General features: G+C 45.0%; 2 protein-coding genes across 2 annotated transcripts in view; one reads left to right on the top strand and one right to left on the bottom strand.

Annotated features, from left to right (window-relative positions):
- Nucleotides 1–22,844, bottom strand: part of LOC106589721 (protein kinase C epsilon type) — a 159,466-nt gene extending 136,622 nt beyond the window's left edge. Inside the window, exon 1 of the mRNA XM_082970524.1 lies at nt 21,652–22,844. Coding sequence (XP_082826650.1) covers nt 21,652–21,999 — 348 coding nt within the window. The 5' untranslated portion in view covers nt 22,000–22,844. The remainder of the gene's footprint in view (nt 1–21,651) is intronic.
- Nucleotides 22,845–43,420: 20,576 nt separating this feature from the next.
- srbd1 (S1 RNA binding domain 1) lies at nt 43,421–131,012 on the top strand. The gene is made up of 19 exons (XM_014179990.3): nt 43,421–43,699; nt 44,002–44,259; nt 44,509–44,675; nt 45,657–45,774; nt 46,181–46,319; nt 47,061–47,157; nt 47,608–47,773; nt 53,671–53,774; nt 55,432–55,539; nt 55,720–55,877; nt 58,105–58,195; nt 58,437–58,544; nt 82,903–82,994; nt 87,451–87,533; nt 116,101–116,207; nt 118,062–118,238; nt 119,455–119,607; nt 128,635–128,819; nt 130,430–131,012. Exons 2-19 carry the CDS (start codon nt 44,044–44,046, stop codon nt 130,720–130,722), a joined length of 2,562 nt encoding a protein of 853 aa, XP_014035465.2. The 5' UTR covers nt 43,421–43,699; nt 44,002–44,043; the 3' UTR covers nt 130,723–131,012.
- Nucleotides 131,013–144,179: the final 13,167 nt, after the last annotated feature.

The following is a 144,179-nucleotide window of genomic DNA, read 5'->3' as shown; positions in this document are numbered from 1 at the left end:
TATCTGGTGCAGCAGAGTGAGCTGATTTGGGTTCATCTGCTCTGGCCTGAACTGATGGAGACAGGTCACACCTGCTGAAAGGTCAAAGGTCAGCTTGACATCCATTGCTCTCCCAAATGTTCCACGGCCAAACCTGTCCTCTACTGGCCAAATACAAGGACACTTTTCTGGCACAATTCACACTCCACCATGAAGACTGAAAATCTATGAGTGACATGTCTGATGATGCTATGGTAATAAACAGGACTTCTCATTTCCATTGAATATGCTCTTAAAACCTAGACATCTATGTCAGCAATGTGTTTGATCTTGTTTCTAAACTAAGGATATCAGACCACATTAAAATAGACTCATAAAACGTCTCCTAAACATAAATGGTACTCCCTCTAAGTACATTAGGAAAGTTTACAACAGTGACAAGGGTTAATGACCAACGGCTACATTTTAATAAGACATAATCACAGGCTGACAGTTGAGAGTGTTCCTGACACACACACACACACAGTCACATTCCAACACAGAGGAATACAAACTGTGTGTGTTAAAGAGAGATGAGAGGGCCTAAGTGGAGAACACTGTATCTCTGTTCTTATGTTTTGATATGCGTTTGTTTCTATGTGAATATGCTATCACATGTACCACAAGTAAACAGGAGTTCATGTGTCATCAGGGTCCTAAGGTACTGTATCATCAGGTGACCTACCATCACTCCTAACAACTGTATGTCCCCCACCACCTTCTCTACATCTGTTCAATACTATGCCATCTGCCTGTCACAAGACCTAAATGCTGCCCTGGCCTGGTATGCTCCAGAAATATTATATTAGCCAATCAGGAGACAGTGTTAGCAAAAGCCCTGTCCATGTCCTCAGATACACTGATACTGCATATCTGCCAATCATAAAACAGAGGCAGGCCCTGCCTTCCATCCTCACAGCAGCCGTACCCTTGTCCTCTTTTACTGAACTCAAAATCAACCCTTAGCTCTACTTCCTAGTCTTCTCACTATGTAATTCTCTCAGATTTACAGGAGTGGCTAGGGAGTAGGGGGGCTGGGGCTGATTTGGAATTCAGCATTTCTTCCCCAGGGCTTGCTCCCTCTCAGGGGATCCACTCTCCACAACTTCCTGTGCAGAGAAGATGGGGGGGGGGGGGGGGGAGGTTCTCTCCTCACTTCCTGTTTGTGAGGATGCAGAGTTTCTTTTTTTAAGCCAGTGTGGCGTGGACCAGAAGCAAGGAGCATGGAGATTGTGAGAGATGACTATAGGAGCTGAGAGTGGACTTTGGAGTGGGCTGTTGAAAGAGCTGGAACAAGAATAGGCTTTATATTGTGTAACACATTCCCAGTCCATGAACTCACAGTGGTAGCCTACAGAAGTTGGTTAGTTGGTTGGTTTTAAAGTTAATTAAAGGCTGCAGATATTTGTCTTGCAGGTGTCCCTCTCTACTCTACCACCTCACTTGTCCTTTTTTTGTTCATTCATCTGACTTCCTGTCATCTTCTGTTGTTTGAGGAATTTAACAAAACATGCCAGGTAAACAATAGAGCATCCTGCTCTACTGAGGTCCATGTCAGCACATTTAGGAGGCAAACCTTTTCCCCAGGATCATCTGGGAAAATGATGTCAAAAACTAGATAGACTATCACGTGTACTGAGTGATATGAAATCAAGCGCAAATGCACAAGTACATTAGGTGTCTGTTGTTGTTTTGAAATCAATCAATCTCGTAAAAGGTTCCATTCAATTAATGGAAAAGGATTTTCTATCTCCATGCCTCTCTCTGTCTGTTATTCTATCTGATATGTAGTTCGTGCCAGGAGTACGATAGGGCATAGAGACAGGGAGTATTTTTTTGTGTTTTTCATAATATTGCCGAAATGCAAGTCATCCTTTTACTTCCCATCTATCCTGGGATTCCAGAAAGCCTTTAAGCTAGTTTCACTAGAGGTTTGTAAAGGAGAATAATACTTTAAAGGACTATAACACAAGCAACAAGTATAGCTGACTGTCCCTCTCTCTTCTCCATCTCTCTCCCTTTCTACCTTCCTACCTCTTCCAATTTCTTTCTCTCCGCACTCTCTCTCTCTGGGAAGTAAACTTGGAGAGTGAAAACAGGAAGTGGAGCCTATCGTGTGACTCAAACGCACCGCTGGTATTTTTAGTTGCAGCCCCCAGCCAGTTTCCGCCGGGCCACAGAGAGGACACTGCTGTCCGCTCCTCTACAGCGTCCCACTGGGAAACAGGGTCAACGATGAGAAAGGGTCCTGTCACTTCTGACACTCGCTGACTGTAACATACAATATAGCTCCCAAACAACTCGCCAGTCACGCCGCTGAGCTCAACTCAACTACTCTGACCTATCTGTCAGTCTACTCTACACCACAAGTGGCAACACCCTAAACCACACCGTAACCACAAAACAATCCATGCAAACCCATTCACACCATTCTCTATGCATGACACTATATTCTTAGAAAAAAAGGTGACCTAGAACCTAAAAGGGTTCTCGACTGTCCCCATAGGAGAACCCTTCGAATAACCTTTTTAGGTTCCAGGTAGAACTCTTTTCGGGTCCATGTACAACCCTTTTCATAGAGGGTTCTACATGGAAAACCCAAAAGGGTTCTACCTGGAATCAAAAAGGGTTCTATCTGGAACCAAAAGGGGTTATTCTATTGGGACAGCCGAAGAACCCTTTTGGAACCGTTTTTTCTGAGTGTAGCACCCGCCAATGGGTTTGGATCAGTGAGTAAGGGTAACATACTATCCTATGTCAATAATTAACCTATGAATGCTACTGTATATTACCCTACTCTAAAAGGCCCCACAAATACTCTATCTAGCAACTTGCAGCACCAAGCACCTTTTCTCTGTAAGTGTTGTTCACATGACTGTCCGTATCCTCGGTAGCAGTGTCAAGGTGGAAGAATGGGCCAAGGTTTGCCTGCGGTATGGGAGCGGGGTGTCTCGTGGTGAGAGAGGGCTGGGAGGGGTGCCCCAGATACAGGCATCATGACAAGCTGGGGGTGAAGAACCTGGTAAGAACACTACACAAAGTGATCCTGTTAGCCCAATAACCATCGCCTGCTCACCACACAACTACCGAGGCACAATACAACTATACTGAACAAAAATATAAACGCAACATGCAACAATTTCAAAGATTTTGCTGAGCTACAGTTCATATAAGGAAATCAGTCAATTAAAATAAATTAATTAGGCCCTATTCTATGGATTTCACATGACTGGGCAGGGCTGCAGACATGGGAGAGCATTGGCCCACCCACTTGGGAGCCAGGCCAGCCAATCAGAATGAGTTTTTCTGCACAAAAGGGCTTTATTACAGACAGAAATACCAATTGAATGCTTTCTAAAAACTTCAGACAACTGTAATATCTTGTTGTGTGACAAAACTGCACATTTTAGAGTGGCCTTTTATTGTCCCCAGCGCAAGGCGCATCTGTGTAATGATCATGCTGTTTAATCAGCTTTTTGATATGCCACACCTGTCAGATGGATGGATTATCTTGACAAATGATAAAATGCTTACCTACAGGAATGTTAACAAATTTGTACACAACATTTGAGAGAAATATGCTTTTTGTGCACATGGAACATTTCTGGGAACTTTTATTTCAGCTCATGAAACATGGGACAAACACTTTACATGTTGAGTTTATATTTTTGCATATATATACAGCATTACCCATGTCTCAGTGCCTACAATCGTATATTATGCATCTTTATAGAGAATGGAAAGAGCAAAAACCATGTGACAATAATGTTACAGTCAAACAGAAAAAATACATCTCATTCAGTACAAAGCAACCTCTTTGTTACTGGCATCAATCACATACTGTACGTGCCCACCAAACCAAAAAAACTAGCTACATAGGGTTGACCAGTTGGCACATTAACCAGGAAACAACAATAATAGATATGTAGGTAGAAACACGCGTTCTGTGCCGTCCACCAGGTATCAGTATTACATTTTGTCTGTGCATCTGAGTACAGTATATGGTGACCCACCATACATTCACTTAAACTTGGTCCAGTTAAGAGAGAGAACGTGTGTGCGAGAGGCGAGATAGAGAGAGAGAGAGAGAGAGAGAGAGAGAGAGAGAGAGAGAGAGAGACCAGGAGAGAGTGGGTGAGCGAGAGATCGTTGCAGAGGAGAAGATATACAGCATGGCATGGGGAGATAGCGGGGGATAGAGAAAGAGAGAGATAGCAAGGGATAGAGAAAGAGAGATAGAGAAGGATAGGGAGATAGCAAGGGATAGAGAGATAGATTAAATGGGAGTGAGAGTGTGGGCAGCGGCAAGGAGACAGCACAGTAAGGAGGCAGGGGGGGCTGATGTGTGTGTTTGTGTGGTGTCAGTTTGTGTGTGTGTGAATTTGTGTGCTGTGTGTGTGTGTGTGTAGTGTTGATGTGACCAGGCAATGACTCCTGACACCTGAGTCCTACACACAGACTCCCTACGGTGAAGCTGATCTCTAAGGCTGTCCACCGCTGGTCTCCCATCGTCTTATGAAAGGAAGAATTAGTGTGACCTTACTTAACATGTCCATCTACCGGACAGTCCCAAAAAGATAAGAATAATAATGTCATATACACTGGATAGGTGAAATATGTTGCTTTACAGGGTCAGCAATATTAGTACTGGACCCCTGGAGCAAATTAGGTTTAAGTGCTTTGCTAAGGGCACCTGGACAGAGTTTACACCTTCTCGGCTTGGATATTTGAACCTGCAACCTTTTGGCTACTGGCCCAACGTTCGAACCGCTAGACTACCTGCCACCCTGTAACAACATATGCAAATGGCTGGAGCAGTGAGGTTACACCGGGATTTTTTATTTCATTATTGTTTTAGTTGGCAAGTCAGTTAAGAACAAATTCTTATTTATAATGACAGCCTACCAGGGAACAGTGGGTTAATTTCCTTGTTCAGGGGCATAAGGACAGATTTTTACCTTGTCAGCTCAGGGATTCAACCCAGCAACCTTTCAGTTACAGGCCCAACACTCTAACCACTAGGCCACCTGATCAAGATGAATTTAACAGCAAGTAAAGGAGGATTGTCTGCTAAGCTACCGACCCTTCCCAGGGCTAATGTAATGTATTGTGATGTATCATGTCAGTGGAGTGCTTGTTGTCAGAGTCATTGACATACAGTAAATTATGTGTAGTGCTTAGCACACCTATGTGAAAATGTCTGTGTTTGTGAAATATGATTTGTACTTTGGGCTGAAAATGAATAACTGACATTATATTGTTCTCGGTGACTAATTGACCCCAACTCTGGTGGAATAGCCTATGTGTTGACTTTCCTGGTCGTCTGGGCTGTTATCATGCACAAACCTTCTTAACACTCATCTAAATCTCCCCTGTAACCTGTGTTAACCTTCCACACTCACTCATATGTTTTTTAGTTCCCTCCCCATGGGAGTGCAGTTCTGTGCACCTATTTTAACAGTCCCCCAAACACAGTGTGTGGTCATTGAGTTGGTGAGATGAAATTACTTCTAAACGATGATCTTGAGTCAGGTTTTTCCTTTCTATGAGGTTAGGGCTAGGGGTTAGGATTGGGGGAGGACACAGTCAGAGAGGTTAGAGTGGTTGAATGCTCCTGGTATGCCCATGATGGAGCTGAGCGCTGACATATTTCAGGGATTAACTCCCTGTTCAAAACGAGTGCTGCTTCTACTGTCATCACTGCTGCTGCTGAACAACACACAGCAGGGCCTGCACACACAATCCATCACACACAATTACAGCAGACCTTTCCACTGTAATGGCAATGCAGAGATGGGAGAGAGAGAGAGAGAGAGAGAGAGAGAGAGAGAGAGAGAGAGAGAGAGAGAGAGATCAAGGAAAGCAGGAAGGGAATAGAAAGGAAATTGTATAATAAAAAAATAAGAATTATATAATAATAAACAACACATTTCCTAAACCCAGGTAATTCTGACAAATACTCAACAGTACAAGACCACATTTCCCATTTCATGTGTAATAACAAGTAGTACATGAAGAAGGTTAGGGCACTGCAAGTTAGGGCACTTTGTGCTTCTCCTACCTTTAGGGCATGGAGCTTTTCTAGGGATGTCACGGTCGTCATAAGAACTGGACCAAGGCGCAGCGTAAGTAGCGTTCCACATCTTTATTATAAAGTGAAACTTCAGCAAATACAAAACAATAAACGAACAAACGAAACGTGACGTTCTGGAGTGCTCACAGGCAACTACACAAAAACAAAACAAGATCCCACAAAACACAGTGGGGAAATGGCTGCCTAAATATGATCCCCAATCAGAGACAATGATAAACGGCTGCCTCTGATTGGGAACCATTCCAGGCCAACATAGAAATAAAACAACCTAGATTACGCACCCTAGTCACACCCCGACCTAACCAACATAGAGAATGAAAGGCTCTCTATGGTCAGGGCGTGACAGTACCCGCCCCCCAAAGGTTCGGACTCCGGCCGCAAGACATGACTCTATAGGGGAGGGTCCGGGTGGGCATCTAGCGTCGGTGGCGGCTCCGGTGCGGGGCGAAGTACCCACTCCGCTCGCGGATCCGCCAGCATCGGTGGCGGCTCTGGTGCGGGACTTTGCCCCCGCCCAGACCACGGGTCCGGCCATGGAGCTGAGTTGGCCGTCGTGTCTGGACTGGGCACCGGCGCAAAGGAAGGCTCCGGCCCTGGAGCGGGACTGGACGCCGTGCCTGGACTGGACATCGGCGCAGAGGAAGGCTCCTGCCATGGAGCGGGACTGGACGCCGTGCCTGGACTGGGCACCGGCGCAAAGGAGGGCTCCGGCCTGTGGACTGTCGTAGGAGATTCCGGACTGTGGACCGTCGTAGGAGGTTCCGGACTGTGGACCATCGTAGGAGGTTCCGGACTGTGGACCGTCGCCGGAAGCTCTGGACTGTGAACCGTCGCCGGAAGCTCTGGACTGGGAACCGTCGCCGGAAGCTCTGGACTAGGGACCGTCGCCGGAAGCTCTGGACTGGGGACCGTCACCGGAAGCTCTGGACTGGGGACCGTTGCCGGAAGCTCTGGACTGGGGACCGTCGCCGGAAGCTCTGGACTGGGGACCATTGCCGGAAGCTCTGGACTGTTGATGCGCACTGGAGGCCTAGTGAGTGGAGCCGGTACAGGTGGCACCGGACTGGTGACACGCACTTCAGGGCGAGTGCGGGGAGCAGGCACAGGACATGCCGGACTGGGGAGGCGCACTGGAGGCCTGATGCGTGGGACCGGCAAAGGTTGCACCGGACTGGTGACACGCTCTTCAGGGCGAGTGTGAGGAGCTGGCACAGGACGTACTGGGCTGTGATGGCGTACTGGAGACTTGGTGCGTAGAGCCGGCACACATGGTACCGGACAAATGATACACTCCTCAAGGCGAGTGTGGAGAGCTGGCACAGGACGTACAGGGCTGTGGAGGCGTACTGGAGACCTGGTGCGTGGAGCTGAAACAGTTTTTACTGCTTGGTCCTGTTGTGGTGGGATCTTCTGTCACGGTCGTCGTAAGAACTGGACCAAGGCGCAGCGTACGTAGCGTTCCACATCTTTATTATAAAGTGAAACTTCAAAACAATAAACGAACAAACAAAACGTTCTGGAGTGCTCACAGGCAACTACACAAAAACAAAACAAGATCCCACAAAACACAGTGGAGAAATGGCTGCCTAAATATGATCCCCAATCAGAGACAACGATAAACGGCTGCCTCTGATTGGGAACCATACCAGGCCAACATAGAAATAAAACAACCTAGATTACCCACCCTAGTCACACCCCGACCTAACCAACATAGAAAATAAAAGGCTCTCTATGGTCAGGGCGTGACAAGGGAACACATTGCAGTGCATGACTTGAGTGTTGCACACACACCTTCTACGCTGCTGAGTGAGTTGGCACCACACAATTGAGAAGACAGGTTCAGGCGGGTTTGATTGGTTTTTGTTTTACGTTGTTGAGCTCCATAATCAGCCAGTCCTGATCTAAGCAACTTTAACATTCACCCTGAAGAGAAAAAGAACAGCTCCCACAGTCAGCCAACCCAGCCATTCTCTTGTGTTGTTGGCGGCAAACCTGCATACTTCGAAATCCAGGTTTTTCAATTTCCACAGTCTCTCAACCTATTTTTTTGTGTGGGATGGAAATAAGTGTCAATATAGCTGTAAGAGTAGTACTGAATCATGGTTTGATGGCTTGTGGAGAGGAAGTATCGTGTTACCAGACCAGACCAACCCAAACACAATTTGGAATCCTTATCCTCCTCTACTATAGACCAGTAAGGATGGGATCCCACCAGAAGTTCAGAGAGAGGTCTCTCTCGCTCCGTCACACATGCTCTCACAAAGGCACACATACACACACACACATTCTCTCTCGCTCCGTTTCTGTCTCTCTCTCTTTCACACTCTGTTACACACACACTCACTGGAGTTAAGTCTGATTCAATCTACGTCTCATGGAAGTAGGTGAAGCAAGCTGGCTGCGTTTTGTGCAAGATATTTTTTTGCCACAATATTGCCTCTTGAAAAAAAAGGACACTGTTTTGTTGAGCTGACTGCTCATGCAATGTGACTATTTGTGACTTTTCACAATAGAAATATTATATCATAAAGTTTGTGACTGTAGCGTAACTGTGGCAGCCCGACAAATCCAGTATGTGTTGGTTTTGGGAGAGGCAGAGAGGCAGAGAGGTAGAGAGAGGCAGAGAGAGGCTACGAAGCCTGGGACAAGCTTAGAGACAGGGGAGGCAGAGAGGGGCTACGAAGCCTGGGACAAGCTTAGAGACAGGGGAGGCAGAGAGGCAGAGAGAGGATACGAAGCCTGGGACAAGCTTAGAGACAGGGGAGGCAGAGAGGCAGAGAGAGGCTACGAAGCCTGGGACAAGCTTAGAGACAGGGGAGGCAGAGAGAGGCTATGAAGCCTGGGACTAGCTTAAAGACAGGAGAGTCAGAGAAGCAGAGAGAGGCTCAAAAGCCTGGGGCTACCATAGAGACAGGAGGGGCAGAGGCAGAGAGAGGCTATGAAGCCTGGGACTAGCTTAAAGACAGGAGAGGCAGAGAAGCAGAGAAAGGCTCAAAAGCCTGGGGCTAACATGGAGACAGGAGGGGCAAAGAGGCAACTGCTGTCTGGGGATAAGTCAGACAAAGGAGGGGCCCAGACAAAGAGGCCTGCCCAGGCCCACCCCTTACTGTTTCACCCCACCCCCAGCATACTAAACCACTAAAGTTTACACAGCCGGACAATCTCACGCTTCACTCCTACTAGTACCAACCCTGCTTGAGTGACTGCCTTGACTGAAAGCAAATGAAGACGTTTCAAGTTTTTATTGTCACTTGCACAGGTACATTGAATTGCCTTTCTTGCTCGTTCAGATAATGCAGCGATCAATATTAGTAGTACTAAGTCAAGTAGAACAAAAACACAGGCGAAAGTAAGTCAACTACTGTATATACAAGGTCAGTTCCAGGGACACACTACCTATTATGGACAAAAACTGTATGGAATATATTAGCTCAAAAACACTTATCTTGGTCATAGATAGTCTACAATCAGAGTCATATTATACAAAACTCCCGCTCAAGCCTCCTTAATAACCGGTTTTAACAGAAACTCAAAAAAACATGGAAAATACTGCTATTGTGACAGTAATGTTTGAGTCAGTATGTGTGTTCCTCAGAAAGTGTGTGTGTGCGCGTGTGTGTGTGAGAGAGAGAGAGAGTGTACTGTCTGTGCATGCATATACCTGCGCATCTACACTTTCCCACAAGTGCACAAGTCCAGACAGATTTTTCAAGGAGTCATCGTTGGCAAGGCCTCTAAATGCCTTGCTGTTTCGCCATTAGTCATGGAACCCACATGAGCACATCTGTCCCCCAGAGGCCACACCCATCACAGAGGGCCAGCCAGCCAATGGGGAGCTCCGTAACCCTGATGACTCAACACATTCACCCACAGTACAACAACATCTGACACCCATGTGTCAGACCTCCATCCATGGCACTACAATACATTTTCAATATAAATTCATATGGATTTCTTATCAGTGAGTTGATTCAGATTGTTTTGAAAGAGAGAGAGAGAGAGAGAGAGAGAGAGAGAGAGAGAGAGAAAATACTCTATATCCTCAGTCACATCAACTGCTGGAAAAAACACCCGCACCTGACCAGGAAGTGAACAAAAATGGAAAGGAGTTTGTGCATCTCTCTCAAACCTTAGGTTTGAATTTTCTTAATGGCAGGATTACAGGGAATTCTTTGGGAAGGTTCACCTACTGCTCAGCTCTTGGGACCAGTGTTGTCGACTATGCAATCTCAGACTTGGACCCCCCCCCCCCCCCCCCCATTAGTGCATTGATTGTCAGATCACAGCCACCATTGTCTGACCACTGCCAGATTAATGTATTTTTTAAAAGACTTCTCCACCCAAAGACCACACAAACAGAGCCCTGTACAATGGTTCATCTAAATAAAACATACAGATGAGTGCCTGACAGTGCAACACACTTCAACACAGCAGTGCACTGCGCAGAAATGACCTTTTAAGTGCATTCAGCCCAAACCTTCCTGACTTAAATTTGTCTGTGAATAAATTAAATGAGATCTATCATAAAGCAGCCACAAAAGCAAATTTATTCAAATGAGAAAACAGTTTTTATTTCGAAACCTCAAAAAGAGAAATGGTTTGATGCTGAACGTAATCTCACAAGGAAAAATGTAGATCTTTAACAAATAGAAAACATCACCAACCACAGAATAGACACATTCCGCAACACAATTGTGAAACATTGAAAGAATACAAACAAAACCTAAGATGGAAGAAACAGAAAGATGATTTTGAAACTCTATGCAATAATACCATCAGAAGACCTTACTTTAAATCCCACAAAATATGCAAGAAAAACTCAGCTTCCTAGAACACACAATTAAAAACATCCAGAACCCAATTGACTACCAAATTACACCCGCTGTACTTTTGAAGAAAATACAAAGCCTTAAACTTGGAAAGGTATGTGGCCCTGACAGCATCAGGAATGAAATGCTGAAACACACTACTCCTGAGCTGCAGGATGCCTCATTAAAACTATTCAACCTGGTTTTGGAGAGTGGCTACTTCCCTGATATTTGGAACCAGTGGCTCATATATAAAAAAGGTGACAAATTAGACCCTAATAACTACAGCGGAATATGTGTCACCAGTAACATGGGAAAACTGTTCTGCTGTATTCTCAATGACCAAATACAGACCTTCCTCATACAACATAAAGCTCTCAGCAAAACACTAATGGGCTTCCTACTCAAATACAGAACAACAGACCACATACACACATTACACACACTAATAAACCAGCATGTTCATCAGAAAAGCAGAGGAAAAGTATTTGCATGTTTTGTTGATTTTAAGAATGCTTTTGATTCCATATGACATGATGGATTATATTACAATACACACAAAAGCGGCACTGGGGGTAAAGTATATGACATCATAAAATCTATTTACTTGAACAACACATGTAAACTCAGCAAAAAAAGAAACGTCCCTTTTTCAGCACCCTGTCTTTCAAAGATAATTCGTAAAAATCCAAATAACCTCACAGATCTTCATTGTAAAGGGTTTAAACACTGTTTCCCATGCTTGTTCAATGAACAATAAACAATTAATGAGCATGCACCTGTGGAACGGTCGTTAAGACAATAACAGCTTACAGACGGTAGGCAATTAAGGTCACAGTTATGAAAACTTAGGACACTAAAGAGGCCTTTCTAGTGACTCTGAAAAACACCAAAAGAAAGATGCCCAGGGTCCCTGCTCATCTGTGTGAATGTGCCTTAGGCATGCTGCAAGGAGGCATGAGGACTGCAGATGTGGCCAGGGCAATACATTTCAATGTCCGTACTGTGAGACGCCTAAGACGGCCCTACAGGGAGACAGGACGGACAGCTGATCGTCCTTGCGGTGGCATACCCACGTGTAACAACACCTGCACAGGAAAGGGTACATCCGAACATCACACCTGCGGGACAGGTACAGGATGGCAACAACAACTTCCAGAGTTACACCAGGAATGCACAATCCCTCCATCAGTGCTCAGACTGTCCGCAATAGGCTGAGAGAGGCTGGACTGAGGGCTTGTAGGCCTGTTGTAAGGCAGGTCCTCACCAGACATCAGCGGCAACAAAGTCGCATATGGGCACAAACCCACCGTCGCTGGACCAGACAAGACTAACAAAAAGTGTTCTTCACTGACGAGTCGCGGTTTTGTCTCACCAGGGGTGATGGTCGGATTCGCGTTTACCGTCAAAGGAATGAGTGTTACACCGAGGCCTGTACTCTGGAGCGGGATCGATTTGGAGGTGGAGGTTCCGTCATGGTCTGGGGCGGTGTGTCACAGCATCATCGGACTGAGCTTGTTGTCATTGCAGGCAATCTCAACGCTGTGCGTTACAGGGAAGACATCCTCCTCCCTCATGTGGTACCCTTCCTGCAGGCTCATCCTGACATGACCCTCCAGCATGACAATGCCACCAGCCATACTGCTTGTTCTGTGCGTGATTTCCTGCAAGACAGGAATGTCAGTGTTCCGCCATGGCTAGCGAAGAGCCCGGATCTCAATCCCATTGAGCACATCTGGGACCTGTTGGATCGGAGGGTGAGGGCCAGGGCCATTCCCCCCAGAAATGTCCGGGAACTTGCAGGTGCCTTGGTGGAAGAGTGGGGTAACATCTCACAGCAAGAACTGGAAAATCTGGTGCAGTCCATGAGGAGGAGATGCACTGCAGTACTTAATGCAGCTGGTGGCCACACCAGATACTGACTGTTACTTTTGACCCCCTCTTTGTTCAGGGACACATTATTCAATTTCTGTTAGTCACATGTTTGTGGAATTTGTTCAGTTTATGTCTCAGTTGTTGAATCTTGTTATGTTCATACAAATATTTACACATGTTGAGTTTGCTGAAAATAAACGCAGTTGACAGTGAGAGGACGTTTCTTTTTTGCTGAGTTTAGTATTAAACTGAACAATAAAAGAACAATGTTTTTGCACAAGGGCGAGGGGTGCGACAAGGGTGCAGTTTAAGTTCAACCCTGTTCAACATCTACATCAACGAACTAGCAGTGTTTTTGGACCGATCTGCAGCCCCTGGATTAACCCTCAAAGATGAGGAGCCCAGATTTCTGCTCTACGCAGATGACCTTGTCCTACTGTCACCAACAGAGCAAGGTCTACAGGAACAACTGCACATTCTTTGGGAATACAGCAGACACTCCTTTAAATTAGGAAATAACAATGTTGAACTACCTGGGACTAAAAATCAGTGCTTCTGGTGGATTTGGTCTGGCAGTGAATGCACTAAAAGAAAAAGTCCGCAAAACATTTTACTTCATAAGAAGAACATTCTCAAAAATGAATATTCCTATCCAAATCTAATGCAAAATATTCAATATTGTAATTTTACCAATTGCACTATATGGAAGTGAGGTGTGGGGTCCAATCTGTAATTACGATAATAAGAATTAGAAGACAAACTCCATAGAAAATCTACATACAGAATTATCCAAAATATTTATTTTACCTAGGCAAGTCAGTTAAGAACAAATTCTTATATTCAATGACAGCCTAGAAACAGCCTTGTTCAGGGGCAGAACGACAGATTTGTACCTTGTCAGCTGGGGGATTTGAACTTGCAACCTTGCGGTTACTAGTCCAACGCTCTAACCACTAGGCTACCCTGCTACCCTACTGCCACTAGGCTATCCCAAAGAAAGTACCAAATAATGCATGCAAAGTGGAACTCAGAAGATTCCCTTTAATTTAATATAAAAAAGAACCCATTAATTTTATCACCATATTGAAATTAAGCCCCAAAACATCCTTACAATTCAAAGCATTGAAAACCCAAGAGCTGAACCTTGAAAAGAGTCCCCTTTGACAGCTGTTAAAAACACTAAACAACCTTAATATCTAAACACACAGGGAAATCAGTCAAATTGTTACAGGAATTAAAATATGTCTGCTCTGTCAGAGATACAAAACAGAGACAGATCCTGACCAAATACAGGTTCAGTGACAACCAACTAGCTATAGAAAAAGAGAGACACAAAAAGACATGGCTACCCAAAGAGGAGTGTCTATGTGGTCATGCATGACAGGGGAAGTAGACACAGACATGCACTTCTTCCTCTACTGTCAGAAATACTTCCAAATAACACAATCTTTTTAAAATAAATATTTAAAGCAGGATGTACCAGTGACTCGCTCAATACGGAAGTGGTCAGATGATGCAGATGCTAAGCTACAGGACTGTTTTGCTAGCACAGACTGGAATATGTTCCGGGACTCATCCAATGGCATTGAGGAGTATACCACATCAGTCACCGGCTTCATCAATAAGTGCATCGATGACGTCGTCCCCACATTGATCGTACGTACATATCCCAACCAGAAGCCATGGATTACAGGCAACATCCGCACTGAGCTAAAGGGTAAAGATGCCGCTTCAAGGAGCGGGACTCTAACCCGAACACTTATAAGAAATTAGAGGTCGACCGATTAATCGGAATGGCCGATTAAATAGGGCCGATTTCAAGTTTTCATAACAATCGGTAATCAGCCTTTTGGACACCGATTGTGGCCGATTACATTGCACTCCATGAGGAGACTGCGTGGCAGGCTGACTACCTGTTACGCGAGTGCAGCAAAAAGCCAAGGTAAGTTGCTAGCTAGAATTAAACTTATCTTGTAAAAAACAATCAATCTTAACATAATCACTAGTTAACTACACATGGTTGATGATATTACTAGTTTATCTAGCTTGTCCTGGGTTGCATATAATCGATGCGGTGCCTGTTAATTTATCATCGAATCACAGCCTACTTCACCAAACGGGTGATGATTTAACAAGCGCATTCGCAAAAAAAAGCACTGTCGTTGCACCAATATGTACCTAACCATAAACATCAATGTCTTTCTTTAAAATCAATACACAAATATATATTTTTAAACCGGCATATTTAGTTAATATTGCCTGCTAACATTAATTTCTTTTAACTAGGGAAATAGTGTCACTTCTCTTGCATTCCGTGCCAGCAGAATCAGGGTATATGCAGCAGTTTGGGCCGCCTGGCTCGTTGCGAACTGTGTGAAGACCATTTCTTCCTAACAAAGACCGTAATTAATTTGCCAGAATTGTACATAATTATGACATAACATTGAAGGTTGTGCAATGTAACAGCAATATTTAGACTTAGGGATGCCACCCGTTAGATAAAATATGGAACGGTTCCGTATTTCACTGAAAGAATGAACGTTTTGTTTTCGAAATGATAGTTTCCGGATTTGACCATATTAATGACCTAAGGCTCGTATTTCTGTGTGTTATTATGTTATAATTAAGTCTATGATATGATATTTGATAGAGCAGTCTGACTGAGCGGTGGTAGGCAGCAGCAGGCTCGTAAGCATTCATTCAAACAGCACTTTTGTGCATTTGCCAGCAGCTCTTCGCTGTGCTTCAAGCATTGAGCTGTTTATGACTTCAAGCCTATCAACTCCCGAGATTAGGCTGCTGTAACCGATGTGAAATGGCTAGCGGGGTGCGCATTATAGTGTTTCAATCGGTGACGTCACTCGCTCTGAGACCCTGAAGTAGTTGTTTCCCTTGCTCTGCAAGGGCCGCGGCTTTTGTGGAGCGATGGGTAACGATGCTTCGAGGGTGGCTGTTGTCGATGTGTTCCCTGGTTTGAGCCCAGGTAGGGGCGAGGAGAGGGACGGAAGCTATACTGTTACACTGGCAATACTATAGTGCCTGTAAGAAAATCCAATAGCCAAAGGTATATGAAATACAAATCGTATAGGGAGAAATAGTCCTATAATTCCTATAATGACTACAACCTAAAACTTCTTACCTGGGAATATTGAAGACTCATGTTAAAAGGAACCACCAGCTTTCATATGTTCTCATGTTCTGAGCAAGGAACTTAAATGTTAGCTTTTTTACATGGCACATATTGCACTTTTACTTTCTTCTCCAACACTTGGTTTTTGCATTATTTAAACCAAATTGAACATGTTTCATTATTTATTTGAGGCTAAATTGATTTTATTGATGTATTATATTAAGTTAAAATAAAAGTGTTCATTCAGTATTGTTGTAATTGTCATTTTTACAAATAAGTAAACAAATAAATAAATAATCGGCCGATTAATCGGTATCAGCTTTTTTGGTCATCCAATAATCGGTATCGGCGTTGAAAAATCATAATTGGTTGACCTCTATAAGAAATCCCGCTATGCCCTCTGGAGAACCATCAAACTGGCAAAGCATCAATACAGGACTAAGATTGAATCCTACTTCACCGGCTCCGACGCTCGTCAGATGTGGCAAGGCTTGCAAACTATTACGGACTACAAAGGGAAGCCCAGTCGTGAGCTGCCCAGTGACACGAGCCTACCATATGAGCTAAATTACTTCTATGCGTGCTTCAAGGCAAGCAACACTGAAGCATGCATGAGAGCACCAGCTGTTCCGGACGACTGTGTGATCGTGCTCGCTGTAGCCAATGTGAGTAAGACAGGTCACAAGGCCGCAGGGCCAGACGGATTACCAGGACGTGAATTCTGTGCCCAAGAACAGCAAGGTAACCTGCCTAAATGACTACCGACCAGTACCACTCACGTCTGTAGCCATGAAGTGCTTTGAAAGGCTGGTCATGGCTCACATCAACACCATTATCCCAGAAACCCTAGACCCACTCCAATTTGCATACCGCCCCAACAGATCCACAGACGACGCAATCTCTATTGCACTCCACACTGCCCTTTCCCACCTGGACAAAAAGAACACCTACGTGAGAATGCTGTTCATTGACTACAGCTCAGCGTTCAACACCATAGTGCCCTTAAAGCTCATCACAAAGCTAAGGACCCTGGGACTAAACCCCTCCCTCTGCACCTGAATCCTGGACTTCCTGACGGGCCGCCCCCAGGTGGTAAGGGTAGGCAACAAAAGGAGGAGGGGTGTGGACTACAGGAAAAGGAGGGCCGCACGCCCCCATTCTTATCGACGGGTTGTAGTGGAGCAGGTTGAGAGCTTCCAGTTCCTTGGTGTCCACATCACCAACAAACTATCATGGTCCAAACACACCAAGACAGTTGTGAAGAAGGCACGACAACACCTATTCCCCATCAGTAGACTGAAAATATTTGGCATGGGTCCTCAAATAGTTCTACAGCTGCACCATCAAGAGCATCCTGACTGGTTGCATCACAGCCTGGTATGGCAACTGCTCGGCCTCCTTCCGCAATGCGCTACAGAGGGTAGTGCTTAAGCCCCCAATCACCGGGGCCAGGCTTCCTGCCATCCAGGACCTCTATTATTTTTTTTACATTTATTTAACCTTTATTTAACTAGGCAAGTCAGTTAAGAACAAATTCTTATTTACAATGACGGCCTCCCTGGCCAAACCCTAACCCGGTCGACGCTGGGCCAATTGTGTGTCACCCTATGGGACTCCCAATCATGGCTGGTTGTGATACAGCCTCAAATCGAACCAGGGTCTGTAGTGATAAAGGCCTCTAGCACTGAGATGCAGTGCCTTAGACGGCTGCGCCACTCGGGAACCCTATACCAGGCAATATCTGAGGAAGGCCATAAAAACTGCCAAAGACTACAGCCACCCTAGTCATAGACTGTTCTCTCTGCTACCGCCCGGCAAGCTGAACCGGAGCGCCAAGTCTAGGTCCAAAAGGCTCCTTAACAGCTTCTACCCCCAAGCCGTAAGACTGCTGAACAGCTAATCAAATGGCTATCCGGACTATTTGCAGTGACCCTCCCTTTTTTATGCTGCTGCTACTCGCTGTTACTACCTATGCATAGTCACTTTACTCCTACCTACATGTACACTACCGTTCAAAAGTTTGGGGTCACTTACAAATGTCCTTGTTTTGAAAGAAAAGCACATTTCTTGTCCATTAAAATTACATCAAATTGATCAGAAATACAGTGTAGACATTATTAAGGTTGTAAATGACTATTGTAGCTGGAAACGGCTAATTTTTTATGGAATATCTACATAGGCGTACAGAGACCCATTATCAGCAACCATCACTCCTGTGTTCCAGTGGCACGTTGTGTTAGCTAATCCAAGTTTATAATTTTAAAAGGCTAATTGATCATTAGAAAACCCTTTTGCAATTATGTTAGCACAGCTGAAAACTGTTGTACTGATGTTCTTCACTCTTATTTTTCTTAAAACTGCATTGTTGGTTAAGGGCTTGGAAGTAAGCATTTCACGGTAAGGACTACACCTGTTGTATTCGGCACATGACAAATACAATTTTTTTGATTTTATTGACCTCAATTCCCAACTTATATGCATTTACTAATGACATAAAGCTTGTAATTATTCTGGTGTGGAAGAAAGCGCAAATATTACTGCCAGATATTTATATTATAGCCTGAGGGACATACCATGACCATTAATTCCCTGAAGTATGTACATTGTATACAACTTGGTCATTACTCTTCATTACTTGGTCAATCTCTTCATTCAAAGACTCAATCATGGACACTCTGACTGACAGGTGTGGCTGCTTTGTGTGATGTATTGTTGTCTCTCCCTTCTTGCCCTTTGTGCTGTTGTCTGTGCCCAATAATGTTTGTACCATGTTGTGCTGCTACCATGTTGTTGTTATGTTGTGTTGCTACCATGCTGTGTCGTCATGTGTTGCTGCCTCACTATGTTTTTTTTTAGGTCTCTCTTTATGAAGTGTTGTGTTGTCTCTCTTGTTGTGATGTGTGTTTTGTCCTATATTTATATTGTATTTATTTTTTATTTTTAATCCCAGCCCCCGTCCCCGCAGGAGGTCTTTTGCCTTTTGGTAGGCTGTCATTGTAAATAAGAATTTGTTCTTAACTGACTTGCCTAGTTAAATAAAAAATTAAATAAATAATACATAGCATAATCATCATCCATTTACATTATCTATTATTTAATTTTTTTAATAATCTTATTTTTAATTAATTAAATATTTCAACCGAAGATTACACAATACAACAGCAGTAGTGTTGTACCTCTATACATGATTGTATGTACTATTATTATTACTACTGATATTAACTGTATTTCATTATCCTCATTGCATTGTACTGTATTTACTGAAATGCTGTACCACTATACTGCCTTGGCAATATCTACAAATTGTATTTCATGCCAATAAAGCAATCTGAATTTGAGAGAGCGAGAGAGCGAGAGAGCGAGAGAGCGAGAGAGCGACAGACAGACAGACAGACAGACAGACAGACAGACAGACAGACAGACAGACAGACAGACAGACAGACAGACAGACAGACAGACAGACAGACAGACAGAGAGAGAGAGAGAGGCTTCTTTCTGAGGTCATGGAGACATGACCTCAGAAAGAATGAAATGAAAAGGTAAAAGATTAAAGGAGTGGTAAAGGTGAAAGCAAGTTCACGGGAGCTGCACATACAATAGGAGCAAAGAGAGATGGAAAGAAAGGACCCAGAGAGCAATACTGTTTAGGTCAGAATAGGAAAACAGTCTCCATGTACAATCCATACCCAATTCTCAGCACCAACACCACTAAACAGACATTTTGGAACCAGGGAGGCGATCTCCAAACTACTTAGTTGGGACCCTTCCATCCAGCCAAGCACAAAGCGCCTTTAGCCCTATGAGCCAAGCACAGCCTCGTCAGCCAGACATGTGAGCAGATGACATAGCCTGGTCGGTCAACGTCAGCAAAGAACATTCCCAGCCTGACAAGCCAAACACAGACAGAACCCTTATTGCCGTGAGCCTCCCAGGCCCGTCCAGTGTACTGTACCTCCTCCACTCCATAATGGACCTGATAGAGTCTTATCAATAATCCAAACTCCCGCCTACCTCAGACAAACTGTCAAGAGTGAACCTGCATGTAAGCATTTCATTGTACTGTGTACATATGACAAATAAACTTGACAACAAAGACAAGAGATTCCTCTTCAGCCTGTACTGTATGTGGAGGCTGTCTGTCAGTAGAGAACAGAGCACACCGATCCACCTGCCACGCCGAGGCCAGGAGAACAGCTTCAGAGTGCTGCCCTGCACCTTTTGTTGTTGTTTTGCCGTTCTAGTTCTGGGTCAGTGGTTCGCCATGAAAGGAAACACTACTCACAAGAGGAGCAAAGCCACACAGTATTTATGAAAAGGTTCCTCCCTCACAAGGAAAGTGTTATGATATATTTGGGTGGCATCCTGAGGAACATAATTGCCTACAAGACAATGAATAGTCCCAGTATTACTGTGAATATACCCTTTATTATAATATGTCCATGTTACCCATCTTACCACTGATTATCAGCAATGAGGAGAATAGATTATTTTATTATTTGAAGCTTTTGTTCCTGTCTATGTTAGTACAATCAGCACTGTTTTTATTGACCTAATAATGAACAGCTCTGAAGTTCTTCTGTATGTGGTCAACTGGGCACTGAACACATAGAGTTAAATCTAATACTGTAATTACATATTTATTAACTATGTTTTAGTGGATTTATGATGTTTATGTTATGTTGGGCAGTGTATGTGAAGTGTGGTAGTCAGGACAGATGCTGATATTTGCATGTCCTTGGCTGGGGCTGGAAACTGTAGGGATATACAGGTTTCCTAAAAACATAACCTATTCCTCCTCAGTGAACCTCACCCTCTCTCCTATAGTGAACATCTTGAGGAAGGTGTGCCTACGTTGATCACATGATCCAATCTATGTCACATGATCCAAGTTAAAGTCTCCTCATAATCCAAGAAACATGTCAGCATGTATTGTGTGTTGGACATAGCATTGATAATCTCATTTGGTGGACGATTGAAGATTTAGAGAAACCACATGTGCATAACTCTTCATTAGGTGTAGCCTAATGTGCTGCATGTCTTCTCAAATGAGTCTGCAGCTGCTTATCTTATAAGAGAGCATATGGCCTTAAGGAAACCTCATGATTCCAGTATTTAACTGGAAGGCTGTGAAAGAGGGACTTCTCTGTGTGCACTTTCTTCTCTGTGTCCATCTCAAGGCCATCATGGTTTCCAAGACATGCAAATGATCAATCAATTGCAAGTTATGTTAGTGGTTTAGAAGCAGCTCTGTCAGTGAGACTCATAGCTGACTGGCCTTGTCATCCCACATTGGATTTTAACGCACTGTTGCTTTTGACATGGAAACGTTGCTTTTCTCAGAATGCAGGCCTACATCGCAGCTGATAGGAATATTTATGACCTGCTTGTAAGCGCCGTCCTCTGCACCGTTCCTACGAAACAGGGTTATATGCGCATGGATCTGTCTGGGTCCAGATCGTGGGATGATACCGGTGGCCTAGAGAAGTATCAAAGCACCAGGAAACTAACGGTGGATGCCAGCCAGGGGGTTTTGTGAGGATGGTGTTGTTGATGATGATAAAGTAACATTATTTATAGCTCTAGACTGTTTTGCCAAATAATAATGGAGACTTTGTATAATTTATTCTAATCGTAAAGGCATCAGGATGCTGAGTGTGAGATGAAAACTACTTGGTAAAAAGGCACTATGTGCAAGGAGCACCAAATAATAACGGGACATAGCCTACCCATTCCTCGTAGTGCTTACTGCCATTCTGCAATATATCTTCAAACTGTATGATGCAGTTAGCCACGAAATCGTCATATCCAATTGGCGCGTCGTGAAACACCGACAGTTCGATTTTCCTTCCGTCATGCACCTCCGTAACGAACTCGTCGTTCCACGCAGGACTGTTGGTTTTCTGTTTGGTGGAGGTTTGGCCCACACGCGAGTCATCCACGTTTAGTGCGATGTAGGTGTCTAGGAGAAAAGTCTGGGTTTTTGGGCCAACCGCATGCCTGAGAGACCAAGCCGTCGGTTTCAAGTCCAACGCCTCACAAATCTTGATCTTCAATAACCCATTGAAAACCACCATTGCGGTGATGTAATCCTCTTCAATGGGCTTTGGAACAAGAATGGTTGTTTACAATATATTCCTTTAACCCAGCCACTTCAACGGGTCATAAATAATTTAGCCTAGTTTTATGTAGCGTTTGAATCCTCAAATTAAGACCACGGATTGAATGGTTTTTCCAAGAGGTTGTGACTTGAATATAAGGGGAAAATGCCGTCCCGTGTCACTCTATCACACACGTACCAATCGGATGCTTATCAGTCGTTTTGAAACAGTCCAGAGACAATAAATGTTCTTGTTTTTGCTCTCTAACAGTTTCGGTTTTCACAATGATAATCCACATTTGGGTTTTAACCAGACAAAGCCTTTCTTTTGAATATAATAAATACACGTATTGAGAAGCGTATACGCAGGAAAAATATGACCATGCAGCAGTTGGGATATCAACAGCCTACCCAAACCGCAACCCGACAGAGCAAAATCTATCAAAGATATCTATCCTCGGCAACTCCACTAGGCTCTGGAAACACTCGTATTCCACTGTTGGAAGATAGGGCGACTCCTGCCTCCTTGCAGTGCATTTGGGATGTTTCCCAAACAGGCTACTCGACTTGTGAATAGCTCAAGCAATGTATAGTTGCCGGTCGACTCTAGGTTGTGGTTTTCTTGGTTTCTGTTCTGCTCCTTATCCTCCCAGGATGTTCTCTCGCCGTTGCTGTTCTTGGTTTCCTGCAGACCTACCTCTTCTCCCCCCCGACCGTCTAAACGCTGCTGCAGGAAATGCGCAAAACACGTCAGTTTCTCGGCGCGCCGCGTCTTGTCTATGCCAGATGGGGGAGTGCGACGCAACAGTCAGTGTAGGCGAGCGGACCAGGCTGTCAGGACATAGGCGCATCCCAAGTGCTCAAGTGATAGACACTGGGATATTATTTTCTGGAGTAGGCCTACTCATTCCATTTCGGGAACATATCGGGGAGGCTCATCGCTGATGGGGTTATGAATACTGTTATAAAAAGGGACTATTGCACCAAATACATGGAAAAGGGGTGGATCATCGGGGTGGTTCGGTATGTCTGTTATTTGCAACATATGATTATTTTAGCCTACTTGATATAAAACTGACCGTTGCACCTGAATTACACCCATAGCTATAACAACAATACTTTATCTATTTTTCAAAACCATATCGTCGCGGATACAATTCACACGGTTTTAGCATTGGGTAAACCATAGGAAATTTAATTATTGTGGATTTCTTTGCGACCTGATTAATAACCCATAAAATATGAAGAGAGCCCACATTTTCCTAATATCTACATTTAAATGTATCCATAAATAAAGCGTGTTTGACCCAACAGTGCATCCCTATTGTCTGGCCTATAACATCAAACGTCTAATTTATCGACCTTGACACAAGAAAAGCAATGTAAAAAAGCAATGTGGTGCCATGGTTGATACCGGCCAGGCAAAGTTTGCAACCACATATCACTGAGGTTTGTGTGGAAATTCCCTTCAGTGTTGCACGTCGGTCTGCTACAAATGCACCACATTTAGACTGCGTTTGCTGTGTAAAGCTGGCGTCTCATTTTTTAGTGTATGGCTCCACCACGTGGAAGGAATGAGGTGTCTGCACAGTTAGGCATATGGAAGAATAGTGGAACATTTAATTCACTATGACAACTAGGCTTGGCTACATCAATATTGTAACAGCACACAAACTCAGAGAACAACAGCTGCCTATACAGTGTAATCAGAAAGTATTCGGACCCCTTCTCTTTTTCCACATTTGGTTACATTACAGCCTTATTCTAAAATGGATTACATTAATGTTTTTCCTCATCAGTCTACATACAGTACATCCTCATGACGAAACGAAAACCGTTTTTTTGCATTTTTTTTAAGATAAAAAACAGAAATACCTTATTTACATAGGAATTCCGACCCTTTGCTATGAGACGCGAAATTGAGTTCAGGTGCATCCTGTTTCCATTGATCATCCTTGAGATGTTTCTACAACTTTTTTGGAGTCCACCTGTGGTAAATTCAATTGATTGGACATGATTTGGAAAGGCGCACACCTGTCTATATAATAAGGTCCCACAGTTGACAGTGCATGTCAGAGCAAAAACCAAGCCACGAGGTCGAAGGAATTGTCTGTAGAACTCCAAGACAGGATTGTGTTGAGGCACAGATCTGGGAAAGGGTACCAAAAAATGTCTGCAGCATTGAAGGTCCCCAAGAACACAGTGGCCTCCATCATTCTTAAATGGAAGAAAGTTGGAACCACCAAGACTCTTCCTAGTGCTGGCCGCCCGGCCAAACTGAGCAATAGGAGGAGAATGGCTGTAGTCAGGGAGGTGACCAAGAACCCGATGGTCACTCTGACAGAGCAACAGAGTTCCTATGTGGAGATGGGAGAACATTCCAGAAGGACAATCATCTCTGCAGCACTCCACCAATTAGGCCTTTATGGTAGAATGGCCAGACAGAAGCCACTCCTCTGTAAAAGGCACATGGCAGCCCGCTTGGAGTTGCCAAATGGCACCTAAAGGACTCTCAGACCATGAGAAACAAGATTCTGGTCTGATGAAACCAAGATTGAACTCTTTGGCCTGAATGCCAAGCGTCACGTCTGGAGGAAACCTGGAACCATCCCTACGGTGAAGCATGGTGGTGGCAGCATCATGCCGAGCGGGTGTTTTTCAGCAGCAGGGACTGGGAGACTAGTCAGGATCGAGGAAAAGATTAACCGAGCAAAGTACAGAGAGACCCTTGATGAAAACCTGCTCCAGAGCTCTCAGGACCTCAGACTTGGGCTAAGGTTCACCTCACCTTTTTTTGTATGCTATTTTAATATATGAGAATTAACCAATGATATCAGGCCACACCCGGCCATGATTACAGACACCTGTGTGTCTTTTGACACTATATAAATGAGTCATCCCACAGTGTTTGTCATTATACCCTGATGAAGACAGCTTGTTTGTCGAAACGTTGTACATAAATATTTTTGCATCTGAGCACCTAGAGTGTGCGGCTCGCCGCTTGAGAGGATCTGCAGAGAAGAATGGAAGAAATTCCCTAAATACAGGTGTGCCAAGCTTGTACCATCATACCCAAGAAGACTCAAGGCTGTAATCACTGCCAAAGGTGCTTCAACAAAGTACTGAGTAAAGGGTCTGAATACTTATGTAAATGCAATATTTCAATTTTTTTTTTTTTATAAATTTGCTAAAATTTATAAAAACCTGTTTTTGCTTTGTCATTATGGGGTATTGTGTTCAGATTGATGAGGGGGGAAAACGATTTAATCAATTTTAGAATAAGGCTGTAACCTAACAAAATGTGGAAAAAGTCAAGGGGTCTGAATCCTTTCCAAAGACACTGTATCATCAGTTGAAACGTCTTTCCTACCTGCTACCGTTCTTCTGTGAGCTGCTCCATGCCACAACCATGAGAGCTGCATGCTCTTGCTGCCTTCAGATGATATTCCATTGAAACTAGGCTATGTGTGTTATTATTTTAGGCAAGTCAGTTAAGAACAAATTATTATGTACAATGACGACCTAACCCGTAACTACATAATTGTATACCTCCACTACACTACTTTGATACACATCAGTGGGGATTAAGAAGCCAGTACACACAATGGTCTGGTGCAATGTTCCGTCTAAAGTGCGTGCGCCGGCGCACAGTAGCCCTGAGACTGCCGCGCAGCTCCCCAGGACTGCAACACAGAAGAAATATCAGCTCATGAGATATAACTTCACTCAACTTTCTAGAGCAGTGGTCACCAACCAACCGGTCAATCTCCAAGGCATCCCTAGTTGATCGCCAAACATTTCTGTAAAAAACCCAACGATAAAGCTTGTACCCAAGAAGGCAAAGATAACAGAACTAAATGACTATCGCCCGGTAGCACTCACTTCTGTCATCATTAAGTGCTTTGAGAGACTAGTCAAGGATCATATTACCTCCACCTTACCTGCCACCCTAGGCTCATTTCAGTTTGCATACCTCCCCAAAAGGTCCACAGACAATGCAATCACCATCACACTGCACACTGCCCTATCCCATCTGGACAAGAGGAACACCTAGTTAAGAATGCTGTTCATTGACTACAGCTCAGCATTCAACACCATAGAACATTCCAAGCTCATCGTTAAGCTGGGTCTCAACCCCACCGTATGCAATTGAGTCCTGGACTTTCTGACGGGGCGCCCCCAGGTGGTTAAGGTAGGAAACATCATCTCCACTTCACTGACCCTCAACACTGGGGCTCCACAAAGATGCGTGCTCAGCCCCCTCCTGTACTCCCTGTTCACCCATGACTGCGTGGTCATGCACGCCTCCAACTCAATCATCAAGTTTGCAGACGACACAATAGTAGGGGGCTTGATTACCAACAACTACGAGACTCGAAGTGTGGTGTCAGGAAAACAACCTCTTACTCAACGTCAACAAAACAAAGGAGGGGCCTCCCGAGACTCTGGGTTTGAGCCCAGGCTCTGTCGCAGCCGGCCGCGACCGGGAGGTCCATGGGGCGACGCACAATTGGCCCATCGTCGTCCGGGTTAGGGAGGGCTTGGCTGGCATGGATATCCTTGTCTCATCACACACTAGCGACTCCTGTGGCGGGTCGGGCGCAGTGCACGCTGACCAGGTCGCCAGGTGTACGGTGTATCCTCAGACATATTGGTGCGGCTGGTTTCTAGGTTGGATGTGCGTTGTGTCAAGAAGCAGTGCGGCTAGGTTGGGTTGTGTTTCGGAGGATGCATGGCTCTCGACCTTCGCCTCTCCCGAGTCCGTACGGGAGTTGCAGCGACTACTACCAATTGGGGAGAAAAAAGGGGGGGAAAAAACAACAACAAAAAAAACAAAGGAGATGATCGTGGACTTCAGGAAACAGCAGAGGGAGCACCCCCCTGTCCACATTGAAAGGACAATAGTGGAGAAGGTGGAAAGTTTTAAGTTCCTCGGCGTACACATCACAGACAAACTGAAATGGTCCACCCACACAGACATTGTGGTGAAGAAGGCACAACAGCGCCTCTTCAACCTCAGGAGGCTGAAGAAAATTGTCTTGTCACCTAAAACCCTGACAAACTTTTACAGATGCACAATCAGAGCATCCTGTCGGGCTGTATCACCGCCTGGTATGGCAACTGCACCTCCCTCAAGGCTCTCCAGAGGGTGGTGCGGTCTGCACAACGCATCACCGGGGGCAAACTACCTGCCCTCCAGGACACCTACAGCACCCGATGTCACAGGAAGGCCAAAAAGATCATCAAGGACAATAACCACCCGAGCCACTGTCTGTTCACCCCCCTACCATCCAGAAGGTGAGGTCAGTACAGGTGCATCAAAGCTGGGACCGAGAGACTGAAAAACAGCATTTATCTCAAGGCCATCAGACTGCTAAACAGCAATCCCTAACTCAGAGAGGCTGCTGCCTACCGGTACATAGAGACTCACTAGTCACTTTAAACAATGCCACTTTAATGTTTACATTTCTTACATTAATCATCTCATATCTATATACTGTATTTTATACCATCTATTGCATCTTGCATATGCCGCTCTGCCATCGCTCACCCTTTAGATTTGTTTGTATTAGGTAGTTGTTTAAAAAAAGAAGGGAATTGTTAGATTACTTGTGGAATTGTAATATTACTTGTTAGATATTACTGCACTGTCGGAACTTGAAACACAAGCATTTCGCTACATCTGCTAACCATTTGTATGTTACCAATAAAATTTGATTAGGTTTTTTGATTTGCCATTTTTTGATTTGTCTTAGGTAGGTGCACCCGATTCAGCTGCCCTGCTTGCCGAGTAGGCAAACTGTTGCCATTTTGAACCATTTCATGTGTCTGAAGGTACGATCTCTGCCTTCCCGGTGGGCCCAGAGAGCACTATAGGGCTACCGATGGTAAAGCGGATGGCTCAAATGATCGTGTCTGCAGTAAGGTAGCAGTCATAAAAGAAAGCTATAGCAAAGTTAATACTGGGAGAATTAAAACCATGACTAGAGAGAGTCTGTCAACGAAAACAGCAAAGAGCTGCTGCTTGTAGGAGTGAGTTCATGTTTAAATTCTTACTCAACACTGTCAACATTTTATGAACCGTAAAATGTGCGTTCTTCCAATTTCCACTCAGCGCTGCAACAAGCACTGCAGCAGTAATGAATGAGTAGGAAACTGTATCGATAGGTCTGCATTGTTGTTATTATTAGTGGCTTGGGACTTTTTTAATATCAAGGAATATTTTACTTTCTCTGAGTTCATAGGAGTAACAACATGAATTTGTGCAGCATAAATAATGCAGTGCGACTCGAGTTCGCAATCAGCTGGCGACTGGAACCAGCTGCAAAAAACACTCAAACTGGACCGTTTTATCTCCATCTCTTCATTCAAAGACTCAATCATAGACACGCTTACTGACGGCTGTGGCTGCATCGCGTGATGTATTGTTGTCTCTACCTTCTTGCCCTTTGTGCTGTTGTCTGTGCCAAATAATGTTTGAACCATATTTTGTGCTGCTGCCATGTTGTGTTGCTACGTTTTCATGTGTTGCTGCCATGCTGTGTTGTTGTCTTAGGTCTCTTTTTGTAGTGTTGTGGTGTCTCTCTTATCGTGATGTGTGTTTTGTCCAATATTTTCATTTTATTTTTAATCCCAGCCCCGTCCCCGCAGGAGGCCTTTTGCCTTTTGGTAGGCCTTCATTATAAATAAGAATTTGTTCTTAACTGGCTTGCCTAGTTAAATAAAGATCAGCTGAAGGACAGTGTCCATTTTTGGTCTGTGTCAGTGGGGGAACAGGAGCGCGGAGGGATGTTGAGAGGTGGACCCTCAGTCTGCTGAGACTGACCACAGATGCAGGCACCATCATCCCAGTAAAATACAAATACAACTATTTAAATGTATGATGACGCAGCGGTGCGTCACAAGTAATAAAACAACGGCTCTATTACCGGTTTGATCATATAGCCTACCTTAAAAAAAAGATATAATTAAAAACAAATGTCCCGAACATCAGTACACTGGCAGGGCAATTCAAGCAAAGCCAATGTGCGGTGATAATGTATTGGGCCTATAGCTTACTGCACCGACCTCACTGCTACAGTACTGTTTTTAATTGGTTAATGTTGCATAGGCTTACGTTTTTTAAGTAATGTTAAAAAAAATCTGAGCGGTAGATCTAGGCTTACATTTTGACTCAGAAAAGGTTGGTGACCACTGTTCTGGAGTTTTCCCTGTTAATACTATCAACGTTTCCCTTTACTGTGGCAATTGTGATCTTTTCAACGCAATATTAGCCAATTTGAATGCAGCATATCGAAACAAAACGAGCTGTGCAAGAAATTGTTTAGTAGGCAGAACGCATCAGAGTAGGATTTTATTGCATTGACATGCACGACAGCCCATACTCTACAGACCAGTGCAGTTTAACCAATCAGAGCTGCAGTAGGCCTATAGGCAAATAGACCATTTCCATATATGGATCTGCGCCATTTACTTTGAACTGTTGGTGGCGGTAATGCACCATTAACATTGGATGCCATCCGCCGTTAAACCCCATCGAAGAAGAAGACTTTAAACTGGCCGTGAGTAGATGTGCTCGTTTTGAGATCAGAGCGAGAGCTGCATGTAGACACGTGCACATTTTGTACAAGTTCTTTGCTAGTTAGTGAGTTATTAGCCCAGTTATAGATTATTTGTATTCAGCCATAGGGGAGTGAATGCTTCCTACAAGAGCACAACACACGTACATTTCTAGACATCTTTGAAAAGCAAGTCAGGTAAAGGGCTTTTTTTGTCTTAAAGGGGCAGTGTTGTATTTTGAGACAGGCTTGAATAAGCTAAGTAGCCAAAAGGCAGAGGGTAGCATAATTTGTCTGATTCTCTGTAATAATGGTATGGGAATAATAATGCATTTATTTTTTTAGTGTTTTTTTTTTGTTGCATCAAACAACACTACATTTTCAGTGACCTCCTTGTCTGAAGGCCAATCCCTGCATGTTTTTTTCAAAAAGTCTCATGGAATGCGGGCCTACATTGAACACCACACATTGGCTGCTACTGTAGGCTGAATGATAGAACAGCTATTTCCATGTTAAAATGTTATGGGGTGCATTTTCTCCATTGTTTATGATGGTAGGCCACTCTGGTAGGCCTACATTATGATCAAATAGCCACAGTAGTCTACTTGGCCACTGTTAAAACTGTAACTTAAAACGGGTACAGCCTCAGTGTTCACATTAAACGCACGCTGGAAGTTGCACTGAATTTCACGTTCAAGTTGGCGCTCGGCAGACCTGAAATTTGCTCAGTGATGGAAAAAATTTGAGGGAACTTTGGTGTGGTGTATACCTGTGTATAGCCTCCACTACACCACTGGCCCCTTGTGTTTTACAAAAAGTGCACTCTTCTACATGAGTGCGCTGGTATTATGGTTGCTGTCCTTTCAGAATCACAAACCTGTCACACACTGAAGGTCTATAGGTTCACCACTGTACTAACCTGTCACACACTGATGACCTATAGGTTCACCACTGTACTAACCTGTCACACACTGAAGACCTATAGGTTCACCACTGTACTAACCTGTCACACACTGAAGGTCTATAGGTTTACCACTGTACTAACCTGTCACACACTGAAGGTCTATAGGTTCACCACTGTACTAACCTGTCACACACTGAAGACCTATAGGTTCACCACTGTACTAACCTGTCACACACTGAAGACCTATAGGTTCACCACTGTACTAACCTGTCACACACTGAAGGCCTATAGGTTCACCACTGTACTAACCTGTCACACACTGAAGGCCTATAGGTTCACCACTGTACTAACCTGTCACACACTGAAGACCTATAGGTTCACCACTGTACTAACCTGTCACACACTGAAGGCCTATAGGTTCACCACTGTACTAACCTGTCACACACTGAAGACCTATAGGGTCACCACTGTACTAACCTGTCACACACTGAAGGTCTATAGGTTCACCACTGTACTAACCTGTCACACACTGAAGGTCTATAGGTTCACCACTGTACTAACCTGTCACACACTGAAGGTCTATAGGTTCACCACTGTACTAACCTGTCACACACTGAAGACCTATAGGTTCACCACTGTACTAACCTGTCACACACTGAAGGTCTATAGGTTCACCACTGTACTAACCTGTCACACACTGAAGACCTATAGGGTCACCACTGTACTAACCTGTCACACACTGAAGGTCTATAGGTTCACCACTGTACTAACCTGTCACACACTGAAGACCTATAGGTTCACCACTGTACTAACCTGTCACACACTGAAGACCTATAGGTTCACCACTGTACTAACCTGTCACACACTGAAGGTCTATAGGTTCACCACTGTACTAACCTGTCACACACTGAAGGCCTATAGGTTCACCACTGTACTAACCTGTCACACACTGAAGACCTAAACTTCACCACTGTACTAACCTGTCACACACTGAAGGTTTACCACTGTACTAACCTGTCTATAATAGATATAAAGACTGTTAAAATTTCCTTCTGTTACAATTTCCCCCGGTCTCACCTTACTAACAGTGAGCGTGCAACTTTCCAACAATTTCCCCTAACAGTGAATTAAGGAAATTCTTACAAAGTTTTAGGATATTTTCAATGAAAGTAAAGGACAGTTATGTTATGAGTAAAGTAGGAAGCCCAGTTTTCAATAAGCGATGAAAAATTTATGTTTCAGGGAAGGAGTGTATATACAGTTGAATTCGGAAGTTTACATACACCTTAGCCAAATACATTTAAACTCAGTTTTTCACAATTCCTGACATTTAATCCTAGTAAAAAATCCCTGTTTTAGGTCAGTTAGGATCACCACTTTATTTTAAGAATGTGAAATGTCAGAATATTAGTAGAGAGAATGATTTATTTCAGCTTTTATTTCTATCATCACATTCTCAGTGGGTCAGAAGTTTACATACACTCAATTAGTATTTGGTAGCATTGCCTTTAAATTGTTTAACTTGGGTCAAACGTTTCGGGTAGCCTTCCACAAGCTTCCCACAATAAGTTGGGTGAACTTTGGCCCATTCCTCCTGACAGAGCTGGTGTAACTGAGTCAGGTTTGTAGGCCTCCTTGCTTGCACACGCTTTTTCAGTTCTGCCCACAAATTTTCTATAGGATTGAAGTCAGGGCTTTGTGATGGCCACTCCAATACCTTGACTTTGTTGTCCTTAAGCCATTTTGCCACAACTTTGGAAGTATGCTTGGGGTCATTGTTCATTTGGAAGACCCATTTGCGACCAAGCTTTAACTTCCTGACTGATGTCTTGAGATGTTGCTTCAATATATCCACATAATTTTCCTCCCTCATGACGCCATCTATTTTGTGAAGTGCACCAGTCCCTCCTGCAGCAAAGCACCCCCACAACATGATGCTGCCACCACTGTGCTTCACGGTTGGGATGGTGTTCTTTGGCTTGCAAGCATCCCCCTTTTTCCTCCAAACATAACGATGGTCCGTTCTATTTTTGTTTCATCAGACCAGAGGACATTTCTCCAAAAAGTACGATCTTTGTCCCCATGTGCAGTTGCAAACCGTAGTCTGGCTTTTTTATGCCGGTTTAAGAGCAGCAGCGGTCTTTCAAGTTATGTTGATATAGGACTCGTTTTACTGTCGATATAGATACTTTTGTATCTGTTTCCTCCAGCATCTTCACATGGTCCTTTGCTGTTGTTCTTTGGCACTTTTCGCACCAAAGTACGTTCATCTCTAGGAGACAAAACGCATCTCCTTCCTGAGCGGAATGATGGTTGCATGGTCCCATGGTGTTTATACTTGCGTACTATTGTTTGTACAGATGAATGTGGTACCTTCAGGTGTTTGGAAATTGCTCCCAAGGATGAACCAGACTTGTGGAGGTCTACAATTATTTTTCAGAGGTCTTGGCTGATTTCTTTTGATTTTCCCATGATGTCAAGCAAAGAGGCACTGAGTTTGAAGGTAGGCCTTGAAATACATCCACAGGTACACCTCCAATTGACACAAATTATGTCATTTAGCCTATCAGAAGCTTCTAAAGCCATGACATAATTTTCTGGAATTTTCCAAGCTTTTTAAAGGCACAGTCAAGTTAGTGTATGTGAACTTCTGACTCACTGGAATTGTGATACAGTGAATTATAAGTGAAATAATCTGTCTCTAAACAATTGTTGGAAAAATTACTTGTGTCATGCACAAAGTAGATGTCCTAACCAACTTGTCAAAACTATAGTTTGTTAACAAGAAATTTGTGGAGTGGTTGAAAAACAAGTTTAAATGATTCCAACGTAAGTGTATGTAAACTTCTGACTTCAACTGTATTTGGCCTGGCGAAGGGGTTTTATTCGCTGACTGAATGGAAGCTGATAATTCCGTTTTTTTCTCCGCTGGTCTCGCATGGTCTGGGGAAGAAATTACGAGTCCTCACTGTCGAGAAATTATGGGTCCTCACTAGAGGTCGACCAATTTAATCGGTATGGCCGATGTTCACGGTTTCATAACAATCGGTAATCGGCCTTTTTGGATGCCGATTATGGCCGATTACATTGCAATCCATGAGGAGACTGCGTGGCAGGCTGACCACCTGTTACGCGAGTGCAGCGTCAAAAGGACCTTGTGGCTGCAAGGAGCCAAGGTAAGTTGCTAGCTAGCATTAAAGTTATCTAATAAAAAGAAACTATCTTTACATAATCAATAGTTAACTACACATGGTTGATGATATTACTAGGTTAACTAGCTGCTTTGCATATAATCAAAGCGGTGCCTGTTAATTTACCATCGAATCACAGCCTGCCTCAACTTCGCCAAACTTCAGTCTTAATTAACCGTAATTAATTTGCAAGAATTTTACATAATTATGACATAACATTGAAGGTTGTGCAATGTAACAGCAATATTTTGACTTAGGGGTTGCCACCCGTTCGATAAAATACGGAACGGTTCCGTATTTTGCTGGAAGAATAAACGTTTTGTTTTCGAAATTATAGTTTCCAGATTTTACCATATTAATGACCAAAGGCTAGTATTTCTGTATGTTTATTATAATTAAGTCTATGATTTGATAGAGCAGTCTGACTGAGCGGTGGTAGGCAGCAGCACGCTCGTAAGCATTCATTCAAACAGCACTTTACTGCGTTTGCCAGCAGCTCTTAGCAATGCTTGAATCACAGCGATGTTTATGACTTCAAGCCTATCAACTCCTGAGATTAGGCTGGCAATACTAAAGTGCCTATTAGAACATCCAATAGACAAAGGTATATGAAATACAAATGGTATAGAGAGAAATACTCGATGCGTCATAATTCCTATAATGACTACAACCTAAAACTTCTTAACTGGGAATATTGAAGACTCATGTTAAAAGGAACCACCAGCTTTCATATGTTCTCATGTTCTGAGCAAGGAACTTAAACTTTAGCTTTTTTACAGGGCACATATTGCACTTTTATTTTCTTCTCTAACACTGATGCATTATTTAAACCAAATTGAACATGTTTTATTATTTATTTTACATTTTATTTTACATTTATTTGAGACTAAATTGATTTTATTTATGTATTATATTAAGTTCAAATAAAAGTGTTCATTCAGTATTGCGGTAATTGTCTTTTTTACAAAAATATATATATATATATATTGTAAAAAAGATTCGATACCGATTAAATCGGCCGATTTTTATATATATAAAAATCGGCCGATTTAATCGGTATCGAATCTTTTTTACAAATATATATATATATATATATTTTTATATATATATATATATATATATATATTTTTTTATATATATATATATATAAAAATCGGCCGATTTAATCGGTATCGACTTTTTTTGGGCCCTCCAATAATCGGTATCGGCATTGAAAAATCATAATCGGTCGACCTCTAGTCCTCACTGTCAGAGACCGAGTCAAGACAGAGTGAAAATGTATCTAACACCAAGACAAGACCGAGACCGGACTACAACACTGCTTTCTAACAAAGATATAGAGTACATATATTTCAGGATGTTGTGTATCCCTGGAAAATAATCAGAATTCATGTAAACATAACATTTTGAAAAATTAGCTTGTCCAAAAAAGTGGTCTCTTGGTACAACTTACCCCGGGTATGAGGTAAGTTGAGCATAGGGACAGGGTAAGTTGAGCCGCCTTGGGGTAAGTGGATGATGGTGTCCTGTGATAGTGGGTGATAGCACTGGTAGGTCAAAGTTTATTTCATGGAATGGAGGTATGGTACAATATATTGTATATTTTAAATGTATGCCTACATTTAGATATAGATCTCTCTGTTCAATATTACTTACCCTTCCATTTCTTGACCAATTGTCTGGCACAGGGATGTTGTTTCGATGTGCCAGTTGGCAAGTTATCTGTATTTGAAGCTACTAAGCCCATGGAAAATGGTCCACTAGATTCCTGATATGTTTAGCAAGCTCAGGCACCATGTCATCAGATAAGACCTTGTGTGCCTCTGCTATTCTACCATAGTCTCTCTTTAGCACAGGTACTGTACATGTTTGTTTTATTTTTCTCAGTCTATTTTTGTCATTCAGTCAATTTTTTTCATCCCTTGCTGCTGCTAAAATTGAATTATTCCCTTGCTGCTCTCTCAAAAACATCAAGGGAGGCTAGACCCCATGCTTGTTTAAGTTTGTATACACGGGGCATGTTGATATCGGCTCTGTAACAATAAAAATACACTATCTTGAATTCATATGAATGACACATTGCAGAGAACACCAGAAGAATTATCACTGAATTATCACAGTTAATTATTGTAATGTTTATTTGTGTCAATTAATCCCATAAGGGATGGGTTGCCAACTGGCGATTTGACACAAAAATAAAATGTAATTCATTCATGTCATAAAAAATATAGAGTACCAGTCAAAAGTTTGGACACACCTACTCATTCAAGGATTTTTCTTTATTTTTACTCTTTTCTACAATGTAGAATAATAGTGAAGATATCAAAACTATGAAATAACACATGGAATCATGTAATAACCAAAAAAGTGTTAAACAAATCAAAATATATTTTATATTTGAGATTCTTCAAAGTAGCCACCCATTGCCTTGACAGCTTTGCACACTCTTGGCATTCTCTCAACCAGCTTCATGAGGTAGTCACCTGGAATGCATTTCAATTAACAGGTGTACCTTGTTAATTTGTGGAATTTCTTTCCTTCTTAATGCGTTTGAGCCAATCAGTTGTGTTGTGACAAGGTAGGGCGGTATACAGAAGATAGCCCTATTTGGTAAAATACCCTGTCCATATTGTAGAAAGAAAAGCTCAAATAAGCAAAGAGAAACAACAGTCCATCATTACTTTAAGACATGAGGGTCAGTCAATCCGGAACATTTCAAGAACTTTGAAAGTTTCTTCTAGTGCAGTCGCAAAAACCATCAAGCGCTATGGTGAAACTAGCTCTCTAGAGGACCGCCACAGGAAAGGAAGACCCAGAGTTACCTCTGCTGCAGAGGATAAGTTCATTAGAGTTACCAGTCTCTGCAATTAAATCGGCAATTAACTGCACCTCAGATTGCAGCCCAAATAAATGCTTCACAGAGTTCAAGATCAACTGTTCAGAGGAGACTGCGTGAATTAGGCCTTCATGGTCGAATTGCTGCAAAGAAACCACTACTAAAGGACACCAATAAGAAGAGACTTGCTTGGGCCAAGAAACATGAGCAATTTACATTAGACCGGTGGAAATCTGTCCTTTGGTCTGATGAGTCCAAATGTGAGATTTTTGGCTCCAACCGCCGTGTCTTTGTGAGACGCAGAGTAGGTGAACGGATGATCTCTACATGTGTGGTTCCCACCGTGAAGCATGGAGGAGGAGATGTGATGGTGTGGGGGTGCTTTGCTGGTGACACTGTCTGTGATTTATTTAGAATTCAAGGCACACTTAACCAGCTTGGCTACCACAGCATTCTGCAGCCATATGCCATCCCATCTTGTCCCGCGGAATGACGCTGGAGAGACGAAGCAGGTATGGGGAGTAAAACATTTTATTATAACGGACAGAGACGAGACAGGAACAGTGTCAGAAACAAATTCAAAAGACAAAAACAATACAATGCAGCAGTGGGGAACTGACAAATATAGGGGAGGAAATGACAGGTGATAAGTGAGTCCAGGTGAGTCCAATAATGCTGAATGCGTGTGACGAGGGAAGGCAGGTGTGTGTGATGGATGGCAGGAGTGCGTGATGAAGGGTCATCTGGCGCCCTCAAGTGCCAGGAGAAGGGAAGAGCGGGAGCAGACATGACAGTACCCCTCCCTCTTGGGACGCCACCCGGCGTCCCACCTGGGAAAACCGGCCGAGACATTGGCGCTGGGCAAGCCTGTTGGGGTGTGAAAGCCTGGCGAACTGGCAGGAGCGTGAGAGCCGGCCGAGGCATGAGAGCCTGACGATCCGGCTGAGGCAAGACGCCTGTTGATCCCGCAGCAGAAGGGGAGCCCGATAATCCAGAGAAGTGTGTCGTGGGATGGGAAGCCGCCGAGCCAGGAAAACCTCTCAAGCCAGTGTAACAGTGTAGGTTCCGTCCCTCTCTTCGCCCCAACCCGGGCTCGAACCAGGGACCCTTGCACACATCAACAACTGACACACCACGAAGCATCGTTACCCATCGCGCCACAAAAGCCGCGGCCCTTGCAACGCAAGGGGAAACCCTACTTCAAGTCTCAGAGCAAGTGACTTCACTGATTGAAATGCTATTAGCGCTCACCACCGCTAACTAACTAGCCATTTCACATCGGTTACACTCACCCCCCCTTTGACCTCCCTTTCCGCAGCAACCAATGATCCGGGTCACGGCACCAATGTAACAGTGTAGGTTCCGTCCCTCTCTTTGCCCCAACCCGGGCTCGAACCACCAGGGACCCTTGCACACATCAACAACTGACACCCCACGAAGCATCGTTACCCATCGCGCCACAAAAGCCGCGGCCCTTGCAACGCAAGGGGAAACCCTACTTCAAGTCTCAGAGCGAGTGACGTCACTGATTGAAATGCTATTAGCGCGCACCACCGCTAACTAACTAGCCATTTCACATCGGTTACACCAGCCAGGGCGTGAAAGCCCGACGGGCTGGCTTAGGCACCCCGGTTCCATCAGCGGCAGACTCCACCCCGATGTCACCAACAAAACAAAAGACAAACAAAAACTCCTGGGCCAGCTGGGCGAACAAGAACTGACGATCCGGCTGAGGACCGACTTTGGATGGGCGCCATCCGAGCCAACCGGGGAAAGGAAACCTCTCAAGCCAGGTAGGGCGTGGAAGCCCGACGAGCTGGCTAGGCATCCCCGGTTCCATCGGTGGTGACCCAGAGCTGCTGCCACCATTCCAACTGGAACGTCAGTACTCCCCGATGTTTGGCTGCTGCATTGATTGTTTTTTGTCTTTGTTTTCTGTTTGCTGACGCTGTTCCTGTCTCGTTATATGTCCGTTATAATTAAATGTTACTCCCCATACCTGCTTCGTCTCTCCAGCGTCATCTCATGTGACACATCTGGTTTGCGCTTAGTGGGACTATCATTTGTTTGTCTACAGGACAATGACCCAAAACACACCTCCAGGCTGTGTAAGGGCTATTTGACCAACATGGAGAGTGATGGAGTGCTGCATCAGATGACCTGGCCTCCACAATCACCCGACCTCAACCCAATTGAGATGTTTTGGTATGAGTTGGACCGCAGAGTGAAGGGAAAACAGCCAACATCTGGTTTGCGCTTAGTGGGACTATCATTTGTTTGTCTACAGGACAATGACCCAAAACACACCTCCAGGCTGTGTAAGGGCTATTTGACCAACATGGAGAGTGATGGAGTGCTGCATCAGATGACCTGGCCTCCACAATCACCCGACCTCAACCCAATTGAGATGTTTTGGTATGAGTTGGACCGCAGAGTGAAGGGAAAACAGCCAACAAGTGCATATGTGGGAACTCCTTCAAGACTGTTGGAAAAGCATTCCAGGTGACTACCTCATAAAGCTGGTTGAGAGATTGCCAAGAGTGTGCAAAGCTGTCATCAAGGCAAAGGGTGGCTACTTTGAAGAATCTAAAATCTATTTTGATTTGTTTAACACTTTTTTGGGTTACTACATGATTCCATATGTGTTATTTCATAGTTGTGATGTCTTCACTATTATTCTACAATGTAGAAAATAGTAAAAATAAAGAAAAACCCTTGAATGAGTAGGTGTGTCAATTTTTCACTGGGACTGTATGTATTGTATGTATGTATGTGCCATTCATTCATACAAGGATACACTTTCATGCTCGGGTTAGGACCTCCATATTGCAGCTTATAGAGTCCACAACTGATGTATTAAAACCATCTACTTTAGTTAAGATACAAGCATAATGAAGCCTATAACACAATCAATTAATTTGACTTCATGAAAATATGTTTTTTGGACCTAACTTGCATGCCACTTTTTCCATGTGGTTTCTTTCTCCATTAAATTATGACCTCTTCCTAAATATTTGGTCACATGATTAATTTTGTGTATGGTTTCCTAGAAACAAGGGGTTGCTCAACTAACCCTTTGGCTCAATTTACCCCACTCTCCCATAGAATAACTATAAATCAAACACTTAATCCAGATGTAGCCTCTTGCAAATAAAGGCAATAGGGTCAATGTAGTAAGGATTTTTCAAAATGCGCTTAAATAGGTGCCTAAAAATGTTGCCTTTTCTCATGAGATATTTTGCACTCTGCATTTTAGTGTAGCTCAAAGTAATATTCTTTGGAATAATTGCCTATTATTGCCAAAATCTCAGTTGCCCTACAATTTAAGTGACTCTGGCCCTTTAAATGTGATTCAGAATGGACTACACCATTTTCATCATAGGGTGATTTTCTCGTTGTGAGTACTAATACACTGAAGTACATTTCAGTACAATGTTAGTTACTATAATACAGCGTTTTATAAGTAGTATATTGTAAAGAGTTGATATGACTTAGTGTCCCTCTGAACAAATAGATTGACGGAAGTGATCCTAAACTATGATTGGATGAGCCCTATCACGTCACGTGTTGGCGGAAGTAGCAAGAGCATCGTTTGCCAGATGTTTTGCAACATAGCTTCTAAGCAATACAGCCCTTTCAATTGAAAAATACTATCAACGTGAGTAGCTTGTTGTACTGTTGTTTAACAAACTGCTAAACATCTTTCCATCCTCAATGCAACACTAACCAATGTTTTCATAATGTAGCTATAGGCCTAGCTAGCTACGCCCAGGGAGACAAATCACTCTGGTGACACTCGCGCCAGATTTGAATGAATGATGCTACCCGGCCGTTAGCTTAAGTTAATACAAATTGTAATTTTAAATGGATAGTTGCGGGACGAAGCTACCCGGCCGTAACAGAGGTTGGGCCAGGGGTATTTTGCAGCGAAGAGCAACGTATTCAACTACTAGTTTTTAACTGCAGGCCTCTGCAACCAATACTGTTATAATCATAGCTATTACACTAGAAACCTGACGAACCTTTTCCACGAGTGACACAGAGCGTTCCATTTCCAGCTTAACGGTCGTGCTATCAGAGATCCTTGGGACGTCCCTAACCCTCATTGAAGTAAAACATGGTTAGGCAAGGTGCATGGTTAGTGCATAGGGGGTATGGACATCTCAAGTATCCCGTATAGTTTACGTTAGCTTGGAACTACCCTCTTCGAACTGGGGTGAAATCATTACCGCGATTCTGTAGCAAAAAGAAACCATTCACTCCAAAAGTTAAACGAAAACGAGAGTTTATATGGGATAAAATCAGGTAGGTCCCTCCCCGTTTGGTTTCCGTAATCAATACACACACCCCTGATGCTCTCCTGAAAATAAGTAGGCCCTAGTATGTGGTGTTATGTTGTATAGTATACATGCTGATCATTGCTCCCCATATTGCTACCAAGTTCCCCAGTTATCAGTGTAACTCAAGTTTATTATGTTCCTACAGTTTGTACATGTATTTTGTTTTCGAGTGCTTACTGTGTATTTGTTCTTGTTTGTTTCCGTTTCTCGGAGCTCTAACGTACTATGAGGCGCGGACGTGTGCGTGGTTTTGAGTGGTGAAGGTATTTCTACCTGCCTCTACCAGTGTCCTGTAAGGGCTGATGGGGAGAGTGTGTAAATACTTATTAAATACAGCCATCTCAGTAGGCCTAGGACTACCAGTAGGCAGTTTCCCAGGCCAAATTCAGATTTTGGATTAAGTTAATTTTAATATTGGTTTCATTGGAGAGCCTTTGCTTTTGTAAGTCTTTTTACCGAGGTTATTGTAGGCCAAGGGCAGGAGTAGAGGCTATTTAGAAAATCTGGTTAAATGTGTATTAGCCTACATACAGTCCCAGTCAAAAGTGTGGACACACCTACTCATCCAAGGGTTTTTCTTTATTTGACTATTTTCTACATTGTAGAATAATAGTGAAGACATCAAAACTATGAAATAACACACATGGAATCATGTAGTAATCAAAAAAGTGTTAAACAAATCAAAATATATTTTGAGATTCTTCAATGTAGCCACCCTTTGCCTTGATGACAGCTTTGTACATGCTTGGCATTCTCTCAACCAGCTTCATGAGGTAGTCACCTGGAATGCATTTCAATTAACAGGTGTGCCTTGTAAAAAGTCAATTTGGGGAATGTCTTTCCTTAATGCGTTTGAGCCAATCAGTTGTGTTGTGACAAGGTAGGGGTGGTATACAGAAGATAGCCCTATTTGGTAAAAGACGAAGTCCATATTATGGCAAGAACAGCTCAAATAAGCAAAGAGAAACGGCAGTCCATCGTTACTTTAAGACATGAAGGTCAGTCAATCCGGGAAATTTCTGTCACAAAAACCATCAAGCGCTATGATGAAACTGGCTCGCATGAGGACCGCCACAGGAAAGGAAGACCCAGAGTTCCCTCTGCTGCAGAGGATAAGTTCATTAGAGTTACCAGCCTCAGAATTTGCAGCCCAAATAAATGCATCTCAGAGTTCAAGTAACAGACACATCTCAACATCGACTGTTCAGAGGAGACTGCGTGAATCAGGCCTTCATGGTCAAATTGCTGCAAAGCAATAGTGGGACTATCATTTTTTTTTTCAGCAGGACAATGACCCAACACACCTCCAGGCGGTGTAAGGGCTATTTGACCAAGAAGGAGAGTGATGGAGTGCTGCATCAGATGACCTGGGCTCTAGAATCACCCGACCTCAACCCAATTGAGATGTTTTGGGATGAGTTGGACCGCAGAGTGAAGGAAAAACAGCCAACAAGTGCTCAGCATATATGGGAACTCCTTCAAGACTGTTGGAAAAGCATTCTAGGTGAAGCTGGTTGAGAGAATGCCAAGAGTGTGCAAAGCTGTCATCAAGGCAAAGGGTGGCTACTTTGAAAAATCTCAAATATATTTTGATTAACACTTTTTTTTTTGCTACATGATTCCATATGTGTTATTTCATAGTTGTGATGTCTTCAATGTTATTCTACAATGTAGATAATAGTATAAATAAAGAACCCTTGAATGAGTAGGTGTGTCAACTTTTGACTGGTACTGTATATGACACAGCATTATTGATAGTGTTGGCTTTGGCTATGACACAGCATTATTGATATTGTTGGCTCAGGCTATGACAGAGCATTATTGATAGTGTTGGCTTAGGCTATGACACAGCATTATTGATAGTGTTGGCTCAGGCTATGACACAGCATTATTGATAGTGTTGGCTCTGGCTATGACACAGCATTATTGATATTGTTGGCTCAGGCTATGACACAGCATTATTGATAGTGTTGGCTCAGGCTATGACACAGCATTATTGATAGTGTTGGCTCAGGCTATGACACAGCATTATTGATAGTGTTGGCTCAGGCTATGACACAGCATTATTGATAGTGTTGGCTTAGGCTATGACACAGCATTATTGACAGCATTATTGATAGTATTGGCTCAGGCTATGACACAGCATTATTGATAGTGTTGGCTTAGGCTATTACACCTTTGTTTGATTTGACAGTAAGAGTGGGTTTGGTAATGGTTAAAAATTAAATGTTGATTATATCTCTCACCAGATGCAACGGCGAACTCGCACAGTTAAAGTCTACACGGAAAAGACAACAGATGGAGATTCCGATGAACTGTGAGTTTTAACTTAAGTTAGGAATCGTGTATGGAATTCATTTGATAAAAATTGTGTTGTTGCGTGTGTATTCTAAAGCTTCTATATTCACAGTTTCCCTTTTGATCAGTTTTCCATAATACAAGCCTCTGTTCCCTTAGTAGTCCACACACTCAGTCAGCGAGTGAAGATGAGATTGAAGAATGGCAGCCAGAATCCAAGGCCCCCAAGAGGCAGCAGAAAGCTCAGCCAAGCGACAAGAAACCAGCAGTGAAGAGGCAGGCTAAACCTAAAGAGCCCAAGGAGTCCAAACCCAAAGCCCCACGCAAACCAGTGGAGAGGAAGCCCGAGCTCCCAGAGCCCCTAAAGCTCCCAGAGCCCCTAAAGAACCCAAACCCCCTAAAGAACCCAAACCCCCGAAAGCTCCCAGAGCAACAAAAGGAGGTAAGAAGCAGCAGGCTCTATTAGAGGAAGAGGCTGGAGGAGCCAATCAGACTAACTCCATCTGTGATGCAGCGGAGTCACAGCAGTCAGTCAGGGTCAAAGAGGAGGTAAGAGTCATGTAAACTCTCCACCTGTTTAGTAAGCTTTTATTACACTAGTAACAATATTGTGTTCATTTGGTTAGACATTACTTGCTTTGTAATTGCATTGCATTAATGGAGTTGAGTGATTTTTGTTATTACAGTGGTATAGGGACTTAGTGGTACAGTGTAATACGAACTGCTCAACATGATTTCTATGAAATTACTACACATTTGGCTGTACATAATGGTAGACACCTCACTGACTGACTTCACCACTTTTTATATCAGGTAAGTGTTTATATACTCCTCTACTGGATGTCTTTCAGAGACTGTCCTTCATTGTTCCTGATGGATCCTGCAATGACAACATGTCCAGAGCAGGGGGCGGGTGGTCCGAGGGGCCCTCCTCCAGCCATCAGCCTTATGGGGTGAAGAAGGAAGAGCCTGAGGAGGACTTCACGTTTGATGAGCCTTCTCTGAAGAGACAGAAGACCAGCAGTGCGCCTCAGGGCAGGCCCACCAGACTGCCCACCTCAGGAAGAGGCTTTGGAGAAGACCTGAACATGAACTGGGACCTTATTCAAGTAAGTCCTTTGAGTAATTCAACAACAAACCATCATTTTCAGCTCTAACCTAAATAAACTGAACAGTTGCTAAACTGTTGTGCCAAACCACCAAATATGTAAATAGCTGGTCTGACTGAATGGCAGCTTAAAATCCTCTGCAAAATAGTTGACCATTGCAATCAATGTATGTTTCCTCATTAATGTAGTATTATTCACATGGTACTTTGATTCCACTGTGATGAAGCGTTCTCCTCTGTGTGTTGTCAGTTGCTGTCTGAGAGGACAGGGGTGGAGCAGTGGGTGTGTTTGAACATTTCCCAGCTCTTCAGAGAGGAGAACACCATTCCCTTTATAGTGCGCTACAGGAAAGAGATGATCAACCACATGGACGCAGACGCCGTGAGGGACGTGCAGCTGGTGCTGGAGGAGATTTAGTGAGGAACTTATTAGTGGGGTGCTATACCAGTTCATTAGACTGGAATAGAAAATAGTATTTGAGTTGTTTATTTGACTTCACCATAAGTAACTTAAGATAATCAAACAAATATTTCATAGTAGCCAGTGGTGTAAAGTACTTAAGTAAAAATACTTGAAAACACTACCCTTGAAAACACTACTAAGTCGTTTTTTGGGGTATCTGTACTTTAATATTTATAATGTTGACTACTTTTACTTCACTACATTCCTAAAGAAAATATTGTGCTTTTTACTCCATACATTTTCCTTGACACCCAAAAGTACTCATTACATTTTGAATGCTTAGCAGAACAGGAAAATGGTCTAATTCATACACTTATCAGGAGAACATCCCTGGTCATCCCTACGGCCTCTGATCTGGTGGACTCACATAAACACATGCTTTGTTTGTAATTGATGGTCAGAGCATGCCCCTGGCTGTCCGTAAATTAAAAAACAAGAACATGGTGCGGCCTGGTTTGCTTTATATAAGGAATTTGAAAAGATTTATACTTTTACGTTTGATATTTAAGTATATTTTAGCAATTACATTTACTTTTGATATGTAAGTATATTTAAAACCAAATACTTTTAGACTTTTACTGAAGTACTATTTAATTCAGTCACTCACTTTTACTTGAGTCATTTTGTATTAAGTTTACTTTTACTCAAGTATGACAGTTGGGTACTTTTTCAACCTCTGATGATACCCTGCATACTGTATATTTGTATGTCTGCATAAATAACTGTTACAACCAGTCAGTGCAATAACAGACCATCCCCGTTAGATGGCGCCAATCAGACAAGTTGGGTATTATTATAGTTGCCTCTTTTTTGTTGTTGTTTGTTTTGCGTATTTCATCTGTTTTTCTGTGTGTGTGTGTGTGTGTGTGTGTGTGTGTGTGTGTGTGTGTGTGTCCATGCATGTTTTCATTTGTGTGATCCTGTGATCTCTCTAGTGCACTGGCGAAGAAGACGCAGACTATCAGTCAGACTCTTAAGAAGGAGGGAGTCCTGACTGCTGAGCTGGAACAGGCTCTGAGGAACTGCAGGACCGCTGATGAACTGGACCACGTGGTGAGTGAGAGCAGTCTACTTAGGGTTGCAAAGGGATGGAATGTTACCGGTAGTTTTTTATTTTTATTTACCAGTAAACTACTGGAATTCTGGAAACTTTCAAGGATTTTACGGAGTTTTCATATTTGATTTGATTTATATAGCTGTAAAGCATTATCTTAAATATAACCCATGAACTTCATGAATACCGTTAATGTTTCATATTTTTCCATAGTTTACCAAAATTACCTATTAATTACCAACATTTCAGAAAATTCAGTACATTACAGGGAGTTTTTCAACTCTAGGTCTACTTGACCAGAACTGGACGGTGCATGTATGTGATCTGGACCTGAACTGGACCATGTGATGACTGACTCACTGCCTGATGGAATATCCACTCTGATGTGTGCTTGTACCCCTGCAGTATGCACCCTACAAGAAAGGCAGCAAGCTGAGCAAGGCCCGTCGTGCCAAGCAGCTGGGACTGGAGTCTGCTGCCCAGGCCCTGCTACAGAGTCCTCACACTCTGGACCTGAGAGCCTGGGTCAAACCTGGGACTAAAGGTACACACATTATCACCCACACACTAAAGCCACTCAAATCTACTGACACTTAAGTTATACTGCCCATGGTACTGAATTCCCTGTTGGAAGATTCACGGATTTCCTGCTTATCTACTTCTAATTGTAGGAATCTTCCAATCAGGATTTCAGGAAAACCAGGGAATTTTTGGAAAGAATTTTGCAACCCTAGCCCTGTGTCTCACACCTCACACTAGCCAGCTGGGCTAATCTGCAGCAACTCCAGTTCTTTGCCCTTATCAGTTATCATGATTTTAAAGAATTGGTCACAAGAGGGCAGCGAAGCTCTATGAAAGGGGACCACAATGGGGATGCTTTGGCTAGATGGAGTTTCTCCCAACCCCCCTCCGTAAGATACGGTTGATTGCACTTCCAGTGAAATTGAATGTATGGTAATTCAGTATAATGCCATTGCTTTCATATGCAGATGAAAATACATTTCCATTAGACCTATAATGCTGGACATGCTCTCTCAGAATTCAGCACATAACGATGTCGATCTTTGGACACCGGGTTTGCTTTGAGTAACACAGTCAAACCTTTTACATACTGTACAGGCGAAGTATTGATGTTAGTTTCTGTAGAATAACATTGTACTGCTCAAATCTCCCAGTATGCTGTCCCACTGATACCATAGTCTTAGTGCTACAACTAGTTTATTACTGTGTTCATATCCTAATGTGAATTATATATACATCATTTCTGCATGTGTCTGCCCCACAGGTTTGTCCACTGTGGAGGAGGTGTCGACCGGAGTGGAGCAGATTTTGGCTGATATGATTGCTAAAGACGGAGAGACCCTGACCCATATAAGATCTCTGTAAGAACTTTCTCCTTCTCTCCCTCTTTGCCTTCCACACTATGTACAGTACTGTGTTCCCCACTCCATCTGTTCCCCGTCTCCAATCATTGTTTCAGCTAAACCTGTGATCTAACTGGTGGAAAGCATAAATAAGTATTCTGTGACACTTCTTGGCATCTGTGTGTGTGCATAGATATTTCAAACCTCTTTTGAACGTTACTTACAGTGTTACGGTTATATCTCTCTCTCTCTCTCTCTCTCTCTCTCTCTCTCTCTCTCTCGTGTCTGTCTCGCTCTCTCTGTGTGTCTTTCTGTGTGTGTCTGTCTCTTTCTCTCTCTCTCTCTCTCTCTCTCTCTCTCTCTCTCGCTGTGTCTCCTCTCTTTCTCTGTGTGTCTCTGTCTCTGTGTCTATCTCTGTGTGTGCCTCCTCTCTCTCTCTTTCGGTCTCTCTGTCTGTCTCTCTCTCAGATGTGATAACAGCATGGTGATGCTCCAGTCGTCTGTGTCTAAGACAGCCCTGAAGGAGCAGCAGCAGCAGCAAAAAGAGGGTCACCAGGGGAAGCCCAAAGACATTGACAAGTTCCACCTGTACTGTGACTTCACCTGCAACGTGCAGCGTATTCAACACCACCAGGTGAGTCCCAGACAGACCCCTCAGCCAGTAGCAGGGAAATGGCTTTCTCAATTCCATAACTCTAGCTCTAACCATGCATTCAGGTCAATGTCTTCAATGACAAGATGCATTATTTCCATCCATCACACACTAAACCACATACAGTATCTAACACCTGTCTTGATGCCTATTATACATTAGTAGAACCACATAATAGTATTCAATGTGCTAATAGTCAACTGTTTGGACTATGGTATGAAATGTGTACATAGCATTTCATGTTTACGTCTCTTTGTCCACTGAGCCCCAAACTGTTTATGTAAAAATGAGTGATCTTTGAGTAATGTTGTAAGATCACTGTGAGTTTAACTCTGTGGCAGTGCTTGGTATTTCCCTCGGCCCCCTCCCTGCGTGCCACTTCTGAATGCTAGTCACGTCAGGCGAGGTTAGCCATGCCCCCGTCCCACTCAACCTGCCCCCCACCTTTTCCTGTGGCAGCTTGGTTACTCAGAGTTGGTCCGGGGCCACATGTCACAGTGGGTCTGTCATGGGCGCACCCTGCCCTCCTCCTTTCCTCTTGCCCCGGTCTGTGTCCCCCCAGTCATTTCCTCTCTGCTCCTCTTAACATATGTGACATGTCCCCCGCCGATGTGCCATTGGATTAGGGCCTGAGATTGACAGGCGTTCCTCCGCCGTGACAGCAGCTCACTGCCCTGAGAGGCAAAAGGGAGAGAGCGAGGGAAGGAGGTAGAGAGAGAGATAGAGAGTGAATGAGTGAGTGGCAGCTGCGGATGAGTGGTGCATAGCTGCAGTCATGGTGTTGGCCTTTCCATTCAGGCGCTTGTGCGTTCTAGTCGAGAGCAGCCCACTCTGCGAGCGACATTGTTAATTTTGTGAAGCAGAATTGTCACTGAGTGTTAATTTCTCCAGCAGTGACCTGCTAGCTGTTGGATTCCGGCAAAAATGAACCTTTTCTTGGCGTCGTGTTTAAAGGGGAAAGGTTGTTGTATGTGTTGTGACAGGAGGCATGTGTACGCACATACGTACTCGCTGTTTAATTTAGCACATTAGGCTAGCCGCAGTCAGGCAGGCGCTCAGGCAGGCAGGCAGTGTATTAAGGGTGTTAAGTTGTGGTCAGTATGTATTTATGCAGCTGGGTACAGAAACATTCAGGGGACAGAAGCTCCTGGAGATAACACTTTAAACTGAACACTTAGTTAAAGAATTGGTTGATTCTAAATGGTGTTGTTTTAATGGGTTGAAAAAATGCATTTCTGTTGAAACATAAAAAAAATATATATATAGTTTATAAGCATAGGCACTAAAAGTATGATTGATCATCAATATATATATATATATATATTTGTGATATTTGTGATTACTCTAATCTGAGTCAGTGGAGTTGATATTTCTAAAGACACTGAGTTTATATTTCCTCTGGACTTTTAGACATTGTCCTTTTGCTGGGAATTACTGTTAGCCTACACGTAACCTACTACACAGTACACAACAATTCTTACAGATTGTCAAATGGCAGTTGAAGTTGTATGCCATTTGGAATGTATTGGCCAATATCAGATTGAATTTGTGGAACATTTGAACTCTCTTGAAGTGCAGAAACAAACTGTATAATTACTTTTAATGAGTGCAGGTGCAGCGGAACCAAAATAAGTAAAACGGGAAATCTGCATTTAACCATCAGTATCAATTCCATCAGTTTACACAGGTATTTAAGACCTGACTGAACACTCAAAGAAACACTATCACAATGATGTATTAATGTACACACACACACACACCACATTGTAGAGTAGGTGTGACTGCCTACTCTGTGCGTGCCTTGTCCTCCCTGTGATTGACAGGCGTGACGGTGGAGAGGTGAAGTGGGTACGGTCAGCAGTGCTGTGGCCCTGCGTTGTGACCGGTGTGTTGCCGGGGGTGACCGATGCGTTGTGACAGGGCTGGTGTCAGGTGACCAGCTGGCCTGATTGATTGTTTAGCGTCCGCCTCACGCCGCCTCACACCCAGGACCTCCAGCTGTCCCTTCCCTCCCTGCAAGGGAGGGTCAATCACATGTTCTTGCCTGCACACAACACTGACTACACAGAGCAACATGATCCTACCCCCTCTGCTCTCTTAGGACAGACATTTGGAAAAGTCAAGGAAATAGGTGATAATCTATTGTTCAAGGCTTCTTGCTCAGTTGCACTGTTGCTATTAAACTAAGATGCAGCTGGAGTTGCACTATTTTTCTCAGATGGTCAGGGTTAGCCCGTCGAGTCTAGTTTTAGATTTCACCGTTTTAAGTATTGATCCTAGAAATGGGCTGTATGTTGGCTTTGTGTGCCATGTTCAGAACGGAAATGGTTGCTGTCACTTGGGCTCTTTCACAAACTATACATATAACTAAATGTGATGTGCAACATAGAAAATACATATAACATGTTTTCTAAGCATTTAGTAATAGGAAGTATTTCCTCAAACAATTACTAAATGCTTAGAAAATATGTTATTTACATTTTCTGTGTTGGACAACACATTTAGTTATATGTATAGTTTGTGAGTCCATTAAGCATTATTGATTACTTCCTAATAATTACTTACAACTTACAACCACAGTTTATCTTCCCACCATAGTTGTATTTATTTACTAACAACAGGGCATCATAATGTCAAACTCAATTTTAGCCATAGTTAGAGTGCATCAACAGTGCCTCTCCATAGCTATTAACGTCTTGCTTATACTTTGGAATATGCCATTAGGGATTTGTTTTTCTATCCACAGCTCTAATTCCATTTGCGTCTCCAACTGGTTTCTAATCTTCTTGTCTGTGGTTGGCCTGGAGTGTAGTGGACCTAGATTTGTCTGCTTCCTCAATTATAGACCGGCTGTGATGGACAGGTGGGGAAATACATGCCTGTTCTCTGCAGTTGGACTGGCAGCTATTTGCATTACGCGCAGCCAGACGTGTGTGTGTGTGTGTGTGTGTGTGTGTGTGTGTGTGTGTGTGTGTGTGTGTGAGCTAGATTTCCTTTATAATAATAGAGAAACAGGACCTTTGCCATTTTAAAATGATGGTTTAATGATTATCTACAATTTCAAAAATAAACTTTGCATTAAAACAAATTGTCCAAGACTAGTCAGAGGGATCTTGTAATTTGGATGTTTTCCCCCGTTATTTTATTTCAGTTAAAACATTGTTGTTTTATGAGATTACACATTTATTTGAGTGGCAATTATTTTTGTCAAGTCACAGTTAAAATTTAGGCTAAGGGAATAATGTGATTTCATTCTCTCGTTTTAGAATAATCACTATGTTTCATTCTTTAGCTTTGATTCGATTTAATTCAGACTTTATTGCCAATCAACAATGGATGATAAGGCATTTGTTTTAGGGCCAACACTATTACAGACTATTCCATCAGGGTAAGACATTACAGTAACGTAGAGATATGCAGTAGGACATTTAAAGTGAAACATGTTGAGTATACTGTATGGAACATTTATAGATAGACACTGAGTGGACATTATGAACACTGCTCTTTCCAAGACATAGACTGACCAGGTGAATCCAGGTGAAAGCTATGATACCTTCTTGATGTCATCAGTTAAATCCACTTCAATCAGTGTAGATGAAGGGGAGGAGACAGGATAAAGAAGGATTTTTAAGCCTTGAGACATGGATTGTGTATGTGTGCCATTCAGAGGGTGAATGGGCCAGACAAAATATTTAAGTGCCTTTGAACGGGGTACGGTAGTAGGTCCCAGGCGCACCAGTTTGTGCAACGCTGCTGGATTTATCACGCTCAACAATTTCAAGAATGGTCCACCACCCAAAAGACATCCAGCCAATTTGACAAAACTGTGGGAAGCATTGGAGTCAACATGGACCAGCATCCCTGTGGAACGTTTTTGACACCTTGTAGAGTCCATGCCCTGACGAATTGAGGATGTTTTCAGGGAAAAAGGGGGGTGCATCTCAATATTAGGAATGTGTTCTTAATGTTTAATAGTGTGTGTGTGTGTGTGTGTGTGTGTGTGTGTGTGTGTGTGTGTGTGTGTGTGTGTGTGTGTGTGTGTGTGTGTGTGTGTGTGTGTGTGTGTGTGTGTGTGTGTGTTATTTGTATTTATATATATATATATATATATATATATATATATATATATGCAATGCTTAAATTATTTTTGGCAGCGATAATCTCAGTATTATATTGAATATTTATGATTCTAACACGATTATACAAATAATGAAAACAAGTCTTTATTCAACCCAAAACTAATATGATATTTATTTAAAACTAAATGTTTCCCTATAAAACATGGGATCAAGTTTATTTTTTCTTGAGAACACTCATTGGTGTATCGCAACCCCCATGTTGTGTGTGTTTGTTCTGAAAATGAAAAGATAAGGAGTTAAAAGTTCACCACATCGTCTTGTTTTCTTTGAGCCCTGCCTATCGCCCAGTTCAACGAGCAACACATTCACCATTCCTTAGTCTTATTTAGAAAGTAAATATTGAATCTGAATCGCTCAGTCTTAAAAATAATATTCATTAATGTAGCTGACATTCCTCATATTTTTCCAATTATGATTTCATTGTTTATGAAGAACTTGATATGTTGGAAGAAAAAAAAAATCTTCATATTAATAATGTAAATACTGAACTTGCATGTCCTGCAGTAGGAAAAATTGGAAGGATTGAAGTTGTCAGACTGTCTGGTAATAACCTCTTAATATCTGCCAAACTCATTAAATCTCAGGCAGATGTGATGTAGTTCACATCATAGCATGGGAAATGTGTTTTTTCTGTGTAGTTTTGGCTGCGTTCTACACTCAAATGCTATCAATTTGGCTTAGCATAGTTCCTAGTTGTGGAAAGGGTTTCTTGGAGTGTGTGATGGAGAGGAAACCGTAAAGGAGTGATTGGGATTTTTCACATTACTGGGTATTATGCTACGCCCACTTGCCATCTACATTTGTGGCTCTTGGAGTGTTGATTTCAATGGTGTTTGGTGATAGAGGTAGCTAGCCGTCCCGTCAGGCCCAGAGCGATGGAGGACGCGTGGCAGGGTGGTGTCTTGTGGCCAGCGTTCAGGTAGCTGTCACAGCCATCACCTCCAACATTCTCACCCAGGTCATCCTCTTTAACGAACACTGATTCACCAACACAGACAGGACTGGGACAGATGCCTGTTCTCTGACAGAACATCTGTCTGTTTTTCTTTACGGTGTTCTCCACTGAGTTGTCCCTTAGAGAAACCCCACTCTGAGGAGGAATATAGTATTTGGGGGAGGACATGAAAGTTTGTTGGATGTTTTGTCCGACTTTGTTCGATCGCACGCAAAACTTCAGATTTGATGAATATCGCATGAGAAATCACCCAGTGAACAGAAAAGCTCAAGGGGGGAACATGCCAAAAAAGGAAATATAATTTTCATCATGATTCTTGCAGCATTAATTTCTGTCTCGATCTGGCCATTAGCTGTTGTGATGTGGAGGGCGGGGGTGGATGTGGTGACTGCTTGGTGGCAGGCTGGTAGGATGTGTGTGTGTGTGGGGGGGGGGGGGCATTTGTCAACTTGGCTCTTCCGCATCGAATCCAGATTGACGGGTCATTTCTTCCCTTTCTCTCCAAAAGGTTTTCCTCCGAAAAGGTCAGACACTTAAAACTATTTGCTTAACAGCATGCCACCTTTCCTTATAGCTAGATGGAGGAATTAGTGGGAGAGAGCAGGGAGGTTTTCTACAGTGTAGACTGTGTGAGCAGACTGTGTGTGTGTGTCCGTGCCAGTGTGGCGTGGGTTGTCTTTCTGTGCTGTTTTTGGAAAGTGTGTGTGAGGGGTAGGGGGGCGTAGGGGTCTGTGCCGTGTGGTGCCGTGTGTCGCCTGTCTCAACAGGTTATGTTTCTCTTGCAGACCCTGGCCATTAACCGAGGGGAGAATCTGAAGATTCTGACAGTGAAGGTCAACATCCCTGACAGGGTGAAGAGCGACTTCTGTAGGTGGTGTGTCAACGTCAGGTCGGTCTCCTCCCTGCCCCCCCCCCCCCCCCCACACACACACACACACACACACACAGATCCCTTGAACTTCTCTCTCCTGTACTTTCCTGCTCCCTTTCTCTGTCTGTGCCCTGTACCAGCCTGTAACAGTGGTGTCAAAACAGTGGTGGCCGTTTGCAGTCTGTCCTCCAGGTGTGAAGGGCATAGGTGGGAGTCAGGTTCATGTGTAGTCACACTGTCGATGTTTCTGCTTTGGTTACAGTGGCCCCTTCTAGAGCATCATTCCCTATTACAGACACGGAAAGTAACTCAAAGCTCCATGCAGTTATTATACCTGTTCTTTGTCTTTTAAAGCTCATATAGTCACAGATAAAGTCAAAGTTAGCTTCTTTCTCTTTGTGTAAATAAAATATTTGTAAAATACTATGCATAATAACATGGCTTAGCAATAATAATAATTGACAATGTTTTTGTGGAAATGTACCCTCACTCACAAGTTGGATTCAATGCAGTAAAGATCATAGAGTCATCAATGTGAAAATGCCTCTCCACATTCACAGCTCAGTGGCTTTTTATGGTGTTAGTAAAAATAGTTTTCCAGTCTCTTGTTTCAAAATAGTTCAAATAGATTCCCAAATGGAGAATGTTTTTTTTACATATTTCGACATGTACTGTATGCTGCAGAGCTTTTAAAATATTATTTTAAAGATCATATGATCATGCATTTAAATACATCATATTACATTGTACAACAATATTGCCCCTGGAAATGAGTTTTCCACAGTGAAATAATTGAAAACACCACAGTAAATGAAACAGCACATACAATTATTTTGTTTTGAAGTAGACCATAATATGATATTCTAATTTGTTGATATACAAGAAAACACAAATTGACACATTTTGTTGTTTTAGAAAATGTATTTGAGTGAGATATGGCCCTGTTTTTTCTCTCTCTTGAATGAATTTGTTTTCAATCTGGTAAAAGGTAAGATATATGTATTTTTTTTTTTAGCATAGTTCATATCTGTATTTCTTTAATTGTTTGAGAATAACATTGTATTAGAAATCATATAATATATCTTACATAAATGCATATCTACCCAGCAATTTGGCAAATTCCTACTAAAGGTGTACTTGCTTATCATGGAAAGTGTATCAATTGAATACATGAGTGTTTTGTGTGATTTTTAAAATGGTTTGTGAGGAGATATTAATTTTCCCCCAACATTTAAAAAAAATAATATTTTGTTAAATCCTTTTCTTGTAAAATGTTTCTTTCATTCTATTTTAATATCTGCTTAACTTGTTAGTTTCTTTAAACTCTCCAGGCATCCCATTCATAACAATAATAGTGAAAAATATCCCGTTTTAAGTGATGGTGGTGTAAAAATCTCAAACCAAGACTTTATTTAGTCATGGAGCTGTACTGTAACCTATGATGGCAAGGAATGTGAGAGGACCTGTATTTTACTGAAGCCACATATGTAACCAATCCTTTCCTGATCAAAAGAAAGAGAAAGGTAAAAACAGTGAAATCTTACATTTTCGGTTTACAGAATTCACAGAATAACTCTAAAACATCAGATTCACACCAAAAGGGATACTGTGCATCCATATATATATTTTGTCAGAAAATGACTCAATTTAATATAGTTTTTGGTTTCTGCTGTAGATGGAGACCCAAGGGTTACGCTAGAGAGGAGATGATGAAGATCTTACGAGACGCAGTGGAGGACTCGTACAAAAGACTCTTATTACCCCTGCTCAGCAGAAGCTACAGGTCTGTACTGAACTCTGTGTGTGTGTGTGTGTGTGTGTGTGTGTGTGTGTGTGTGTGTGTGTGTGTGTGTGTGTGTGTGTGTGTGTGTGTGTGTGTGTGTGTGTGTGTGTGGGGGGGGGCTACGAATGAATTTGACTTCACTGTACTGTATTTTAAATACCCCCTGTCTCTCTCTGTCAGGACGAAGCTGACGGTTAGTGCGGAGAAGGAGTCCATAGCCATGTTTGTGCGCAACTTGCGCCAGCGTCTGTTGGTGTGTCCTGTGAGAGGCCGTGTCATCATGGGCGTGGACCCAGGGTTCAGACACGGCTGTAAACTGGCCGTCCTCTCCCCTACCAGTAAGAACCCATACTAACATGCCCCTCTTCCACTCTGCGTTTCTGGGCATAGGGTGAAGATTGGTGTTTCAGTCAAAAGACTGCTTCTAGATCAGAGAAAATGTGTCGTCCCAGTACTTCATTCTATGTGAAAATAAACATCCTAGCATATCTGCAAAGACCAGTCACACATGTCTGGTCTATACTGTAGTCTCTACTAGTCTGTACTACTGGAGGAGCAAGGGCTCTCTCGTCTCCACCCCACAGAGCTGATGGACATTCCTCCCACCGGGCCTCTGTGGCCGGGGCCCCATGCAGGGCCACGTTTGGGCCCTCCTCCTGGGCAGCTGATGGCCCAGCCACAGTTCAGGCTGCCAGCCCGGCGGGGGTTTGTCAGCTGGCATTCCTGTGTTATGGCATCTGCCCTGCAGCAAACACACGCAAACAGACACGCATCGACACATACACACACACTCAGCTTGACCATGACAGGTCTGGGGGTGCGTGGTCACATGACCTCCCGTCGGAGCCTTCCAATAGGATCAGTGGTGTCCCATCAGGCTGACAGGAGACGGCAGCAGTTGAGTCGTTCCACCAATTCGGTGCCTTTTGAGAAGTGTAACTTCACTTAATTTTAGCATTCTGTCATAAAGAGCACATTCAACTTCATGAGAATTTCCCCCCCATATATACTATAGTAAGTACATATTAAAGGAGTAATATGCAGAAATCGCTCCGCCATTTCCTGGTGGCTAAAATTCTAATAGTTTGCCTAATTTCAGTTATGTGACAAAACAAGCAAGTTATAGTGTAGAAAATCATTGTAGCATCTAAACTGCTGTGAAATATATTTTCAATAACCAAAAATATTGTATTTTCAGCTGTTTGAAGCTGGTGTACAAAACCGAAAGTAAAAGACTTAAAAACAAAACTTAAGAACGGGAAGCATAGAAATAGCACACATAAAACAGATCGACTGCTTCCTAGACTTGCTTTCGATGAGAATTCTATGTGAATTTGGTCGGTTCACCCAAAAAGTGCCAAATAAAGTAACAGGGTTGACTGTAACAGGATTGACAATTTCATATTAAATCAGCCATAAATCCCCCTTGTGACGGAGGAATGGAAACTTGTGTGCAACAGGGAGTGGCAGGCTTCACAAAAAAAAATGAAATTGCTATAACATTTCTAGACTGTCTATCTATGGGTAACCGTGTTAACATGTTATGGTCAACCTGTTCCGTTTTCCACCTCAAAACACCAGAAAATTGCTAAAAAGAGTATAACCAGCTCACTTGCTTTTACACTATCCTTTAACTATTAGATGTTCAATGTTTCTTTAGAAAAACATTTTTTATAAAAGGAATTGTTTCATCATATTAAAACTAGAGTACAGTTCACATAACAGGGTTGACTTTAAAATGAGGGGCATACGTAAATGAATCACTAATGACATGAAATAAATAATATCTTCAGAAATGACTGTCAAAGCAACAAAATAACTAGGGCTTCACAATGATGGTGAAACCTGGAGACATGTTTAGATTAAGTGGGTTGAAATCTTCCTAGAAGTGAGTTGACGGAGGGACATGTCAAAATGCTGAGTGTTGGCACTATAGCAAGTCTTTATTAATATATAAAATCTGAGTTATTGAATTCTCCATGTAGTCTATATTTAAGGACACTTCATTTTATAAAACGGGCTTTTAAAATTCAATATTGGTGCACTATTTCTACTTAAAATAGCAAAGGGACACAAAAGGCTCTCTTTTTGTGGAATGACCCAGCTCTGTCCGTCCGTCCTTAGAGGCACAGGAATGGACAGATCTGGGGGAGAAGTGCAACAAGAGGAGTTTTCTCAAAATGGCCTTTTCACACTGCTGAGCTTAGCTTAGCCGAAGCAAGCCGAGCTGACATGCACTGCCCTGGTAATGCATCTATCTACCATAGTTGCTTGAACAGTGCTGAAAGGAAATTATCCAAGCCAACAAAGTAAGGTCTGGGTCGGCATACTTGTATAGAAAGGGTATTAGTCCATCCATTCCATTTTCCAGGTCCCCCTCGCAAGAGAGGTTTCTAACCTTGAGTCTTTTCCTTGTTAAAGAATCATCTTCACTTGCTCTTTTTGGCTCTCTTCTTGGGTCAGATCCTGTGATAAAGCTAGTAGGAGTGACTTCTTTATTCCTCAGTCTTGGTGACACAGAAGCATTTGTCCATCTTACATACTCACCCCTCCTTTCTGTTCCAGGTCAGATATTATACACAGATGTGGTGTACCTCCATGGTTCAGGTGGGAACAGAGAGGCAGACAAACTGCGCCATCTGATGATCAGATACAGGTACTACGTCTGGTGTGTTGGCGATCAGTTTAAATCAACTGTGGCACATTGTGTAGTGTATATCACTAAGATAAAGAACACCACTTATCAAAATGAAACCAAGAGGATTTTAGGATGATTTTAAAAAACAAAATGTTTGAATATTCACAGAAATAGATCAATTAACCTCTTTTTTGTTGATTGAACACAATGTTTTTTGGTTTCTTTTTCACACTCTCCGTCAACTCTTTCATACACACAGCTGTAACACGGTGGTTATCGGCAACGGCACAGCGTGTCGAGAGACTGAGGCCTTCTTTGCTGACCTCATCAGCCGACGCTTCTTCCAGCCTCTTGACGTGTCATACTGGTAAGACCAGAGTCGTTTCTGTAGACTCCTACAGGATGTCCCCAGATAGTCCTAAGTGTAGATTTCTACTGTATGTCCCCAGATAAAGTCCTAAGTGTAGATTCCTACTGCATGTTCCCTGATAAAGTCCTAAGTGTAGATTTCTACTGTATGTCCCCAGATAGTCCTAAGTGTAGATTCCTACTGTATGTCCCCAGATAAAGTCCTAAGTGTAGATTCCTACTGTATGTCCCCAGATAGTCCTACGTGTAGATTCCTACTGCATGTCCCCAGATAGTCCTAAGTGTAGATTCCTACTGTATGTCCCCTGATAAAGTCCTAAGTGTAGATTCCTACTGCATGTCCCCTGATAAAGTCCTAAGTGTAGATTCCTACTGTATGTCCCATGATAAAGTCCTAAGTGTAGATTCCTACTGCATGTCCCCTGATAAAGTCCTAAGTGTAGATTCCTACTGTATGTCCCCTGATAAAGTCCTAAGTGTAGATTCCTACTGTATGTCCCCAGATAGTCCTAAGTGTAGATTCCTACTGTATGTCCCCTGATAAAGTCCTAAGTGTAGATTCCTACTGTATGTCCCCTGATAAAGTCCTAAGTGTAGATTCCTACTGTATGTCCCCAGATAGTCCTAAGTGTAGATTCCTACTGCATGTCCCCTGATAACGTCCTAAGTGTAGATTCCTACTGCATGTCCCCTGATAAAGTCCTAAGTGTAGATTCCTACTGTATGTCCCCAGATAGTCCTAAGTGTAGATTCCTACTGCATGTCCCCTGATAACGTCCTAAGTGTAGATTCCTACTGCATGTCCCCTGATAACGTCCTAAGTGTAGACTCCTACTGTATGTCCCCAGATAGTCCTAAGTGTAGATTCCTACTGCATGTCCCCTGATAAAGTCCTAAGTGTAGATTCCTACTGTATGTCCCCTGATAAAGTCCTAAGTGTAGATTCCTACTGTATGTCCCCAGATAGTCCTAAGTGTAGACTACTACTGCATGTCCCCTGATAAAGTCCTAAGTGTAGATTCCTACTGTATGTCCCCAGATAAAGTCCTAAGTGTAGATTCCTACTGTATGTCCCCTGATAAAGTCCTAAGTGTAGACTCCTACTGCATGTCCCCTGATAAAGTCCTAAGTGTAGACTCCTACTGCATGTCCCCTGATAAAGTCCTAAGTGTAGATTCCTACTGCATGTCCCCTGATAAAGTCCTAAGTGTAGATTCCTACTGCATGTCCCCAGATAGTCCTACGTGTAGATTCCTACTGCATGTCCCCTGATAGTCCTAAGTGTAGATTCCTACTGCATGTCCCCTGATAAAGTCCTAAGTGTAGACTCCTACTGTATGTCCCCAGATAGTCCTAAGTGTAGATTCCTACTGTATGTCCCCTGATAAAGTCCTAAGTGTAGACTCCTACTGTATGTCCCCAGATAGTCCTAAGTGTAGATTCCTACTGCATGTCCCCAGATAAAGTCCTAAGTGTAGACTCCTACTGTATGTCCCCAGATAGTCCTAAGTGTAGATTCCTACTGCATGTCCCCTGATAAAGTCCTAAGTGTAGATTCCTACTGTATGTCCCCAGATAGTCCTAAGTGTAGACTCCTACTGTATGTCCCCAGATAGTCCTAAGTGTAGATTCCTACTGCATGTCCCCTGATAAAGTCCTAAGTGTAGACTCCTACTGTATGTCCCCAGATAGTCCTAAGTGTAGATTCCTACTGCATGTCCCCTGATAACGTCCTAAGTGTAGATTCCTACTGCATGTCCCCTGATAAAGTCCTAAGTGTAGACTCCTACTGTATGTCCCCAGATAGTCCTAAGTGTAGATTCCTACTGCATGTCCCCTGATAACGTCCTAAGTGTAGATTCCTACTGCATGTCCCCTGATAACGTCCTAAGTGTAGATTCCTACTGCATGTTCCCTGATAAAGTCCTAAGTGTAGACTCCTACTGTATGTCCCCAGATAGTCCTAAGTGTAGATTCCTACTGTATGTCCTAAGTGTAGATTCCTACTGCATGTCCCCTGATAACGTCCTAAGTGTAGATTCCTACTGTATGTCCCCTGATAAAGTCCTAAGTGTAGATTCCTACTGCATGTCCCCTGATAAAGTCCTAAGTGTAGACTCCTACTGCATGTCCCCTGATAAAGTCCTAAGTGTAGACTCCTACTGCATGTCCCCAGATAAAGTCCTAAGTGTAGACTCCTACTGCATGTCCCCTGATAAAGTCCTAAGTGTAGACTCCTACTGTATGTCCCCAGATAAAGTCCTAAGTGTAGACTCCTACTGTATGTCCCCAGATAGTCCTAAGTGTAGATTCCTACTGCATGTCCCCTGATAAAGTCCTAAGTGTAGACTCCTACTGCATGTCCCCAGATAAAGTCCTAAGTGTAGACTCCTACTGTATGTCCCCAGATAGTCCTAAGTGTAGATTTCTACTGCATGTCCCCAGATAGTCCTAAGTGTAGATTCCTACTGTATGTAGGCTACCTAGGGAACTGAGTCAATGTCACTAAGAGGAGGTGCCTACAGGTTCCTCTCAGCATTCAAAAGACAATTAAAATGTTAAATGTACGGAGCTTCACTCGTCAATAAAATTAACAAAGGTAACAAAATAGGGTTAGCATGGGGAAATAGGGGGGGAGTGGCTAGGCTAGAGGATATGGGCCAGGCCTGGAATGGGTCATTCTTGTGGGTTTTAAATGTCATCTGGACTTTGTTTGAACGCCTCTAATTAAGAGCAAATATCTCTTGCAGTCCATCCGCTGCTGTAACCAGCGCAGCACAATGCAGCACTATCCCATCCAACCCAAATAACGACTAGAGTTTTGATCGTCTCTCTTGCGCCGACGTTTGTTTGTTGACTTTGGGTCAGGACTGGATAGCAGCCCAGAACCACTCAGAAGTGGCTGTGTATGGCGGGGGAGGTGGTGGTGGCGCTTTGGGTATTGTGTTCTTCGTCGCTAGCTGCTGCCAGGCCCAGAAACGGGGTCTGCCTCTGCACTTTTAGGCTCAAATTCTTTTGTGTATAAATGGACCTCTACAGCAGCTGTGAGACAAGTGGATCCATTTCACTCAACAGCCCAGAATAAGGTTTAGATACAGACTCTCCTACACGTATTCAGCCCCTAAGGGCTCACGTGACTCCCATGAAAGCCAGTGTTTTGTTATTCCCAACTAATGGTCAAAGCTGAAATCTCTGGTTGTTTATTAAGTTTGCTTTAACTTGGTTCTACTGGGACAGTTCTTTTCAAAGCTGGAAAACTGGAACACATCATTGTAGCAAGAGATCCACCTCCAGATAATAGCTGTATTTTGTTCTAAAATGGCTTAGTTTTAACTTGTGACATGTGACATGTAGGAATGTCTAACTTCCCTTTTATGTGGTGTTGAATGGCTGTCCTGTATTAGCCTCTCCCTCTAGACTAGGCTGTGCTCCGTCTGTGCGTTTCTACTTTTTATCAGACGACCCGGCTTCACAGCTTCACTCTGGTCTCTCTGATACCCTCATTCTTTGGAGAGGAGAGAGTATTTCTATTAAGCACACATCTAGCCCCTCTGTCAGCCATGTCTCTCTCCAAGCCCACTTAAAGTCAATCATTGAGTAGTTAGTTTAGGCTCTGTCCCATGTTGGAGCAGACAGGGTTGAGGGTTCCATTGGTACTACAAGGTGACTGTAGTCTGACCCTGACCAGAGTGGGTCCAGCCAGTGTTTCTGGAACCCTCCACAGTCTCACTTCCCTGTTGGAGTGAGGCAGAGACATGTCCCTGTTGGAGTGAGGCAGAGACGTGTCCCTGTTGGAGTGAGGCAGAGACGTGTCCCTGTTGGAGTGAGGCAGAGACGTGTCCCTGTTGGAGTGAAGCAGAGACGTGTCCCTGTTGGAGTGAGGCAGAGACGTGTCCCTGTTGGAGTGAGGCAGAGACGTGTCCCTGTTGGAGTGAGGCAGAGACGTGTCCCTGTTGGAGTGAGGCAGAGACGTGTCCCTGTTGGAGTGAGGCAGAGACACTTTGTTTCTCTCCAGATATTTCGCTCTTAACAGCTTGATCAAATCAGATCCCCCCCCAAAATGCTTAAAATAGTTCCAGCCTCCTGGATTTCCAGTTCCATTCCTTGAGGAGGACTGTGGTTTTCCCTAAGTCCTTTTTATGGTATTGTAATTTGAAGAGTCAAGGGAAGGATCATTAGCGATGAGGAATGGTCTTTTCAGCACTGGTGACTCCACCTCCCACGAGGATTTTGGTCCCGCTGAACGACCCCTGGTTGACCCGGGCAACCGCCAAGTCATCTTGATGATGATGATGATGATGAGCCAGATTGGCGGTCAACACATCAGAAGACCAGGATGCTGGGCTGCTTGCATTGACCACACCTGACCAACAACGGTCGTGCCAACCACAAAGTTCATTTTGGTGGTCAGTGACTGACATGCAGCGTGGCTCAGTGAATCTCCTCACTGACGTGGCGAGACACTCTCTACGCCTCTGCGAATCCTGTGGGTGAAAAATTAGAACGCAGAGCCTTAAATCAAAGGCCTCTCGGCACTCCAACCAAGGCCAGACTTCCACACAGTTTATTTAATCTCCTCATGATAAATGTGGCCCATCCGTAACACTGTGGCGAGGGCTGCTCTGTTCCTCGCTTTCCCCCCAGACTGTTTTAGCAACTGGAAACAGTTCTCTCCTTATAGTGATTTTTATTTTGGGCGAATCTATGCAATTATTCTTCATATTTCACTGTGAAGAAAGGCTCGATCGGAGCCTCTCGCTAAGTGAATTTCCTCAGAACTGCTGTGAATGGAAAAACCATATGTGTCTTGTACATAAGCTTGCAACTAGATATTACATATTCTTACTCCAAAAAGACCGGAGTCTGCAAATCCCAGATTTCTTGTAACCAAATGTCTTGGAGATGATTGAGTTGAACAAGCATTATAGTGAATAACGTCATGGATGAGTATCATATACTTATTTTGATTGTATTATACAATATCATATGATACTATTCTTCCGTTAAGTGGTAACTTATGTTGAATGCCTGTGTGAACTTGAGAAGTTATGTAAAAACAATTGTGTGTGTGTGTGTGTGTCTGCGCTCTCTCTTGCTCTGGCTCAGCCCAGGAACACACACTTCAACCACTTCTCCTGCGCGCCAATCTAATTAAAGAGGCAGCCTCATCCGTACCATCTGCTATCTGTCTCCCTGTGCCACAGCTTGATCAGAACCCCTTGAGGTGCACCCCCCCACCCCTCTGTGCTCACCACCATGCCTATCCCCACGTCCCCCCCAGCCTCCCTCCCCGCTGCCCTTCCGCCTGGCTGCTCCTGTGGAACGACAGCCAGCGCCAGCAGCCGGCACACTGAAATGAGCCTCCGGGACTCCCCTACCCTGGCCACGGCAACCCGGCTCTCTGGGGCCTGCTGCTGCTGCATCACTCTGTGTGTGACTGGATCTAGGTGGACTGGAGGCGTAGGGGAGAGTGGGTGGAGGGAGGCATCTGCCTGTTGAGTGAGTTGTTAGATGTACTCATGTTAATAAGGCAGTCATCTTCTGTCTTCACCTGCTAACCTGCTCACTGAAGTTGAGTGTAGCCTTTTCAGACCGCAGTTGAACTTATCTTTGTGTTGTGTAGAGCTAGGATGATCAACTGAAAATGATCGACACTGACCATACCGATCAGTTAACGGAGGCATTTTGCTGATATTGTTCATTACGATAAGTAGCCTATACTAAAGAAATGAAATGAGTTTATTAATATGGGTGATTGTTAATGGGACAATTGATGGCTACAACCATCAAACTAGTGGTAGTTTAAATCATAAAAAAACAACTGTGGTGCACGTTAATGTTATAAACGTGTCATTATATTTAGCGCTATCACATCAATTCAGGCTCAATATATATCAATTCACATCAATATTGCCCAGCTATAGTGGGGTGTTTCACTCTGACTTAAGCCTGCACTTAAACTGCATTTTGTTAAGGGCTTGTAAGTAAGCATTTCACTAAGGTCTACACCTGTTGTATTCGGTGCATGTGACGAATATGATTTGATTTGAAACCTTTTTTCTACTGTGTGCGTGTGTGTCCGTCTGTTGGGGAGGTGTGGGTGTGTCTGTAGGGAAGATGAGTGTGTGCGTGTGCGCGCACTGTATGTAGGGCAATTGTGTCCAGGAGGCAGTGGGTCCTGGGCAGGGGTAGGGGTCACGGGTAAAACCTCCACCCTGGACACAGCTGTGTGTCTCTGGATTCCTGTGTGTCTGTCCACACTTCCTGATGTTCACCAGATCTCCAGCAAAACCTTTCCTACTAGAGCTGGGAGATGTGGACGAAAATCAATATTATCCTTACTACTACTACTGCTTGGAGTGTTGTAGCTATCAATTGTCCCGTAAGCAATGCACCATGTTCACAGTATTACTTCATTTCAAACTTGACATTCCTTTAGTAAATGCTACTTATCGTTATTATCGATATCTTTAAAATCCTGGGGAGTTGCAGCGATGAGACGAGCTCGAAATTGAGGAGAAAAGGGGGGTAAAATACAAAAAATCTATCCAAAATAAATCTCAGCTCTATTTCCTGCCGTACACCATTCCTGTCGGGTAACCAAAGACTGATGTACAAGAGATTTCTAGGTTACCATACTACCCTTTCACCTCTATTCCCTTTTCTCTACTATAGTTACTAATTCAAGCAATGAGAAGAAAAGGAATAATAATCAAGTGAATTAAATAGTATATTTTGATTTAAATAATTGAATTTGATATAGTATAGCCAAATGTAGAAGAAAATGTCATACTTTATATAGTTTTATCCATTCAATCAGTCCACTCCTGGGATTTTATATTTGTCTTTAATAACAGTGATCTGACATCATGTAGCTTTTGGCTGTACGGTAAGGACTACTTTATTACTTCCAGTCTCATTATAGAGCTTCATTACTGGTTAAATTCTAACTTCAGATCCATGTGTGTAACTCGAGCAAGACTGTCATTGACATAAAAAAAACATGGCTGTGGTTGGCTGTGTTTCAAGGTAGTTGTGCCATCTTTAGATGGCTCACATAGAGTTGAGCCTCCCTCTCTGACCATGAGGAATGGAGTCCTTGTCATTGTGCCACGTCTCTCTCTACAGCTCCTGTCTTTGCTCTTGTGTGTCTCTTTGCACAGTATCTCTGACTCGCTCTCTCTTTGAATTAGCTCCAATATAGGCACAGTAGCCTATATGGCAGAGGAAGGCACTTTATATGTACCATAACCATAGAGGAGTTGACGTGGTGGCTTGGTGTCATTGAGTCTGATCTGATATATGAGCTGTAGGATTCTCCTCCTCCCACACCTCCATGGCCTGTCTGCAGCCTGCTGCTGCTTCCACGGCGCTTCACTCTGATCCCTGCCCCTCACCCCTGTCCTGTCTGACGCTCTGCCTCTGATCCCTGCCCTTCACCCCTGTCCTGTCTGACGCTCTGCCTCTGATCCCTGCCCTTCACCCCTGTCCTGTCTGACGCTCTGCCTCTGATCCCTGCCCCTCACCCCTGTCCTGTCTGACGCTCTGCCTCTGATCCCTGCCCCCTCACCCCCTGTCCTGTCTGACGCTCTGCCTCTGATCCCTGCCCTTCACCCCTGTCCTGTCTGCCAGCCCACCTCTACCTCTGATCCTGCCCTTCACCCCTGTCCTGTCTGACAGCCCACCTCTACCTCTGATCCCTGCCCTTCACCCCTGTCCTGTCTGCCGCCCCCGCCCTCTGATCCCTGCCCTCACCCCTGTCCTGTCTGCCGCCCCCGCCCTCTGATCCCTGCCCTCACCCCTGTCCTGTCTGACGCTCTGCCTCTGATCCCTGCCCCTCCCCCTGCCGCGACGCCGCCTCGTCCCTGCCCTCCCCTGCCGCGACGCCCACCTCTACCTCTGATCCCTGCCCCTCCCCCTGCCGCGCCAGCCCCGCTCCCGTCCCTCCCCCCCCCCGTCCTGCGACAGCCCCGACCTCTGACCTGCCCTCCCCCGCCGCGCCAGCCCCGCTCCCTGCCCGCCCCTCACCCCTGTCCTGTCTGCGCCCACCGCCCCGACCCGCCCCACCCCGCCTGCGCCAGCCCCCGCTCCTCGATCCCTGCCCTTCACCCCTGTCCTGTCTGCCAGCCCACCGCTACCTCTGATCCCTGCCCTTCACCCCTGTCCTGTCTGCCAGCCCACCGCTACCTCTGATCCCTGCCCTTCACCCCTGTCCTGTCTGCCAGCCCACCGCTACCTCTGATCCCTGCCCTTCACCCCTGTCCTGTCTGCCAGCCCACCGCTACCTCTGATCCCTGCAGATAGATAGTGTTGTTTTCGGAGGGAGCGCTGTGTCTTAATTATGTCTGAGCTTTCACTAGTCTAATTACCCAACAGAGTGGGGTGGAGTAGGGCGGTTACCGTGACCGTATTACCACCACAACGGCAGTCAAATTCCACATGAACATTTAGTCACGGTAATTAGGCTTCTCCAAGCTCTGATGCTGCTGATGATCATTAGTAGCCTACCAAACTTGCTAACTGCCTGGTACTCAGCACTCTAATCAGTCTGACATCAATGCAAATGTTATCAAAATTCTAATTAAACACTTCATGAGAGCCCATGAACTCATGTTGCGCAACATTTCTATAGGCTATGCAATTGCGTGAGAAAACAGAGTGATGGCTTCTTTTAAAAAGAGGAGGATCCCATCAGCTTTGTATAGGCTACTATAGGCCTACTATATTTTCTTCTCATAATATTAAGCATATTGCTTCTCTTACAAATAGGAGTAAAGCCTACCTGGCTGGCATGAAAATAAATCACGGGGAAAAGCATCCTCCATTCGCTGTTAAGTGCATAGAGGACATGTATTTTTTTTCCCCTTCCCTCATTTTGAGACAGGTGCATGATAATGGTCTATTCTAAATAAATAAAAAATTCACACATCTATTATTTAGTATATGTAAAGACAAGATTAAATCAAGAATAGTCTGATGGGTGACAATATTAGCCTATCAGTTGTGAATTATATATTATCACTTGTGAATGATGCCTAGCTTGCGACTTTTTCAAGTCAGTCGCACACCTCATGTAGCCTAGCCAAGAGGTTTATATGTTTTCTTTAAGGTTTGTATCACAGCTAAAGTGGCCAAATAACTTCTTAAGCACATTAAACACAAAATTAAGCACATTATTCCACTTTACAACGGGTAGAGCCTAACTGGCATACATAAGCATCATGTGAGTTTCAAGTTTGGGGAAGATCATTTTCACCATAAAAATGCATTACATGCATAATCACGTGTTTTCCCGCTAATGAAACATCTGCACTTATAGCCTAGTGTGTGCATTGATGTGCTTATAATGTGAAGAAATGGCCTAATAGTGTATCAACATTTTAAGCTAAAGGTTCTGAGCTGTTGTGTCAGCCTTATTTGCTGAAAAAAAGTTTTTGGATGCTAGTGGTGGTATTCATTTGGGATCTATCGCATCCCACAACTGTCCCAGACTATGTTTTGAATCTTTATTTTTAGGTAGAATAGAATAGGTAAACTTTTGAGCTATGGGGGATAGTAGATTGACATAGGCTTGTGCTTTTGCTGTTCTCATCTTGTTGGCTGACAAAGTAAATGTGGACAGTTCTTCCAATAGCTTTTATATGCGCCTCGGAATTGCATAAGGACACGCACAGTTGCATCCCCGATGTGTCTGTCTTTACTTGTAGCCTGTGAGAAAGACCCGATCACGGAGCACGTAGCCGGGAGAAGAAAATTATTATTATTATTTTCAGCCCAAGGGCATAATGGCCACTGGCCACGTAAGGCATGGATTTTTTTTAGGGGGCATTACAGCCACACAAAGGGGATGCCGCTGGGAAATTTGAGGCATTATCAAGTGCTTGTCAAATTGTGAATGAGAGACTGATGAAGTGTGTACAGCCTGCGTCTTTCATGCACTTTTTTACAAATCATAATTAGTCACATCATGCAGCCTTAGAATGTATAACATTTTTAACATAGCCCAACGTTTGTATGACAACTAAAGTAACATTAATAACTCTAAATTAAGAATATAGGAGTACCTGTTTCTTTGTTAAGTGCTCAACACAGAATAGCCGCATGTGCGCACCCTCTCAGATTGTTTGGAGAAAATATCCTTTCTATTTTACTCAGCTATGTTCAATTGTTTTCTTCATACTATAAAAATAATATGAATAAAATACAATTGTATTGGTCACATACACAAATTTAGCAGATGTTATTGCAGGTGTAGCGAAATGCTTGTGTTACTAGCGCCAACACTGCAGTAGTATCGAAGAATTCACAACAATACAAACAAACCTAATAAGTAAAAGAATGCAATGAAAAAATATATAAATATTAAGAAGAGCAATGTCAGAGTGGCATTAACTAAAATACAGTATATACATATGAAATGAGTAAAGCAGTATGTAAACATTATTAAAGTGACCAGTGATATAGGGCAGCAGCCTCTAAGATGCAGGGTTGAGTAACCGGGTGGTAGCCAGCTAGTGATGGCACAGAGCTCTAAGGAAGTCTTGTCTGCTAAATAAACTAGTGTAGCCCACAGCCATATGGCATAGCCAGATCAGGGCCTAACATAAGGACAACTCAGAGTATGCTATTCTGTTCTTCTGAAATAGACTACATTTTCTTCATATCATGTTCCTTTAGACTTGTCTAAAATAAATCATTGATTTATTGTGATGGTGTAGGCTGGTGTACATGTATTTTAAAATGTAGATGTTCCATGGGTCAGCATCAGTGGCTTGTAGGCTGTGTGTGGAAGCCAGGAGATGCTAAATGTGTTTATGTTAATTAACGGTCAATTACCGTGAGACCGGCTGTTATTTGCTTGACAATCACCGGCTGACGGAATTTCATGCCACAGCCCCAGGGTGAAGGAGAGTGGGGAGAGGAGTACTTCCATAGGTCACTTCAGATATGTCCAACATTCTGTGAGCAGTGTGTGTGTATTCTTCCTGTACTCTGCGTGTGTTCTCGTCATGGTGGCCCGCCACACGTGCCTTCCCAGTCTCATTATCAAGTGTGAGTGGATGGCCGGTTGACAGGCCCAGTCCCTCCACAGTGTGACCTTCTCTGTCACGCTGTATTAGCAGCAGGCCATCGAACACTCAGCCTTTGTCACAGGGCATAAACGCCCTCTCAGGGCTCTGCGGCTGCTGGACAGGGGACGCTCCTCTCTCCCTGTGTCCACCTCTCAGATAGGCAGCCCTCAGTGCTGGATACCAGCCGATGACTGTGACCTAAGATGTGTCACTGAGACGAGCGCAACGCGGTGACATCTAACCCCTACCTCCCTGCCAGGCCAGGCCAGGCCAGGGTTACAGTGTGTCCTAACTTCTGCCAGTTCAGCTGGTCTAGTGGCTATGGAGCTGTAAACCTAGGGTATTGGATCTACCTCTTGTCCCTGGAAATGTTCCAGGAGTTCAGTTGGTTTGTTGATTTCATGCTTGGATTGACTCAATATATTTAGGATAATGATGCACTTTTGAAAGCAGTCCACACAAAGACAGTCCAGGTTTTCAGTTCTAGTTCGGGTTCTGCTACAGCAGTCCCTCTTGGCACTCAGGATGCGGTAAGACAGGGCTTCATTTGTAGATCAGGAGGTGCCCTGAAGGAACCGGAATGCAAAATAAAAAGGACACCTTTATAATAAAGCATTGCAGGAGTTATTAACGCTTTTGTGTAGTGGCATAGAGCAGTAGAGAAGAGGTGCTTGCAGAAGTTGCACACATGGGGGATTTTATTTGTAGCCTAGGGTCCCCCCCAAAAAAGTGGCCTTTTATAAACGCATTTCATGCAATTCTACATCATTTTAAATGACTGAATCTTTTTTAATACCACACAAATGATCGAAAAGACAGGCTACTTTGACACTGACAAACTGAGACGACCTTGTCTTGAATCCACCAATAGCCTAGGCCTAGGTGTGCAGAGAGACACACATTGTACAATATGAGGAGATTATAGCCCTAAAAAAGCTTTCCAGTTTCACTGACTCATCCAATGATGCGGAGCTCACTCACCTGTGATGGCCGATGCGCTCTCTTGTTTTACTTTGTTAAACAATGCTGTTCGCAATATGCCTATTTTGAAGTTTGTAAAATATTTTGGTAGCCTACAGACAGATTAGTCTTCTCTTTTCAGCATGAGCCATTTGCTTTCCAAACTGTGTTTTCCCACGATTGTATATGAAATATTGTGAAAGGCCTATTTTGGCTGCATGCTGTTCACAGCTAGGTTTAAAAAAGAAATGTGTCTGTCATTTTACCCCTTTTTTTTTCTCCCCAATTTCGTGATATCCATTTGCGATCCAATTACGATCTTGTCTCGTCGCTGCAACTCCCCAACGGGCTTGGGAGAGGCTAAGGTCGAGTCATGCGTCCTCAGAAACATGACCCGCCAAGCCGCGCTTCTTAACACCCGCTTGCCTAACCCGGAAGCCAGCCGCACCAGTGTGCCGGAGGAAAACACCCTTCAACTGACGAGGTCAGTTTGCAGGCGCCCAGCCCGCCACAAGAAGTCGCTAGAGTGCGATGAGACAAGTAAAGCCCCCCCCCCCGGCCAAACCCTCCCCTAACGACGCTGGGCCAAATGTGGTCCACCCTATGGGACTCCCGGTCACGGCTGTTCGAACCCCAGGCTGTAGTGACGCCGTAACACTGCGATGCTGTGCCTTAGACCTCTGTGCCACTCGGGAACCTACATTGTTTTTAATAAACTATATTGATCCTCTGTGGCTAAATTATACTCCTTGTGTAGTATTCCGAATTATAGCATTTTAGTGAATCTCACTATAGATATTTATTTGATATTTTTTGTACTTTTTTACCCCCTTTTTTTACCTCCTGCGATGCAGTGCCTTAGACCGCTGCGCCACTCGGGAGGCCCGACACTCACTCTGGTTATGTGAGAGATTCAGGTGCGCTTCTCTCAACACAGCAACAACACAGCAACGGCCATGCGTTGGTCTCTAGGCTACAATGTTGCCTTAACCACAAACACGTTTTCACAGTACGTTTTTTTAGGGGGCAGGAGAATTACAGAGGAGGCAACTCAAATTAACACTGATCGCTTTTATTGGAATTTTTACATGGCAAACAGGATCCGGCTCAAATTAAGCACTGGGTATGACTGAGAGAGATAATGTGTATAACTGGACATGGAGGAGATGGCATCATGGCATGGCCGGTGGGTGTCCATGTGAAGGACAAGCTCAGCTGACATTAACCCCATCAGAGCAGAGTTGTAGATCTCTGGGCAGTAGTCATGATACAGAGTGCCTGGTTCCCTTGACCGCTTGAGAACCATGTCCCCCTCACTGCCCCCCTGTCACTCCTAAAGGCAGACGAGAACAGAGATGACCCCCCCCCAAACCTCACCCCCCCTCCGCCCAGTATCAGAGACCCCAAGGCCGATCCCCGAAGCCACCGGCTAGCCAGTCTCTCCAGATCAGTTTCACTCTGCACTGGGCAGAAGGCTAGGATATGGACCAAGGCACTCTCTCTCTGTCTATATCTGTCAGTCTGTCTGTCCATCCAGTCTGGGGTTGAATTGGTTTTGCTGTGTCTTGTTGAGTAGCTACCATAATGGGGTGACAATGCACCGCTGTTCAGCGGTTTGTGTTCAGAGGTTTTGTGACATTTCCTTAAGAGAGAGAGCGATATGTGATATGTAACAGAGATTATTGATTTCAAGCAGGAGTAGAATGTTTGGTGAGTTCACCTTAAATGCCAAACCTATGACCGTGTTAGTTGGAGATTTTTTTTGTCCTCACCTTTCTAAGCCTGTGAGCCTCAGCCCAGGTCCGAAGCTCCATGTATAGCCAAGTATCTGCTGTCCAGGAACCAGTGGCGTGGAGAGAGATGAGTAGTGATGAGTCCTGTCAGTGAGTGTCTCTGTAACAAGCAGCTTCTCCCTACAGTCCCTGTACTGTCAGAGTGTATAAGGCCTGACGTGCCTGCCTGACGTGCCTGCCTCACCGTAGTACTACTAGTGGTGGTGAGGCTCTGTCCTTGGCCGTACTCCACTCTGTCTTCAGGTATTCACTGCTCTCTGATCCCACCCTGCTCCTGGTGGAATGAGATCACTGCTGGCTTAGGGGGGTTTGGCCCATGATGATGTGGCCTGGGCCCTGGAGGGAGCCAGCCAGGCAGGCGGGCAAGGATCCTGGCTAGGGTGATTAGGATCCTGGATAATTACAGAGAAAAGCCAGGAGGCTAGAGGCTCACTGAAGGTTAGCCGTCTGAATCACAAAGGACAGACTGACGGACACGGGGGTCTGGACTGTGGTACGGACTGGGGCGCTCTTCCAACATCCACTGTCCGCTCCTTTACCCAGCAGCGCCTCAAACACGTCCTGGTGTCCTCTCCTGCTGTCGCTGAGTGTCCCTTGTTGGCTCACTTCCCAAGAGCTCTGTATTAAGGACTGTTACATCATCTCTCCTATACACATCCACATACAGTATACTGCAGATTTTAATCAACTTGAACATCTTATCCGGCATACATTTATGCCTGACACTTGTATGGTACATTAGCGGTATATTTCTTGTCAACCATAACGCATACATAATCATAACCCCATAGTCGTTCTTAACGAGTAAGCTTTTACCACTACTCTGTTTATATTTTCCCTAATATACGCAAAGCTATGCTGATGTCATAGACTATAATGCAGTCTGCGCTGATGGATGGTAGCTTTTTGTGAGAATGAAGCAAGGTTCTTTGTCGCCACGAACTCAAAGCGTCAAATCCCCACAGACGTGTGTGTGTGTTCATTTCCATACGTATGTCTCTCAGCGACTCAGAGTGGCTGGAGCCAATCTCCAGCAATAACACTTTTACTGCACTGCACATTTCACGCTTCATTTGGCTCTGCTGGGCCGTTTGAAGGACTTTATGGCCATTGGACATTAGAGAGAAAGAAACATCAAAACATGGAAACCTCAATGCCACATCTGAATGCTTGCAATAGCAGCCACTCTCCTTAAATTGGCCCAAGGAATCAGTTGTGTGTGTATATCTATGAGAAGGACTTATTTTAAGTGGCCTCAAGCTCCGTTTTAAGATTGAGATGGAATAGAAACTAAGAATGGAAACCAAGATGCACAATAAAGCCAAAATGAGTAATTGCACATTTTACCAGATGGATAAGAACATGAGACTAGAGAGACATGTCCCCCATCTCAAAATGTACACAAGTCGTAAAGGAGGCTGGCTATGAACAGTTTGTGCCCAGGCTGACCAGTAGATAGATATGGTTTGAATGGGAGCGTGGGGGCTGTGGGCACTCACAGGTGGCCAACAATGTGCCACCCTGCTGCCCCACTGGTGGCCAAGCATAGCAATCTCTCTCCCCTTAGGGCACCAACGCTTTCTGCTCTGCCATGTGTGTGTGCTAAACGTGTGTGTGTGTGTGTGTGTGTGTGTGTGTGTGTGTGTGTGTGTGTGTGTGTGACGAGCGTCTGCCACCAGATTGATGTGAGTGGCTGTGAGACCTTGCTCTTTTCAGACGTGCTCTGCGGTGGCAGCTGGAGTGTGGCATTGGCGGGGCCCCACGCTGACTGGGCGCTTCCTGCCTCCTAGCACCAAGCGTGAGACTGACGGCCCCTGACACCTGCCATTTGGACCCTTTTCTGGGTGAAAAATGTCATAATTTTCCGACAGGACCAGGGCCGGTATCTGATCATCAATCCTCCGGCCAAAGTCCCCCGGGTCAGGCTTTGCAGCTGACTGAACAATGGGGCAAAGCTGTTTGAGCTGTGTGTGTGTGTGTGTGTGTGTGTGTGTGTGTGTGTGTGTGTGTGTGTGTGTGTGTGTGTGTGAAGAGAGGCAGAATACATCCATTCACACAGATGCATCACTCTCACTGAAAACCCTAAAATACGCTCTAAGGAGACCAATCAATTTCCCTTTTTTTAATCACTCCTTTACAACCTCATCAGTTCAATGAAGTTGAGTTTAATTCTAATCAGTCTATTCAACCCAGGATAGGAGGCTGTATGGTCTTTCTGTTCCTGGATCAGCTGATTGGAACCATGTGGCAGGGCAGTCAAATAATTGGATGTAGAGGTTGGACAAAGCCTTGAGATGATCATTATTTGAGGGATCACACTGATGGTGTTGACGTCATGGTATTTTGAATTTAGTGATTGGTGATGTCACAGAGGATTGTTCCAATGATATCAGAGAGAGAGAAAAATAGTTCTGCATATAAGGTCCTAAAGTGGGACAATAGACCCAGTTGGTATTAGATAGAACGTCGCAACCCTGTTCGCCTGTGGGGAAAACAACCTGTGGTTACCTAGGTTACCCCGTTTGGCTCAAAGCAAAAACGTAACCTTTTTCAAATGCAATTTTCTTGTCGTCTGCTTGTATAATTATAAAACTACATTTAAGAAAAGTACAACATGTCAAAAGATAATTGTTCAAAATTGCCTGCTCCCTAGCATTCTCACAACTTAGAAAAACATAATATTGTAGGGCAGCGTTTCCCAAACTCATTCCTGGGGTTGATTATTTGAATCAGCTGTGTAGTGCTAGGGCAAAAACCAAAATGTGCACGCACCGCTTGGGGTCCCCAGGACCGAGTTTGGGAAAACCTGTTGTAGGGCTTCAGTTCAGACATATTCAGTTCAATGAGTTGTGGGGTTTAATGGAGAGACATATTCAGTTCAATGAGTTGTGGGGTTTAATGGAGAGACATATTCAGCTCAATGAGTTGTGGGGTTTAATGGAGAGACATATTCAGTTCAATGAGTTGTGGGGTTTAATGGAGAGACATATTCAGTTCAATGAGTTGTGGGGTTTAATGGAGAGACATATTCAGCTCAATGAGTTGTGGGGTTTAATGGAGAGACATATTCAGTTCAATGAGTTGTGGGGTTTAATGGAGAGACATATTCAGTTCAATGAGTTGTGGGGTTTAATGGAGAGACATATTCAGTTCAATGAGTTGTGGGGTTTAATGGAGAGACATATTCCATTCGGGGTTTTAATTAGAGAAAGATTAACAAGATTAACAAGATTTTATCTTGTTCATGACGCACTCTTTTCTCATTGCAACCCCATCTTAAACTTTGTGGTGCATACTAGAATCAAAGGCCAAAAGCAGACTGAGTCTAATTTTGTTTGGGGATTTGCTGCTTCCTGTCTCTGTTTCACAGTGTTCTGTATCATGTCACCATGGGGATGATATCGTCATTGCTCCTCGCTAACAGACCTGATGATCTAATGCTGAATTTTAATTTGGGAGTGGTTTGAGCGAGGGGTCCAGGGGGGGGGAAGTATCAAAGCTTGTATCCGTCTCCCCCAATGTCTGTCATGACTGGCCGTCAGGGGCAGTGGCATGGAGGGGGTGTGAGAAAGGGAGAGGGCTACAGTAAGACTGGGGTTCGGAGGGAGCTTGGCTGTGACTTTGCCCAAGGACAGGAACCAGGAACAATGGTCTGAGTAAGTGAGTGACAACCCTGAAGGGCCACCAAGTCATCCTTTCACTTAGAGGCATCCGTTGACTTTATGCTTGTGTGTGTGGCAGTGTGTGTGTTAGTGTCCACTTAGGCCAGAGCGCAGGGCACAGACAACCTTCTGCTGGCTGCCACGGCGATGCCCTCGCCATGACGATGGTCTGGATACCGTGGAGACAAGGGGTCTAGGCTGTATCTATGACAGGGCTGCTACCAGCTGCCCCAGCGGCACTGCTAATTAATTCAGACATGATAGGGGCTAGCCTCTCCCTGTCTCTCCCTCCCCTTTCCTCTGTCTATCCCTTTCTTATATGACTGTAGAGATTCTTTGGGGGGCACTTTCCCCTGGGACAGACACTAACTTTACAGACTCTCTTTCAACTGACCCAGAGCATCCTACTGTGTCACATATCACTTAATGAGGAAGAGAGTGTGTCTGTTTATTTGTTGCTTGGCCTATTTTATCTGTGGTTTCTGCCTCACTGACGTACAGGGAGACCCATGGCCTTGTCAGTGGATGGATGTCCTTCCTCAGCTCAGCGCTGCCTGTATTTGTCAGATATCATTAGGCCTTGTTCTAAGAGACTTGTGCTGGCCTGCTATCAAACTATCAGCACTGAAAGACTACTCTTCCCCATCACTGGTCACCAGCCTTCTCTCTGGAACCTGCTCTAGTGTGTCTTGTGTGTCTGTGCATGTGCGAGAGAGTACATGAACTTGTGTGTGTGTGTGTGTGTTGGTCAGAGGTGTCAGACCAAATGGGCCTGTTTCTGAGGAGCTGCCCCTCCAGGCTCTGGAGTGGCGAGAGAGAGACTCAAATCAAATCAAGCTTTATTTATGCAGCACATTTCAGACATGGAATGCAACGCAATGTGCTTTACAGGAAAAAACGAATAAAAAACAAAAGCTGAAATATTCACTAAACAACAAACATAAGATAAAAACAAAAGAATGGCACATACTGAACGGCTAAAAAGCACCCCAAGGAAAAGCAAAGGTAAAAATATATGTTTTAAGATCTCTTAAATATGTCCACAGTTTTGCCCCCCCCCTCAGGTTCTCTGGCAGGCTATTCCAGAGGCTGGTGTCATAGTAACTAAAGGCTGCCGCTCCATGCCTCTTGGTCCTAGACTTTGGGATAGTTAAAAGGCCAGTGACCTGAGAGACCTATTGGGTACATAACTGAAAAGCAAGAAAGAAAGAGAGAGAGAGCCAGACGGGAGAACAGAACGACCATCTTGTTGCTTCACTCTCATCAGCATGTGCGTAAGCCTGTGTGTGTCAGTTTGGCTTGTTGCCAAGCTCATCCTATATCCATACAGGACATGATCTTATATCTGGCTGTGGCCTGCCATTGGTCCCTGCTTCATGCAAACTCTTTACAATATATGGTCCTCTGCCTGTCTATCTCAATCACAGTGTTTATTTCTCTATAGCTCTATCTGTCCCTCTTTATCTCCGTTTTTTTTGTCTCTTGTCTGTCCTTGTCACTATGACTATTTGTTTGTCCCTCTGCCTCTCTGTGTGAGAGTGGTGTGTGTTTGGGTGTGTGCCCTGTGCTGTGACCTCCTAATCCGTCTGACTGTCTTATTAATGACCAGCTTGCCGACTCCATCTCCTCTGACCCCGCTGAAGGTCATGTGCCAACGCTCGTTAGCGCTGTCACTACGAAGACATGTCAGCTGTCAGCAGAGGCGGGGGGGGGGGGGGGGGGGGGGGGGGTGCTAATGCAGAGATGGCTAGAGTAGTCAAAGGGGGGAGGGAGAAAGATGGGAAGAGAGAGGGGGACAAGTTCATTTAAAATGTAATTCTTGTCAAAGACTTCTGTCGGCTGTTGCTAAACAGGATGGTACTAATTGGCAAGGTTGCCGTGGCAGAGGCCCCCGTTCTAGGGTCTTTTGATGTGGCTGTAGTGAGAAGGGGATCTTAAAAGAGGTTTGGTTGTACCAACAGTGAGTGTGAGAGGGGCAGGCGCTGACCTCTCATCACAAAGGTCAGCTGATATGAACCCTGAGGAGAGATACTCCCCCATCTGATCTGTCTATCCAAGAGGAAAGAGAGAAGGGTATACACTGTAGATGGAGGATGGATCAGTGACATGACTTTATGATAATACCTCTAACCGGACATGGAGGATAATATGGCAATTGTGAGATGATACAAAATGCATCATATGGGATGATTTCTGTATTTTGAAAGTTACATATCTTGGAAACTTGATTGCTGACAAGCAAAACATTTTAGGACTTTGTCAACAACCGACTAATGAAACAAAAACCCAAAGATCGTTTTTGGGTGGAGTTTTCCTTTAATGTCTTCAATTCCCCCACCATTTCTCAGTCATTAGCTTACAATAGATGTTTAGTAGTGGTAGCGGCAGAGGCAGCAGCAGCAGCAAAAAAAGAAACGTCCCCTTTTCAGGACCCTGTCGTTCAAAGATAATTCGTAAAAATCCAAATAACTTCACAGATCTTCATTGTAAAGGGTTTAATCACTGTTTTCCATGCTTGTTCAATGAACCATAAACAATTAATGAACATGCACCTGTGGAACGGTCGTTAAGACACTAACAGCTTACAGACGGTAGGCAATTAAGGTCACAGTTATGAAAACTTAAGACACTAAAGACGCCTTTCTACTGACTCTGAAAAACACCAAAAGAAAGATGCCCAGGGTCCCTGCTCATCTGTGTGAACGTGCCTTAGGCATGCTTAGGATCTCAATTCTATTGAGCACGTCTGGGACCTGTTGGATCGGAGAGTGAGGGCTAGGGCCATTCCCCCAGAAATGTCCGGGAACTTGCAGGTGCCTTGGTGGAAGAGTGGGGTAACATCTCACAGCAAGAACTGACAAATCTGGTGCAGTCCATGAGGAGGAGATGCACTACTGTATGTAATGCAGCTGGTGGCCACACCAGATACTGACAGTAACTTTTGATTTTGATCCCCCCTTTGTTCAGGGATACATTATTCAATTTCTGTTAGTCACATGTCTGTGGAACTTGTTCAGTTTTTGAATCTTATGTTCATAGAAATATTTACACATGTTAAGTTTGCTGAAAATAAACGCAGTTGCCAGTGAGAGGACGTTTCTTTTTTTTGCTAAGTTTGGTAGTAGTAGTGTTGTTCTATCGTCCTCATTTAACATGTTGAAAATAATGAATATTGAAATATTACTGTGGCTACAGTTGGTTTGACTCCAAAATGGCCTTCCAAAATGGACCTGGGGCTTTCCCCATCCGGACCCGATATGCATAAATAAAAAATGTAAATATAGAGACCCGTTCCGAACGGACCCGAGGACAATTAGACCCGTTCCTGGTCAGACCCGGTCCGATCCGAGTGAGGGAAGCAGCAGAGAAGTACATTTTAAGCGACCTTATTAACTGGAGCTGATCAAGAGCGAGGGAGAGGAGGTAGAGAGTGTTGACGGTCTAGCAGGGGCCGTGCAGTGTGTGTAGGCTACTGTGAGTGTGAGTGAGTGACACGGGAACAGGGAGGAGGGAAGGAGAGACAGCAACCAACCAACTAAGCCAATTCACGCTATAGCAGACTAATACACTATATATACAAAGTATGTGAACACCCCTTTAAATTAGTGGATTTGGCTATTTCAGCCACACCTGTTGCTGACAGGTGTATAAAATTGAGCACACATCCATGCAATCTCCATAGAAAAACATTGACAGTAGAATGGCCTTACTGAAGAGCTCAGTGACTTTCAAAGTGGCACCGTCATAGGATGCCACCTTTCCAACAAGTTAGTTTGTCAAATTTCGGCCCTGCTAGTGCTGCTGCGGTCAACTGTAAGTGCTGTTATTGTGAAGTGGAAATGTCTTGGAGCAACAACGGCTCAGCTGCGAAGTGGTAGTCCACACAAACTCGCAGAACTGGACTGCTGAGTGCTGCAGCGGGTAGCACGTAAAAATCATCTGTCCTCGGTTGCAACACTCACTACCGAGTTCCAATCTGCCTCTGAAAGCAATGTTGGCACAATAACTGTTTGTCGGGAGCTTCATGAAAGGGGTTTCCATGGCCGAGCAGCCGCACACAAGCCTAAGATCACCATGCGCAATGCCAAATGTCAGCTGGAGTGGTGTAAAGCTCGCTGTGCCATTGTACTCACTCCAGAGAGAGAGTTCTCTCTAGAGTGATGAATCACGCTTCAATGCATAGTGCCAACTGTAAAGTTTGGTGGAGGAGGAATAATGGTCTGCGGCTGTTTTTCATGGTTCGGGCTAGGCCCCTTATTTCTAGTGAAGGGAAATCTTAACGCTACAGCATACAATTACATTCTCATTGATTCCAACTTTGTGGTAACAGTTTGGGGTAGGCTCTTTCCTGTTTCTGCATGACAATGCCCCCGTGCACAAAGCGAGTTCCATACAGAAATGGTTTGTTGATCGGTGTGGAAGAACTTCACTGGCCTGCACAGAACCCTGACCTCAACCCCATCAAACACCTTTGGGATGAATTGGAACTTTGACTGCGGGCCGGGACTAATCGCCCAACATCAGTGCCTGACCTCACTAATGCTCTTGTGGCTGAATGGAAGCAAGTCCCTCCAGCAATGTTCCAACATCTAGTGGAAAGCCTTCCCAGCAGAGTAGATGCTGTTATAGCAGCAGAGGGGGGGGACCAACTCCATATTAATGCCCATGATTTTGGAATGAGATGTTCAACAAGCAGGTGTCCACATACTTTTGGTCATATAGTGTAGCTGCCATAGCTAGGTTATTTATCATCCAATATGATTACGTGGTACCGTCTTAACTGCTAGCTAGCTAACTAGCTAGGCTAATTGAGGCTACTTGCACTTTCTCGTCCTACACAGTTACAAACAACAACTCCATTCAGAATATGAAGTAGCAGCCTACCTGTTGGCTTTTGGTCTTTGTAGCCTATCATTCTCCTTTTTAACTTTTAATTCCACCTTCCATTGTTTCTCCTAACTTTTGCCCCACACGGAGGCTCTATGCCTGTAGCTTTTTGCCACTTTGATGACTTATGATTGGCCAACAACAAGCTACACGCGCCACTTTCGTGAAAAGCAAAGAGCAGCAGCATGAAATATACAATTTCTCTCTCTCCATCTACTACAGGAGTCGTGTTCGGATCTGTATGGGTCCTTCCGGACAAGTCAGTTAAAATTACACATACCTAAGCCCCGTGACAATCATATCAGATCTGACCCAGACCTGTGACATTTATATAGAATTCTGGATCCGGAACCTCTCGGATCAGGTCTCGGGTTTTCGGGTACGGGTGATGATGTTAATATTATTGCTCGTTATTTCCACATTTTAATTATTTTTATTATGACTGGTGTTTATGGGCCAGACATTTCTGAAGTGCTAAGCCTATTCTGTCCCAAGTTCCCAATAAGGATATCGTTCTGTATTTTATTATTTTTCAGTTGTCACCTTCTGCTGTTGAAGCAAACAGTAGCAGTACACATACACGTCCTCTAGATGGCAGTAGTGTCACACTACAACTGTTCTCTGTTCTGCAGGGTTGTGCATTCATCACTCACACACACACACACACACACACACACACACACACACACACACACACACACACACACACACACACACAAACTAAGCTTGGAGGTTGAGTCCATTAGTTAAGGGTTCATTCTGTCCTTTAGCTCTGAATCACCCTACATTGTCTTATGTCTGCTGGGGCTCCACCTTTTGGCTTTTACCCTCACATCAGGTATATTTCTGGAACTAATGGCCATATTTTAAAAGTAACAAGCAACACAATGGTAAAACTGTTAAGGTATTTGGATGTGCTAGAGTGCTTTACGACCAATTAGTCATAGAATTGAAAATAATAGATAATGCCGTTTTGAATATATGTATGCATGTAGACCTCTATAGTTGAGAACATGTCCTGGGCATATTCATGTAGATAAAAGAGCAGAAGCATTCACCCTGGCCTCTAACCTTATTTGCTTGATGAAAAGGTCTGTGATCACCAGAGTTGGAAGAGAACGTAAGAGATAATTACCAGGGTGAAAGGTTAGATTTATTGAGTCGGTGTCTACGACAGAGGGTCACGAACAGAGAAAGGAGAGCTTGTTACTGAGTGAATGAATTGATTTGTAGATAATGGTGCATTTGACGCTAGCCATCTAAGTGGTGCTGAGAATGAGAATACATCAGTGGAAGGAGGGGCTCTGAAAGTGATGTGATGGTTATGACAGTACATTGACTCTTTCTTAGGAACTTTAATCGTATTATTTTTGTACATCTTTATTAGGACTATTTGTTTTTCCTCCACTGTTCTTTTCCCTCCATCTTCCCCATTCGCTTACTTTTTTCATTCTTTGTAGGTAACTTCACCTAAAAGCTTCCCTAAAAGCTATGTGGATCAGTCTCACAAGCCTTGATAGTCAAAGAAAAAGGAGTGTTTGCGTGAAGGGCAGGAAGGAACAGCAGGGCCTTACAGCAGGGCCTTATGGACTTAAGAATCAAGTATTGATGCTTTGTGAGAAGACAATATTTTAGTAGAAAGAAGAGGCTGGAGGAAAATGGCACTTGGGGGGGAAATCTAAGAATATAGACACACACTGATAGGGCCTTACTGAACCTTTTGAGAAGAGAGTAACAATACGAGTGTGAGTAGTTCTGCCACTGGCTGACTGCTACTGTGCGATGCTGGCTGCTCCTGTAGACTTCGTCATTGCGCTAACGCTAGTTAGCATTGGGTCCAGTAAATACCTTCAATTTCCTTCAAACTGCATGCAGAGACATACAAATAGTATCCATGACTTCATCCGACTGGGTAAGTAGAACAAAGGACTTAATTGCCAAATTGTTGAACTATCTTTAACCATGTGTTCTCTCTGTCTCAGCATCACCAGCGAGGCAGGGGCATCCATCTACAGTGTGAGCCCAGAGGCAGTGAAGGAAATGCCTGATCTGGACCCGAACCTGAGGAGTGCAGGTGAAATACACCTCATGTCATGCCAAATAGTGTCCACTTGCCAAAATATGTCCTCCTCCCTTGCATCACAATGGGATTTGATAAATAGACAATATATGTTTTATGGTTACATACACCAGATAGGTGCAGTGAAATGTGTTGTTTTACAGGGTCAGCCATAGTAGTACAGCACCCCTGGATCAAATTAGGGTTCAGAAGGACAGATTTTTCACCTTGTTGGCTCGGGTATTCAAACCAGCAACCTTTCGGCTACTGGCCCAACGCTCTAACTGCTAGGCTACCTGCTGCCCTAATTAGGAGTTAGCATCCGTTGCCAGGGCCGTTGCTAGAGCGTGCGAAATTCTGACCGGTCTACATAATGAACCAAAGCCTCTGTTGCTATGTTGGTTGCTTAGCTCTTTGCTGGACTCTAGTCTGCTCTTCTGAGTCCTGCTCTGCTGTCTGGTCTGGTCTGGCAGCTCTCATCTCTGCTGTCTGGTCTGGCCTGGCAGCTCTCATCTCTACTGTCTGGTCTGGCCTGGCAGCTCTCATCTCTGCTGTCTGGTCTGGCCTGGCAGCTCTCATCTCTGCTGTCTGGTCTGGCAGCTCTCATCTCTGCTGTCTGGTCTGGCCTGGCAGCTCTCATCTCTGCTGTCTGGTCTGGCCTGGCAGCTCTCATCTCTGCTGTCTGGTCTGGCCTGGCAGCTCTCATCTCTGCTGTCTGGTCTGGCCTGGCAGCTCTCATCTCTGCTGTCTGGTCTGGCCTGGCAGCTCTCATCTCTGCTGTCTGGTCTGGCCTGGCAGCTCTCATCTCTGCTGTCTGGTCTGGCAGCTCTCATCTCTGCTGTCTGGTCTGGCCTGGCAGCTCTCATCTCTGCTGTCTGGTCTGGCCTGGCAGCTCTCATCTCTGCTGTCTGGTCTGGCCTGGCAGCTCTCATCTCTGCTGTCTGGTCTGGCCTGGCAGCTCTCATCTCTGCTGTCTGGTCTGGCCTGGCAGCTCTCATCTCTGCTGTCTGGTCTGGCCTGGCAGCTCTCATCTCTGCTGTCTGGTCTGGCCTGGCAGCTCTCATCTCTGCTGTCTGGTCTGGCCTGGCAGCTCTCATCTCTGCTGTCTGGTCTGGCCTGGCAGCTCTCATCTCTGCTGTCTGGTCTGGCCTGGCAGCTCTCATCTCTGCTGTCTGGTCTGGCCTGGCAGCTCTCATCTCTGCTGTCTGGTCTGGCCTGGCAGCTCTCATCTCTGCTGTCTGGTCTGGCCTGGCAGCTCTCATCGCCCCCACTGTCTGTGTGCCTGTAAGGGTGAGAGAGCGGAAGTGCACTGCAGAACACAACTGACAGCACTGTAGGCTTGCCTGCCTGCCAGACTGTCTACCCACTAAACTAATCAGTCATGAAGGGGTCAACCTTGACACAAAATATCCTCTCTAGTTATGTTGCCCAGGACTTTCTCACAACACTGCATTTGTTTTAAGGTCAATAACTTCAGTTGTAGGTAGCTCTCAAGCACTGACATTAACCTGCAACTATCCCACATCAGTCAACACTGACATGGTGCCATGTTATTGACAAACTATTCTGCTCCCTTATCCTAGCAGTCTGGTCATCTCTGTAGAACTCATCATGTTGCTGTGAAATCGGACTTCCCTCAGGGTCCAGGCTGTGTGACGGACCACACAAACTCTCTCCACTCTGCACAATGCACCATCTCAAACACAGAAACACATTTAAGAAACTCTGGAAAATAATCAAACGCTCTCCAAAACAGGATTTGAGAATTATTCCAGACTTCCTCTATAAAAACAGTAAATCAAGCTGGGGATTTATTCATACATTGTCCTCTGGTCAAGAGCGCTAGCAAGCCCAGGGAGACATATTTATCCCCTTAATGAAAGGCGTAAGTAATGTAACCATTTTATTTTGGATGTGTGTAATAATGTGTGGGCATTTATCTTGGATGTAATAGAGTAGAATGGTGAGAAGGATATTGTAGAAAGATTGTTGTGTGTGTGTGTGTGTGTGTGTGTGTGTGTGTGTGTGTGTGTGTGTGTGTGTGTGTGTGTGTGTGTGTGTGTGTGTGTCGGGGGGGGTTGCTTTCAGTATGTGGATGTGCTTGTCAGCGGAGAGTGTGTTTTGAACAAAGAGGGCCTTAAGGGCTTGTTGTTTTACACCACACTTCCAAATTATAGAACTCTTCCCCCTGCCCTGGTCGGTCTGAACTCCTGAGAGGGGTACTGATGCCCCCTAGTGTGGAAAGGTAATGACAACACCCTTAGATTATCCACTGGCCCTCTGTCAGGACCCTGAACTCAGATGCGATGGTTATATCACATTGAGTGGGAGACGGTAGTGGATAGATTATGAGCATTTTGTTGAGTGTCTGAATGGATAGTTCTGTGGTTCACTATCTAGGCTAGTGGATGCTTTGTGGGTGTATGTATTTCAATCAGTGATGACAAAGTGTTTTGTTAGGGATTCAATATGTAATTATGTGTGTGAATATGTAAGTAGACGGCCTGATTGTAGCCTATATTACATCATACAAGACTATTAGAAATGACGCTGATGCGGGTGTGTGTTTGATTAACGAGGCTGGTGATGAATGTCGGACTGGTGGATGATATGGTGAAGTGCATTATGGTCCAGGACCGTCTAGATGTGCGAGGCTGAGTCGGTGTGAAAGAGGAGGATGTGGTGGTGTGTTTTGCTAGATGACTCGCTGGATGTACGTAGTTGAGGTGGGACTGGGACGGAGGAGCATGTGGAATCAATGCCTCACTCTCTGCATCTCTCCTTGGAAGCCTGTGGGAAACTGCAGCCTGTAACAATATTTAGACAGGGATGGAGTTTCAGCCCAGGCCTTGTACAGCACACACAAAAGCACTTCTCTCCTCCGAGTCCTCTCGCTGTAATAGGGGGGTCATTTGTAAGCAGAGACTAGCAGCGCTCTCTCCAGCACTTATTGAAAAGTTTACTAGCCAAGCTAAAGATTCACCAAGGAGAGGAATCTGGCATGGACTGGATGTTTGGTAGCTCTCCAGTGGGGTAGTGCTGATAAGCTCTCTCTCATAGACCGTCATGGTCAGTTCATTGGCGACTCCACAACTTGTGTAAAATTCTTGTGGTTTTTGAATGATATGTCCCTAGCATGCTCTAGTAATCACATGTTGTCAATCTCTTATACTGGTTTAAGAGTCACCAAATATACACTCGACTGGTTCCATTCACCAAACTCACTTATGTTGTCATTGGCATATAAACAGATGACGTTCGCAAGCTCTCGCTGGGGTTTATTTCTCTTTAATTAGAGTTTTATTGGCTTTAAATTGAGTTTGGTATTAGGTCTATTTGCATCTATTTTGAGATTCTACTGCTGAGAACTCCGTTAATGCGATCTCTATGAGGAATAAGAGGTGTGTGTGTGTGAGAGATATTTTGTGTATTTGGATTGGAAATAGTTTCTGTCCTCATGTTGTAGTGGCTGTGAAATGATGTCATGTGTTTAGTAATGTTTAGCATTTTTCTTCTTGTCAGCCACCCTGGAAAAGGGATTTAGCTACATTTAACTCAACTTCAAGTATTACAAACATCATCATTAAACGTGTGTGTGTTTGCGCACGTTTGTGTGTGTGCGTGTTTGTGCTTGTGCGGCGGCGTGTTGCATCTCATTTCTCCTGAAGTGTACACTGAAGTGTACTTTCAACAAATCTAAAAACCTTTTATTGGTGGAGGAATGGGCTGCGGGGAGTTTCCACCATATTTCTTATATGTGTACCAGTTGTACGTGTACCAGTAAACATGTACCAGTCATTTCCTTCCACATGAACAAGAGCATACTTTGGGAGGAAGATGGGATAATAGCCAGGGGGAGAATCTTAATTGCATTTCCTTGATTCCTTGCATCCTCTCTCCTCGCCGCCTCCTCAAAACCCATTTGATGAGATCCAATGGGTTTTGAGAAGGATGCGAGGAGAGAGGATGCGAGGAATCAAGGAAATGCAATTAAGATTCTCCCAGTGTGTTTATGTGAGAAAGCATGGCTGTCTCCAGATGTGTCCTGGAGGCAGGTGGGTTGGGTTCTGCTACACCTGCATTGCTTGCTGTTTGGGGTTTTAGGCTGGGTTTCTGTACAGCACTTTGAGATATCAGCTGATGTAAGAAGGGCTATATAAATACATTTTATTTTGATTTGAGTTAAGTGACAGGTGCAGGCACTCTAATTGGCTTGCAGCCGTAAAGTTCATTAAGATGATCCCCACCCCACCAATCATGAGGAATGGCCTGCCCTTAGGACAGCCCCTAACATACATATTTGCATATTTAATAAGTGTAATCAAGTCTGTTAGTATATGAAATATGTAATTTATTGTTTTACTTTTCATCATCCCTCCTGGGATTTTAAAAGACAATTTCTCTGTTTGCAGGTATTGGTTAGGTCTAATAGTAATTCATTAGTTTGTGTGTTGGGCTCTTCTTTTCCCAGTGTCCATAGGGAGACGAGTTCAGGACCCGCTGGCTGAGCTGGTGAAGATTGACCCGAAACACATCGGCATTGGTACCTACCAGGTCAGTGATTCCCTATACACTCAGTCCTCACACTGTCTTCTACCTCTCATCTCTCCCTCCCTCCCTATACACTCAGTCCTCACACTGTCTTCTACCTCTCATCTCTCCCTCCCTATACACTCAGTCCTCACACTGTCTTCTACCTCTCATCTCTCCCTCCCTCCCTATACACTCAGTCCTCACACTGTCTTCTACCTCTCATCTCTCCCTCCCTATACACTCAGTCCTCACACTGTCTTCTACCTCTCATCTCTCCCTCCCTCCCTATACACTCAGTCCTCACACTGTCTTCTACCTCTCATCTCTCCCTCCCTATACACTCAGTCCTCACACTGTCTTCTACCTCTCATCTCTCCCTCCCTCCCTATACACTCAGTCCTCACACTGTCTTCTACCTCTCATCTCTCCCTCCCTATACACTCAGTCCTCACACTGTCTTCTACCTCTCATCTCTCCCTCCCTATTCACTCAGTCCTCACACTGTCTTCTACCTCTCATCTCTCCCTCCCTATACACTCAGTCCTCACACTGTCTTCTACCTCTCATCTCTCCCTCCCTATACACTCAGTCCTCACACTGTCTTCTACCTCTCATCTCTCCCTCCCTATACACTCAGTCCTCACACTGTCTTCTACCTCTCATCTCTCCCTCCCTCCCTATACACTCAGTCCTCACACTGTCTTCTACCTCTCATCTCTCCCTCCCTATACACTCAGTCCTCACACTGTCTTCTACCTCTCATCTCTCCCTCCCTCCCTATACACTCAGTCCTCACACTGTCTTCTACCTCTCATCTCTCCCTCCCTATACACTCAGTCCTCACACTGTCTTCTACCTCTCATCTCTCCCTCCCTATACACTCAGTCCTCACACTGTCTTCTACCTCTCATCTCTCCCTCCCTCCCTATACACTCAGTCCTCACACTGTCTTCTACCTCTCATCTCTCCCTCCCTCCCTATACACTCAGTCCTCACACTGTCTTCTACCTCTCATCTCTCCCTCCCTCCCTATACACTCAGTCCTCACACTGTCTTCTACCTCTCATCTCTCCCTCCCTATACACTCAGTCCTCACACTGTCTTCTGCCTCTCATCTCTCCCTCCCTCCCTATACACTCAGTCCTCACACTGTCTTCTACCTCTCATCTCTCCCTCTCTATACACTCAGTCCTCACACTGTCTTCTACCTCTCATCTCTCCCTCTCTATACACTCAGTCCTCACACATTCTTCTACCTCTCATCTCTCCCTCCCTCCCTATACACTCAGTCCTCACACTGTCTTCTACCTCTCATCTCTCCCTCCCTATACACTCAGTCCTCACAATGTCTTCTACCTCTCATCTCTCCCTCCCTATACACTCAGTCCTCACACTGTCTTCTACCTCTCATCTCTCCCTCCCTATACACTCAGTCCTCACACTGTCTTCTACCTCTCATCTCTCCCTCCCTCCCTATACACTCAGTCCTCACACTGTCTTCTACCTCTCATCTCTCCCTCCCTATACACTCAGTCCTCACACTGTCTTCTACCTCTCATCTTTCCCTCCCTATTCACTCAGTCCTCACACTGTCTTCTACCTCTCATCTCTCCCTCCCTCCCTATACACTCAGTCCTCACACTGTCTTCTACCTCTCATCTCTCCCTCCCTATACACTCAGTCCTCACACTGTCTTCTACCTCTCATCTCTCCCTCCCTCTCTATACACTCAGTCCTCACACTGTCTTCTACCTCTCATCTCTCCCTCTCTATACACTCAGTCCTCACACTGTCTTCTACCTCTCATCTCTCCCTCCCTATACACTCAGTCCTCACACTGTCTTCTACCTCTCATCTCTCCCTCCCTCTCTATACACTCAGTCCTCACACTGTCTTCTACCTCTCATCTCTCCCTCTCTATACACTCAGTCCTCACACTGTCTTCTACCTCTCATCTCTCCCTCCCTATACACTCAGTCCTCACACTGTCTTCTACCTCTCATCTCTCCCTCCCTATACACTCAGTCCTCACACTGTCTTCTACCTCTCATCTCTCCCTCCCTCTCTATACACTCAGTCCTCACACTGTCTTCTACCTCTCATCTCTCCCTCCCTATACACTCAGTCCTCACACTGTCTTCTACCTCTCATCTCTCCCTCCCTATACACTCAGTCCTCACACTGTCTTCTACCTCTCATCTCTCCCTCCCTATACACTCAGTCCTCACACTGTCTTCTACCTCTCATCTCTCCCTCCCTATTCACTCAGTCCTCACACTGTCTTCTACCTCTCATCTCTCCCTCCCTATACACTCAGTCCTCACACTGTCTTCTACCTCTCATCTCTCCCTCCCTATACACTCAGTCCTCACACTGTCTTCTACCTCTCATCTCTCCCTCCCTATACACTCAGTCCTCACACTGTCTTCTACCTCTCATCTCTCCCTCCCTATACACTCAGTCCTCACACTGTCTTCTACCTCTCATCTCTCCCTCCCTATACACTCAGTCCTCACACTGTCTTCTACCTCTCATCTCTCCCTCCCTATACACTCAGTCCTCACACTGTCTTCTACCTCTCATCTCTCCCTCCCTATACACTCAGTCCTCACACTGTCTTCTACCTCTCATCTCTCCCTCCCTATACACTCAGTCCTCACACTGTCTTCTACCTCTCCTTTCTTTCTCCCTATAGTCTCCCCTCATCCTCTGTCTTCCTCCTTCCCTCAGTTCTTCATACCTTCCCTGTTTTCTTTTCACTGTCCTCCCTCCTCTGGCCTTCTCTCTTCCCTTCACCCCCCCTTCTCTCCCTCCTCTTTGACCCCAGTCTTTTCCATTGCCTGCCCAGAGCAGAGTGTTGGTATTGAAATGAGATTATTGGTTAGTCCAAACAGAAGTCAGCAGGAGCAGTGAGCTAATCCTATTCCGGCCGGTTTGCTCTCGCCGCCTCGTGTCATGACTAATCCATTTTTCTCCTCAAATTAATTCAATTAGACCCTCCTGGTAGCATCATATATTGACACAGAGCTGGGACAAATTAGTATTTTCTCTAGCCATTGCTCACTCTTGTCTCTCCTTTGTGCTCTCTCTTTATCTCTCTCACTATCCCTTTCCCCCTCTCTCTGCTAAAAAACATCAGCTTCAACTCTGGAGGACCTTAAGTGAAAATAAATGCAGATTACTTTACTGAAGAAACAGTTTGTTGTTTCTTGGGAGGCTGGTGAAGGAGAGAAAAAGACTTAGTGTTTTCCCCGCTGTAGAGCTGTGTTGTTATTAGGAGTTCCTAGGCAATGGAAAACAAACAGAGAATCTGTCTGCACCCTTTATCCAGTGAGAGGGGGGGGTGAGGTTTGCCCGCCTGCACCCCTAGAGATGGTTACAGGAAGGTGCTCTAGTTGGAGTTGGACATGAGCTGGAGGCAGCGCAATGCATTCTGGTTGGTGGTCATTCAGTAGAAGAACCTCAGTGCAGAATGACAATGATAGACAGAGATGTCTGGGAGTATTCAAACAAACTAAATAATATTAAACCACAGACACACTGATATGTCTGTTCCTGCATACACACACTTACAAACATCATTTACCAATGTACATGAAGTTCAAGTGTAAACTCTGCCACACAGACAGGCATACACACTGGCCCTCTTCCGAGTGCAAGGTCTCCTCCTCAGCCTTTGGTTTCTTTCTCCGCTCTAACTGAAAGCAGATGTTCCCTGGGAGAAGAAGACAGCCCACGAGCTGTGTCCCCAGGCCAATTCACAGTCCACTGCCCTTAGACACACACACACTCACAGCACAGAACAATGCAGCAGTGAAATATGGGGCTATCTGAGAGATCAGTGAAGCCCCCCCCAAAAGACCTCTCAGCCTTCACTCCACTGTTCTCCAGCCCAGTCTGAGTCCCTCTTCTCTCCCCCGCTCAACAGACCCAGACTGCTGCGTGGGCTGACCACTCCCGATGGCTAGCCAAGACGGTGCTGGTCAGCCAGCCAGCCAGTGTCCCCCACCCCCCCCCCCCCCCCTCCCCCATGGGCCGTGGGTCTGACACTGTGCTCCCCCGCCCGGCGCGGGTCACGGTGACGTCCCCCCTCGCGTCTGTCAGCGTAGAGGGTTTATTTACCCTGTCACATGATCTGAGAGGGAGAGGGAACCGGAGCCGGGCGGCTGGGGCTGAGACGTGATGAATGATGTGGGGACCAGAGATTCAGAGTTGAGGGAGACTGAGGCTGGGGGGGGAAGTGTACAGACCTGTAGTGTACAGACCTGTAGTGTACAGACCTCAGTTCTGGGTTATTTGATCTCTCAAGCTCAGTGTTTTTTGTTCTTGTCTTGAATTTGTTCTCACAAGGCAGTTTCTGTGTTGTTTCACCAGCTGTGTGGTTCTTTTGTTTGGCCTTAGTTTTACTGGACGGTCTGAGACAATGTTGTAATGACTAAAGTGGCAAGTGCTTTTCAACGGACAGGCTCTGCTGTAAACAGTGACGGTCAATGCTAGCACTGCAGGCTAACTCCCTATATGTGTCGTCCACTAACTTAGCTAGCATGGAGTTTATTAGCCCAGAAAGCTAGAGAGCACCCAGCCAAATGAAACAGAAATAAAGTGCACACATAGCGCCTCTTTCACACCCTTGACTGACAGGCCTGATGAGAGCAAGGAAATGGGTGGATGGGTGAAAAAGACTGGAGCAATAAAATCTGATTGGAGCTAACCATAGTCGAGCGACCCTGCTGAAAAGGTCATTTTGACTCCAAATACATGCGGTAGAAAGAAATGAACAGTTTCAGCTAGAAACTCAAGTTTTTCTTACTTTGAAGACGTGTATTGTTGAGTGTGTTTATTTATTTATTAGAAGTTATACATAGTCATACATTTACTTGATGTGTTATGGACGATATGTGAATCTACAAGTTCTGCCTAAAATGTGATTCCAACTTATCTTTTCATAGATAAGAAATAGATTCAGATTGAAGCAGATTTCAAAGATACCATGATACCAAAATGATGTCTAATGGTTTTTGGATGATCTAGGTCTACGATCTTCCTTCCCAGAAGGATACTGTGTGTATTTTCCCTGACATGAACACTTTCCTGTTGACAGTGGCTTTGTTCTCACATGTCAATCACTGGTGATGTGGGCGGAGCCTCACTTCAGGGGAATCCCCTGGGTCATATTTTCAGCCCCAGCTGTGTTTGAAAACACAGTGAAACACAGCCGGATATTAAAGAAGCTGTCACTCCTCACTTCTCTCCCCTCTCCTTGCCCCCATACCCCCACCCCCCACCCCCACCCCACCCCTAGAGCACCCTGGGAAAGTGTGCTGTTTAGCAGTTAAGGTTAGGGCAGGTTTTGTGTCAAGGCAGGTGAGATGGCTCCATGGCCCTTGGCAGGTGATTGTGATGTCACTTCCATCGGTAGTCCTAGCAGCATTCTCAAGGTCTTGTTTGGTAGACACATTTTGATTGGCTGACCCTCTGGGCTCTTCTCCGACTCTGAGTCTATAGGTGCCTGCAGGGCGGACAGGAAGAGAGGGGTAAGTGGAAGGAGGGAAGAAAGGAGGGGTGGCAAGTGATGTAGGGATGACAGTGATTGATGGCTCTTGCCTGAAAGCAGCTTCTGAGCGTGGGAAAAAAACGCAGGAGAAGCCCTAACTTTCACTGTAACCCAATTTGGCTCTCACAGTTCCTCTGTTAGTGTCAGAGTTTTTCCTGTGCTGTACAGGTCGATATATGTGCCCTAGTTACCTAAATCTTTCAGCTCAGGAGTGAAAACCCACTTAATTGTTTTTCAATGGGATTCACAATTTGGACAGCACTGTACAGTATGCGAGGCAATATGGAGAATAAAATTGTTTTCATACTATAGCTTTCCTATAACCACCGTTATTTTTGTTGCCGAGGTGCATCGCGCAGCATGATAAACAACCAGTACATATTGTGCTGTTCGAACCCGAGGGCAATAATGTCAGAGGGGGAAAAAATGGTTTGTTTGTAGTAACTTGTTGCTGTAATATCGCAAATGGACGTGACTGTTTCACCATTCAGGATTCCAGCTTTATGAAATGCAGAATTTGTTGTTGGGCTACATAACAACCGATCTTTCTGAGTAGTGAAGTAAGTGTGTGTGTGTGTGTGTGTGTTTTCTCACAGCATGCTCTGCTAGTGGTGCCCTGTGGCAGAATGGGAGTGTGTTTCCACTGAGAGGTGTGATAGAAGGAGGAGGAAGAGGAGGACGGACCGCTCTGTTGGCAGGTGTTTATTGGCAGACATTCTCACAGCCCTCAGCCGAATAGCACAGGGCTCAGGGCTGTTCATCAAGGCTGTTACAATAACGTAAAACCATCTCCCCACTGTCATGATGCTTTACCTTCTGATTTAGCACTGTTTATTGACACACACACACAGGCACTTGCATGCATGCATATATATATATATCACACACACACTTTCCACAAACTCAACGCTGCCTGGCTGTAACACATTGGCTGTATATATTTAAGACACATGGGACCTAGAGGCTGTCAGTCAGGACAAAAACATTTTCAGTGGTGGCTCTCATTATGGGCCATACAATCACTACCTTAAGGGCCTCAGTAGAAAGTGCCGTTCTGGCTTCTGTACGGTTGTAAGGCAGTTCTGTACGGTTGTAAGGCAGTTCTGTACGGTTGTAAGGCAGTTCTGTACGGTTGTAAGGCAGTTCTGTACGGTTGTAAGGCAGTTCTGTACGGTTGTAAGGCAGTTCTGTACGGTTGTAAGGCAGTTCTGTACGGTTGTAAGGCAGTTCTGTACGGTTGTAAGGCAGTTCTGTACGGTTGTAAGGCAGTTCTGTACGGTTGTAAGGCAGTTCTGTACGGTTGTAAGGCAGTTGTCAGACCTTAAGTGATGGCTTCGTGAATGTGTGTCAGTCAGTGAGACCAGTTAGTCACTGACCACCATTACAGCTCCACGTCAGTCAGCGCCTCCGCAATCGCCTCTTTCAGAACCCTATCTACCATTCTCTCTCTCTCTCCTGTTTGATTGGGGGCTTTAATGTTTGCCGGAGAATACCTGGCTCTGGTTACCATGAGAGGCCATGGTGGGTTTGGGGTGGAGGGGGAGGGGCCATGTAAAGGGCTCTCATTTAAACATCTTTTGTGTCTCTCCAACTGGGAGAGAAATCTGTTTTCAGAGCCTGCAGCTGGTTAGACCAGCGAAGCGGGGTCTCCCTCTGTCTGTCGTGACCCCGCCGACTGATTGACATCTCGGAATGGCAGCGTCTCATAATAAGCTGTTAACTGGGCTGAGTGTAGACAGAAACACTTTGTTCTGGACTGGGGCCCGTCCAACCCAAACAGGACCTCGCACCTGAATCTAATCCCACCTCTCCACACCGCCGTGGTATGGGGGCTGGGGTGAGGGGTGGGAGTTGTGGGTTTTGGGTAGGTTGGAGGTAGTAGGGTGAGGAGGGGGTGCTGCCTTTTTTACCCTCGTCCTGGCAGTGTTTATGCTTTCAGGGGAGGGGGGGGCATAAGTGTAAAAAAAACACCCCAAATTCTTCCCAAACTAACCACAGTCTGTCAATGGCGTAATTGGTTTTCTGGTGTTGTGTCTTCATGGCTAACATCGCAAGCGGCCGTCGCTGGGCTCAGCTGTCAGTCTCTCGACCATTCACTCTGTGTGCGTGTGTGGGTGTGGGAGGGCACGGTGAGGTGCCAGTAAACTCACTGCTTATTCAATTATAGATAAGGCAATGTTTGAACACCTCTGATTGATTCCAAGTGCTGGGCGTTGAGTCTGAGGAGAGGATCAGAGGGGTAGAGAAAGAAGGTGTGTGGGGGGGTACTGCTTGCACAGCCTGGGGGCTGGAGGGGGTTAGGACAGAGGGAGGAGGAGGTGAGGTAGAGGGAGGAGGGGGTGAGGTAGAGGGAGGACGGGGAGGAGGGGTGGGATGGGGTGAGGACAGAGGGAGGAGGGGGTGAGGACAGGGGAGTGAGGGGGGAGGAGGGGTGAGGATGGAGGGAGGAGGACGGAGAGGTGGGGGAGGGGGTGACAACAGAGGGAGGAAAGAGTGATTCGGAGGGAGGGGGGGGGTGAGGTAGAGGGAGGGGGGGTGAGGACAGAGGGAGGAGGGGGTGAGGACAGGGGAAGGAGGGGGGAGGAGTGAGGAGGGGGTGAGGACGGAGGGGGTGGGGAGGGGGGGAAGGGGTGACAACAGAGGGAGGAGAGGGTGAGGACGGGGAGGAGGGTGTGAGGACAGAGGGAGGAGGGGGTGAGGACGGGGAGGAGGGGGTGAGGACGGGGAGGAGGGGGTGAGGACAGGGGGAGGAGGGGAAGGCAGAAGGAGATGCGCTCCATAGGCTTTCTCAGTGACACATTAAAGTGAGTGGAAAGCTGTGAGGGCCCTATGCTCTGCCTGTGCTGATAGACACACACTTACACACACACGTCTGCCCTGCTGCTGCAGCCCACAGCGTGCCTGCCTGCCTGCCTTTGACTTTGAATGATGTGAATGTGTGTTTTATGGAGCAGAACCTCCTAGCCTCTTCTTACTCGCTCCACTCCGACACCACTACTCTGTTACACAAACAAACTGGACATGTGAGGTCATACACTCTGGGATGGAACTCAGGCCTTAAAGACACAATACTTTAATACACTTTCTCTGAGGTCATCTGGGGATCTTGTTGTTGTTTTGCTCCTTGTTTGGGTGGGGTGTACTGTATCACTCCCATCCATCCCTCTGTTTCACCAGTACTATGTTCTCCCGTTCCCTCCTTCACCGAGCCGGAGAGGGTGTTTTTACCCGGCGTGCCAGCGATAATACGCTCAGTAGGGGCGTCCCGCATCATAAATTTGCCCGCGCCCCCTGTAAACGATTCCTCCAGTGCCCCTGGGCCAGTGTTAAAAATAGTTCCTAGGCTGTTGTGATTGATGGGTTCCTAATGAGTGTGCATTCCTGTTCTGAGGCTGAACCTGGCTGGAGGGGAGCATTTTAAAGGTGTCCTCTCATCCACGCCAGTGCTGGGACTGTGAGAACCTTCACTCCATACACACCGACACCCCATCCTCAGCCACGGTTAAGCAACACAAGCCAAGGGTTCGACTCATTAATGGGAAACATATACACTATCTCTCTGTTGTATTTTTGTGAGGAACTCATTATTTATACCACCTTTTTGTAATTTGAATACCACAACGTTAATGTTTTTTTTTTTTTATATTTCTTTATTTTCACATTTTGTTTGGGTTGCACTTCCACTATAATATTATGTGAGGGTTGTTGGTGTGTTGCATAGTGCATTCCACAACCCTGCTCACATGTCTCACCTCTCTAAGGTTACAGCAGGAATGTGAGAACACAGTCAAACAGGAGATGCTGTTCTTGTGTGAAAAGACTCTTCAAACCGGTGTGACATTATAGGTGCTTCCCAGCTCTCAGTTCTCTCTATGTTCCTGAAATACTCACCATAAATGATGCTGTGTCATAAATCTGTCTTCTCAGGCTTTGCTACAGAATATTCATGTTTGGAAAGTTAATTTTAGTCCCAAAACTGCCTGTGGCTGAAAAGTTTTGCTGAACAGCAGCGTTTCACCTATGGAGCCACTAGGCGAAGAGTAGGAGTTTAGACAAGCTAGAGAAAAAGACCTTGGCTTGAGTGCTCCACACACTCATTGTTTCTCTCTCCCAGGACCTCGTGCTGAAGGTTTAATGTCACCACTGCCGCAGTGTAAAAACCACGACTAATGTTGTGCGAAAGGCAGAGGACAGAAAAACATCATATGAACCAAATCCCAGTGATATCCTACCCACAGGTCATAAAGTATGTTATGGGGGTTGGTGGGGTTATGATGGATGAGCAAGAATGACGTGATGAGTTACGGGCAGTGGCAATGCCAGTACCAATGGTAGTGAGTGACAGTGGCCCCGGTGGTGTTATCCAGTGGACTGTGAAGTTAGACAAACACAGTGACGCTGCTAGTTTACTCTGTAATCCCACACGCTTCCTGCCTCTCTGGACAGTCACTCTGCTCTGCTGTCTGTCTGTCCTCCCTGGTCAGGTCACTCCACACATGCTGGCCCCCCTCCTGGCACCTGTCAATCACCCTGTCACATGGCCCAGTGGGACTCCTCTCCTTCCTACGTTTTCTTTCTCTCCTTTTTCTGTTTTCTCTGTCCCCCCATCCATACTTTCCCTCTTTATTTTCTCTTTTTCTTTCCCCCTTTTACTTTTACTTTCTTTCTGCTCTCTTATTTCTACACTTTGCTCTCTTTTTCTCTCCTCTCTCTTTCATTTTGCTTTCTTTAATTTCTCCTGCCCCAGTGTGTCAGGGCTCTCATCACCACCACACATCCTTCCATTAGGCTGCAGTAGCTCTCAGTCCCCGGAACCCTCCAGAACCCCTGGGCAGTCATTAGCAGGCCTGCCCTCACCCAACAAACACAGGTCTGGGAGCAGCACATTAAAACATCAACGCCTGCTTTGTACAGGGGACAGAAAATACAAGCTATGTGTATTAAGACTCGACCAAGCTCCCACAGCCCGACCCAGGCTCATGCAATATACTGTACAAGTTCACTAGAAGATGTAGAAGAAGTGACAGAGAAGATATTGACTTCAATATTACTGAGTCAAAGGATATAATTTACATCCCCTCCATATGTAGTACAGTATGTGGAACTCTTTTACATTTGATTTTCACTTTAGAAAATAAAAATATTTTTAGATGGCCTCCAACCCCACTCCATCTTTACCTTCTTCCTCAGGTGTCCTGAGGTGGATTCTTCAGGTAAAGAACACTGAGGCCCACAGAGTCCCCCTTCCTGTCTGCCTGAAGCCAGTGTGCAGAGTTACAGTGAGGGGAAAAAAGTATTTGATCCCCTGCTGATTTTGTACGTTTGCCCACTGACAAAGAAATGATCAGTCTATAATTTTAATGGTAGGTTTATTTGAACAGTGAGAGACAGAATAACAACCAAAAAATCCAGAAAAACGCATGTCAAAAATGTTATAAAATGATTTGCATTTTAATGAGGGAAACAAGTATTTGACCCCTCTGCAAAACATGACTTAGTACTTGGTGGCAAAACCATTGTTGGCAATCACAGAGGTCAGATGTTTCTTGTAGTTGGCCACCAGGTTTGCACACATCTCAGGAGGGATTTTGTCCCACTCCTCTTTGCAGATCTTCTCCAAGTCATTAAGGTTTCGAGGCTGACTTTTGGCAACTCGAACCTTCAGCTCCCTCCACAGATTTATGGGATTAAGGTCTGGAGACTGGCTAGGCCACTCCAGGACCTTAATGTGCTTCTTCTTGAGCCACTCCTTTGTTGCCTTGGCCGTGTGTTTTGGGTCATTGTCATGCTGGAATACCCATCCACGACCCATTTTCAATGCCCTAGCTGAGGGAAGGGGGTTCTCACCCAAGATTTGATGGTACATGGCCCCGTCCATCATCCCTTTGATGCGGTGAAGTTGTCCTGTCCCCTTAGCAGAAAAACACCCCCAAAGCATAATGTTTCCACCTCCATGTTTGATGGTGGGGATGGTGTTCTTGGGGTCATAGGCAGCATTCCTCCTCCAAACACGGTGAGTTGCGTTGATGCCAAAGAGCTCAATTTTGGTCTCATCTGACCATAACACTTTCACCCAGTTGTCCTCTGAATCATTCAGATGTTCATTGGCAAACTTCAGACGGGCATGTATATGTGCTTTCTTGAGCAGGGGGACCTTGCGGACGCTGCAGGATTTCAGTCCTTCACGGCGTAGTGTGTTACCAATTGTTTTCTTGGTGACTATGGTCCCAGCTGCCTTAAGATCATTGACAATATCCTTCCGTGTAGTTCTGGGCTGATTCCTCGCCGTTCTCATGATCATTGCAACTCCACGAGGTGAGATCTTGCATGGAGCCCCAGGCCGAGAGAGATTGACAGTTCTTTTGTGTTTCTTCCATTTACGAATAATCGCACCAACTGTTGTCACCTTCTCACCAAGCTGCTTGGCGATGGTCTTGTAGCCCATTCCAGCCTTGTGTAGGTCTACGATCTTGTCCCTGACATCCTTGGAGAGCTCTTTGGTCTTGGCCATGGTGGAGAGTTTGGAATCTGATTGATTGATTGATTGCTTCTGTGGACAGGTGTCTTTTATACAGGTAACAAACTGAGATTAGGAGCACTCCCTCTAAGAGTGTGCTCCTAATCTCAGCTCATTACCTGTATGAAAAACACCTGGGAGCCAGAAATCTTTCTGATTGAGAGGGGGTCAAATACTTATTTCCCTCATTAAAATGCAAATCAATTTATAACATTTTTGACATGCGTTTTCCTGGATTTTGTTGTTGTTATTCTGTCTCTCACTGTTCAAATAAACCTACCATTAAAATTATAGACTGATCATTTCTTTGTCAGTGGGCAAACGTACAAAATCAGCAGGGGATCAAATACTTTTTTCCCTCACTGTACCAGTTGTAGGAGTGTAACATACAGTCTCCATCTCTGTCACACTGCTTCAGGAGGAGAGCTCCCAGCTTTCCCTACTTCTCTTACTGCCCTCTCAGGACCAGTGGAAAGAGCATTCTCCCTGGCTGTTTAGAAAACGTGTTAGTGCTGACACAAAGGGGGCGATTTGCTCACATGTTGTTATCGGTTTACAAGGTGCTGTTTGTTCAGCTAGCGATTGAGTTACATGGCAAACGGGGCCAGGCAGTAAGCGTTTTCAGGGGGAAATGCTAATCGCAGGCCCCTTCACCAAAAATATATATTTTTTTAGATCACCTGATCCCCCTCTTTGTCCCCCGCTTGAGGGTGTAGGACACCACACGGCTCTTCTCCTCCCCCTCTTGCCTGTGTGTTATGGTAGAGGTACGGGTGGGGCCATCTTTGTATGTTGCTAGCTGTTCTGTCTCTCATAAATATACTGTAAGATCACTTTTACAAATGAAATGCACAAAAATGCACAAACACTGGTATTAGCCAGTGTTGTGATCGAGACCGATTTTAAAGATCAAGACCGGAGCAAATCGAGTCCGAGTCAAGACCAAGACCGGAGAGAGACCGAGAAAGTGAGTCCAATGCAGGACCATGATTGTAATTTTGTCAAATCACCACCGCAGTAAGAGTTAAAAAAATATCCAGTATTTCTGTGTTCATACAGTACCAGTCAAAAGTTTAACGTTTGGACACAGCTACTCATTCAAGGGTTTTTCTTAATTTTTTTTACTATTTTCTACATTGTAGAATAATAGTGAAGACATCAAAACTATGAAATCACACATGGAATCATGTAGTAACCAAAAAATATATATACACTGCTCAAAAAAATAAAGGGAACACTTAAACAACACAATGTAACTCCAAGTCAATCACACTTCTGTGAAATCAAACTGTCCACTTAGGAAGCAACACTGATTGACAATAAATTTCACATGCTGTTGTGCAAATGGAATAGGCAATTAGCAAGACACCCCCAATAAAGGAGTGGTTCTGCAGGTGGTGACCACAGACCACTTCTCAGTTCCTATGCTTCCTGGCTGATCTTTTGGTCACTTTTGAATGCTGGCGGTGCTTTCACTCTAGTGGTAGCATGAGACGGAGTCTACAACCCACACAAGTGGCTCAGGTAGTGCAGCTCATCCAGGATGGCACATCAATGCGAGCTGTGGCAAGAAGGTTTGCTGTGTCTGTCAGCGTAGTGTCCAGAGCATGGAGGCGCTACCAGGAGACAGGCCAGTACATCAGGAGACGTGGAGGAGGCCGTAGGAGAGCAACAACCCAGCAGCAGGACCGCTACCTCCGCCTTTGTGCAAGGAGGAGCAGGAGGAGCACTGCCAGAGCCCTGCAAAATGACCTCCAGCAGGCCACAAATGTGCATGTGTCTGCTCAAATGGTCAGAAACAGACTCCATGAGGGTGGTATGAGGGCCCGACGTCCACAGGTGGGGGTTGTGCTTACAGCCCAACACCGTGTAGGACGTTTGGCATTTGCCAGAGAACACCAAGATTGGCAAATTCGCCACTGGCGCCCTGTGCTCTTCACAGATGAAAGCAGGTTCACACTGAGCACATGTGACAGACGTGACAGAGTCTGGAGACGCCATGGCGAACGTTCTGCTGCCTGCAACATCCTCCAGCATAACCGGTTTGGCGGTGGGTCAGTCATGGTGTGGGGTGGCATTTCTTTGGGGGGCCGCACAGCCCTCCATGTGCTCGCCAGAGTTAGCCTGACTGCCATTAGGTACCGAGATGAGATCCTCAGACCCCTTGTGAGACCATATGCTGGTGCGGTTGGCCCTGGGTTCCTCCTAATGCAAGACAATGCTAGACCTCATGTGGCTGGAGTGTGTCAGCAGTTCCTGCAAGAGGAAGGCATTGATGCTATGGACTGGCCCGCCTTTTCCCCAGAACTGAATCCAATTGAGCACATCTGGGACATCCTGTCTCGCTCCATCCACCAACGCACGTTGCCCCACAGACTGTCCAGGAGTTGGCGGATGCTTTAGTCCAGGTCTGGGAGGAGATCCCTCAGGAGACCATCCGCCACCTCATCAGGAGCATGCCCAGGCGTTGTAGGGAGGTCATACAGGCACGTGGAGGCCACACACACTACTGAGCCTCATTTTGACTTGTTTTAAAGTTGGATCAGCCTGTAGTGTGGTTTTCCACTTTCATTTTGAGTGTGACTCCAAATTCAGACCTCCATGGGTTGATAAATTGGATTTCCATTGATTATTTTTGTGTGATTTTGTTGTCAGCACATTCACTATGTAAAGAAAAAAGTATTTAATAAGATTATTTCATTCATTCAGATCTAGGATGTGTTATTTTAGTGTTTCCTTTATTTTTTGGAGCAGTGTATATTTTATATTTGAGATTCTTCAATGTAGCCACCCTTTGCCTTGATGACAGCTTTGCACACTTCACCTGGGATGCTTTTCCAACAGTCTTGAAGGAGTTCCCACATATGCTGAGCACTTGTTGGCTGCTTTTCCTTCCCTCTGCTGTCTAACTCATCCCAAAACTCCTCAATTGGGTTGAGGTCAGGTGATTGTGGAGGCCATGTCATCTGATGCAGCACTCCATCACTCTCCTCCTTGGTCAAACAGCCCTTACACAGCCTGGAGGTGTGTTGGGTCATTGTCCTGTTGAAAAACAAATGATAGTCCCACTAAGTGCAAACCAGATGGGATGGCGTATCGCTGCAGAATGCTGTGGTAGCCATGCTGATTAAGTGTGCCTTCAATTCTAAATAAATCACAGACCGTGTCACTAGCAAAGCACCATCACACCTCCTCCTCCATGCTTCACGGTGGGAACCAAACATGCAGAAATCATCTGTTCACCTACTCTGCGTCTCACAAAGACACAGCGGTTGGAACCAAACATTTCAGATTTCCACCGGTCTAATGTCCATAGCTCGTGTTTCTTGGCCCAAGCAAGTCTCGTCTTCTTATTGGTGTCCTTTGCAGCAATTTGACCATGAAGGCCTGATTCACACAGTCTCCTCTGAACAGTTGATGTTGAGATGTGTCTGTTACTTGAACTCTGTCAAGCATTTATTTGGGCTGCAATTTCTGAGGCTGGTGACTAATGAACTTATCCTCTGCAGCAGAGGTAACTCTGGGTCTTCCTTTCCTGTGGCGGTCCTCATGAGAGCCAGTTTCATCAAAGCGCTTGATGGTTTTTGTGACTGCACTTGAAGAAATGTACAGAATTCTTGAAATTTTCCGGATTGACTGACCTTATCTTAAATTATTGATGGACTGTCGTTTCTCTTTGCTTATTTGAGCTGTTCTTGTCATAATATGGACTTGGTCTTTTACCCAATAGGGCCATCTTCTGTAAACCAAACCTACCTTGTCAGAACACAACTGATTGGCTCAAATGCATTAAGATGGAAAGAAATTCCACAAATGAACTTTTAACAAGGCACACCTGTTAATTAAAATGCATTCCAGGTGACTACATCATGAAGCTGGTTGAGAGAATGCCAAGAGTGTGCAAAGCTGTCATCAAGGCAAAAGGTGGCTACTTTGAAGAATCTCAAATACAAATATATTTTGATTTGTTTAACACTTTTTTTTGGTTACTACATGATTCCATATGTGTTATTTCGTAGTTTGTCTTCACCATTATTCTGCAATGTAGATAATTGTAGAAATATAGAAAAACCCTGGAATGAGTAGGTGTGTCCAAACTTTTGACTGGTACTGTATTTCAGAACAACATACTGTATGGATTCTTTTGACATTCAGAATACTGACAAAATGCATGCTGAGGGAAAAGAGAGCCACTCTACAAATTATTACTAACCCAAACAGTTTTTACAAAAACTCATGGAAACTTCTGCCTTCTTGAAGGCCAACAGGTCACTGCGCAATAGCGAGCAGTAGTTTTCCCACGGTCTAGCTAGCTGGCTATTGTTATCGGCTAGTTTGCAGCGGCTGCAGAAGGTGTTATCAAAGAGAATGTTGTTGCTAATTTGTTAGCTTCTCCCTTTACAATAATAACTTTAAACAGGAAGTTAAGTTTGAAATGACCATCATCTGATGAGTGGAACTGTGTTTTATATTGCAGCGTGCTGGCTGTTGTAAGCAATCTTTTTGAAAATAACTTAAGTGTGTGAAACATTGTTGCATTTAAAGTGGAACTGACAGCATTTTAGCAATATGAAATCTTATTAAAATATATTCATATACACCCCTAGGAACAATATGACACTTTTAAAACATTTTCTGACAAGCAACCACTTATATATGGTCATTTTCATGTTTTGATAAATTCTTAGAAATTATGGGAATTATGTATACTAATGCAGTTGTGAAAATTCTATAGCCACGGCCCTGCCATTTTTCACATTGAACTGGACTGTGTGTTTACAGGCAGTTGCTACAGTGCGACTTTACATCATTAGAACGCATTCGTCAAATGCCACAAAATACACCTGAATGGATTTCTGCAAATATGTAAACATCACGGGACTCTTCTTACATTTGGGAACTTTACAGTCTTATTGATCAAACAACCATGAAAAGGTAGGCTCTCTCTCCCTCAGTTATGCACCTCAACAATAACATGATCAACATCTAAGCAAGATGAGCTCAAGTCTAACGAAGGAACAATAGATAAAACCTCTCAAACTTTTTCAGAGTGTTGGCCGTCAAACTTGCACTGATAAACAATGGGGAATTGTAACCTCCTCGTCCTTCTGCAGCTTGCCTGCCAATGCATGTTTGTCCCAACCAAGCACCCAAGCTTAAGTTGGCTGGCTAGCTTGCTAGCTAGTTGGCTGGCTAGTTAGCTAGCTACTTCCAGACACAAATGAGAGAACACCTCACTCTGACCATTTTACACGCTGCATCAGAGCTGGTTAGGCTGTTTAAATGTTATCTAGAGCGTTCTTGACTAACTATTACTTTTTTTTGCCTACGTTTACTGACACCGGTCATATTCAGCAGGTGTTGCGCATTCGTAAATTCATCAGTTGTTCTGCACTCTGGCATACTCAGACAAGAGTGCTCTGAAATCGGAGAAGATAGCCAGAGTGATTTTGCGAACGCAAGCGATATGCTAACTGGATAACAGTTGTTGAAGTTCTTGCTAGCTAACCAAATGAGCTGTGTATAGCTACCGAAAAACTATGAGGGGAAAAAGTCCATCACTTATCCACTCCTTCAATGACATGACATCCTCCTAGCAGCTATCTAGCTAGCTATCTAGCTAACGTTATGCTCCATCTTTTTAGCTTGCTACGTAAATAGATATGCTAGCCTATTAGCTATGTTATGACATACATGTAATCATTGCCCTTGCTAGTTTCATTGTATTGACATTCCCAGCCTTAGTTACATTTGTGTGTTTTTGTCCAGAATATTGAGTAATTTATTAAGTCATTGAAACTGAAACAGTGCATCCCGAATGGATGCAGCAAACAACGTATCAGGCCAGCTGTGATTTATAACCTGAATTGCCAGGGTTAGAGCTTCCAAGTCTGTTCTATTCATTCTTATTTCTATGAGCTCATCTTTCCCACCTCTCTCTCTTTATCTTCATGGTGTCGTAACTCTCTCTCTCTCTATTTAATGGGTGACTCAGAGGTCACATCCAAACCTCTCTGATCAAGGTGTGATGTAATGTAACCTAAGACAAACACCCTCCATCAAACAGATTCAAGTCGTGGATCAAGGGACTAGTCCTTTGATGCTGCCAGTTGTGCAGTCGCCATACTGTGCTTGTGTGATTTGTAATACATCGCTACCGTACAAAGTCAAATGACACCTGTTTTTTTGGGGGGGTTTTTGCCACGTGATTTTTTGCTTTCTATGTTTTGAGTGCAATACTTCAGTTTCGGTAACCATGTCGATATGACTATCTTCCATCCTGTCCCTGGTCTGTAGTGTAGTAGGTAATCCTGAACCAGCTGTTGGAGGTATCAGTGTGCTGCTAAACCCCAGTGTTAGGCTGCCACTACAGGGCCTTAAATCAGAGCCTCCTACTCCTCCCTTCCTCCCTTCCCCCTGGGTCTCTTCTCTCTGGGCTCCTGTGGCTCCACTACTGGGCCTTACTGTGTGAATTCCTGAATGAACTCTGGCACACACACACACACAGGTGGGCCCAGGACCGGATTAAGAAATCATAGGCCCCGGGGCTTTGCTTCTTTTATAGCTTTCTACTAGATGTTGGAACATTGCTGCAGGGACTTGCTTCCATTCAGTCACAAGAGCATGTTGGGCGATTAGACCTGGCTCGTGGTCTGCGTTCCAATTCATCCCAAAGGTGTTCGTTGGGGTTGAGGTCAGGGCTCTGTGCAGGCCAGTCAAGTTCTTCCACACTGATCTCGACAAACCTTTTCTGTATGAATCTCACTTTGTGCATGGGGGCATTGGCATTCTGAAACAGGAAAGGGCCTTCCCCAACTGTTGTCACAAAGTTGGAAGCACAGAATGGTCTAGAATGTCATTGTATGCTGTAGCGTTAAGATTTCCCGTCACTGAAACTAAGGGGCCTACACCGAACCATCAGTTACCCCAACAGTCCCAGACCATGACCCATATACACTACCATTCAAAAGTTTGGGGTCACTTAAAAATGTCCTTGTTTTTGAAAGAAAAGCACATTTTTTTGGTTCATTAAAATAACATCAAATTGATCAGAAAAACAGTGTAGACATTGTTAATGTTGTAAATGACTATTGTATCTGGCTATGGAATATCTACATAGGCGTACAGAGGCCCCTTATCAGCAACCATCACTCCTATGTTCCAATGGCACGTTATGTTAACTAATCCAAGTGTATCATTTTTAAAGACTAATTGATCATTAGAAAACCCTTGAGACTGGTCTCGTCAGTCTTTTGCAATTATGTTACCACAGCTGAAAACTGTTTTCCTGATTAAATAAGCAATAAAACTGTCCTTCTTTAGACTAGTTGAGTATCTGGAGCATCAGCATTTTGTGGGTTTGATTACAGGCTCAAATTGGCCAGAAACAAAGATCTTTCTTCTGAAAGTCGTCAGTCTGTTCTTGTTCTGAGAAATGAAGGCAATTCCAAACTGAAGATCTCATACAACACTGTATACTACTCCCTTCACAGAACAGCGGAAACTTGCTCTAACCAGAATATAAAGAGGAGTGGGAGGCCCCGGTGCACAACTGAGCAAGAGGACAAGTACATTAGAGTGTCTAGTTTGAGAAACAGACGCCTCACAAGTCCTCAACTGGCAGTTTCATGAAATAGTACCCGCAAAACACCAGTCTCAACGTCAACAGTGAAGAGGCGACTCCGGGATGCTGGCTTTCTAGGCAGAGTTCCTCTTTCCAGTGTTTTTTTTGCCCCTCTTAATCTTTTATTTTTATTGGCCAGTCTGAGATATGGCTTTTTTTTTTGCAACTCTGCCTAGAATGCCAACATCCTGGAGTCGCCTCTTCACTGTTAGCTAACACAACGTGCCATTGGAACACAGGAGTGTGATGGTTGCTGATAAGGGGCCTCTGTACGCTGTCGTGTCTTTGGAATCATTAAAACTGAAGACCTATTTATCAAATAACTCTCTGTAATTATTATTACGCTATTAAACTGGTTAATCATGTAACTGTAATTAACTAGGAAGTCGGGGCACCAAGGAAAATATTCAGATTACACAGTTATAATTTTCCTAATATAACTTTCAGATATTTTAATATCTGATCAATTAGTCTGCGAATTAATTAATTATTATTTACCTCACGTTAGTCTCATTCCAAATGTCGTAAATTGTTGGTTATCTGCACGAACCCAGTCTTCACTATGAGTCATCCATACATCAATTGTCTTAAAATCATTTATTTACTAACTAAGTATTTCACAGAAATGCATAACACAAACCACGTAGATATAGTTACAAAGAAATGATAGCGGAATGTGCCCTAGTGGGCTAAACCGGTATGGCGGCTTGTTCGATAAAAGGGGAGTGAGGGTCAGCTGAGAAGGCACTACAGAGTTGATAATTATAACAATTGAAATGCTATTCCTTTGCACATGAACGCTCACTCATTCAGGAAGAATTGCAATCAATATATATATATTTACGCTCAGTGTGTCGTCGGGATCTCTGTTGAAAAGTTTGTTTCTGTTGGAGAGTTTGTCCGCTCTCTCTCTCTCCGTCGTGGTTAGAATGGCTAATTCAGAGTAACATTCATTCATGTCGTTATAGAATAGCTGTTTCGGCTGTTGTCGGTCTTCGCGTCAATGATACCGAATTCCTAGCTGCAGACTAGTAATTAATATCAAAGACTTGTTCTTTATTCTGTCGGTATCGATAGTCTAAGAGTTTAACCACATGGTATGGTTAAAAGTTCAGCAAGAGAAATGCATGGTCTGTAACCTTTAGCCATCTCGTAATTCAGGTAAGCTGGGTCTCCTCTCAAACCTTGGCCCTCTCATTATTGAGGTAAGCTGGTCTGGTGATAGAAAACCTAGGTGGGGGTTTTATTCGGAACATCGAAAAGGCTGTCTCATGACGCCAGGTCCTGTCTGTGTCCCTGGGGGTGTGCCAAGGACTTAGTGAAACTTTAAACAGAAATACAATTCTCTCACATGAACCTCTCTTGGGCAGGTGGGACGCTAGCGTCCCACACACGGTTCACACTATTCAACAGCCAGTGAAAAATCAGTGCCAAATTCAAAACCACAAAATGTCATAATTCAAAGTTCTCAAACAAAGGACTATTTTACACCATTTTAAAGGTACATGTCTCCTTAGTGTAACCACATTGTCCGATTTCAAAAAGGCTTTATGGCGAAAGCATAAAGTTAGATTATGTTAGGACAGTTCCAACACAAGAAAAAGCACACAGCCATTTTCCTAGCAAGGACAGGCGTCACGAAAACCAGCTAAAATTATGAACTAACCTTTGACGATCTTCATCAGATGACACTCCTAGGACATCATGTTACGCAATACATGCATTTTTGGTTCGTTAAAGTTCATATTTATATCCATAAACCCCATTTTACATTGGCGCGTGATGTTCAGAAAATATTTTGCCTCCAATACTCCCGGTGAATCAGCACAAAAATTTACAAAAATACTCACCATAAACGTTGATAAAATATTAAACTGTTATTCAAAGAATTATAGATGAACATCTCCTTTATGCAAAAGTTGTGACAGATTTCAAAAAAGCTTCAAAAGGAAAGCACACTTTGCAATAATCTGAGTACTGCGCTCAGAAAAATACACTAGGCAATACAGATACCCGCCATTTTGGAGTCATCTAAAATCATAAATAGCATTAGAAATATTCACTTACCTTTGATGATCTTCATCAGAAGGCACTTCCAGGAATCCCAGGTCCACAATAAATGTTGCTTTGTTCGATAAAGTCCATAATTTATGTCCAAATAGCTCCTTGTTGTTAGCGCGTTCAGTTAGCTACTCCAAATGTAGGAAGCGCGTGGAAAATGTCACGACGAAAAGTAAAGAAAGTTATATTTACGTTCGTTCAAACATGTCAAACGTTGTATAGCATCAATCTTTAGGGCCTTTATCACTTAGAACTTCAATAATATTCCAACCGGACGATTGCAATGTCTTGAAAAACGTTTTGGAACACAGCTAAATCTCACATGAATGCGCGCCAATGAACGCCAGTACCTTCCTGAGTCAACAACTTCCAACTCTGTTCGCTCTCTGTTCATCATAGAAGCCTCAAACAACTTTCTAAAGACTGTTGTCATCTAGTGGAAGCCTTAGGAAGTGCAAAATGAACCCTAAGTCAATGTGTGTTCGATAGGCAATGACTTGAAAGGACTACAAGCACCAGAATTCTCACTTCCTGGTTAGATTTTTCTCAGGTTTTTGCCTGCCATATGAGTTCTGTTATACTCACAGACATCATTCAAACAGTTTTAGAAACTTCAGAGTGTTTTCTATCCAAATCTACTCATAATATGCATATTCTAGTTCCTGGGCCTGAGTAGTAGGCCGTTTAATTTGGGTACGTCTTTCATCCGGCCGTGAAAATACTGCCCCCTACCCTAGAGACGTTAACATCATTACATAGCATCCCATCATATCACAAATAGCTTCATCCTTATTCATTCATTTTATACAACCATTAGATGTAAGTCTCATACCTGAGACTCTTCTATAAACATGGTTATGGTAATGTGGCGGTATTGTCTCTCATGAGTTTCACAAAATTGTACCAAACGGACCAGTTCGTAGCTGGATTCTTCACCGATCTTTTATACCTTCTCCAGAACATAAATGTCGTTCGGTTCTCCAGTTCTGTGAGGTGGAAGAAATTCCTTTGTCCTCTCTATGAAAACTCACTCTCTCTCTATACTGTGGCCATGAGGAGAGGATCTCCTCATAGGAATTTACGACCTCTTCTGACAGAGCCTGGTGTCAGGACTATAGAGGTAGGGGGATGGTGCATAGAAAAGGGCTGGTGCAGAGGGGAGGGGGGGGGGGGGGGGGTATAGTGCTCGATGTACCCAAAGAGGGCAACGTCATGACAACGCCTATGTAGATTTTCCATTAACAATCTGCCGTTTCCAGCTACAATAGTAATTTACAACATTAACAATGTCTACACTGTATTTCTGATCAATTTGATGTTATTTTAATGGACAAAAAAAATTGCTTTTCTTTCAAAAACATTAAGTGACCACAAACCTTTGAACGGTAGTGTGTGTATGTATGTATAGTTGAAGTTGTAAGTTTACATACACCTTAGTCAAATACATTTAAACTCAGTTTTTCACAATTCCTGACATTTAATCCTAGTAAAGATTTCCTGTCTTAGGTCAGTTAGGATCACCACTTTATTTTAAGAAAGTGAAATGTCAGAATAATAGTAGAGAGAGTGCTTTATTTCAGCTTTTATTTCTTTCATCACATTCCCAGTGGGTCAGAAGTTCACGTACACTCAATTAGTATTTGTATTTTGCCACAACTTTAGCAGTATGCTTGGGTTCATTGTCCATTTGGAAGACCCATTTGCGACCAAGCTTTAACTTCCTGACTGATGTCTTGAGCTGTTGCTTCAATATATCCACATAATTTTCCGTCTTCATGATGCCATCTATTTTGTGAAGTGCACCAGTCCCTCCTGCAGCAAAGCACCCCCACAACATGATGCTGCCACCCCCGTGCTTCACGGTTAGGATGGTGTTCTTCGGCTTGCAAGCCTCTCCATTTTTCCACCAAACATAATGATGGTCATTATGGCCAAACAGTTCTATTTTTGTTTCATCAGACCAGAGGACATTTCTCCAAAAAGTAAGATCTTTGTCCCCATGTGCAGTTGCAAACCGTAGTCTGGCTTTTTTATGGTGGTTTTGGAGCAGTGGCTTTTTCCTTGTTGAGCAGCCTTTCAGGTTATGTCGATATAGGACTCGTTTTACTGTGGATATAGATACTTTTGTACCTGTTTCTTCCAGCATCTTCACAAGGTCCTTTGCTGTTGTTCTGGGATTGATTTGCACTTTTCGCATTAAAGTATGTTCATCTCTAGGAGACAGAACACGTCTCCTTCCTGAGCGGTATAACGGCTACGTGGTCCCATGGTGTTTATACTTGCGTACAATTGTTTGTACAGATAAAAAAAAATCTGAGGTCTTGGCTGATTCTTTTGATTTTCCCATGATGTCAAGCAAAGAGGCACTGAGTTTGAAATACATCCACAGGTACACCTTCAATTGACTCAAATGATGTCAATTAGCCTATCAGAAGCTTCTAAAGCCATGACATCATTTTCTGGATTTTTCCAAGCTGTTTAAAGGCAAAGTCAACTTAGTGTATGTAAACTTCTGACCCACTGGAATTGTGATACAGTGAATTATAAGTGAAATAACCTGTCTGTAAACAATTGTTGGAAAAATTACTTGTGTCATGCACAAAGTAGATGTCCTAACCGACTTGCCAAAACTATAGTTTGTTAGCAAGAAATTTGTGGAGTGGTTGAAAAACGAGTTTTAATGACTCCAACCTAAGTTTATGTAAACTTCTGAATTAAACTGTATATATACATACATACATACACTACATACATACATACGTACGTACGTACGTACGTACGTACGTACGTACATACATACATATAAATATATTTTTTAAAGTGTATATTTTTTTTATATTGGTTCTACAGACAGATTAGTCTTCTCTTTTCAGCGGTAGGCATTTGCTTTCCAAACTGTAACTTTTTCCCATGATTGTATTTAGAAATTTGCAAAAGGCAAACAGACAGCCGCAGCATAACATTGAAATATAATCCATCGATGGCAGTTCCTGTCTGGCAGCCATTGCTAGTGTACCCATGAGTTTAACAGTCAAATTGCCAGTGTAAGAGGTTCCAAAACCCTTCTATGGATTGTATGTCTATTGCCACAATGCAAAAAACGGTATATTTGGCTCACATGCTGCCCAAATTGCGGCCTTCCCGACTGTAGGCAACCGGTAACTGCCAAAATAAAGGAAACACTTGAGTAAATGAGGGATACAAAGTTTATGTTATGGTGTGTGGGATGCATTTTCCTGGAATGGTTTAGGTCTACTTGTAGAATCTGTGCCAAGGCGCATTGAAGCTGTTCTGGCAGTCATTTTTTGAAAATATTGATCCTCTGTGGCTAAATTACGCTCTCTGGTTTGTTTTGAACATTGAGAGGGGCTCCTGTGGTTGGGCTTTGGCCTTGTCCCTGACTCACAATTGACCAGTCACATTTATTTATTATGCAGTTAATTTTGTATTTTTTTTTATTAATCAGTTACGCACGAGGCCCCCTACCTCCTCTCCTCCCCCCATCTGACGATTACCAGAGCGGCAGCAGCAGGCTCTGATGGATGTCTGGGTGTATGATACAGAGGGGGATCAGTTGACAGACGGACAATGACTAGCAGATGCAGGGGCAGATTGGCTGCAACCAGTAGATCTGGTGACAACATTTTATGTGTGTGTGGGACATGTGATTGAAGATGGGTTGCACAACAGCCTAAGAACCTCTGTGAGGGCATGGAAAGTTGGAGGACATGTTAAGAAACTAGTTTCATTGTAATGTCCAGTAGTGATGGATGTAATTTTCCTCCTTTCAGAGTGTGGCCTTGCTTTCTACCGCACATCCATTCTGAAGGTGATGGATTTCACATTGTATGACGATGTGTAGCCATAGACTGTTCACTCTGCCACCATCCGGCAAACAGTACCGGATCATCGGCTCTCGGACCAACCGGCTCTGAGACTGATTCTACCCCCAAGTCATAAGACTGCTAAATATCCAGGCTGCTAAATAGTCAATTAATTGTATAAAATGAATAATTAAAATACTGAGCTATATTTTATGCAAAAAAAAAAAAACTATTGTTTTATACTACTACAATTGCCCGGAGTTAGAAAGTTTGTTTAACAAATAAGCATTTTTTTCTCTCAAAAAGGTAGGGGTCAAAATTATTGACACCCCTAAAGATTCTTAGAAATAAAGTAGTCAAAAGTTTAGTATTTGGTCTCATATTCCTAGCAGGTAATGATTACATCAAGCTTGTGACTCTACAAACTTAATGGATGCATTTGCAGTCTGTTTTGATTGTGTTTCAGATTATTTTGTGCCCAATAGAAATGAATTGTAAATAATGTATTGTGTCATTTTGGAGTCACTTTTATTATAAATAAGAATACAATGTTTCTAAACACTTCTACATTAATGTGGATGCTAGCATGATTATGGATAATCCTGAATGAATCGTGAATAATGATAGAGAAGTTAAGTGTGCCCCTAATCTCAGCTCGTTAGCTGTATAAAAGACACCTGGGAGCCAGAAATCTTTCTGATTGAGAGGGGGTCAAATACTTATTTCCCTCATTAAAATGCAAATCAATTTATAACATTTTTGACATGCGTTTTTCTGGATTTTTTGGTTGTTATTCTGTCTCTCACTTTTCAAATAATCCTACCATTAAAATTATAGACTGATCATTTCTTGTCAGTGGGCAAACGTACAAAATCAGCAGGGGACCAAATACTTTTTTCCCTCACTGTACATTTATAGTGATTCCAAAATTCACAATACATTATTTACCATTCATTTCTATTGGGCACAAAATAATTTGAAAAGCATCCAAAACAAACTGCAAATGCATCCAACAAATTTGTAGAGTTACAAGCTTGATGTAGGCATTGTGTGCTAGGAATATGGGACCAAATACTAAACTTTTAACTTGATTTATAAGAATCTTTAAGGGTGTCAATTTTGAACACTACCTTTTGAGAAAAAATATATATTACTTGTTAAATCTCTTTGAGAAATTGTATCAGTATAAAATTGTACATAAAATATTGCTCAGTATTTGAATTATTTATTTTATACAGTTATTATTGCTCATCTTTATGAAGGGTGCCAATAATTTCTGTCCCCACTGTATAAAATAATGAGAGCCATTGCTACAATTTGTGCACTGGTAACATACTCCATATGGACACTTACTGTACATACTTTAGGGGTAACAAACGGGCTAGCCACTATTCCCCCTTTGCTCTCAATCACTTGTCATTTTTGGGCTTTGTCCTCATGTTATTTTTTCTGTGTCCATCTCAGTTTTGTACAGCCCTAGAAGTGTGAAAGGTTTGTCTGGATTAACTCCTCTGCTAATCTAAAACCCATGTGGAAGAGCTTTGAAGACTCCCTGACCCTGTCCAACAAAAACAGGCTCTGCCTCTGCACGTCTCCTCATCTATCTGCACGTCTCCTCATCTCTCTCTCTCTGCCTCTCTGCACGTCTCCATCTCTCTCTCTTTGCCTCTCAGCACGTCTCCTCATCTCTCTCTCTTTGCCTCTCTGCACGTCTCAGCTCTCTCTCTCTCTGCCTCTCTGCACGTCTCATCTCTCTGCCTCTCTGCACGTCTCATCTCTCTGCCTCTCTGCACGTCTCGTCATCTCTCTGCACGTCTCGTCATCTCTCTGCACGTCTCGTCATCTCTCTGCACATCTCGTCATCTCTCTGCCTCTCTGCACGTCTCATCTCTCTGCCTCTCTGCACGTCTCATCTCTGCCTCTCTGCACGTCTCGTCATCTCTCTGCACATCTCGTCATCTCTCTGCCTCTCTGCACGTCTCATCATCTCTCCCCACTTTCTCTCTCTCTGCACCTCTCCTCATCTCTCTCTCTCTCTCTGCCACTCAACCCCTTCATGGCCCCATGTCGGCAGATTTGCAGGAAGATATTTTGCCATAAACGGCTGCTTATATTGTGTGCCTAAATCCTTTCAGGATTGTGGCCTAATTAAAGTTGAGCACTGTACAGTACATAGCAGGTCACTTACCAAACAGCCATATGTCTCAGGTTTTTGTTATCGTGGCTGTGTTGAGTCTCATTGGTGATAGGAGGGATAACAGTAACATCCAATATGAACTGCCATATTCAGGGGATTATAGTCATGGCTCACTGAGAAAGATTTAATTATGTTGAGTGCACTGATGTCATTGATGTCAGATAGTCGTGGTAACCTCTTAAGCCAGTGGTCAGAGAGTGTGAGAAATGTAATGAAGAGTTTAATGAGGTGTTTGTGGCTGGCTGGGAGGGTTTGGGATGTTAGTTGTGGTAAGGAATAGATGACTGTTTTGGAAAGGGGATTTGTGTATGTTTAAGAGTTTTACGGATGGTCGCAGGGCTTGTGTATACGGCAGAGAATGGCTGGTTTGATTTAGGTGTGGAAGGATAGTTTGTACTGGGTAGAAGGATAGTTTAGGCTGGGTAGAAGGATAGTTTGGGCTGGGTAGAAGGATAGTTTAGCCGGGGTAGAAGGATAGTTTGGGCTGGGTAGAAGGATAGTTTGGGCTAGATAGAGGGATAGTTTAGGCTGGGTAGAGGGATAGTTTGGGCTGGGTAAAGGGATAGTTTGGACTGGGTAGAATGATAGTTTGGGCTGGGTAGAAGGATAGTTTAGGCTGGGTCGAAGGATAGTTTGGGCTGGGTAGAGGGATAGTTTAGGCTGGGTAGAGGGATAGTTTGGGCTGGGTAGAGGGATAGTTTGGGCTGGGTAGAGGGATAGTTTGGGCTGGTTAACGGTGTGGGGGCTAGCATACTGTAGCTTTAGCTGTTTGAGAGACACATGTTGTAATGGCTGCCATCACTCTTTCCAGCACGATGTGTCTCAGAGCTCTCTGAAGGCAGCCCTGGACGGGGTGGTGCAGGAGTGTGTGAGCTTCGTGGGAGTGGACATCAACATCTGCTCAGAGACCCTGATGAGGTAGGGCCGAATAGTTTCCCTCAGCAGTCACAACATGGCCTTCACACACGATCTGACCGCCAGCGCACTGTTTAGTCTGACGCCCCACTCTGTCTCCCACTCTGTCTCCCACTCTAGCCCGACTGGGACGGGCAGGCCTGACAGAGGGAATCATTTACATTTTAGTCATTTCGCAGACGCTCTTATCCAGAGTGACTTACAGGAGCGCTTATGGTTACGTGCCTTGCTCAAGGGCACATCGGCAGATTCTTCACATAGTCTGCTCGGGATTCGCACCAGCGACCTTTCGGTTACTGGCCCAATGCGCCTAACCGCTATGCTACCTGCCGCCCAATGCTTGGCTGACAGGCAGACTCACACTCCCAAAACACATTCACACACACACAGTCACTCCCTCACCCCCCTTGTCTGCCTCTGTAAAGGCTTGGAGAGAGTTACAGCATGTTTGTTTTACTCGGCGCTTGGCCTTAACCAACAAAACAACAAACTAGTGTTCAAGGTGTCATTACTACATTCCAAAATCTCCTAGTGACCCCCTTCTCTTTCTTTATACACACACACAGCACACCATTACACCTTTTTCTAAGGGAAAGCCTTTTATGAAATGAAGGTGCAGGGCCAGGCAGTAGGCAGTGATCAGGTCATCTGTTTACCTGGGTGTTAATGAGGTTTTTACAGGGGCCCCAGACAGGCCTGCCTAACGCTCCAGAGCCCCAGACACACTGGACGTGTTCAATATTACTAGCCCTTTATTTAGGAGGGATGACATACTGTGGTATGTTTACACTAGGTCTGTCCTGTCTGTCTGTCTGTCTGTCTGTGTCTCTGTCAGACAGACAGACACACAGACACACAGACAGACACACAGACACACAGACAGACAGACAGACAGACAGAGACACAGACAGACAGAGACACAGACAGACAGAGACACAGACAGACAGAGACACAGACAGACAGAGACACAGACAGACAGAGACACAGACAGACAGACAGAGACACAGACAGACAGACAGACAGACAGACAGACAGACAGACAGACAGACAGACAGACAGACAGACAGACAGACAGACAGAGACACAGACAGACAGACAGACAGACAGACAGACAGAGACACAGACAGACAGACAGACAGACAGAGACACACACAGACAGACAGACAGAGACACAGACAGACAGAGACACACACAGACAGACAGACAGAGACACAGACAGACAGACAGAGACACACACAGACAGACAGACAGACAGACAGACAGACAGAGACACAGACAGACAGACAGACAGACAGAGACACACACAGACAGACAGACAGAGACACAGACAGACAGAGACACAGACAGACAGACAGAGACACAGACAGACAGAGACACAGACAGACAGAGACACAGACACAGACAGAGACAGAGACACAGACAGACTGACTGACTGACTGACTGACTGACTGACTGACTGACTGACTGACTGTCTGTCTGTCTGTCTGGACTGCCAGTGCACTGGCAAACTGGAGGTCACCAGAGCAAAGCCCCTCAAAGCCTGTAGTCTGGAGAATGGAAAAGGTCACACACACAGAACATGTATGTCTTAGGGAAACTCTGGGAGATTTATTCCTAAACATTGCTGTGATTTCCAAGAAAAATAAGGTGTGGTTTTCCAGGTCACATGCTCCAATAGATGAGCAAATGGCCGAGCGAGGGTAACAACAACAACAGTCTCTTGATGATGTTCCCTGCTAGTAATACGATGCTGCCCTTCCTCCTTGTCCTTAATGGAGAGATGTGGAATTACCAACTATGGTGTTACTGTTGTTCTGTGGTTTTTACTGCAGTAACCTATGTGTGTCTGTGTGTCAGACACGTGGCAGGTCTGAATACAGGGCGTGCAAAGAGCATAGCAGAGTGGAGGGAGACGAACGGGCCCTTCATGAACAGAGATCAGCTGAGACTGGTGAAGGGCCTGGGCCCTAAGAGCTACCAGCAATGTGCCGGCTTCATCAGAATCAACCCTCAAAACCATCTCACCAACCACAGGTACACACAACCCACCAACCACAGGTACACACAACCCACCAACCACAGGTACACACAACCCACCAACCACAGGTACACACAACCCACCAACCACAGGTACACACAACCCACCAACCACAGGTACACACAACCCACCAACCACAGGTACAGCAGCATCAGACCTGCCAACCTGCACGCATTTTGCATACCATGCTCGCAATTTGAGGTCAAAGTACTCTGGTATTAAAAACAACCATAAAATATGCAACCATAGGCTTCTAGTTGGCACGTTGCGTTTTTTGACTCGACCGTCTGAAGTTGGAGCTGAGCCAATCAGAGGACTTGGGCGAGGACCTCAAATCTTTAGCTCTCCGCTCCAGCCCCCTCGCTCTCCGCTCCAGCTCCCTCGAGCTGGACGGCAGTTCACCACTTTGTCCGGAGACACCACTAATGTGTGAGGAATATGGAGAACTGTTTGCCAAATTCATTTTACCAAAATTGTATGTTTTAGTCAAGCACATAACCACTATCATTTCGTAGTTTGCTCCTTAGTTAAGGCATCATTATGACAAAGGTAGTTAGCTACAGTGTTTTGTCAGCTAAGCCAACGGTAGTAGGCGGGAGCGTGTTGACGAGCAAGGAAACGTGCAGTGTTGCGGTACTTAAGTGCCTGTCACTGCGTGGATGGAAACAGACATGACAGAGAGCTGTTCTGCTAAAACCCTCCTTCACAGAAATGTATATTGGACTGTTAAAGATTAGTAGGCCTGTGTTAATGAATCAGTTGTTGATCTGTCCTCTGATATTACTGTATGTCAACAGTAGGCAGCTAATGATGTCATAATAGTCAGTCCACCAATGACAAGGTATGTTGAAAGATTGGTAGCCTAGTAGTCAGACCTAACTTGTTCTGTCCATATATAAAAATGACATTTGATTTGTAGAGCGCTTTTGATTTACAGACAGAAATCACAAAGCTCTTATTAACAATATGAGCAACTATTGAAATATACACTAGCTAGTTCACAGGTTCACTGATTGACCCACTCAAGGGAAAAAGTGTATTAGTTACACCATGGACATAGACTGAGCGCTGACTGAAATGATTCTTATTTTTATTATGAGGATATTTCAATTCATGACTTTGAATTGACTAAATTGAAAATGGAATTGCACCCAATCTTGTTTGAGATGCTCTCCCATCCTCTACTCAGTGAGTGTGGTGTTGTGTTGGTAGTGATGCAGCAGGGGGTAACTCAGCCCAAGCAGCCCAGGAGAAGCCTGCAGCCAAGGGGAAGGGAAAGAGCAAAGCCTCAGCTGCTGTACCTACCCTGCCCAACCCTCTGGACCAGACCTGCATCCACCCAGAGTCCTATGCTGTGGCCAGGAGGTGAGAACTACTTACAACCACCACCCACCACCCCAAAGCATGTTCCAACTAACGTGAGCTTCAATTTTACCCCAGCTTGTAGGCTACTTCTGGGGGCATTGGGGGATGGTTGCTTATAGTTTTTTTTGGTTTTGATTTGGCCAGACATGGGAGCCAAACGTGTGTGTGTGTGTGTGTGTGTGTGTGTGTGTGTGTGTGTGTGTGTGTGTGTGTGTGTGTGTGTGTGTGTGTGTGTGTGTGTGTGTGTGTGTGTGTGTTTACTGCTTGTAGTCGTGTGTGAGGAGGATCTTGGTAGCATCTGGTCCTGTGGCGCTGTGCTGTGTGAGATGTGATTGTTAGCGCTGCTGGTGCTGATATCAAAAGCACATTGAGCATCTGCCCTGGGCTTTGCAGCTCTGTGGCTGGGTGGCTGTCTATCTGAATGGGGCTGGACCCTGCAGCTGCAGTCACTCAAATCTGTTTAGACTACATCAACCTGACACTTAGCATTGGCTCTTAGCATGTTGATGTGCCTTTCACTGCTAGCGTGAATGTATTTTTACATGTGGAAAAGAGAAAGAACTTCATCAGGCAGGACTCATTTTGCTCCAAATGGGGTGTACAGATAGGGTTGTCTCTCTGCCTCAGTGATCTATCATTAAAGGGGCCCATAGGGGTTAGAGGTTTAACAAAACCACTTACAACTAGGAGAGGGCAAATAATCACCCTGTCATATTCTCACAACCACCCCCCCTCTTCCCTGCTTTACTCCCTTTCTTTCTCCCTCATTCCCCCTCTCATACACCTTTCCCCCTCTGTTTGTTTTATTTTCTCTGTTGAGCCTCATTTCCTACTAAATTAGACAGAAGAGCCTCACTCTATCTATTATCACAAGTCTATATTGTTACCAAACGCTGCTGGTCCTAATGGAGGAGGTTCTGTTAGTGCTGCTGGTCCTAATGGAGGAGGTTCTGTTAGTGCTGCTGGTCCTAATGGAGGAGGTTCTGTTAGTGCTGCTGGTCCTAATGGAGGAGGTTCTGTTAGTGCTGCTGGTCCTAATGGAGGAGGTTCTCTTAATGCTGCTGGTCCTAATGGAGGAGGTCCTCTTAATGCTGCTGGTCCTAATGGAGGAGGTTTTCTTAGTGCTGCTGGTCCTAATGGAGGAGGTTCTCTTAATGCTGCTGGTCCTAATGGAGGAAGTCCTCTTAATGCTGCTGGTCCTAATGGAGGAGGTTCTCTTAATGCTGCTGGTCCTAATGGAGGAGGTTCTCTTAATGCTGCTGGTCCTAATGGAGGAGGTCCTCTTAATGCTGCTGGTCCTAATGGAGGAGGTCCTCTTAATGCTGCTGGTCCTAATGGAGGAGGTTCTCTTAATGCTGCTGGTCCTAATGGAGGAGGTTCTCTTAATGCTGCTGGTCCTAATAGAGGTCCTCTTAATGCTGCTGGTCCTAATGGAGGAGGTCCTCTTAATGCTGCTGGTCCTAATGGAGGAGGTCCTCTTAATGCTGCTGGTCCTAATGGAGGAGGTCCTCTTAATGCTGCTGGTCCTAATGGAGGAGGTCCTCTTAATGCTGCTGGTCCTAATGGAGGAGGTTCTCTTAATGCTGCTGGTCCTAATGGAGGAGGTTCTCTTAATGCTGCTGGTCCTAATGGAGGAGGTCCTCTTAATGCTGCTGGTCCTAATAGAGGAGGTCCTCTTAATGCTGCTGGACCTAATGGAGGAGGTCCTCTTAATGCTGCTGGTCCTAATGGAGGTTCTCTTAATGCTGCTAGTCCTAATGGAGGTTCTCTTAATGCTGCTGGTCCTAATGGAGGTTCTCTTAATGCTGCTGGTCCTAATGGAGGTCCTCTTAATGCTGCTGGTCCTAATGGAGGAAGTCCTCTTAATGCTGCTGGTCCTAATGGAGGAGGTCCTCTTAATGCTGCTGGTCCTAATGGAGGAGGTTCTCTTAATAATGCTGCTGGTCCTAATGGAGGAGGTTCTCTTAATAATGCTGCTGGTCCTAATGGAGGAGGTTCTCTTAATGCTGCTGGTCCTAATGGAGGAGGTTCTCTTAATGCTGCTGGTCCTAATGGAGGAGGTTCTCTTAATGCTGCTGGTCCTAATGGAGGAGGTCCTCTTAATGCTGCTGGTCCTAATGGAGGAGGTCCTCTTAATGCTGCTGGTCCTAATGGAGGAGGTTTTCTTAATGCTGCTGGTCCTAATAGAGGAGGTCCTCTTAATGCTGCTGGTCCTAATGGAGGAGGTTTTCTTAATGCTGCTGGTCCTAATGGAGGAGGTTCTCTTAATGCTGCTGGTCCTAATGGAGGAGGTCCTCTTAATGCTGCTGGTCCTAATGGAGGAGGTCCTCTTAATGCTGCTGGTCCTAATGGAGGAGGTCCTCTTAATGCTGCTGGTCCTAATGGAGGAGGTCCTCTTAATGCTGCTGGTCCTAATGGAGGAGGTTCTCTTAATGCTGCTGGTCCTAATGGAGGAAGTTCTCTTAATGCTGCTGGTCCTAATGGAGGAGGTTCTCTTAATGCTGCTGGTCCTAATGGAGGAGGTTCTCTTAATGCTGCTGGTCCTAATGGAGGGGTCCTCTTGCTGCTGGCCAATGGGGGGCCTCGCTGCGTCCTAATGGAGGAGCGCTGGTCCTTGGAGGCTTAATGCTGCTGGTCCTAATGGAGGAGGTCCTCTTAATGCTGCGGGTCCTAATGGAGGAGGTCCTCTTAATGCTGCTAGTCCTAATGGAGGTCCTCTTAATGCTGCTGGTCCTAATGGAGGAGGTTTTCTTAATGCTGCTGGTCCTAATGGAGGAAGCTGCGGCCTGGGGGCCTCTAATGCTGCTGCCGGGGGTCCTAGGCGCGGCCATGGAGGAAGTCCTCTTAATGCTGCTGGTCCTATTGGAAGAGGTTCTCTTAGTGCTGCTGGTCCTAATGGAGGAGGTTCTCTTAATGCTGCTGGTCTTAATGCTGCTGGTCTCTTATTGCCAATTGTCATTATACAGACAGAATGGGTTGACTAGACCATGCGTGACCACTAGCAAGCAATCTCTCTCTCTCTCTGTCTCTCTCTTCCCAGAAAAATCTGTGCAGCTGTTCAGTACTGGAAGAATTTAAGTCATGATTTTGGAAATGAGGGAATTTGGGTTATTCCTAATATAGTGTGGCACAGTATGTGGGTTAGCCAGCCCCAGAGCCCTGGTTGTGTCCAGAGCTGGAGGAATGGCTTGAGACTAATGAAGCGAACACGGCGTCTGTCTGAACGATGGCTTTATAATGACACTGACAAGCATGAGAGATTCCCAACAATCTGTAACCCATTTGGACACAGCTCACAGACACATCCCTCTTTTCCTCTCTGGCACCCTCCCCTCTTCCCCGATCTCTACCCCTCTCTCACACACATACTGGCAGTACAATTCAGAGGCCAGATAAGCAAATACTTGGAACCTCCTTTTAACAGTTCCTTATTGTTTGATGTTAGTGAAATCTTATCTGCTCAGCCGTTACTGTAAATGAAAACAGGTTTTAAGGTAAATCTCACAGTGACTTTGAGCGTTATATTAAAACGCTACGCTGTTCCTCCCTTTAACACATATCACAGATCCTGGTACAGTGTATGGGGGAGGACAGAGGCTTAAATCAATCCCACATTTGATCCTAGCAGGCGTGTGGCAGCCTTTATTGGGTTTTGGGGGCTGATACTGTTGCATTACAGCTGATGTGTGAGGCGTGGGCCAGCAGGCAGTCATGGAGGATCCTGTTGCTCTAATGTGATGAACCTGATACACTCAGCCACACCGCTGGGAACGACTAATACACACACAGATATAACCAAACTCACACACAGTCATCCATCCACAATGGCCTGCTGTCTGCATTGAATAGTGTGGATGCATAGAACTGGATTTTAGAGTAGACTATTTGCAGTACATAGTGTACTTAAGAGTTGCACTGAACATAATGAGACAATTACGGTGAATCATCTACCCCAGTAAAAGTCATGCGTGTAGTGTCAGTCATAGATGTTGAGTGTCAGATCTTCAGTCCACAAATCAAATCAAAGTTTATTTGTTACGTGCACAGGATACAGGGTGTAAACGGCACAATGTAATGCTCTCCTCAACAGTGCAGTACACTTTATCAATTGGGGCAGCAGGTAGCCTAGCAGTTCAGAGTGTTGGACCATTAACCGAAAGGTTGCTGGTTTGAATCCCCGAGCCGACTAGGTGACAAATCTTGCGATATGCCCTTGAGCAAGGCACTTAACCCTAATCGCGCCTGTTAGTCGCTCCGAATAAGAGCGTCTGCTAAATGACTAAAATGTAAATATTATCAAAAATATTCACCTACTGTTCAGTATGCGGTACAGAAGTGATGATTGAGAGCCCACTTGGCTGGCTGGCTGGCTGGCGGGCTGGCTGTGTAATAGACTGGGTCAACTCTCTTAACTCCTTCAAGGTGGATCTGGACAGGCTCTATGCTGAGGCCCACCCAGCCTCTCTCTGTGTGTAGCCCTGGGCCTCGTCCAGCGCTCTGGCCCCGTCACCACTGGTTCTCATTACCACCACCCAGAGGGAGAGGAGAGGTGGAGAGGGTACTCACTGGGCCTCGCCCAGCGCTCTGGCCCCGTCACCACTGGTTCTCATTACCACCACCCAGAGGGAGAGGAGAGGTGGAGAGGGTACTCACTGGGCCTCGCCCAGCGCTCTGGCCCCGTCACCACTGGTTCTCATTACCACCCCCCAGAGGGAGAGGAGAGGTGGAGAGGGTACTCACTGGGCCTCGCCCAGCGCTCTGGCCCCGTCACCACTGGTTCTCATTACCACCACCCAGAGGGAGAGGAGAGGTGGAGAGGGTACTCACTGGGCCTCGCCCAGCGCTCTGGCCCCGTCACCACTGGTTCTCATTACCACCACCCAGAGGGAGAGGAGAGGTGGAGAGGGTACTCACTGGGCCTCGCCCAGCGCTCTGGCCCCGTCACCACTGGTTCTCATTACCACCACCCAGAGGGAGAGGAGAGGTGGAGAGGGTACTCACTGGGCCTCGCCCAGCGCTCTGGCCCCGTCACCACTGGTTCTCATTACCACCACCCAGAGGGAGAGGAGAGGTGGAGAGGGTACTCACTGGGCCTCGAGCGAGAAGCAGAGGCCCATGGCTGAGCTCCCTCCCTGGTACCCCTTAAACACAAACACACCAGGCTGAAACCCGAGCCCTGCAGAACACCCCCGCCCAAACCAAAGACGCCACCCTACCGCCCACCCGCCACAACCACCACCAGGGCCTGCGCTGTGCCTGTTCATAAATCACCCCGTGTTCCCCCTACCCCCTCCAGGAGAGACACACTACCTCTGTGGCTCTGATGACCAGCACAGAAATCAGGGAGGAAGGGAGAGTGGGAGAGGGGTGTTTCTGAAGAAAGGCTTCTTATTTTACTGTTTTGTTTTGTCTGGTTTGTTGCCTGATCTAGATAGATGATAGCTGGGGGGCATTGGTTGAGTTCCATGATAGCTTTGTGTGTGTGTTTCTTTTTAGAATTTTTTGTGTGTGTGTGTGTGTGTGTGTGTGTGTGTGTGTGTGTGTGTGTGTGTGTGTGTGTGTGTGTGTGTGTGTGTGTGTGTGTGTGTGTGTGTGTGTGTGTGTGTGTGTGTGTGTGTGTGTGTGTGTGTGTGTGTGTGTGTGTGTGTGTGTGTGTATTTGTATTTGTATGCTTTGGTTCAGTATGTTGTGCTTTACTTGACCATAGTGTGTATTGATCGGGCTACACAGAGCCCACATGCACACTCCGTGTTGTGTGGCTAGAGAGGTAAAGTGATCTGGAGTGATGTGAGCTGCCTGCCTGCCACGTGACTCTAACTGAGCCAGGCTGGAAGTCATCAGCCAGCCAGGAGAGCCAACATGGAGACCCAGCAAGTCTGTTACTATGTGCTCCGTGTGTACTTTTCACTATTTTTCAGAACCTCATAATTCACTCAGGGGACTTTTCTATTTTTCTTTTTTATGCTTTACCTTGGTGAGCTGAGCAGGATGCTTACTAACTGACTGACTGACTGACTGACTGACTGACTGACTGACTGTAAACTCTATTTATTAGGGAGTGTTTCTCCTATGTGGTCATTCTATCCCTGTGTCTGGCCTTCTCAGTGCCAGAGGATCCTACCAGGTCTGTGGGTTAGTTCTTAAGGACACTGGAGGGTCTGGATAGATAGAGGCCACAGTTCAAGGGCACCATTCATCTCAGTCCAGAGACAAGCTCGGGGTCAGAGGTCGAACGGCAAGGGGTGAGCGTGGCTGGACAGAGACCCCTACAGCTGCACTGTACAGTTTGTACACAGCCTGTGTAGAGTTACATCTCCACAGCCAACTGCACTTGTCAACGAGACGTGTGTGTGTGCATGTCTGTGTATTAATAAGAGTAGGTTCTGTGTGTGTACATTATGAATGTGTCTTTCCAGCAGCAGTCGTCCTCTGGGGCAGCTACAGGAAGTGGGTGTGGCCTGGACCCACCTGCTCTGTCAGTCACAGGGAGGACAGCTGCTGCTGAGTAGCTGGCGTCAGGATTCCACGACAACAGACGGACATCCATCACCGACGATAGCTGCCTAGCGGGTCCTCCTGCCCTCAGCTGTGGCCTGGATTCCTACTGCCCCCCCCCTCCACAACCCCCTATAGACCTTTCAGACCCCCTGCAATCCTACAGGCACCTCTGGCCAGTCTGACCCCATCCCTTGGGCCTACACCCCTAGGTTCTAGATACCAGCTTCTTTCTAAGAGTGTACTGTCTGTTGGCTGTCTGCTCTGTACAAGTGCACACTTTGAGGGATTACAATTCAGATCTAGATTCAGAGTTCTGGATTTGCACCTGTTAGTAGTTTCTTGACACATATTTTAGTCATTCTGATTGTGTCTAGGATGGTTCCTATCATGTTATGTGATGGTCAGTTTGAATGGATGCTCATTCATGGAGTGATGAGATATTATTCAGAAAGTGGGATGGGCCTGCCTGCTGGCGGCTGAGTGCTCCAGTCCAGGTTGAGCAGGGGCGGGCTTCCAGGTCTCGGTGGCGATGGTGTTTACCAGCCTGCGTAGACAGAGGTGATTTATGGAGAGGTGAGGGGTGACGTCCCCGCAGTGTGCACTTATGAACAGAGAGAGCATGAGCTGGGACTCTGAAACCAGAGATTTAGGGCATAATTATTCTCACACCTCAATCCCCCTCTCTCCCTCTCCTCCTCCCATTCACCCTGAGGCCTCTCAATTGGTCTGCCAGGGGGCCAGGCACACGTGCTGCGGCCCACCATGGAGCGCAGTTAAAAAGTCATTCATTAAGACTGCTTACCCCACCTGTGTGTGAACTGGCCTGCAGGGACAGAGAGCGAGCAGGAGAGAGGATGGATGGATGGAGATGGGTTAGGAGCAGGGGGGGCTGCCTGTCTCCCTCCGTAACTCCGGCTCCTCAGGCAGGCTGGCAGGCTTCTCACAACAGCAGGCAGGCTTCTCACAACAGCAGGCAGGCAGGCTTCTCACATCAGCAGGCAGGCAGACTTCTCACATCAGCAGGCTTCTTACATCAGCAGGCTGGCAGGCTTCTTACATCACCAGGCTGGCAGGCTTCTCACATCAGCAGGCTGGCAGGCAGGCATCTCACATCGGCAGGCAGGCAGGCATCTCACATCGGCAGGCAGGCAGGCTTCTCATATCAGCAGGCAGGCAGGCTTCTCATATCAGCATGCAGGCAAGCTTCTCACACCAGCAGGCAGGCAGGCAGGCTTCTCACACCAGCAGGCAGGCAGGCAGGCTTCTCACACCAGCAGGCAGCCAGGCTTCTCACACCAGCAGGCAGCCAGGCTTCTCACACCAGCAGGCAGGCAACAGGCTGGCCACACCAGCAGGCAGGCAGGATGGCCACATCGGCTGGCTGGCTACACTGGCAGGCTGGCAACACCAGCAGGCTGGCCACACCGGAAGGCTGGCCACACCGGAAGGCTGGCCACACCGGCAGGCAGGCAGGCTTCTCACACCAGCAGGTTGGCAGGGAGGCTTCTCACACCAGCAGGGAGGCTTCTCACACCAGCAGGCAGGCAGGCGGGCTTCTCACACCAGCAGGCTGGCTTCTCACACCGGCAGGCTGGCAGGCAGGCTTCTCACACCAGCAGGCTGGCAGGCAGGCTTCTCACACCAGCAGGCTGGCAGGCAGGCTTCTTACAGCAGCAGGCTGGCAGGCAGGCTTCTTACAGCAGCAGGCAGGCTTCTCATACCAGCAGGCTGGCAGGCAGGCTTCTTACAACAGCAGGCTGGCAGGCAGGCTTCTTACAGCAGCAGGCAGGCTTCTCACACCAGCAGGCTGGCAGGCAGGCTTCTCATACCAGCAGGCTGGCAGGCAGGCTTCTTACAGCAGCAGGCTGGCAGGCAGGCTTCTTACAGCAGCAGGCAGGCTTCTCATACCAGCAGGCTGGCAGGCAGGCTTCTCATACCAGCAGGCTGGCAGGCAGGCTTCTTACAGCAGCAGGCTGGCAGGCAGGCTTCTTACAGCAGCAGGCAGGCTTCTCATACCAGCAGGCTGGCAGGCAGGCTTCTTACAACAGCAGGCTGGCAGGCAGGCTTCTTACAGCAGCAGGCAGGCTTCTCACACCAGCAGGCTGGCAGGCAGGCTTCTCATACCAGCAGGCTGGCAGGCAGGCTTCTTACAGCAGCAGGCTGGCAGGCAGGCTTCTTACAGCAGCAGGCAGGCTTCTCATACCAGCAGGCTGGCAGGCAGGCTTCTTACAGCAGCAGGCAGGCTTCTCATACCAGCAGGCTGGCAGGCAGGCTTCTCTACAGCAGGCGGCAGGCAGGCTTCTCATACCAGCAGGCTGGCAGGACACCAGATCATTACTTAGGGCTTTTTTGTTTCTCTGTCTGTGTTTGTTCGTAGTTAAATGCACCAGTCCATGTATTGTATTGTATTGTGTTGTGTCCCTGATAAGCGACTTTGGGTCCTTAAGACGCGAAATATAAATCCCATGTTATTATATATATACATTATGATGATGCTGTGTCTGACTCCCCTGTCTCTCCTCTCCCTAGTTTCCTGTCCCTGGTAGGGGGTAGTGTGGACCAGATGGGCCGGCCAGAGCTCAGACAGTGTGTGGAGGCCAGTGTGAAATGTCAAGGTCTAGAGGCCCTGGCTGGAACTCTCAACACCACCCCAGACACACTGCAGCTCATCATAGACGGACTCACCCAGCCTCCTGGCTTTGACATCCGCCAAGGTAAAACCTCACCTCTGTCCCAGACCTACTGTCACTATAGTCCTATTACACAAGTCTGGTGTCAGAGCCTTGTCCTGGGCCGTATCTAAAGCCATTCACCCTTTACTGGACCCCTCTCCTGAGGACCATTACTACATCTCACCCATATCAACGGGCCTGTTATGAATGTTATCCTACTCCAGCCCAGCCCAAGCACTGACCCAACCTGTCATTTAATAAGACTGGGCCTCTCCGTCTCTCTCTCTCTCTCTCTCTCTCTCTCTCTCTCTCTCTCTCTCTCTCTCTCTCTCTCTCTCTCTGTCTCTCTCTCTCTGTCTCTCTCTCTGTCTCTCTCTGTCTCTGTCTCTCTCTCTCTCTCTCTCTCTCTCTCTCTCTGTCTCTCTCTGTCTCTCTCTCTCTGTCTCTCTCTGTCTCTCTCTCTCTCTCTCTCTCTCTCTCTCTCTCTCTCTCTCGCTCTGTGGTTCTTGGTCAGCTGGTTAAATTGGTCAGCTGGTTCCTATTGTAGAACAGTTAGAAAGTGATCCAGTCATCTCAAAAAGCATGCCTCCTCCTCGTCATGAAACGTGATATGCTGTTATCACCCGTCCCTGCAGGAAAACAGTGTTGTGCTTCTCTCACCTAGTGGTTGTAGCAGAGGCCGTGTTGTGGTTTTATAGATGATCTTAGTTTTTCTCAACTAGACGCCACAGGGGAGGTCACCGTGGAGGACGCGGCAGTGTAGTTCTGGATTTCTCCTTAAAGAGAAGAGCCTCTTTCTCATTAATGATATATCTGTCGGCAGGCAGGACAGTAACGACCTGGGTCTTCCCCCTCCAAATGATGACAGGGGACATCAAAGCCTGGAGCGCTGCCCGGCCCAGTCTAGGCCCCTCAAACACACAGGCTCTGGGGAACTGGGCAGGGGGTTGGATCTTCAGTATGAAGGGGAGGTAGATGAGAGAGAGAGTGGGGGATGATATGAGGGGAGAGATGCCAGAATCCCAACCCAGACCACTGGCACTCTGTCTGTCTGTCCTAAGTGTATCAGTTTGTAGACTGGCTGGTCATTGCTGACAAGTATGAAGTGCGGTAGAGAAATGGAGCGATCTACAGCCTCAAGTGTTGACTTGGCTTCAATCCTGAACAGAAATGTTCCATTGTCATGTTCTGTCTCTAAAGGGCATGCTGGTAGCAGCACTGGTGCAGTGAGTTCAGATCAGTCATGGGCGACTGTCAATCATATTGAATGAGAGAGGGGTGTGTAGGGTAGTGTGTTGGGAGCTGGGTGTCAGCGTCTGGAGGTCATGGGTTCAGCAGCAGGTTGAGGTGCTCAGGTTCTGTTGTGATGTGTCTCAGTGCATACTCAGCTGTGTCAACAGATAGCATGAGATTCGGGTGTTAGAAGAGGATAATTGTAGATGAGTGTTTCCTGGACCGTGAGCCCATGCTGAAGTTAATGCTCCAGAAAACGGACAAAATGGAAAACTGAAAAAGCAAAGCCCGTGAGGAATGTGGAAGTATGCAGAAGCAAATATTGTGTATCCTGCTTAGAAATATGATATCTGTTCTTCATTCCACTGTTTAACCTCCCTCCTTTCCTTTCTCTCCTTCTCTCTTTCACTCCCCCGCAGACTTCGAGAAGGCAGACTTCAAGCGTGGCATTGTGTCTATGAGTGACCTGAGAGAGGGGGTGGTTCTGACGGGCCGGGTGGAAAACGCCACTCTGTTCGGGGCCTTCGTGGACATCGGAGTGGGCCGCAACGGGCTCATCCATAAGAAGTACATCACCCCAGACAAGCTGCCAGCTGACCAGAGGAGACGCAGCCTAGCCCTGGGCCCCGGGGAGAAGGTGGAGGTCAGGGTGCTCAACGTGGACCCTCAGCGGGGCCGCATTGGACTGGACCTCATACGGGTCCTCAGATAGACCAGTGTGCACTGGACCATGGCTTTGTTGGGTCATGTTCAGTAGGGCGAAAATGTTATAAAAACAGTAAAATAACTACCTGAACGCGACCCTTCTGTGTAGCCACTACTAGAGCATCTCTGTGACAGAAGATACTGACATGGATGTTGAAGTGTCATTACTGACATGTAGTTTTCAGTATGTTAGACCAACTCTTTATGCCTCAGTTTGTATTATTTTAAAAACCATGTTTAAACATGTTTTGAGAAATGTGTTAATAAATGGAAAATGATCAACCAAAGTGATGAAAATCAAGCCTAACTGAATTTTTGTAAAACCCAGTATTGTGACATTGTCTGTTAAGTGATGATTGGCTAGGTACTCATTTAAATTATTCTCACCTGCTGGATGCTGTTACTGTGGCAAGTATCAGACGGTGTCTCTGCTGTCTTGTTACCCGGCCCTGCCAGTGAGTTGATTGACAGTCTCTGAGGGGAGGGGCGGGGCAGGGGGAGTAAGCCAGAGGGCCACAGCGAAAGGAGCCCAGACACAATTATCCCAGGACAGAGCCGCTGTGCCGCACTAATCATACGCTTCAAAATGAATCCCATATTCCCCTCTGTATTATCCAATCTGTTTGTGTTTATGTGGCACACATTGAGCAATGCATCAATAAGGCACACACAAGCCTGCTGGAGTCCCCTGTGTAAACCTTGGAGAATACCCAACCAGTGTTGCTCCCTCCAGGATAGAAGGGGCATTTGCATAGTGCATCTAACACTGTCATTGTGTTACAGAGTTGTTTCATCAAGACTGACCAACAGTGGCAGTGCTTTGTAGTGATGAAAGACTATACATGCCGATTGGCTTCATGCACGCTCCCTTGTGTTGTCTCTTTAGTTTCCAAATCAGTGTTATTGTTTAGTGTTTGAGTGGCTTTGTCATTTTTCATGTCGTCTCCTAATCAGGATTATAAATCGCTTAGCTTTTCGGTAGTGTTGTCATTTTTCATGTTCTCTCTTCTATTTTCTCTCTCACTGTGTGTGTGGTCCATCTGTGGCGTGTGTGAGAGAAGTAGGGTCTGACAGGAGTGTGTTCAATCTTTTCCCTCTCACTTGGGCTCCTAGACACACAGAGCTTTCCATGGTCTCCCCACACGGTCCTGTCCAGCCAGTGAGAGCCACTTCACAAGGGGAGACCAGTGTCATTACAACCCTCTCTTCAGGAGCACAAGTCACTCTCCCCTCTGAACGTGACCACGCAGATACCAGAGGCAATTTGACTGGCAGCTACTGTCGGGTATGTCTATCAAACACACTGGTGGAGCCCCCCCCAAACAAGTTGTAATTATTACAACAGAAGGCAGGCTGCAGCCGGCCTCGGCAGAGGCTGATTCAAATGACTAACGGTGAGGATGGGAGGGATCCTGCCTTCTCTGTGCTCTCTCTGCTGTGTTTCTGACTGAGTTCTATGACCATTCATCCATCTCTCCCATCTCTGTCCCATAGAGGTTGGCTCACTGCCCAACAAGACCTCACGGTTTAACACTGACTTCAGTATTCGACGTTTGTCCACGGAGGGGTAATGAAAACATCATCCATGGTGTGCAAAATGGAAAGAGATCTCCCAGTTGGCCTTGTGTGTGTGAGAGACTAAGTCCTGGTGTGAGGTCACTTTATGAAGGTTGTGTAATAGATTGTATCCTCCACCTCCTTCCAGCCCTATTGGGCTCTGAGTCATCTCCCCACAATGACATAGTGCTTGATGATGGGGAGATGGGCAGAGGCCAACAGTAAACCAACCAGCTTAGGGTTGGGTGGATGTAAGGATTTAGTGCCAGGGTATGAAACATGTCTTTTCAATGTCAAGTTTATTTGTCATATGCACAGCATACACATGTTGTACACAGTACAATAAAATGTTAACTTGCAGGTTCACCTCTCAGCAATGCGGCTATAAGAATGAAAGTAAGTTTTCCAAAAAATAGACATATTACAAATGTGTAATTTTCACTGAGTTTAGAGATTAACATTGTGGTCTTTTGGCAATAGCGGGGGAATGTATTCATAGACTGGTGAACCACAGCATGGATCATCTGCTCTCAAACTGATATTGAGCTAAAGTCATACCCTAGTTCAGCGTTCTCCAAACTCAGTCCTGGGGACCCCAAGAGGTGCATGTTGTGATTTTTGCCCGAACATTACACAGCTGATTCAAATCATCAAATAGTCATCAAGCTTTGATGATTTGAATCAGCTGTGTAATGTTTGGGTAAAAACCAAAACGTGCACCTCTTGAGGTCCCCAGGACTGAGTTTGGGAAATGCTTCCCTAGTTCATACCCCAGTTTTCTGAACTCTTCCCAGCAGCACCTGTCACCCATATCCCTCACACCTACGATGAGTCAGTAACCTGCCGCTCTGCAAAGCACAGAGACTAATAATGTACAGGACTGTATGATCCTGTCCCAACTGCATGTTGCTGTACAGTACCAGAGGTTCAGCTAGCTGCTAGAGATGGCTTATTACAGCATGTTGCTGTACGGTACCAGAGGTTCAGCTAGCTGCCAGAGATGGCTTATTACAGCATGTTGCTGTACGGTACCAGAGGTTCAGCTAGCTGCCAGAGATGGCTTATTACAGCATGTTGCTGTACAGTACCAGAGGTTCAGCTAGCTGCTAGAGATGGCTTATTACAGCATGTTGCTGTACGGTACCAGAGGTTCAGCTAGCTGCTAGAGATGGCTTATTACAGCATGTTGCTGTACGGTACCAGAGGTTCAGCTAGCTGCTAGAGATGGCTTATTACAGCATGTTGCTGTACAGTACCAGAGGTTCAGCTAGCTGCTAGAGATGGCTTATTACAGCATGTTGCTGTACGGTACCAGAGGTTCAGCTAGCTGCCAGAGATGGCTTATTACAGCATGTTGCTGTACGGTACCAGAGGTTCAGCTAGCTGCCAGAGATGGCTTATTACAGCATGTTACTGTACAGTACCAGAGGTTCAGCTAGCTGCCAGAGATGGCTTATTACAGCATGTTGCTGTACAGTACCAGAGGTTCAGCTAGCTGCTAGAGATGGCTTATTACAGCGAGTTAGTGTGTCTGGCTTTTTGTGACCGTGTTGACAGTGGGGAGAGAGGGATGGATGAGGGAGGAGTGAGGGAGGTATAGAATGACACAGCAAATGAAAGACTTTCTCTGGTTTCTTCTCTCTGACCTCATCAGTATGATTGTGGGTTTTATGAGCTCCTTACACCCTGCACATAATTTACCACACACACACCACACACACAGCTTAGATCAAAGTAGCTAAGTTCATACAAGGAATGAGCAATTATCCCCAAAGAATCAACTCTGTACTGGGGCTTCAATATAATGAAAGACAAAAGTGATAAAACAGAGATTTAGAGATTCTTCATATCTGCTAACCCCCTGTATATCTACAGCACATAGTCATTCAGATACTGTTCTCTCTAATACACTCAGTGGCGATGCCTGGGGGCAGGTGACTGGCTGGCTGTTTTGCATTTTCTCCGCACCTCATCAGCAGAGCTTATAAAGGCCTGTGTCCCCAAACGAGGAGGAATATTAACTGTGGCGCGCGAGCGTCTGATTAGCGGCCTTTCCTTCTGGGAGCCAGTCCCCTTCTCCGGGTGTTCAGAGCTGAAATTCACTACCCCACCGCACCGGGGGCGATTACCGTAACTACGTTACCCCGCTTGCACATCCCCTCCAGCCTTGCTGCTCATCTCCAATAAGTGGATAATGTCTTTAGACTGATTATGAGGGTGGAGGGGGTGAGCAGCCCCTCCAGCAGTTAGCCCTCTCTGGGTAAATATTTTCACAGCAGCCCAGGTGTTCCAGGCCCCACAAAGACATAAGGGACTGGGGGGAGAGAGACAGAGAAGGAAGGGGGAGAATGCTGTGTGTACGTGGGGGTAATGGATACCTTGTTGTGTTTAGAATTGCAGATGTTGATTCACCTCAGCATGGGAGGACACACACACACACACACACACACACCCTATAGCTTCATTTCAGACTATTGCTTGCAAATGTACCTTCAGTGGAAAAGGATAGTGGACATGAGATTGTTTATTAATCTTGCACTCATCCACTGCTGAGTATAAGTCATTTTGTCTTCTCCCAATTTAGGCCTACACCCCCCCCTACCACACACACACACACACACACACACACACACACACACACACACACACACACACACACACACACACACACACACACACACACACACAACACACTAACCCCCTCCAGGGCTGCACAGTGAGATGTGTTTTGGGACACGCCAGGCCCCTTCCTGTCCCCGGGTCGTGGCCGCCGTTGGTGGCTGATGGTGATTGACAGCTGAGACAGGAGAGTAGTGTTTTGGTTTGGTAGGGCCCTCAAGGGCCTCAGTATAGGGGAGGCCTTTATGTAGGAGTCCCTTACAGGACGCCAGTCAACTTTCTCACACTGATTCATATTCATATCTCTTATCCATATCTCATGTCCATCCCACAGGGATCACAGCTAGAGCTGGGACCAACACGGGCCAGCGAGAGGAAGGAAGGGGGTTTAAGGGGAAATCAGCAGAATACACTGGGAAACATTCTTCTGAGGCGCAGTATGGCAGGATCCCAGTGCTGATTCACTTGGTGATGGTGTTGTAGTAAAGCGGTTCCCAAACTGTGGGGCGCGCAGGGGGAAACTCAGTCCGGCTTTAAAGTTACTTTTGAAAGTTGTAATAGTAGAATGCACAAGGTGACATTTAAAAGATGGAGTAATGCATCATGAGTTCCTCTTGTCATGTCAGTCATTACAGACCGTAGAACAGGGGTTCCCAAACCTTTTCACTCAGTCAAGGAGACCGAGTCAAGGCCGAGATCGGGAGGGGGGCAAGGGCTCAGAGACCGAGTCAAGACTGGTACCAGACCAATGCGATTCCAATTCAAGGCCATGATTGTAGTTGTCAGATCGCCACCACAATAACAGCTAAAAATGTTTTTCTGTTCATTCAGAAGAACATATGGATTCTTTAGGCATTCAGAGTAGTAAAAACATGCTAAGATCACCGGTCTCTAAACAATAGATAAAAATACTAAATATTTTCTTCTGCTGTCCCTTTAGCGAGTGTGCGTCTCTCAAACAGTTTCACCCAGTCTCCCCTACTACCATAGCAAGAACATTGTGACAAGGTTTGTGGATATTTTTCTACAAATTTAAAAGACCGTAATGTTACGAGTGAAGTAGGAAGCCCAGGTTTCATTAGGTATTAAGATATATAAATGTGTCATGAAAGCAGCGTGCATATTTGGCCTGTCGAAGGTTTGTGTTTTTTTACTCCACTGGTCTTGGCTGGTCTCTGGAAAAAAGTCCTCATTGTCTGAGACTGAGTCAAGACCGAGTAAAAAGTATCCGAGACTGAGACAAAACCTAGACACACCACAATGTGGGCTCGAGACCGGTTTTGAGTACCACAACACTGGTCGCAAGTATCTGTTCAGCTATTACATACCGCTCCTTGTACTGCGGTGGCAGCGATGGTGATGGAGGTGGTGGTGGTCACCACCCGTGTGGTACTACTCTGTCAGCTGTTAGGAGGAAGGAAGAGGGCAATCTATTTAGCTGGAGTACCGCTGGCCCTGTTCCTCCCAGACAGCTAATGATGATCTATTTTTCCTGATGGCCAAACGGCTCAGGAACAGGAAGAGCTTTGGCTGTCATCATTCCCTACAATCACTGGCCCGATTAGCCCAGCGCTCCATTAGGCTGGCCACCAGCACAACTGTTAGCACAGCTGCTAACACCTCCGCAGCCCTCTGGGCACAGCCAGCCAGCGCAACTGTTTGTTTAGTCACAATTTCAGCTAGCCATTAATGCTGAGGCTAACGTAGAAATGCTATTAACCCAGTTATGCTTTTGCCACAGCAGACTGAATAGCTGTCAGTGGTTAGCATTAACACAGATGCTATCTGGCACAGCCATAGACATATACATCATGGGGCACAGCTGGGATCGTTTCGGGAGGTCATTCCAGGTATAGGGAGTATCCATGAAAAGCTATGGTCATTGATTCAGTAGCCTGCTCATTCATGTATGCTAGTAATCCTCCAGCCGTTCACCATTGCCTTAGTTCTTTCTGTTGTCATCAGGAGTGGAGGCAGGGTTACTAATGACTTGGGTTAGAGGGCAGGGCCAGAGGGACACTACTGACAGGGAACTGGATATACAGTAACTTCCTATGGGAAAATGATAGTGGAGGGAATAGTCAGGGAAGGGACTGTTATTTATAGCTGTTTGTCTTGTTTTGGCACAGAGACTAGAGAATTGTAAGTGTGTTTTTGAGGACATTGGGGTTGAGCAACCTTGTGGAGTTGATTCATTCTGATTACTCTCGCTTTATAATTTAGCTACTACTCATGCTATAGCCACATGTTCCAAGCCAACACCACCTCACCTCTGATCACTATAACACTGTTACTCTCTGCCCCCTGGACACAAGAAAATCATAAAAGCATATTTCACTGATCTTCGAAGCCAGAGAGCTTGTTTCAAGCCTCATCAGAAAGAGCCAGAGTTTCCCGCTGAGTGATTACTCTGAATCCTGCTGTAGGCCAAACACAACACTGTTATGTTTAATACCTTAAAGCCCATGACCAGTTCATACGACCACAGAGCACCAGTCTGGCTCAGGGGATCTCTTTCCAGTGGCGAGGAGACCTATTTTAAGAGATGGCCGCTGGAGGCTCCAGACTACGGTGACTATGGCAGGGAAGTCGTCTCCCGAGGGCCAGCTGGGACCTGTGTTCTGGTGTTCTACTAACGTTGGTCTGCTCGATCTTCCAACGGAGCACAGAGGGAAGGAGGCAAGGAACATTTCATGTTAAGAGTGTGATTTTAGCCATGTGTGGAGTGTGTTATAGCACATCCCTGCCATAGTAGACGGTAGCAGATGGGCTCTGCTCACTGTTACAATACATACTTTTATTCTAACAGCAAGTACTGTGCATACACTCCAACATTAGAGCCAATTTACATTTTTACTGACCATAATAAGAGTGTTGGTTATATGCCCTGGTTAGTCTGAAAATAACTCAGGACCTATAGTGTGCTACAAATTCATTTTGAGTTACAAGCCTTTTGTTAGATATGCCAACAGTGCAAATAGCAAGTGTATTCATGAGAAAGCACTTTGTGTGATTTTTTTACGTGAGATGTCTGATGCCCTGTAGATTCCCTCAGCATTCACTGAGATGACCTTGTTCAAGAAGAAAACAAATACTGTATCAGAGGACATAGCTAATATTCCGAGTTTGTTTAGCTGCTTCCCCAGGGCTATTTACAGTTGTTTTTTGTTTGTGTGCTATTGATTCCTGTGAAATTATAGAGAAATATTGAACAATTTATTTTCTCTAGGAAAAAAAGTTGTTGTTCAGCAACCAAGAGCAGAAACTCAACGGGGCTTTGTTCAAACAAATATTGAAATGTATACTAAACAGTTCCTGGACCAAAAAATACATGACGTTTTCAAGAAGTTTCTGTTCATAAACAAATGCATGGGTTGCCATCTCAGAGAAAAGTTCCCATCGTGGCATGAACCTAGTGTCCTGTAGTGTACTTTTCAGGGGCTAGACTAGAGAAAGGGTCTAATACAGATGATTTTGCCTGTTGGAAAAGGGGATACCTAGTCAGTTGCACAACTGAATGCATTCAACCGAAATGCCTTCAGCATTTAACCCAACCCCTCTGAATCAGAGAGGTGCTTTGGGAGCAGTTATTGTTGGGGGTTAAATGCCTTGCTCAAGGGCAGAACAACAGATGTTCCCACCTTGCCAGCTCAGGGATTCAAACCAGCAACATTTTGGTTACTGGCCCAATGCTCTTAACCGCTAGGCTACCTGTTGATGGGTCGAGTACTGTAGGGACATGTAGAGCAGGGAGACTTAGAGCAGCACATTGCCCTGGGGGCTCCAGTGACATTCCCAGGCCTCTGCCCTCATCAAGTCTGACTCTCCAATACCATGGGGCTGAGACGCATTCTCCATGCTCGTGATGGAACCTGAATGGATCACTTTACCATAGCATAGCCCAACACTTGACCAGTCAGAGGGGAGAGAGACATGGAGAGCAGCATAGCAGTAGACACACGGAGCAGAGCGGCCGGCGGTCAGACCGGTGTAAACACGTAGCAGTACGGCAGCACTGTAATCACAAACATCCTCCCACGTCCACCCGATCCTCAACACCCTCTCTCAGGTTACCCAGAGTACACTGCAGCAGCACCATTGCCCCTCTGATGTCATTCCACGTCTGCTCAGCACAACGTCCTGACCACACAGGCACCCCCCCCCCCACCCTCCTTGGGCCCTCAACGGGGATATGCCCAAGAACTGGCATGAAACGTAATTTCATCCCGATTTAAAATAAATAGGTGAACGAATGAATTAAAACGAGGGAGATCTAGCAGGGCGCGGCTGTGTTTGGGTAGGGAAATGTGATACAGGGGGGAGGAGAAGGAGGGAGAGAGGGGGGATGATGTTAACCCCCTCAGTGTCTCACTCTGCTATGGTCTGCTGCTGCAATCAGATCTGGGAGCAGGCCGGAATACAGCACAGCCTTGTGTCGGCTTTGGGTTCAGGAGGCTGGAATTTCCTGTGTTTTCCCCTGGTTGGTGGGTCTGTTGGTCGGTTGGTGTTATGCTGTATAGATCCAGCAGATCGGTTGGGCTGTGTTTTGCTCGGCTCGGGCATTGTTCCCTAGTCGGGTTCAGATCCCAGCTGAACTCTCATCCTGGCCGGAGAGGAAATCAAACTGCAACACAAAAATGTACCCCGGTTTGAGGTTTTATTGTGGGGGGAACATGAGAACGTAATGAAGCCTAATGAAGATCTATACTGAATCAAAGTAGGTATGAACGTTTTCTTAAATGAAGACGGCTGTTAAAATTCTTTGGATGCAATGGAGACCCAGCTTTGGATCAGGAATCTGCCTCGTTAGAGAGGCCTCCGTGTGCGTCTGTCTCACCTGTCTGGAAATATGTTGCGGTTTGGGAAGGTTCCACGGGCTGCATGCATAATTCTACATCCAGCCCAATCAATTGCTCAGTTCTTGCTGTTACACACCCGGCCAATCGTATGGGCTTCTAGAGGTCATGTGACCAGTTGAGTTAAAAGCAGACAGCGGGCACCTAATTTTTTACCCAGGACTAAATACATAATGACCTGTCTATTCTCTCAGCAAGCTTACTCTATGGAAACAACTTTACAGCCCTGTTTAACATCCATTGCATGAGTGTGCCTATGTGAGTGTTGCAATGTACAGGAGTAGATTTTGTTACATGCCCTTTTATCCAAGTGTGTGTAATTGTACCTTTACCAACCAATATTTCTGGGCTTTCAAAGAAGGCCTAAGACACCAGAGGAACCCAATGACGCTGCTGGTTGCCAGGTTTTGGTTAAGCCAAGTAACTGCAACATTTTACCATGACTTCCAATCAGATTTTGGCCAAAGCAAGTAACCGAAGCTCACATTTTATGCCCCGATATCCAATGCAAACAGGGGTTTGATTAAGGTGAAGCTGTTAATTGTTCTGTAATGGTCTTAGTGAAAGCCCAGGGCTGGGTAGCTCTGTGGGGTCCTTCTCTCTGTGATGGAGCAGACCCCTGGTCCTGTGTAATGGTAGAGGCTACAGACAGCCCAGGGTGGAGAGGGTAGGGAAAGGCTATCATGTTGTCTTTGGCTCACAGAGTGAACTCAAAGCCGGTGTTTATGGGGAATTGGGCAGTCCAGGGACACATCAGACCCAGACTTAGAGCTTGGCACTTGTTGTGCATAGGAGCTGTAGGATATTGGCCAACTAGGTTGGTCTGTTTATTAAGACTGTGGCCCTACAGGCTCTGTCTGTTTTTCCAGATTGTTTTGAATCTAAGAACTGTACTGTAATGCTTACCTCGAGTCATCTAAAATATTCTATGCTGCTGAACGAGATATACTTTCACAGTAAAGAATGGAACTGAGCTCATCCCACTTTGCACACTTCAGCGTGACATCAAATTATTGGATTTTAGAAAAACATATGTGAAGAAACAGAGGAAATATATTTTCTTGCACCGCTGGCATTTGAGAGAGAGAGAAAGAGAGGGAGAAAACTATCATATCTCCAAAGCCCCTGTGCTGTGGTAGGTTCATGGAAAACTACTTAGAGAACTCCAGACGGTTAACGCTTGCCAGAATCTGTGCAAAGTCCAAAAGGAATTAATATTAATATTAGAGAGAGGTAACCCTGACATGTGCAATTTAGGCCAGAGCCCGGTATAAATCTATCCCAGAAGCCACTACTTCCGCCCAGCCGGGGCCCTGAAACCTGGAAAACAACGAGAGCGTAGCGTCTGAAATATCCATTGGCCAATTATCTCTCTCGCCCGGCTCGAGGCTCGCGGCTCAATAAAACCATCTCGGGGATGAGCGGAGGTTTTCTTGTCTTAACCGGATGCAAGTGCCAGTTCCAACGCATCCCCACTGACTTCCAGTTAAAAAGTGAAGGACATTATTTCACCCTCTCTATTTCATATATCACCTGTTCCAGATTTCTGATATTACACAATAGTTAGAGTGTATTAGTGTAACCTTGAGGCTCAGAGACAGGTCTGCATTATTGTAACTCGCCACATTGTTGCCAATGACTGTATCTGTTCCTATGTTTATGCACAATTAACCTAGCCTAGTGTAAACGACCTTGTCCATTCGACAGATATGAAAATGACTGTCTTACAGTCAAATGTCTTAGTCTGGGGTGAGAGTGACGCAGATAAGAGATGCAGTATCTCAGTTCCCAGAGTAACTACCTGGCATTAATTGTCCCTCTAAGCTGCACACGGGCGGTCGCCCCAAGACTGCTGAGCAGAAATATCAGCCCACCAAGAGAAGCACGAGATTGAACTTCACTCAACTCTCTAGAGCAGTCACCAACTGGTCAATCTGTAAATAGCCTTAAGTTCCTATTTATTTGTGTTCTTCTCGGGCTGTTGGCGGTAGGTGAACCCGATTCAGCTGTCCTGCGTGTCAGGTAGGTGAACTGTTGCCATTTTGAACCATTTCATGTGTCTGAAGGTACAAACTCTGCCTTCCCGGCGGGCCCAGAGAGCAAATCACGTGCACTATAGGCTTACCGCTGGCCAATCGGATGGCTCAGATTACCGTCTCTGCAGCAACAAAGTTAATACTGTGAGATTTCAAAACATTTTAAACCATGACTAGAGAGACACTGTCAACGAATACAGCAAAGAGATGGTGTTTTTATGAGTGAGTTCATGTTTAAGTTGTTATTCAATACTGTCAACACTTTGTATTCATCACTTTTATAAGCCATAAAATGCGCATTCTTCCAATTTCCACTCAGCGCTACAACAAGCACTGCAGCAGTAATGAATGAGTAGGAAAGTGTATCGATAGGTCTGCATTGTTGTTATTATTAGTGGCTTGGGACTTTTTTAATATCAAGGAATATTTTACTTTCTCTGTTCATGGGAGTAACAACGTGAATTTGTGCATGAGGCAGAAATAAGGCGGTGCGACTTGAGTTTGGCCATCAGCTGGAAGACGGTGTCCCTTTTCAGTCAGTGTCAGTGGAGGAAAGGGAGAGCAGAGGGATGTTGAGAGGCAGACCCTCAGTCTGCTGCTCTCTCCGCTGAGACTGACCATCAGAGGCAGGCACCATCAGCCCAGTAAAATAAAAAGCAAATCATTTAAATGTACGCTCCCTCAGCTGTGCCTCACAAGTAATACAACAACGGATCAATTACCGGTGTGATCATATAGCCTACCTCAAATTTTGAAAGATATATTTTTTAAATGTCCCAAACAACAATGCATTGGCAGGGCAATTCAAGCAAAGACAATATGCGGTGATAATGTATTGGGCCTATAGCTTACTGTCACGTCCTGACCCTTGTAAGAGGTCATTTGCCATAGTAAAGTGGTCAGGGCGTGACAGGTGGTTGTGTTGGGTGGTTTTGGGTTTTCTGTTAATATGTGGGGTTTTTCTAGTATTCTATTTCTGTGTTTTGTTTTCCATGTTTTGGCCGGGTATGGTTTCCAATCAGAGGCAGGTGTCGTTCGTTGTCTCTGATTGGAGGCCATACTTAGGCAGCCTGTTTTTCCTTTGGGGTTGTGGGTAGTTGTTTTCCATTTTAATCTTTGTACCTGACGGGACTGTGTTGGTCGTTTTTTGTTATTTTGTCAAGTGTCATCATTAAAATATTGAAAATGAGCACTATCCACGCTGCGTCTTGGTCTCCATTTCACGACCCCTGTGACACTTACTGCACAAATCTCGTTGCTACAGTACTGTTTTTAATTGGTTAATGTTGCATAGGCTTACGTTTTTTAAGTAATGTTAAAAAAAATCTGAGCGGTAGATCTAGGCTTACATTTTGACTCTGAAAGTGATCTTGACTCAAAGGTTGGTGACCAGTGTTCTAGAGTTTCCCTGTTAATACTTTTCAACGTTTCCCTTTACTGTGGCAATTGTGATCGATCAAAGCAATATTAGACACTTTCAATACAGCATATCGAAACAAAACGAGCTATGCAAGAGATTTTGTTGTAGGCAGAACTCATCTGAATAGGATTGTATTGCATTGACACGCACGACTCAGCCCATACTCTACACAGACCGGTGCAGCTTAACCAATCAGACCTGCAGTAGGCCTATATGCAAATAGACCATTGACATATATGGATCTGTGCTATTTACTTTGAACTGGACTGTGTTCACAGCATGAGAGGTCGTGAGTAGATGCGCTTGTTTTAAGATCAACGTGAGAGTTTCATGTAGCCACGTGTACACATTTTGTTAATATTCTTTGCTATTTAGTGAGTTATTAGCCCAGTTATGGATCATTGTAGCCAGCAATAGCAGAGTTTTTGCTTCCTACAAGAGCACAAAACGTGTACATCTTTGAAAAAGTGAGTCAGGTAAAGAGCTTTTCTTAAATGGGCCGTGTTGTATTTTGAGTGAGCCTTGAATAAACTATGTAGCATAATTTGTCTGATTCTCTGTGATAATGGTATAATGGTATGGGAATAATAATGCGTTTTATTTTGTAAAGTGGTTTCTTGCATCAAACAACAACATTTTCAGTCACTTCCTTGTCTGAAGGACAAGTGGATAAACAGGTTAATGTCAAGCCCTGCATGTTTCAGAAGTCTCATGAAATGTAGGCCTACATTGAACACCACACATTGGCTGCTACTGTAGGCTGAATGATAGAACAGCTATTTCCATGTTAAAATGTTATGGGATGCATTTTCTCCATTGTTTATGATGGTAGGCCACTCTGGTAGGCCTACATTATGATCAAATAGCCACAGTAGCTTACTTTTCCTCTGTTAAAACTGTAACCTAAAGCGGGTACAGCCTCAGTGTTCACATTAAACGCACGCTGGAAGTTGCACTGAATTTTCACATGGTTCAA

This window comes from Salmo salar, chromosome 28 (genome assembly GCF_965601325.2).
Source record: "Salmo salar chromosome 28, fSalSal1, whole genome shotgun sequence".
NCBI classification, from domain to species: domain Eukaryota; kingdom Metazoa; phylum Chordata; class Actinopteri; order Salmoniformes; family Salmonidae; genus Salmo; species Salmo salar.
Note: the sequence above shows the minus strand (reverse complement) of the source record. Positions and strands in the feature narration are given on the sequence as shown.

Bases quoted from the DNA above. Each gene is read 5' to 3' on its own strand.
- srbd1 (XM_014179990.3), top strand. From the start codon at position 44,044: ATGTCCAGAGCAGGGGGCGGGTGGTCCGAGGGGCCCTCCTCCAGCCAT. The intron at 118,239-119,454 runs GTACACACAACC...TTGTGTTGGTAG, and splicing joins AACCATCTCACCAACCACAG to TGATGCAGCAGGGGGTAACT. The intron at 119,608-128,634 runs GTGAGAACTACT...TCCTCTCCCTAG, and splicing joins TCCTATGCTGTGGCCAGGAG to TTTCCTGTCCCTGGTAGGGG.